The sequence below is a fragment of the Patiria miniata genome, unplaced genomic scaffold (assembly GCF_015706575.1).
Source record: "Patiria miniata isolate m_02_andy unplaced genomic scaffold, ASM1570657v1 HiC_scaffold_6, whole genome shotgun sequence".
NCBI lineage: Eukaryota > Metazoa > Echinodermata > Asteroidea > Valvatida > Asterinidae > Patiria > Patiria miniata.
The window spans coordinates 6623379-6763539 of record NW_024037073.1 but is presented as its reverse complement, the minus strand read 5'-3'; the positions used below and the strand labels follow the sequence as shown (position 1 = coordinate 6763539).

Sequence of the window (140161 nt, the reverse complement as noted above, 5' to 3'; positions counted from 1 at the left end):
TTGATGGCAAGTATAAGGTTCCAGTGGTTGAGGTGCATCCACCACACATCAGTATAGAAGAGATAGAAGAAGCCGAGACAGAGATTCTCAAGATTCTTCAACAACAGCACTTCAAGAATGAAATCCAAGCTCTCCAACAACTAGGGAAAGAAGGGGAATTCACAAGCCGAGAGTCGGCAAGAACTCGGAACCAGGCCATCAAGAAGTCAAGCTCCCTGTATAGGCTGGATCCTTTCCTAGACGAGCAAGGTGTGCTCCGTGTTGGAGGACGTATAGACCGAGCCAGAGTGTCAAGCAAGATCAAACATCCAGCCATCTTGCCTCGAAAAGACCACATCACAGAGTTAGTGGTCAGGCACTACCATGAGAAGATGCACCACATGGGACGAGGTGTAACACACAACGAGATTCGCCAGGGAGGCTATTGGGTGATAGGAGGATCATCTGCTGTGTCCAACTACATCTCAAGATGTGTGACCTGCCGCAAACTGTGTGGATCGCTGCAGCGACAGAAGATGTCTGACCTACCCGTAGATCGACTAGAGCCAGCGCCCCCATTTTCCTATTGCGCTGTGGACTACTTCAGTCCGTTTTCGGTGAAAGAGCGTTGGAGTCAAGTGAAACGTTATGGTGTTCTGTTCACATGTATGGCGTCTAGAGGTGTTCATCTAGAGACAGCAAATTCCCTAACGGCAAGTTCTTTCATCAATGCCCTTACAATATTCCAGAACAGGAGAGGACCTGTACGTCAACTGCGTTCAGACCAAGGTACAACATTCATCGGTGCTCGGAGTGAGCTGAGAGAAGCGCTAGCTGAGAGAAGCGCTAGCTGAGATGGAGCAGGACAGAGTCCACCAGTACCTGTTAGAGAGCAACTGTGACTGGATTCCCTTCAAGCTGAACACACCGCATGCCAGTCACATGGGAGGCGTGTGGGAGAGACAGATAAGTACAGTACGCCGTACACTAGAGGGTCTTCTTCTTAAAACCACGACACAACTGGATGATGAATGTTTCAGGACCTTCATGACTGAGGTAGAAGGCATCATCAATTCACGACCTCTCACGACAGACTATCTCTGCTCATCAGACGCACCAGAGCCATTGACACCCAATCATCTGTTCACCATGAAACCCAAGGTGGTTCTGCCTCCGCCTGGAAAGTTCCAGAAGGAAGATGTCTATGCCCGCAAATGGTGGAGACGTGTCCAGTTCTTGACCAATGAGTTTTGGGTGAGATGGAGAAAGGAGTTTCTGCACCATCTTCAAGAGCGCAAAAAGTGGGTCAATCCAGAAAGAGATCTACAAGTAGGTGATGTCGTGATCTCCAAGGAAGGTGAGCAGACCAGGAACCAGTGGCCACTGGGACGCGTAGTGGAGACCTACCCGAGCAACGACGGAAGAGTCAGGTCAGTGAAGCTCTTGATGGCCGATGGCACACGAGACAACCTTGGCAGACGGCAACACTCTCCATCACTCCTTGACAGACCAGTACACAAGCTTGTCCTGTTGGTATCCGCAGAGAAGCCTGAAGCTCAAGAGACCAGAGAAGTCCCCACCGAAGAGCCAAACTGAAGATCCTGCCAGAAGAGACCCACTGCTGACGACAATCTATTAAGTAATATGAACTTTACATTTTAACTGTTCTTGTTACTCATTAGTAGGTAGATACCAATTTAACGAGCCAACACTAGTCTGCATCTGAGGAGCAGTGCGTGCGAGACAAGACGTCCACCAAGATGAAGGAACATTTTCATGGACATTAATCTTTGAAGTTCAGGTTTGATTTTAGTTTGTTAACTGCGAGATGCAGTTAGAGGAGCCATGTCACTGCAGCAGCTGTGCAGTGAGTATGTCTTAAGTTTATTAATTTTCTTAACAAGTTTTTCATAGTTTAAATTTAGAATTCCATTTTTTAGAGTATTATTTCATATTTAGTGAAAGAGCCTACAGTTAATTTTCACCTTAATAGTGAAAGAGCCTACTTATGTGTTGCATTAAGTAGCCTCCTTCCCACCACCAGAGTGACCTTGTGCACTTCCTGTATGCATACAGAGACCCTGTGTGGTCACAAGTACCGCATAATCTTGCCACATAAACAATAGGCAGCCATAATTACTGACCATGGGATTTCAGAGACAAGTGTTTTCATACTCATTGCGTTCTTCAAGTTTCATCACTTTATTCACTCTTTGTGGACCTTGAAAGACCCCATTTTGGTAAGAAGCATTTTCCTTCATTTTATGAGTTACTTTTAATAAGTTAAAAAAAGAATTCAGTGGATTTTCTGAGATTTTACAGTTGATTATTCATTCAGCAAAAAAACAGATTGAACTGCAAATAGTGTTTAGATTTGACAAATCAGACTTCACATTTTTGGACTCAACTTGCCATGTTTAATAGATTATACTTTTCCATGTACATTTATTATAGTTTTCTTTTTAGTGTTTTTTCTGCTTTATTAAATTGCAGATTGTTATCTCAATCTACTATCAGCAATCACCACCATGTTTGTCAAGTGGCTTCATTGTGTTTTGTGTGTGGTTCCTGGATTGATTGCGAATACCAGTCACTTGGGAGTTCTTTTCTCATAAGTTTGAGAACTAGTCCGAAACTCCTCTGGGCACAAGTGAGCCCCGAGGCAGCCACACTAACCATCAATCTAATTCCTCAACAACGAGGGAACAGAATTTGTTTTATTTGCCATTCATCACGAGGGCTGATACTATAAGACATACATGCGAGTACTATCTCATCAACAAAGTGATAGGGTGAGCATGAGAGAATTCCTGCTGATGCTGCAGTTGATGACTTTGATGCCGATAACTTCGAAGTATGCAAGATGGAGGCAATTTGATGACAAACCGATGAATCAGATGACGAGTTTGAAGAGTTCAAATTTGGCAGCCTTAATGATCAGAATAAAAAAGGCATATCAACAATGAGCATTTAACTTGACGAGCAGAAATATTCAAGTCTTAGCGTCCAAGAATATTGGTCATTTGCAGAAGACAATTCGATAGCCATGATACACTTCAACAGACTTGATGGCTATTCATTTGAGGCACTAGAAAAATGTAGCTTAGTTGGCACACCTTTTGACGAATGGAATTCTGAATAGAAGCAGGTCCAGTGCCTTATTAAAAATGGGTCACTCATCCTTAGCTGACAGTTGACAAGTTCGTGGAGTAAGTCTAAAAAGCCCAGCTAAACAAATCTGAACGAATGAAGCAAATACGACGTCATGCTAATGAACCATTTCAGCATAATCCACTCAAAAGAAAAGCTTCACGCTTGTGTACAGCAACCGGGTATGACAGCAATCTGGTCTTATGAAAAAGAGGAAAGCGAAAGTGTTTGTTCTTGAGTCATACAGAGATGGAGACATTTTCAAGGAGAAATTTGCCAGAGAAAAAAAATGAGCATATTTCCCCAATTTGTTTTGTACTGCAATGACTTTAAACTAGCAAACCCCATTGGTTTAAGAATGGACGTCATACGCTGTGTACACTTTATATTCAGTTCCTCTGTATTACAAGGAAACTCAAAAGTAGCCTGGACAAAACCTTGCTTGTGGCCTTGAAAAAAAATCGAAAGTAGTGAGCAAGTATGGTGTCATATCATGACATGTTTTTTTTAACTTGTGGTTCTGTGAGAAAGCGAGGCCTGCTGGGTTAGAGAGTACATCAACCTGTCTAGTACCGCAGAATAAAACATTCAAGTCTTCGAATTCTGCCACAGTGAACTGGAGCAAACAGAGTCACACAGACAAGGGTAAACAGTCAGGATTACCCAAGTCCGCATTACACACCACCTCGAACACACATTATCTGAAGACCTGCAACAAGTTCAGAAGTCTGCCGTTGAAGGAGAAGTATGAAGTCATGAAGAACAGCATCTGCTACCGTTGTGGACACAACAATTGTAAGGCGGGTAGACCTCCGTATGACTCCAACTCGTGCCAGTTTGTGTCTCCATGCCGTGTCCAGACTTGCGGTAGTGATTTACACTTTTCAGCCATCTGTCCTGTTTTTTACGGTGAGAAGGGAAATAATACTCCGAGCAAGTTGAGTAGACGTGCAGAACCCTTTCGCCCTACGAGCAGCTCTGTGAATGTGGCAACAGTCACCGCCAATGATCCAGCTAAATTACGTGGCATCTTACCGACTGTCATGGGATACCTCCGTCAAGGAAACACTCGTCACCTGGTGCGTATCCTACTGGATGGAAGCAGCCAAGCTACCCTGCTGAGAAAGGGATCTTCCCAAAATCCGAGCGAGATCTCTACCAGGATCATGACCTGAGTCTTGTCGGCGGGAACAAAATAACAAGAAAGTTGAGACTTTTGGATTGCCACATTGAAGACGTTGAAGGAAGATGGTCGTCTCCTTTAACAGTCACAGAGATTAACGAGCCTTGTGGTGATGCTCCAGTCATTCTATCAGATCAGCTACGACAGTATGAGCATTTGAGTCAGGTCCACATTCATGTTGATCCATCGCAGACTATCGATTTACTCCTGGGTGTTGATAACACACATCTGATGATCTGGGAGGACTACATCTGTGGTGAGAAATTCGATGAACCTGCAGCAGTCAGATGCCCTTTGGGTTGGTTCATCCAGGGAGGACGATCTACAAGTTCAGCTACATTGGTCAACTATGTTGACGTGTCAGCCATCGGCCCATTAGAGGAGTTCCTCGGCCTAGAGGCGGTGGGATTGGAACCTAAGAGATGTAGATGTTCTGCCGATCTCATTGACAAGACCGCAGAGTGTCACTCAACTGCCCGACGGGTCCTATGAAATTCGACTGCCGTGGAAGAGATCACCAGATGACCTGCCTGACAACTACGACTATGCTGTCAAGAGGTTGAGGAGTCTAGAAAATCAATTCAGCAACAGACCTGAGGAATGGGAAACGTACTGCCAACAAATGAGAGACCAGTTGAACAGAGGTGTCTCTCTGCATGTCACAGAAGAGGAGCCGCAACGAGACAGAGATACTGGCAAGAAGATGTGGTTCCTGCCCCATTTTGCTGTCACCAAAGACTCAAAGACTACTCCGGTCAGAGTAGTATACGATGCGAAAGCAAGGTATCAGGGCCACTCGCTGAACGATTATCTCATGAAGGGTGAGAATAATTATAAACTCTGATTTGTTTGAGGTTGCTTTGCGGTTCCAAAAGCGAGGTTGGTCTCATCGCTGACATAAGCAAGATGTTCCAAGCCATCAAGATCGAACCTGATGATGCCCGCTGTCACAGATTTGTATTTGTCGAGAGCCCTGGTCAACCCGTCCAGGTGTATGAGCTGACGACGGTTACCTTTGGGGACAAGCCGTCTCCAACTGCTGCCATTGTGACCTTGAGACATGTGGTAGCTGAGCACGCTGCGGGTGATGAGCAGCTGAACAGAGTGGTTGCTGACCAGTTCTACATGGACGATTTGAACGAATCTGTTGTCAATACCGAAGAAGCTCTGCAGCTCAAGTTAAAGCTCACTGAGACTTTTTGGGCCTTCAGAATCAAACTTTGACTTCGAACTCAGCAGTAGTTTTCATGCCAGTTTTTCTGTGTTCGTTTGTTAGCTTTGGCTTAGCTAGTTAGCTTGTGACATTCCGTCACGTTTAGGGGAATGGGATGTCATATCATGACATGTTTGTTGTTTTTTTTACCTCAAGTGAGGGCGCTATATTTAGTTGTGGTACTCGTACTCGAGTACTACTCGAGTACTTTTTTTGGAGTACTCGTACTCGTACTCGTACTTGAATGTCAAAGTATTCGTACTCGAAAGGACGGTACTCGTACTCGGGCAGCAAAGTACTCATACTCAACATGTCCAAATTGTACTCGATCATTAAAATACTCGTACTCGAATAGCAGTACTCGGGGGGAAAGAATGTTATAGCTTCACTTACCATGGCCTTATTTTATTGATACTTTCAGTTTGAAATGGTTGATTGGGTTGTGGAGAAACCGAGATTTCCTGATTTTCCTCTGTTCAAGTCCGGACAAACACATTTAACAGCTAGCCGTGAGTGGGTCTGTATATCGGTCTGACTGGGCCTGGGCCAATAACGCACAATGAACCATTTGCCGTATGGCCGTATTCGGAAATGGGAGTACTCGTACTCGTACTCAGAAGTACAAGTACTCGTACTCGTACTCGGAAGTACAAATACTCGTACTCGGAGACCCGTTCTTGTACTCGGAGGTACAAGCACTCGTACTCGTACTCGGCAACCTAAGTACTCGGCAGTACTCGGTACTCGGCATTCAGCTGTTCAGCAGAATAAAGCAAGTCAAATAACACCAACTCCCAGTAGCGGTCAAACTGCTTCGCAATGTTGTTTCTGTTTCCTTTTGATTGAAGACAAGGAAGACCAAGATGAGAAGTCGGAGATGTGGGAATCGCTGTGGATCCTATTGAACATTTATAAATGGAAGCAACATCCATGCTGAAAGCCAAAATCAGAGACCATCACAGTCTATTCAAAGAGGTTTTTCCAAACATTTTACTCACTCAAAAGAAACACTATTAATTGGCGCACTGTCCTAGTGTGATCCAAATGTTAGGTCCACTCTCACCCTATTCGTCAATGATTTGAGGGAAAGCACAAACTCTCAAAACCGTCGCAAAAAGCCAACATTGAAAAGATAGTGGCTAAGAAAATCAGATCGGCCAAAGCCACAATTTCCCAGGGGGACTGGGGTATTCATCCAAGAGTTAGTTCCAGAATCCAGCCTGAAAGATACAGAAGACATACGCTGCCATCAGTACACGTTCCAAAGGTGTGGCAACTATAGTAGGTGCGGCGATTAAATGTCAACAAACCCCCTGCCACAGATTGTAATGGTGGAGGACATGCTGAGAGACCATGGCTAACAACAAGCCGCAGATGCGCTCTTTGAACCACCATCTGTTTGTTACGCTTCGTTAGATAAGATTGACAAGCTCGTGAAGCTTTACAGAAGACACTCCGGGGAAAAAGTCAGAGGGATCTTCATTAAAGTTGAGATAGATCAATCTCCCAGCACATATGAGATTCCGTTTGCAGATAAAGTCTACTTGGTAGCCTGTGTTGTTTTTTGCTCCTTTGGCTAGAGCATAAGGTTCTGGTAGCAGAAGACATCATGATTGAGATGATTGAATGTGACAAAAAGTAACTTGGTACATATCAATCACCCATTTCAGACTGTGATGTACACAAAGCCTCGTTTAAGAATCTTACATTTCTTGGCTTATTATAATCTGATAAAAGAATATCTCCAACACATTTTTCTACATTGTTTTCGAATTCATAAAAAAACACGGTCATTAATTTGTTTTCTATTTAAAATACAAATTGGAAAATTGGAACAAAATAAATGTTAAAGAAGGGTTTTCTGGTGTGAAGGCTTTCTTTTTTCCCCAGAGTGTTTCTTCATAGCAAAGAGCTGCAGTGTTTCATTTGACGAATGTTGATCACTAGACCTGCTTCATTATTTTCTTCTTTGTTTTTAATTGATTACAGCCTTCAGTCACATGCAGGTAGAGCATGTGTCGAAACTTCAGTAGACAGCAGTGAGGATAAAATGGAGTTACGTACCTGCTGGACGCACTGATCTCTTTATAAAGACTTGATAGCGTACGCCAACACACCGTACATTTACATACATGTATTTCGCTTTTTGAACATGTCGCCCCAGTCTTCCAAAACTGGCCGCTGTCATACAATCATTCTACGTATACATGCAGTGCACACTGTATGAAGACCTGACACGCATTCGGTTCATGTACATGATGTTGTAAATATTATATTTCCAAACGTTGCAAAAAGTGAACTGTGGCATTCAAATCACAACTGCCTAAGACGGCAACTTGTCCTTTATAGAACGCCAACCAGTCTCCCCTATTTCGCTTCAAATAGCTTTCGTCTTCGGTTTTCTGTACGCTATTCAGTCTTTATATAGAGATCAGTGGCTGGACTCAATGCCTGTTTGCCTCATAAAACAGACGTTGGCATAAGGATGATTGGAAATCTTACACAAGGTTTGATTTGCCGCCATTTTCACTATTTTGGTTCATGCCAGAAGCAACTAAGTTAACATCCTATCTTTAGTTGATGGTGACATATTTAACAATTGTTGACTGCTGTGATGTGGGATATGACATTTTTAACACCTGAGGCAAAGCACCCGAGGCAAAGCACCCAAGGCAAAGCAGACAGTGCTATGCGGCCGGGGGGGGGGGGGGGGGTAAAAACACCATACAGCAGTCAAAACGATAAAGTTTTGTAACTTACACTGCAAGAAATATATTAAAACATTGCAGTGTAACCTTTGATAACTGTACGCTTTCCTGCCAGACATGAGACTGAGCGGTTGCAGTTCTCAGTCACGAGGCATGCGGGCCAGCCCCACACATGCTCATAATGCAGAGGTAAATGCAGCACAGTGTACATGTATATGAGGTAATTCATTTGTAACGCAGTGTATATGAAGTGTTTTTTATTGACTTGACACGTGGCCATTCTAGACCAATGAAATTACAGTATCAAAGACACAATATAACAATGACCTTAACCCTAACCCCCAGGGTTTTGTATTTGCTAGAAACCCTGCTAAACGCAGCAACACACATCACTTGTCAAACTGACAAGCCTGCTCAGTGTAGCAAGGTCCAAAGTGGTCCATCAGGTCAAAAGTGACTTGATAAAACTATGGCCTTGATCAATGGATCTACATAGCTCCCATTGTCTCAGAGTTGGCAGTTGACGCACTGGTTATTGATGGCTCGATGCAGCAAGGTCCCACAGACTTACATCTGATGCACTGTGTTGAGTCTGCCAGGGTTTGGATTAATCAAAAGTTCCGAAGAGCGCAGACTCCTCATAATCATCATGACTGACTCTGTTGACTCTTTTCTGTTCTTGTTTGGTCAGTTGCCTCTGGTGACTGACTCTCTTGTAGTACTCCATCTTGGTCTAGTCCCACTAGCCTAGCGCTTTCCAGCCATAGTCTCTCTGCAACTGCATCATCACGACCTCTAGCGTGACAGTCTACTTCAGCACAGTCACTATGAAATAAAATAAAAATGTCATTTTAATTATTGATGCTTTTGTTATGCCCAAATTAAATTGGGCCCAGGTTATACTTGTGACTGCTAGGTACAGTTCCAACTATAGTTGGGGCCAATGCTATAGTGGGGGCATAACATTTCGTTCCACAAGACTAGAAGACTTTTCTAATCATTTCATTTCTAATCGTTTCATTCTATCAAGTAAACCAGAGTTGGACACCAAGTAAGGGATACTGACTGAAAAAAATTACTGAACTGGGATTCAAAAAAGTACAAACTTTGGAATTCTGTGCCCATAGTCTACAACTCTTGGCCCAAGATGTCAGTGATCGATAGTGATGGTTGCACTGTTGTAGAGCGCCCTCGCACAATTGCTTTTTTACTTTCTCGCACTGTCTTGGGAATTTTGCAGCAATGGGGCATGGCCGTTTAATGTAAATTAGACCGTTGGTGTCAATATTAATATCTTTGAACAAAACGGCAGCTTCCCATTTGAAACGATGTAGTTGCGCACGCGGGGGAATCACTGCATTGCATATCTAATTAGCAATGTTTTATCACCACATACAGCGCGTATGTTTACAACCATCACGTAAAGACTATAAAAATCCCCTCTCCCCCAAAGAAAAAAAGGCTGACAAATCCTGACAAATCTCCCCCTGCTTGGGAATATTCCTAGTTTGCTCTTAAATATATTTAGTGAGTGATGTCCCCAGAAAATTTGTCGCAAAACTTATTTTTGGAGCAAGGCAAGCTTCACATGCACGTACCTGAAATATTTGCCCGTCACCCCCTCCACCTCGCTGGCCACTGCGCAGTAGATGTTTGTCTGAGCGCCTTGCTTCGGTGTCTTGACAAACATCCAGAAGATGGGACTCAGAATGAATGAAGAGAAGCCAGATCGATGCATGCCGGTGTGCCGACCAATCTGGGTCTTGACAACGCCGGGATGGAGAGAGTTTGCGGTTACGCCAGTACCTTCAGAAAAGAAAAATGAAGTAATGGACTCGTGATCAGTTACCCCTCAAGACAAGTTCTTTTAGAACTGAAAGCAGGACTGTTCTTATCGGAACACAAACTAATAGCGAAAGTTGATAATAAGCAGGACAAGTTCTTATCAGTATACAAATATTGAGTGGCTCAGCGTGGAATGGGAGGAATATTATCGCAAGGTAAAATCTGGACTTTTCCATTTCAGGATGCGAAGTTGAGTGAACTGGAAAAGTCCAGATTTTACCGAGCGATAATGTTCCTCCCATTTCACAATTTAAAGCCACTCAATATTTTGTTTTATATAAAACTGACATATAGATCCTTGTTATTTGATATATTTAAACTTTTATTTCACTACAAAATTGATGCGAAATGTATTTCTCTCTTTCAAACCATCCCTTCACGCAAATGTTTGAACCCCACTGTAGCGCTGGCTCTTTGGAACAATACGCGCTACGGGCAACGATGAACACGCATACCAGCATGCCTTTGCACACAAATACCCCGTCTTGGAACAAGAATGATCCAAACTGTTGAATAGTATTTCCCATTGCCCATGGGCAGATAGTACTTTTTGAGACCCGGCGTGAATGGGAGTAATAACGAATGTCACGTGATGTGAGTTCCACCAATCAAATGACAAGGATCTGTATGTCGGTTATTTAAAACTAAATATCTACTGAGCAACAGTAGCTATTACCACATGGTATTACCGCAAACCAAAACGATACTGATACTCCACCATGCAAAGCCTAAAATCTTAAACCCCCTATAAAAACGGTTACAAATGAAGATAAGGGGGAGACTTCTTGGAGGGACATTTGAACTCAGTGCTGTACACACCTGATGCTCATGCAAAGACGCTATGGGTTTGTGCCCATTCAGAATAAAATTAATCTTGCGTACTTCGCACCATACGTGTTTAATAATAATAATAGTTTGGGAGGCTAATCATCCTTACTCGCAGCTGGTATGCTGAATTGCGAAGGACGTGGCTACAACGTGGTCGGGCCGCTGGGACATAAAGGCACCTATGGCTGCCGGCCACATCGACCCATATATGACCACGGAGCACAGCCTGAGATCGAAAGTGTTTGATTTTTCCGGAGGGAGGAAAACCGGAGGGCCCGGAGAAAAACCCTCGTGGCACAGGAGAGAACCAATGCACAACTCTACTTAAATGTGATCCGCGGCCAGGATTCGAACCGTGGTCACCTTGGTGAGAGCTTTACGCACAAGCCACCCATGCCACCCAGAGACTGAACCAGTAAACGCACGAGTGTGTCCCTTCCACTCAGCCTCCCGAAAGTGGTCAATAGCCCCATCTACTGTTTGAACATGGAGTCAATAAGAACCGTTAAATAGGACTCCAAATATATTCTTCATTTTCAGAAAAAAATGGTAACCTTTTCCATTTTCGTGGGAAACAAGGACATATCCAAAGGGAATTTATTTTTACTCACCTTGTAGTACAGGTGCTAACGGGTTATACAGGGCGAGTCAAAAAAAGCGAAACCCAAATGGTGGGACTATTGTTTTAGTGAAGTTCAGCATGTAGCCCTTTCAAAATTTAGGATATGAAAGCCCAATTCATAGGCTTTCTTTTAGTAAAAAAATCATTCAAATCACTCTTGTACTTTTCAAGTTACGGAAGTTTTAACACAAACCACCATTTTGAAGTTCTGTCCACGGATCACAAGAAGGTAAGTGTTCTTCCAGCAAAACGAAAACAAATCATATAGGGATGTGCTTGAATTGGTTTTTGTTTTGCTGGAAGAACGCACATCTTTTTTGTGATCCATGGACAGAACTTTTATAATGGTGGTTGTGTTTAAACTTCCGTATTTTTTAAAGTACAAAAGTGATTTGAATGAGTCTTGTACTAAAAGAAAGCTTATGAATTGGGTTTTGATATCCTAGATTTTGAAAGTGCTACATGCAGAACTTCACTAAAACAATAGTTCCGACATTTGGGTTTCACATTTTTTTTTACTCACCCTGTAATTTAAATTGTGGTGATACTTTAGTGCTATTTCCATTCTGGTACCAAAAACAAAGATGGGAACCAACCTTTTAACCTCTTACTGAGCTCATGTGTGAAGAGAACATTGGCAAGCTTGCTGTCCGAGTAGGCATCAGCAGTCTTGTACCCCGACTCGCTGTTGAGATTGTCAAAGTCCATATCTCCCGTGGTGTGGGCCAGGGAGGCGACGGTTATGATGCGACTGGGTGAGGAGGATCTCATCTTGTCTAGAAGAAGATTGGTCAGGTAGAAATGACCTGGTGGGGGGCAGGGCAGGAAATAAAAGTTGAAACTATTGGTGTGGGTTTTGAAATTACCCTTACCAGGGGTACAAACCATCCTGCAAAACTGTAGAATCAAACAACAGAATATGGTGAATGCTGATCTCACAGAATTCAATGGGTGGTGCAACTGCTTATATTGCGGATCAACAAAATGCAAAGTAAATTTTGTTTGATTTAGTGAGATTTGGGTTAAAGGTCCAGGGATAAGACCAAGATCTTCAATACCAGGAATTTTTTTTTACAGATCACATTATAAATGTACTTCAAGGAGATAAAGCCATTAGTAACTGTACCGCCCCAACCTCCCTGCCTGTTACTCTCTATTGCATCCAAACTCGCTCGTGTGCTCTAGGTTTTGTGGATTCATTAGTGAATAAACACAGTGTAATACAATGTACTATGGGTGGTTTTAAAGGTACAGTCCATCATTTGTAATTTGTGCATTATGTTTGTTTGAAGCAACAAAAGTGCTGAATATCTAAAGAAGGTTGCTGAACAACTAGCCTGATGAAGTTTTAGCTCAGTGAATGCTGTATATTCCGAGAAAACAATATTCTAGGATCTTGGTTTCAAATTAAGGCGCAATTCAAAAACATGATATTGAATTGCGCCTTAATTCAGCGTCCAGGGCACGTTCTCATCCAGCTGATTATGTCACGTACTGAACCGATGAATTATAGCAACCGCGCGCGTGTGTGCGTCGTGTCAATGGTTGTGCGTGCTTCGCTGAATTAAAAACGAAATTACTAACGGAAATTTCCAACAATGCGTCTTTAGACACATCGTTGGAAAGGCCTTCTTTCATTGTTTTCTTCAAAATGACAGCTTTCCAGAAAGAAAAATTTCACAGGGAGTTTAGTTCCATTGTTATCTTTAAACCAAGCATGCGTTTCAACAATAATTATGTCAGTTACTTTTTGGATAGCTGCAAATGATGGACTGTAGCTTTAAACCATTGTTTTATGAAATAAAAGGAATTTACAGATCCAAATCAATTTTGTTCAAGTTCTTTTCTATTCCAGCTGAAAGAGCGCTATGGTATACAAAAATAAGTGGAATCGGAAAAAGTGAAATCAGAGTACACAAACACTCATTGAAAGTAATTTAATTCAAAGTTCTCTTGAGTTCTCTTTGATTTACAATGTCAATAGTGGTAGTTCAAAACATTAAATGTTTTGGGTCTGAAGACTTTGATCTGAATTTCATGTAATTAAGCCAAGCTAATGACTGATAGTTCTTATGTTGGAGTCATGCATGATTGAAAACAAGAGCATCCTCACCAAGATGGTTGACCCCAAACTGCATCTCAAAGCCATCCTCTGTCTTCCAGAACGGACATCGCATGATGCCAGCATTGTTGATCAGAACATCCACATGAGGTTCCTCTGAAAAGAAAAACCAACAATCATTTGCAGGATGTCACTGAGATGAAGTTATGGGGTCACTAGAAGCAAAATATACACAATTATGCAGTTTTTCGTGTTAAATCACTGATAAATAATACTGGGTGGTATTAAATCACTGATAAAACCCTTCTGCGTCCCATTGTGCAGTACTAACTGGGCGCATGTGCCAATGTCCATATAAAGGGACATTTAGCACTACGCATACCATAGACATGATGAGATGTGTTTCACAAAACATTAGGTAAATTTGTTGTAAAATCGTTGGATATTGGGAATTATTGACTTGTTTTAAACTTTTTGACCGAAAAGATATTTATGAATGGGAATAAATATGCGCTTGGCCAGTATTAAACAAGTACATTTATTGATAAAATTTAATATTTTGGCCGGCATTTGACTGCGTCCAAGCCCCAAGCAGGTTTTAAACGTACTTGTTTAAAACCGGCCAAGCACATTTATTCCCGTGATCAAGCCATATCAAACCAAAAGTAAGAGTGGTTGGGGTTTTCCATCCTTAATCCTAGAAAATCCTACAAAACCTCAGTGTTTTGAGGGATCCGTCAAGGTTTGGATTAAAGTGAATGTTACCTTTATTGATCTGTTTAGCGAATTGCCTGATTGACTGGAGCGATGCCAGGTCTAGTTTCCTGACTACTACATCTTTGTTGCCCGTCTCTTCAATAATCTCCTTCTTTGCTTTCTCTGCTTTGTCCTCGTTGCGACAGGCTAGTATGATGTGGCCCCCTGAAAACATGACATCAACAAAACCTTTTACGGTAATCATTCAAATATCATTTAACATATTACATGTCAATTCAATATTGGGTTTTGCCCGACATACGGGGTGAGTAAAAAAAAACGAAACCCAAATGTCGGGACCATTGTTTTAGAAGTTCTGCATGTAGCACTTTCCAAATCTAGGATATGAAAGCCCAATTCATAAGCTTTCTTTTAGTACAAGAATCATTCAAATCACTCATGTACTTTTCAAGTTCCGGAATTTTAAACACAACCACCGTTTTAAAGTTCTGTCCAAGGCTCACAAAGAAGGTGTGCGTTTTTTCAGCAAAACAAAAACAATTCACACACATCCCAATGTGTTTAGGTTTTGTTTTGCTGGAAGAACACTTACCTTCTTGTGATCCGTGGACGGAACTTTAAAACGGTGGTTGTGTTTAAAATTCCGTAACTTGAAAGGCACTTGAGTGATTTGAATGATTCTTGTTTTTAAAGAAAGCTTATGAATTGGGCTTTCATATCCTAGATTTTAAAAGTGCTGCATGCAGAACTTCACTAAAACAATAGTCATGGAATTTAGGTTTCGCTTTTTTTTACTCGCCCTGTACTTTCATAACACTCTACAGGTACATGTATAGTGTGTACTCTGTTTTGTGTGGGGGCTTGTGAGAAGAAATTCACAAGCTCAGGTGGGACTCAAGCTCATAACATCCTGCTTCCTAGTGCAGACATCTAAGGCCTAAAAAAAAAAAGTGTTATGTTGGCGTAACCCGACCGACCCTAAAAATGCGGCCGACCCTGGATATTTTTTTTTTTTTTGAAGGGAAGAAATATAATTAAAATCTATAGAAATGAATTTTAAATACGTTTTGAAACCATTTCTGACCGTTTCTCCTCAATTGTATGACGATAGCGCGCGTGGAACTTTGGAGTGCACAATGTTTAGCACCTTCCTCTCCATGACACAACGAACATGCAGAAGATCGCGCAGGCCTACAGGCAGTGCGCGTGCGGAGATCGATGCACCATGCATGCATGATAGATGCACATGTACATATGTACAGTACATGTATAGCCTCGTCCTAGACTGTTGCACGGCACGAACTGCTACATATTTATTCCATGTTAACAAAAATAGTTCATTATAATATAAATTATTTTAATTAATTTTCCACTATTTTACACGATAACAATTGATTATATTTATTCTAAAAATGGTAAACTATTCTGTAACCCCGGCGGCCGACGCGACCCGGCCGGCCCCGGCCCGTGGTTACGCGCGTACGCCGTCGCATCATGGCGCCCGGTACCGAAGCGTACAGTGTTTCCATCAAGGGCAAATGGGGATCTTCGGTCATTTTCGACCGTTTAATGCGGATAAATTTGAATCTAGAGCTGGGGGTAATCGCTCAGAGCTGTGCCGATGGTGTAAAAGCGGGTTACACCGTGCTAAAAATACAAACTTCAAAGGAAGAATCGGGTCCATATAAAGATGTCGATGCAGATGAAACGGCTAACATTTTGTCTGATTTTGGATTCCGCTTTTTGATATTTAGGCCATTTAAACGCTAAAAGGTAAATATTGCTTAAATGTCCTATCCTATCCTATGCCTATAATTTGAATATAACATACTGAAAACTGAAATACAACAGCCAGAACTTTTCTTAATTCATGGTTTTTATTTTTAATATATCATTTTACAGATACACCAAAAACAGCAAGTTGGCTTCATGCCTCATCTGTCCTGAAGCACACTGCAGGCCTTGGTCTACCATGCCTTCCTTAAATTTTCCTCGATCTGACAGTTTTGTTTTTATTTGCACAAAAACAAGAAACTATAAAAGAAAGACATAAAAAGTGAAATAAATGTCACTCGGAGTTTAAAAGTATACAAATATTGTGTGTAGCCTTGTTTTCTTTTGTTATCGTGTACTACTACCGGCTTAATGTCATTTTCGTTGCTGGGATAAAAAAAAAATTAAAAAAAATTAAAAACCGACCTACCTACCCTATTTTTTCTGGCCCGTTACGCCAACATAACTTCTTCTTTTTTAGGCCTATTAAGTAATGTTGTGCAAACCCGAACCGTAACTGTAACCAACCCGAATCCAGGGTCGGGTCAGTTTTTGTATCATTTCAGTCAGGTAGAGTCGGTTTCAGTGTTCCATTTGCGATTTTTGGGTCAGGTCGGGTCAGTTAAGCCATCTTGTGAAGAATCCCAAATAAATCAAAACAAACCCCAAAACCTGAAAAAGTTTGGAAACTCACTAGTTGTTAACGTTATGAGTTAACCGTAACGTACGGTATGAGTAAAAATGTAAGTTAAAGCACAAAACAGTTACAGTTGCCTGGGCCAGATATTCAGTCTTGGGTCGGTTTGGGTTGTTTTTGCTTGAATTTTTGTTAGGGTGAGATTTGGGGAGTTTAGATCGGTTTCGGTTCGGGTCGGTCTATAATGTTTCGGGTCGGAAACTATAACGTTTCGGGTCAGTCTGGCCCGGTCAACCCAACGCCATGCACAACATTACATCCAAGTAAGCTTGTGATTTCTTTCTCAAAAACCCTCAGACAACACTGAGTGAGTATCAGAAGGTATGTCGATGAAGGGCAAAACCCCAAATTGAAATTACATCTCCATCTGTAATCATTTCCTACATTTTAGTTCCTTTAAATTGGTCTCTGCTACTAGAAGCATCTCCCAGAGAGCTATGTGATCCAAGAATCAGATTTAAATCTAAGATAACGATCTGCAAGGGGCTTCCAAGGAGCTGCTTAATAAGCAGAACATTTGGCAAATCACAGAAAGTATGTTTTCTCAGCAAAAGCATGAACCTTCTGCCAAATGTAATATAATTTCCACTACACGTTTGTGAGTGGTTCTGAACTGAGTTTTGCTTGGGACATAAATTTGCTTAAAGATGCATGTATATAGGATCATTTGCTTTTCGTGCATTTTTTTTTTTCGTTTGAATCAACAAAATTGCTAAAAATCTTAAGTAAGGTGCCTATAACAACTACATTTATCATCTGTCGAAGTTTTAGCTCTCAGTGAAAACTATACATTTTGAGAAAACAGAGAAAACATATGCATAATTTTGTGGGTCTTGTAAATGCTACGCGAATAAAACAACACCTTCAGTGCAAGTTTTCTTGCAAATGAGACCATTTCAAGCACAATTATTTCACAGGGTATTTGATGCCAGTCCTGTGTTCACTTTGAGCAAGGTTTCTGTTGTGAATTCAGTAGGTACTCTTCTAGGTATATTGCAAGTGATCCTACGTGGCTTTAACAATATTTTCGGTTAAACTCAGCGCACAGAAATTGGCATCTGCTCAGAACCTCCTCCAATCTTTTGTCAGGACAGGACGGAAGACATTTTATACAAACCTCTCCTGGCTAGATCTTTGGCAGTTTCTTTCCCAATGCCTGAGTTGGCACCTGTTATAATCACAGTCTTCCCATCGATACAATTCTCGCTTTTGCAGACAGCACCTCCAAAGTAGTCTCTATTTTATGAAAAAGAGAAAAGAAAAAGGCTTCTCAAGTAACTTACACTTTAGGTGCACTTAAAGGGAATGTACATCATTGGTTTTTGCTGTAATTTTCAGAAATGAACTATTTGAGGGGTTACTATGATAGATCAAATATTGTTACACTGACATGTTTAAAGTTTTGTGATCGAAAATGCTGGAAAAACCAAGAAAAACACAAATGGTGGAGTAGTCTGGTTCCCTGACTCCACTAAAGATAAAATGGATCAATTGATAGATGCCGGAAATTTGTAAGGTAAGGGAACCAGTCTAGCTGGCCTGCACCCGTTCATGAACATGTAACCAATAGCAAAAAAAATTTGGACTGAAAAAAATGGTGAATATAAAAGCAGTAGTTGAAAAATAGTTAGGTTTTTCCAATGGTGGTCGGCCGACCACTGTTGGAAATTTATACAAAAATACAATTTTCTCAAAAATGACTTCACACCAGGTGCCATAATTTTACAGGATGCTTTAGACTGTCATTTACCAACATCCTAGTAAGGTGTTTCATTTAACTTGGTAGTTTTATTTTTCGATTGTTTGCAAATGTTGTATATTCCCTTTAAATGTTAACTTTGGCATACTAACACTTACCCCCAAAAGTTTAACAAATGCGTAGCAAATTCTGATTGAATGGACAACTACATGTATAAGATGCTTACAAATGTAGTTTTTCTGTGGTTAATTGCAAGTTGTTGATACAAAAAAAGAGAAATTCTGTCGCAAATCAAAAACCTGTACTCAGGTTGACCTGATGTCAAGTTTACATGGGTACAAGAGGACCCAGGTCTAGTCCGAAAATTTGGGACTCTCAATACTGTGTATGTATGTAGTAAATTCATGTATGCAATACAAGAAAATAGACAGGCACCTGAAACAACCAGTCCAACACCCCTTTAGCACTGCATCAATCAACTGTGTCAACTGCTCCAAATAATTTTTAGAATGACACATTAAAGCATTTGAGTCAAGCTTACACATATTAGCCCCACTAGCGTTCAGCCCCGATATTGCTGCACTGTATCTGTATCATTAGGCTATATTGGAAAAAGTTCGAATACAGGAATTCATCCATAGGCCTAAATTAGGATGTCATCCATAACTTCGGGCAGTGTAACCATGGTAACCATGGTATCTGAGTGTAAAAAGGTCATCGGTTGGACTAGACAGTGGGACTGATTCAGTCCCCTACCATCATGACCACGGAGTCGATCATGTCGATGTGCGCTATTGGTCAATCCCGCTGCCACCAGTCAAAGACCTTTTCTTTCTATTTCACAACTCTGGAGGATTTTTTTCTTATAAGGAAAGTCTGAGATATCCTACAGAATTGACCCATCGCACAACGCGATCAACAGCGATCAACAGAGCTATTACCAGTCCTGCTGTCTGCTAATAAACATGCCTATAAATCCGGAAAGAATATTGCATAGTGATCTGATGCCACTTTTCTCATCCTTATTCATGAAGGCATCATTACCAGGTGTTCAGATGTGTCAAGAAATATCAGAATGTCACTTTGTGTCATCACTATCGAAAAAAGAAAAAAAAGTCATGCTGAATCGATCAACGACTGTTTCGTGTAGTGGTATGTGCCCAGTGCAGTATGGGCTTTTTGCGCGGGGCACATATCATTACAAGAAACAGTCAGTGATTAAGCGTGACTTGTTTTTCTTCGATAGTGACATCACACACGCCCTCAAGGGAAGAGCAATGATGTGGACTGCACAACTCGGCAGACATTTAATTGTGAGTGGTAAGTTTATCAAAATATTTTGTTCTTTTTTCAATTTACCGGTTGTTACGTTTGGATCATTTTTTTTGCAAAATTTAAACGCAGTGGCTATTGTTACGGCAGCCGTAACGCATTTCCCATTTTCTATCGTTACGGTAGACTGCAACTTTTATAAAAACATGAGAAGAAAATATAAAATTAGAAGGCCTTTATTTCCCTTTAAAAAAAAATCCTCCAAAGCCTCAGGTTAGAAAAGGAAAAAAATTCGAGTGCAAAACTGCGATACGAACCCGCAACCTCGCGGTGCAAAATCCTACCCTCTATCGACTGAGCTGTCACACTGCTCGCTAAAACGTGGGGAAACAAATAATTATATACCTGCGTGCGTATCAAAAAAGTATCGTAGAGGGCGCTAAACAATGGCTGCCGTAACGATAGCCACTTCGAAATTTAAAACATCGCAAATTTTGGAAGGCCCCTTAAAGAGTGAGTAAAGTTGGCCTTATTTTAGACCCGTGAACATGGCTTTGTCATTTGTTAATATTCACAGGTCTAGCTGTCTGCTACGTCTAGCCTGATTTAGTTTTTGACGTTTTAGAACACTCAGGTCCGAGTCTGGACTAGGCCTCCATTTGGAAAGATTTCCTTATTTTCCCTTCAGTAACCTATCAGCTAACATAAAGTGATAATATGTCCTAAAAAAGTACAATTTAGCAGGGAAAATATTGAAGTATTTATTGAGAAAACACTTTAATTTTCAGACCAGTCTCATGATAGATTTGTGCACAGCGGTGCCGGGTGTCAAGTGATGGCCAGATATGGGAAGCTTTCCCTAGGCCTACATTCTTTTCCCCTGGTCCTGCCTGTTACTGTTAGTCTTACCTGAGCAAAACAGTACCACCAACCAGAGTTCCAAATATTGACAGGCGTATTGTTAATCTTGGGCTGAATATCCTAGTAATCGAGCTTACAACTTTTGATGCCATCCTATTCCTAATTCAAATGCTGCTTCTTGACTTGTACAAGTATACAATATACCTAGCCCCACGGCCAGACGCAGTCGGGCTAACAATATACCATACCGGCGCGGCATGTACCGGTGACGTGAAGCGTGAAGAAAACAGCTGAATGACTTGATCTGGGCTATTGAGGGCGCTCTTTTTATAGCAAGTATCTCATCCATCATCCAACTGAGAGCCCCACGAACAACGACTTGAACAAAACAAACGATATTGAATTTGAATTAAATATACATGTAGTTGGAACTAGCTCTCCTGCGGCCGTCCCATTTCGGCTTCACTTCTGTTTTCTCCCGTCATGGAGGTACGGTGGTACTCGGCAACCACAGAGTATCTGAACACTGTCACACACCTAGGGTCAGCCTCCCTTGAACCTGCACCTTTGGCCCCAGGTCCCGCACCACACTGTGCTCAGTACAAAAGCGAGTGGTTAGATCAGTCCCAGAATGATTTTTGTGAGTTGCGGCATTATTAGTTCTGCATCATCGTCAAGCGCCATGGTTAGATATGTACTACACTACTTCCGTTTTCACGGACGAGCCGAAGCTACTCGGCTCGCTTTTAAGCTGGCAGGAGTCGACTACCAAGAGAAATATATAGAGTGGCCGTCAGCGGAATGGGAAGAGTGTAAACAAAGTGAGTTGCCGGCGAAACGACTCGGTTATGAAGCCAACTGATTATTGAGCATAATCATTTAAATTTTAAATGATTATTGAGCATAATTTAAGTTACCGAGTCAGTAGCTTTTGATGTGTGAGCATGATCGAAGGCTACTTCTAGAAATAGAAGGCGGTCAACAATCTCACATAGGGCCTACATCTTCTCTTCTTCATTCATTCATTTTCATGATGACTTGATGAGTTGGGCCAAACTGTCACATACATGCAGGCTCAAATAGAAGTCGGTTTGTCAAAACAGTGAACCGATGAAAGGCTTTGCAAATGACACCATTACAAAATCAAAGTCCTTACGCTGGGTATAGTGTTCTTTTGAGTCCTTGGCTTAATTCTGGCTCTAGTTAACGAATAACCTATCGCCATACACCGTGCCTAGCAGCGGCGTAGCCAGGGGTGCAAATCGAGTGGCCGCAATGCCGCGGGCTCAGCAGAGATTTCATAGGCAAAATCGGGACGCTATAACTGAAGCATAATCGGGACGACAACATGGATTCAACGGGACGGAAATTGTTTTGCTACGGGCAAACGACGCGCCTAAACTGTACATGAAACCCGTCGCCTAGGGCCAGGGTGGGTCATCCGGGGTCACTAACGAGGTTGGTCCGTTATAGCTGATTTAGCTATCTATTTGTAATGTTGAAGGCATAAAGGATCATTGTTCTTCATTTATTGTATTGTTTTCATAGTTTCCAATAATAACACCACTCAAAATCCAAAGAAGAATGTTCAAAACTATTTAGGGCCTAACCTGTTAAAGTTTCAGCCCAGCTCGGATATCACTTTTCAAAGGAACAGTGAAAAACCAAGCACAAGTCCACCTTAATTGGATCACGAAATACCAATTTCTCTGCATTTCAAAAAATCAGTCAATTGGCTGATCGTTAGAAATCACCTACGTTTCTTGATTTCTTCTGAGTAACAGCCGGAATAATTTCAAAGAAAAGAAAAGACTCAGTCTTCAAACAAGACTCGCCATGGCCCAATCATCCCCACGGTTTTCTAGCCTGGGTTATATAAGATCATCCGACTAGAACGAATTCCTCAAATGTAAAAAGTATACAACCTCTCCGAGTTTAGTTACAAACATGACTGTAATAGTTATTTTTATACTTGTCTTGGCAAAAATAGGATACCCAACGCAGCAAGTACCGGTGTTGGAAGTTGACGGGAAGATCATTGGACAGAGCAAAGCCATCCTGCGATATGTAGGCAGAGAATTCGGTCAGTCCTGTCTCATTCTGCATGGGCTAAACCACCAGTCATGATATCCCACGAAGTGACCTCACCTTCTCGTTTGTCTTCGGTCGCGCCAACTCTCGATACTCAGTCCTGGCTCAAATATTTCGTTTCCTTTTTTGCGCCCGCCTATCTAACGAAATAAAAATGCGTGTCCAATGCTTTATTCCAGTTTCACCTCGATTTCTTTTGTAATTGTTACGTTCCTAGCAATATCAAATTTAAAGTTATTCACCGACGTTAAGTTATTTAATTTTTCTCCACAAAATTCGAGCTATTAAATTCGACAAATTAAATACTTCTTTAACCGATATATAGAAGAAACCTGTGTTTAGGTTTCTTGGATGTCATCTTTTGTAGGGCTTTATGGTAAGACGTCTTTAGATGCAGCCTACATCGACCAAGCTATTGACACGGCAGAGGATATCTGGGCAGCAGTCAATGACACGTACGTGGGAACCAAAGAACAACAGGTGAGTTGAAACACCCAGTTTCATTTCATTTGTTCGATTATCTCAAATTTGATAGAAAAAAATCTAAAGAGTGACGGACGTATATGCAATAGACCAATATGAGGCTCTGATAGTGACATCTAATGGATTTTTTTTGTCTCCCTCTACCGTTGATGTCGTGTTACTGTGATTGCTAGTGCGCGTAGTTCAAAATCCATGCTTCGGTCAAGACTACATTGTAGTCTGGGGGCCGCGTTTTGGTGGCCCTTGACCTGGAACATGTTTCTGACGTCACAGTCGTGACGTGGACATGTTTCCAGTGCACCGCGAAAACGCCTGACCAAAAACTTGTTCGTGACGTCACTTTGTGTGGTGAGCAGATCATCATGACCACAATAGGAAGACGATCACGAATGATTTAGTCAATTTAACACGATTTTACAAGCAAAAGTCGGGCAGTTACTTTTCCAGTATTTTCCCCAGGCAGAGTATCAACTGTGACCGTACCGACTGTACAAACCCACTGTTTAAATCTCTTTTGTGGTAACAAAGTAACGTCGTTTATAAAACGTGTTTACCTTTCCACCATCTTGAAACGTAAGTGAACCAGTCGCAATTAGTTCTCGGTTCAACTTTGGTCGGAACAATTTCGTCATTTCTTCAGCGTAACTGGAGCGCCAAAACGGTCCCGAACCAGAAAAAGTCATGTTTACGGTCACAGCGCTAAAACCAGGTTTGTGTGGAACATCACCCTGCGCATTGCGTGACCTCGGCGGCGTGTGACGTACCAACTAGCAACTTATTGAAACAATACGAATGTTTAGTTCAGTTGGTTGAGCACAGGAACGGCAATCCGGACGCCACTGGTTCAAACCCCGCCCAAGACGATTTTTTTTGTTCAACCTTAAAATACAGCGTGTGTCAATAAAAACGCAGGATTAGAAACACAAATATTAAGAATATAAACCACCCCTATTCATCATAATGTTAACTCTCTTTTCAAAGTACCTTTCCTTCTCTTCACTATGCTTTTTATCCCATCTCATTTGGACAATCCTGTCCAGAGATAGAGTACATTGAAGAAGGGTTATAAATTCCAAGCTGGTCTGATTTGTGAAATCACACATACCTAATGAAAGGTTTGAATTCAGTACAGGTGAAAGTATTTGTGGATCACAAAGAAGGACATGTGTGGCAGGGTTAGGCTTACATAATCCTTTAGTCCACAATCAATGTTATTAGTCAATAATTCATGATGCTTTGAAACAATGATAGTCCAGTTATTAAATTTAAGTGATACTTATCATCAGTTGTTTCAAAGAAAGTTTTGTTCTGGTTTAATTGTCTTCAATGCATACCTGCATTGTACATAACTGGTCGTTGTGTTAAGGTCATTGAATCAGACCAACCCGCTTCAGAAGGGCTTCACAAAACTTGTCATAACTTTTGAACCAAAAGTCCAAATTCCACTAAACAAAAATCTTGTCAAATACGAAATTATGGACAATCAAATCCTTATCAAATTAGGCACACCAGTAGCATAATTTTCTCAGAAAAAAAATCGCTTTGAATCCTGCGTTTTTATTGACACACGCTGTAATGTTTGCATTGAGGCCTATTATAAAAGAATGCTTCAAAAACGGAAACATTTCTATAGAGCCTGAATGTTCACCCCTGGTGCCTTCAATATTGAGCGCAAGGGTTTTGAAGCGATGGTATCAACCAAAGGTTAGGTCAGATTTTTTTGATAATGCTTGACATCTAAATTTGTTCGTTTTTTAGGCGGCAAAAACAAAGACATTTCTGACGGAGGTTGTTCCGCCAGTCTACGCATCGTTAGATCGCCAATTCGCTGTGGAACCGGCTGGAGAATATATTGTCGGAAATTCGGTAACTGAGAATTCAGTGACTTAACTTGATCCCGTGTCGGAAACAGAGGGACGATGCATTTTAGGATCAAATATTATTGTGTTACGAAAATATATTTCTCTAGTAAATATGTTTTTTAATAGTGGGTTTAGGTTGGATAATGCCAGAGGTTGAGAGAGTTGCGAGACAGGGGTACCGTTTCGGACGCCATTATAGGTCCAAGAATGGGGAAAGCGTTCTCGTGAGATTCTTGGATTATTTTAATGGGATTGTTAACATGCATACTGAAGGAGAATTAGAGAAACTGATTACTGGATAGCCTATAGGCCTAGGGGAGCAGACCTGTAAATGGGTCCAGAAATGCCTACGCGGGCCAAATCACAATTTGTGCACCCTCAAAATCTTTGCTATTAGAGCATTTTGTGGGCCATCGGAACTTGGAGGTTTGTAAAAAAAAAAAAAAAAAAAAATTAAAAAAAGATGGGTGGAAGCCGTGCACACGAGTGTGAGCTCGTATTTATGTAAAAATTCTCATGAATTTGCGCCCTAAAATTGCTTTATTTTGCAATGGAGCGCAGGCATCATTTTTCAAAATGGCGATGGGCCACAAGACTACTTTTCAGGGTGATCATCTTTGGATGGAATTTTCTCCAAAAGTTATCAGATAACGGAACAAAAATTGAACAGAAAATTAAAGATTATGAAATAAGCTTTCATTTGATGGGTGTGTCAAACACATTGGAGAGTTGTGGGCATTTTAAAATAATTTTTGGAACTACTTTGGGAGTCAATTTGCAGGTCTGCACCCATATACCGTTGCGGACATAACGCGAGCCGAGATGGACCTATAATAGCCGCAAGTCTATGTCCTCTACCTATAATACCACTTTAGACAGCCTGTCATATAAAACAAAAAAATACTGGCGGCAAATGATATCAAATTGTGTTTTGTTTTGCTTCTTTCTGTTCATAGATAACGATCGCTGACCTCTTCTTCTTCACTGCGGTGGATTTCGTCAATTTCGTCTCCAGGGGCGCCAACTCCTTGGAAAAGTTCCCCAAGCTTACGACCCTCAAGAGTCGTATCGCCAGTGATCCCAAGATAGCGGCGTGGCTTGCAGAGCGACCGCCTGAACCGCCCTACCAACCCGAATAAAAAGACGGTGGCTTTGCAACGTGATGTTTTCAAGCCATTTTAAATAGACCATGGCTTTCGCCATGGTCTATTACATAGACTAGTGGGAGGGGGGGGGGGGTATTTGCAGAATTGGCATCATATTTTGTACAGTCCTGAAAAAAAGTTTTGACAGACCTCCACAATAATTATTATATGCGATTGTATTTAAAGGGAATGTACATCATTGGCTTTTGCTGTAATTGTCAGAAATGAACTATTTGAGGGGTTAGTATAATAGATCAAATATTGTTACACTGACATGTTTGAAGTTTTGTGTTCGAAAATGCTGGAAAACCAAGAAAAACCAAAAATGTTCAAGTAGTCTGGTTCCCTCTGGTTACCTGCCGGAAAATTGTAAGGTAAGGGAACCAGTCTAGCTGGCCTGCAGCCGTTCATGAACTTGTAACCAATAGCAAACAAAATCTAGACTGAAACAAAATGGTAAATTTGGAGCAGTAGTTGAAAAATAGTTAGGTTTTTCCAACGGTGGTCGGCCGACCACCGTTGGAAATTTATACAAAAATAACACTTTTCTTGAAAATGACTTCACACTAGGTGCCATAATTTTACAGGATGCTTTAGACTGTCATTAATTTTACCAACATCCTAGTAAGGTATTTGGTAAAAATTTGGTTGTTTTGTTTTTCGATGTTTGCAAATGTTGTATATTCCCTTTAAAGCAACATGCACTGAAAATGAAGAGGTATAAACCAACTAGCTTTTGGGCTATTATCTAAGAGCAGATTTGATAAAATTAGGGTCCAAAAATGGGTCCTATTTGCACGAGAAAGTGTAGGGATGCCACTGGTAACTTTGGCAGTATGCAGGCTCAGCATTACCGGCAGGCTTCAAGCATTACGGACACACTCTCGCAAAATGTGGTCCGGCAGCTTTCTATACAAAAGCCTCGTTGGCTCGGGGTTTTGTACGTAAACCTTATCAGTCAGCCGATCACGCTCAATTGACTTCGGCCAAACCGCAGTCCCATCATAAGAAATAAGTTAACAATGTTATCCGGACCATTTTTTCCGAGACTGTGTCTCTAATGTTGATGTGTGCCTTTTCCCGAACAAAATGATGCTCTTATACGCTGTAATTTCACCCTGACTAGAACACTGATTACATTTAGGCTATATACGGAACACGGTGACCGTTTTAGCCGCTTTTCGGCTAACTTTGACAGATTTTTTTGTTAAAAAATGAGTTTGATAGAAAATTTGACAGAGTGGATTATTTTGGCAGATTTCTGGCAGAATTCTGCACAACAAATATAAAAAAAAGGTATATTTCATTAAAAAAAGCTTCAATCTTTTCGAACAAACCCTTGCATCATGGGACAGGTTGGCTGGTCTAGGTGCTGAGGTTCACTGGGAACCAGACTTTGTCGTGACGCAAGCACGTTTTGCCTGAAATTTACGCAATTTCATAACATCTTTATGTTACTGTAGATTGTTTATAAAGTAATTTCAACCTTAATTAAGGCAATATTACAACATCTTCATATGACTTTAAATGTCTATAGAGTATTTCGAGTAATTCTGGGGAATTTGGCAGATTTTTGATGAATCTGACAGATTTTTGAATTGCATTTAGCAGAATTTGGCCATGACCTTACGGTCACCCTGATACGGAACGACGTTATAACGCGCACATGAAAACGGATGGAGGCACATAATTAGATTATTAAGCATCAGTAATAATTTGCATGTAAATCGCACTTGTGAATATTTAAACAGCTTTCGCCGAATTCATCCATCTACTATCATCTGTTGCCATGACAAGATGAGCAACTTCCGTCAATATTAAATTATTAAAGCACAAACAGTACACAAAGGACATCAACTGATAAAACATATCTTTTATTTAATTGTCAACAATAACAGATTTGAACGGATGTACATATTTAGTGTAAACGCGCTTTTTATCAAGTTTTTCGAAAAGATAATGTGAAATTAGACGAGCATGATGTTTACAAACAAATGTTTCTATCAAGTTTAAAATGTGAAAAAATCAAGCCGTATCAAAAGTCTGCTTTCTATGTATTACGTCTGAGATTCCTGGTCCCCTTGCATTTCCCTGTAAAATATTATTGCATTAACTGGCGAATGCAGTACTTAATGGAGTGCATGAACAGAACAGACGAGATCTCCATATCCAAACTGGGGCCATCATTTGCGCTCAATTGGGGCAGTTCTGCGGTTGATTTCAATTAAAGCTATAGTCCATCATTTGCAGCCATCCGAAAAGTAACTGGCGTAATTATTGTTGAAAAACAAACTTGGTTGAAAGATATTAAGGGGACTAAACTCCCTGTGAAATTATTCTTTCTGGGAAGCTGTCATTTTGAAGTAATCAACGAAAGAAGGCATTTCCAACGGTGATTCTTAAGAAGCACCGTAGGAAAATTTAAATTAGTAGTTCGTTTTGTTATTCAGCGCAGCGCGCACAAGTATTGGAACGACGCACACGCGCGCGCGGTTGTTATAATTCGTCGGATAAGTGCGCGACGTCGCGTATAGCTGCAATTCAAAACAATTCAAAACATGATTCAGTAACTTTTGATTTGAAATTGAGATCTTAGAATGCTGTTTTTCTCGGAATATACAGCTGAAGCTGAGCTGAAACTTCATCAAGTAAGTTGTTCAGTATCCTTCATTAGATTTTGAACACGTTTGTTGCTTCAAACGAACAAAATGCACAAATTACAAATGATGGACTATAGCTTTAAGAAACGAACAAAACAGGTACTCAGTCATGTACCACAAAGAGGGAACTTATATGCGTTCCGCAATTAATCCATAGGTGATCAATGATCCCACAACTTGTCAAGCCAAGCTAAGGCAAACGGCACGCCTGAAGAGTGAATGCTGAGTTGCCATGGGAACATGCTACTTTGTTCTTGACGTTTTGCGTTTGATACCTGAGGTAAATGACCGGGCATGAAAATGCAAATTTAGCCAAGGGCAGGAAATTGATAATCACGGTGAAGACAGTCACGGTAAAGTTGGCAGAGATGGTCAACCAGAAGGAGCAAGTGAAAGTAATAAAAGGCAGTGAAATCCGACTTGCAGCCGTGAAAACGATGTGCGTAGATGAAAAGCAAGTCAACCGACCTATTATCAGCCAGTAGACCTATGCGATGAGATACACTGACAACACTGACAAAGTGCAATCTCTGGGAAATCTTTTGTTGTACGACCGCGGAACCATCCAACATGAATCCACAATCTGTTAATTTAACCGAATTGCTGGATGAGGAGCCAAAACCTCAACTGGACCCGTACGAGGTTACCTTCGGCGTGTTGACAGCTCTGACATTCGTTTTGATTCTCACTCTCAACCCGATATGCCTTGTGGTGCTTCATCGCGCCAGTGGCATCCAAGAAACGACCAAGGTGTTCATGGCTTCACTCAGCGTGTCTGATATCTGCATAGGGCTGTTCTTGGTGCTCGATTTCAACGGGGAATGGGTGTTGTCTTTTCTGTGCACCGCCTGGGGTGTTTCAGCACCATCTTTTGGTGCACTGAGTATCTTTTCACTTGTTCTCCTGACAGTGGATCGCTTTGTTGCTATCGTCTACTCGCTGCGCTATCCGACACTGATGACTTTGAAGAAAGCAGAGATAATCGTCGCTATCACGTGGATCTTGACTTTGACTTTCTTCACAATTGTATCTGGCATCGTTTTACCAAATGCCATATACCCGGAGGCACCTCACACATGTGGTGGCTCATCTTATTTGTTTGTCCATATTGGTATCTATAATAGCAATCTCCCTTGTGACCATTTTCATCCTCTACATGTACATTCTTAAAGTTGCCCGTCAGCAGGCACGTCGCATCGCCGCCCAGGTCAATGTTGATTGGGGTGATGAGAGAGCTCTGCAGAGAGTCAGCCCAAAGTCGGCTACCACGGTGTTCATCAAACCATGACGGTCTGTATATGCTGGACCCCGTCTATCCTCTATGGTGCGACTTACTCAATCGTTGAAGAACTGCGGTCGTTTCAGAAAACCTCGTATCAATTTGTCTTACTTGACCGCAGGATGCAAGCCAAAGCACGAAAACTCATCACTACTATTTATCTAAACGGAATAACTGAACACAGTAATGGGTTGACCATTGGACGACCGCGACATCATTGTTGATGACATTATTACCTGGGACCAACGATAGGCCAATGTGATGCAAAGTATATTTCTTTCAACTAGAGATTTAGTAAAAGTAAGAACGCTTTTATAAATGTATATTCGATGGAGAACATTCAGCATCGACGTAGTCGAGTCACTCGAGTCGAGTCTTAGTTTTGAGCTACTTTCAAGTTCGAGTCCGAATCACGAGTCATTTGCCGATGCGCATCGGCATGCGTTGGGCAATGCATTGTACGAAATCGACGTTTATAAACACACACATACATATACTAGCGAGTGATGCGCTGTCGCGGGAAACAGGGAGGGCGCGTGTAATAAGTATTATAACATGTATTTGAACATGTAACACCACCCGGAAGTGGTGGCGAATCACGTTTTCAATAGATATATTTGGGTAACAAAATACGTGACTCGCGCGTCATGAGTCATTAGCGTCAAGTGATGGTGGAGTCCGAGTCTAAGAGCGAGTCTTTTGCTGATGTGACTCGAGTCGAGTCCGAGTCACTGAAATTGTGACTTGAGTCCGAGTACTGGACTCGAGTTCTACAACAATAACAATGATTGTAACTATATGAAAATAATTTTAGATCAGTTAAAATTTATTTCATTTAATTGTAAACAATATAAGATTTGAACGAATGTAGGTATTTAGTGTCAAGTTTTTTATCAGGTTTTTCGAAGAGATTATGTGACATTGGAACTGCACAAAATGAAAACCTAGAAAAGGAGGCACAGAATTAAGACACTAAAGTATCAGTAATAATTTGCATGTAACTCACACTGTTAAATATTTAAACAGCTTTCGCAATATTCATTCATCGACTATCATCTGTTGCTATGGCATGATGAACAACTTCCCGTCAATATTAAATTATTAAACGCACAAAGGGGTTTGAAAAGGTTGGCAGGATTTAGCCCCTTTGATTAAAAATTACTGGCTACGCCTGTAAGACTAAGGCAGTGAAAACAAACGATAATTGCAGCCGTGAATACGATTTGCAGTGAAAAGCAAATCACAAAACCTGTGCAAGCCAGTGGACCTATGCGATGAGATACACTGACAACACTGACAAAGTGTACTCTCTGGGAAATCTATTGTTGTACGACCGCGGAACCATCCAACATGAATCCACAATCTGTTAATTTAACCGAATCGCTGAATGAGGAGCCAACACCTCAACTGGCCCCGTTGGAGGTTACCTTCGGCGTGTTGACAGCTCTGACATTCGTTTTGATTCTGACTCTCAACCCGATATGCCTTGTGGTGCTTCATCGCGCCAGCGGCATCCAAGAAACGACCAAGGTGTTCATGGCTTCACTCACCGTGTCTGATATCTGCGTCGGGCTGTTGTGGCTGCTCCCGCAGCTAACACAAGATTTCAACGGGGAATGGGTGTTGGGTTCTTTCCTGTGCACCGCCTGGGGTGTTTCATTTCCACTTCCTGCTGGACTGGGTGTCCTTTCGCTTGTTCTCCTGACAATGGATCGCTTTGTTGCTATCGTCTACTCGCTGCGCTATCCGACACTGATGACTTTGAAGAAAGCAAAGATAACTGTCGCCATCACGTGGAGCCTGGCATTGGCATTCTGCATAATTGTATTTGGCATCCTTTTACCGAGTGCCATATCTCCGGTGGAACCCCGTAACTGCGGTCTCAAGTCATCAGACTACACAGGGTTTTTTGATGGGATCATTGTGGTCATATTTGCAATCTCCCTTATAACAATTTTCATCCTCTACATGTACATTCTTAAAGTTGCCCGTCAGCAGGCACGTCGCATCGCCGCCCAGAATCAGATCAATGTTGATAGGGGTGATCGGAGGGCTCCGCAGAGAGTCAGTACAAAATCGGCTACCACGGTGTTCATCATAACCATGACGGTCTGCATATGCTGGACCCCGGCCATCCTCTTAAGTGCGACTAAAACAATCGTTGGAGAACTGCGGTTCTTTAAGTTTCACTTAATTACAAACTTGATCTTTATCACCAACAGTTGGCTGAATGTTGTCATTTACTATCTGAGGAACAGGGAGCTTCGGAAAGCCCTGCACGAGTTGCTAGCTTCATGCTTTCGCCAGCAATTCTAAAAGAAAAAAAAACCTCGTATCACTTTTACAACTTAACCGCAGGATGCACCAAAGCACCAAAACTTATCTAAACGGTATAACTGAACAGAGTCATGGGTTGACCATTGGACGACACATCCTTGTTGATAACATTATTGTCTGAACAGCTGGAACTTAGGCTAATGGGACCAACGATGGGCTAATGTGATGATGCAAACTTCTTTCTTTTTTTTCAACAAGAGATTCAGTAAAAGTAAGAACGCTTTGTAAATGTAAATTCGATGGAGAACATTCAGCATCGACGTTTGACTGTTAACAGTATTGTAGTCGAGTCATTTGAGTCGAGTCCTAGTTTCAAGCTACTTTCAAGTTCGAGTCGGAGTCACGAGTCATTTGCCGATGTGCATCGACATGCGTTGGGCGACGTTCATTAAAGCTTTAGTCCATCATTTGCAGCCATCCGAATAGTAACTGGCGTAATTATTGTTGAAAAACATACTTGGTTGAAAGATAGTAAGGGGACTAATCCCTGTGAAATTATTATTTCTGGCAAGCTGTCATTTTGAAGTAATCAACGAAAGAAGGCATTTCCAACGGTGCGTCTTAAGACGCACCGTAGAAAAACTTAAATTAGTAGTTCGTTTTGTTATTCGGCGAAGCGCGCGCAAGCATTGGCACGACGCACACGCACCCTCGGTTGCTATCATTCGTCGGATCAGTGCGTGACATCGCGTATAGCTGCAATTCAAAACAATTCAAAACATGATTCAGCAACTTTTGATTTGAAATTGAGATCCTAGAATGCTGTTTTTCTCTCGGAATATACAGCTGAAGCTGAGCTGAAACTTCATCAGGTTAGTTTTTCAGTATCCTTCATTAGATTTTGAACACTTTTATTGCTTCAAACGAACAAAATGCACAAATTACAAATGATGGACTAGGCCTATATCTTTAACACACACACGGTCGTTTTTTGCTATGCTTCCGAGGATTGGCTTTGTGTTTTCCTTTGTTCCCTGATCTAAACTTTTCCCATAGACTAAGCACACAAACCTGCGTTCGAGGACAATAGGCACCGTCGTTCGAGGATGAATGGCCCCTTTGTGCTCCTTTTGTTGTCGGTCCTCGAGCGTAATGCAATGCAGGAAAACACACACCCACACACCCACGCACCCACCCACACATACATAATATAGCGATATGTAAGTGATGCGCTGTCGCATGAAACAGAGAGGGCGCGTGTAATAAGAAACATTATTATTTGTACATGTAACACCATCCGAAAGTGGTGGGAATTACGTTTTTAAAAGATATTTTTGGGGTAACAAAATACGTGACTCGCGAGTCACGAGTCAGCGTCAAGTCTGAGTCATGATGGTGCAGTCCCAAGGGCGGATCCAGAACACAATTTTTTTGGGGGGGCAAAAACAAAATTTTGGTCCCCCGAAAAAGTGGGTCAAAAAAAATTACGGCGTTTTTTTTTATTCTAGATGCTCTTTGGTGCGATCTGAGGCAATTTCTGACCACTTTAGGCCAAAAAAAAAAAGTCTCCGGTTTCTGGTATGGAGCTTGCCCCAAAAGTGGTGCGGCGACGCGGCTTTTTTTTTTTTTTTTACCTGTTTTTTTTTTTTTTTTTGCTTCAAATGTCGGCTGATGACTGCAAATGGTGCCCGACTAAACTTAGTGCAAATATATGGGAGTCCAGAGAGGCCACATAAAGCTTATTCTCGATCATAACCCCATCTAAAAACACGTTAAAATTGTGCAGCAGCAGGATTCCAGTCAAACCAGTGAGTTTGGCGGTTTTAAGACATCATCTTGTATTGAAAAAAAAACTTTTTCATTTTGCCGACGCGCATGGCTGCGGCGACGCGCGCGCATACCAGAAACCGGAGACATTTTTTTTGCCTTAACCAATGTTTTTTTTTTGAGGAAAAGATGGTGGTGTACTCATTGCCTGCCTTTATTGCGATGTCACATAAAAATAAAAAAAAATTGGTTTCGTTTTTGGGGGACCATGTCCCCCTTTGGCCCCCCCCCCCCCGCCCCCCGGATCCGCCCTTGTGCAGTCCGAGTCTATAAGAGCGAGTCTCTTGCTGATGTGACTCGGAGTCGAGCCCGAGTCACTGAAATTGTAACTTGAGTCCGAGTCATGGACTTGAGTCCTACAACAATAACAATGATTGTAACTATATGACAATAATTGTAGATCAGCTAAAATTGTATGTATTTGTCAACAATATAAGATTTGAACAAATGTAGATATTTTAGTGTAAAGCTTTTTATCAAGTTTTTCGAAAAGATTTTGTGAAATTGAATTTGCTTTCTGTAGGCCTAATCATGGCATAGCTATAAAAAAAAGTGTTAAACTGTGGAGTTGAAATGTTATTGATTTTCGTTTGAGATTTTCTTCGATTAAATTACAATGTATCGCTAAATGTTCAAGCATTTGTTTTACTCGTATACCTGATATTGATAAACGTTTAACCTTTAAACTTTTGACGAAACATTGCAGAAGGGATAGTAAACATCAGAAAGCATCCTTACAACAATATACAAAATTATGTCGTACATGTAATCCCTTTTCCAACATATAATTGTTTTAAGTATGGAGATAGAAAAACATGTTCTCAACTTTGAATTACACATCCGAAACGAAGAGTAAGAGTAAATCAATGAAATGAATTCCCCTTATAATGTTTAAAAACTTTGCCAAAAAAGTCAGGGAAAGTGGCCAGAAGTCAATTGAGATTGTACCACAGAGAATCTAGAATCAAAAATCCTGCACCCACGCCCTCGCATAAGTCCTAGACGAACAAAATAATGTTCATACGCTGTAATTTCACCCTGACTAGAACACTGATTACATTTATATACGGAACACGGTGACCGTTTTTAGCCGATTTTCGGCTAACTTTGACAGATTTTTTTTTGTTAAAAAATGAGTTTGACAGACAATTTGACGGAGTAGATTTTTTTTGGCAGATTTCTGGCAGAATTCTGCACAACAAATTTGAAAAAAAATATATATTTCGTTAAAAAAGCTTCAATCTTTTCAAACAAACCCTTGATCATGGGCAGGTTGGCTTGTCTAGGTGCTGATGAGGTTCACTGGGAACCGGACCGCTGTCCGATGACGCAACCACGTTTTGCCTGAAATTTACGCAATTTCATAACAATCTTTATGTTACTGTAGATTGTTTATAAGTAATTTCAACCTTAATTAAGGCAATACTACAACATCTACATATGATTTTAAGTGTCTATAGTGTATTTCGAGTAATTCTGGGGAATTTGGCAGATTATTGATGAATTTGACAGATTTTTGGATTGCATTTAGCAGAATTTGGCCATGACCTTACGGTCACCCTGATACGGAACGACGTTATAACGCGCACATGAAAACGGATGGAGGCACATAATTAGATTATTAAGCATCAGTAATAATTTGCATGCTACTCGCACTTGTGAATATTCAAACAGCTTTCGCCGAATTCATCCATCTACTATCATCTGTTGCCATGACAAGATGAACAACTTAATTCCGTCAATATTAAATTAATAAACGCACAAACCGTACACAAAGGGCTTTGAAAATATAAGCAGGAATTGGCCACCTTTGTTCAAAATTCCTGGCTACGCTAGACTTGGAGCCAAGTCGGTAATTCGGGTAACAGGTTTAATACTGGCTCCGCGCACGCAATATCGTTGCAATGCGCGTAGTCTGGTTCCCAGACCAAATGATGCTGACTATTTCTGATAAAATTACCGACTTGGCGAAAACGTTTTGAATTTTTTACACAACATAAATATGCGAGTATTTTGAATCGCTAGCGAATTCTATGCGAGCACTCTGATTGGTTCAGATTCCAGAGTGTATTGTAGGCCGCCACGGATAGTACTTCGAGGGTTTGTACTTTGTGTTGTGTAACATTACAAATCGTCACCGACACCACGAAGTAACACTCTACCGTACGAAAGCCCTTTAGCGCCACTGCAAGTATATATGTTACAGATTATGTAATTCGTTATTACGGATTATGTAATTCGTTATTACGGATTATTAATTCGTTATTACGGATTATTAATTCGTTATTACGGATTATTTCATTCGTTATTACGGATTATTAATTCGTTATTACGGATTATTAATTCGTTATTACGGATTATTAATTCGTTATTACGGATTATTTAATTCGTTATTACGGATAATTTAATTCGTTAGTACGGATTATTAATTCGTTATTACGGATTACTAATTCGTTATTACGGATTATTAATTCGTCATAACGGATTATTAATTCGTTATTACGGATTATTAATTCGTTATTACGAATTATCAATTCGTTATTACGGATTATTAATTCGTTATTACGGATTATTTAATTCGTTATTACGGATTATTAATTCGTTATTACGGATTACTAATTCGTTATTACGTATCGTTATTGTTGTATGTTTCCCATTTACTTACTTAATACTTTCTGCAAACATATTACGCCTCATCTGCAACGGCACGCGGTATTAAATGCTATACATCTTGAGACTTAACTGGTATTTATCACGAGAAAGAAGACGTCAAGACCTAACACAGAAGTCTCAAACTTCAGAGAACATCATTGCATTGCACGGTAAGAACTTTACAAAACACTATTTGATTTCAAATCAGATAATTGTGTGTTTAGTGATAGATTTAACTTAGTGATGCCGCAACGGCTGGACTATATTCATGCGACGAAACGCCACTGCACTCCTCATAGGCCCCGCTTTAAGTTCACGAACATGCCATTGTTTTGGGGTATTACAAATTGTTATTGGCAAGTCAAGCTAAGTTTTACCAATCGAAGAGGGTAGTTGTTGTCGTTGTGTAACAATGTATCATGTTTAATTCATGTTTGAATATGGAACATCAACATGAAAATAAAACTACACATATATTTGTGGCCTCGCATCCAATGAGACTTAGTATGAAGTGTGATCATGATGTCAAAATGAAGGAACTCACATTTTTATCTCTAACACCTCACTGTAAAAATACATATCGAGTTATAATTAAATCAAATATCATCAGGGACAATCTATGGGCTGTGGACTAAGTCAGTGCCGAGTGTGAAATTGATCTGATTTAAGAAATTGACCGAGTGAATTGGTGAAAGAAATGTGTAAAAACGCCATGGGAAAAAGTTTGGAAATAAATGCCGGAACAGCTAATAACAATAATTCAAAGGAAACAAAATTGTAGTGTTCACACAAATTGCCAACAAGAAAAATCTTAACAAAAACAATACACTCTAAGAACGACTTAGTCTAGACCTATTCAAATATGAACTGGTTTTCATAGTTAATGAAAGTTGACTAGGAATTGTAATTAAACATGCAAAGTTTCATATGACTAGAAAAAGTATCTGTGTTCGACTACAGTTTAAGTTATTTGCATAACTATTATTCCAAAGTCAATAGTATTGACTGGAAAAATCTGATCTGACTGATTTTCGGTTGCATCAAGCTGACCCCGAATAGATATTAAACTTTAACTTGTTTCTCATCAAATCTTATTTATGCGTTTTTAAAGTGTAGCTTTTTCTAAATAAAAAGAAAATCACTTGAAATAGCCTAACGCATTATTTCCCCTTCAGCATTTGGCTCCGCCCTTGAGTCTCGCCCTATTTATTATAAATTATTCCCAAGATATGTGAAAAACCTAAATTTACGCTGTGTTCAGCCATCACAAAATTATGACAATGACGAAATGGAAATTCACGTTAAAATGTTCTCTTCGCCAAGCATCTATGACCAATCCTTCCAAATCCCAAGTGTTGCATTAGGAATATTGCTTTAAACAAGTTTCTTTTCCCCCTATTACTCCGTTACACAGAAAATAAATGTTGAGTCATAAGACTCATTTAGGTGAGTCATGATTTTGTCCGTGTAGTGAGACACTTTTGGACTTCAGTGAGTCATTTGACTCACATGAAATGAGTCAAGTTACTCGGGCTGGAATAATATTTGGGTCTTTTGACTCATTTTGTGGCGTTTAAATGAGTCACCATTGTGTCCGTGTAGTGACACACTGCCATGTGATAAACGAGTCCAATTACTCAGAATGGGATACATGTGAGTCATGTGACTTGAATGTTTTTTTTAGCTGCGTCCTGTGCTGAAACACTGCAATGTGCATAAACCATCAAATTCGAAGACAGTTTACGCACAAGAGCATCAGTAACACAAGTAAAAAAAGATTTAGAGGGCATATATACCTTGTTGATCACAAAATGCCTTTGCTCACTGCGCCTAACACTAGGCCTAACACAATGTAGGCCTAGTACTAACGTTAAACCTAGGCATACGACGGCAAAGCCACTTTCGTAATTTAGGCTTGGCTACACAGAGCAAACAGTGCTTGATAACAAGGAATTAAAAAACTACCGTGAATCGGGAAGATTGCATTCAATTATTAACAACACGATAGCAGCGTTTAGAACATGAAAATACCTTAAATAAGAAAGAAAATGACAAAAGCTCTGGCTCCCACTACTACGCGACAAAAACAATGGCGGATTGATGCAAACAACGGGTTTCCTGTGCTTGCCCGCACGGGCTCGGGGATGACTCGGTGCCAGCTTGGTACTGAGTCATATGTCAAACCAGACTCATTTTCAAGGGACAAGTGAGTCAACAATAAACATTCTAAGTGAGTCAATGCCCTTTTGACTCGCTACGTAAATGTCAATGAGTCTGATGCGATGCATTGGTGTTAAATACGAGTCAAATTTACTATGACTCACTAAAATCGTCCAGAAGTGAGTCAAGAGACACAACAATTTGTTTGTGTGTAGAGGAGGTGTTGTTCCGACGGTTACACCTCTATGTTCCGACACCCCTATGTTCCGACTGCACACATTCCTATTCCTAACCCTAACCCTAACCCTAACCCTAACCGGGAGTACCACAATCTAGGTTGTCGGAACATAGGGGTGTCGGAACATATAGAGCAGTCACCGTTCCGACAACTGGCCAGCCACCTTGGCGCGGCCGAGTGGACAAAGCTGTCAAAATTTTGGGGGTTGACGCACGCGGACGTGTCAAAGCTAAGGGCCGACTACTTAACCACGGAAGAGTCCGCGTTTCAAATGTTGATCGGCTGGAAGCAGAGGGCAGGGTGCCAAACAGATTGGATGAAGCTAGAAGAGGCCCTTACAGCTTGTCACCGGCGAGATCTAGCTGAAGAAATTCATAAAGGTAAACGAAAAAAACAGCACTGCCATAATAATATATTAGCGGAACATATCTTGCAAATAATGATTTTATTCGAATTCTTTGGCGAGTCTCATCTGAAATCCTGCAGTTATGACTGTGGTTAGAACGGGTTAGCTGGAAAACTTGTCTGAAAACTATCGGTAAGATACATAAGCCAATATGGCTGAACAAAACATTTGGACGGCGGGAAAATAACAAACTTCATTTTAGTCAGAAGGAATATATGACTAATTTTGACAAGTATTCGATCTTTCTTCAGAGACATTGACTGCGCGTCATTTGTAAAAACCACCACTGATGGCTAATTTGGGTAGTAGTCAATGACTTTCTTATACACAACTTATTTTAATCATCACTGACGGCAAATTAGTCTTTCATAACAGACAATTAGTCATTCAGCAGTTACTAAACAAAGTTATTCATTTTGACAAACAAAGAGGCCTCAATGACGAATTAATTTTTAGAGTGCAGGTTACTTACAATGTTAAGTACACGATGCAACATCCAGATTTTTTGTTTCCATGATGGCATGACATGATGTGGTGCAAGTTGACGACAGTTTATTGTGTGCAGTTCTTTATCAGAAGACGTTTCTGTAGTACAGGTCAATGTTTTTTGGATTGGTGATCCTTTGCAAATGCAATAAAATAAATTGCAATTTGAATGTCTCTTAACCCCTCTTTCGAATTCGATCTGGACATTTCTGAAAGTCAAGTCAAGCACGAGTTTTAATGGATGTTCAAGTGAAATGTGACAATAGTTGGGTCACAAACTGAGAGCGCAAAATACATAGGGTTGCAGACCAGTAAATAAACTTCCATAGACCTCCATGGCAAATGCTCCTACTTCAGAAATTCGGGGAAAATACTCACAACTCTCCAAGGCCTGTTCGAGACACACATCCAATTAAAGCTTATTTCATCATCTTTCATTTTCTTTTCAATTTTCGGGGGGGTCAACTGATGACTTTTAGGAGAAATTTCCATCCGAAGATGATCACCCCTGAAAATAGTCCTGAAGCCCATCGCCATTTTGAAAAACGATACACTCCATTGCAAACTAGAGCGCTTTAAGGGCCCCATTTCATCCAAATTGAACGGAACTACAAGCTCACAGTCCTGTGCACGGCTTCCACTCATATTTTTACAAACCCTCAAGTTCATGGCCAACAGCATGCTCAAATACTGAAGATTTTGAGGGCATGCAAATCGTGATTTGGCCGGCGTAGGCAATTTCGGACAGATTTACTGGTCTGCAACCATTGACTCTTCATCACCATTACTTTTCTCTTCATCCGTCCAATTTGACAGCAACATTCAGACTAGGTGCGTCTCCATCTCCACCTGGAGCAGCTGGTCCACACGGTCATCTCTTCAAGCTCTGATCCCCTACTGTGGAAACGTCAATGCAGTCATCAAGCGGATCCCGATGGGCCAATAACCAATCATGACATCATGGAACATTTAAAAACTAAAACTATTCTGATGACATTTAGGACAATCATCAGAACTATTGAAAAAAATCCTTTCCTCAATTTCATACCTAAATCCTGTGTTGAAACACAACACCGTAATATATTCAAATTAGACGCTCTGTGATTATAGATGATGGAATCCAGAAACTTGAACCAAGCAATTTGAACAAAAGATCATCATTGAAACATAACTTTCGAGTTTCGAGTGTAGAATCCAAAATAGGTTTACAATCATAATATGGGACGGGAAAAGTGAGTGGGACACGTCCCCTGTTAAAAAAAAAAAACAATTTGCTTGGAAAAAAAATTCTGCCAAGCAACTCCATGTAAGGAACCGAATAATTTTAAGCACAGTTCATAGGCCTGTGTAAACAAAACAAACGTAGTCTTTGCAATGAAACATAAGGGGCTTATCTATGCTATTTTATTAGTTATTATGTTATTACAGCATTGACCTGTTTAAAGATGTATTTCCCGGTAGTTCTAGTTTTAGAAATACACGTATCTTAATTGTGATTACTATTTTTCTAGTATCAACATTATTCAAACCAAATCATGCAACTCACATTTATGGCCCGTCTCAATTCAAATAGAGTGCCAGAGATGTTGCAGGTAGAATCGTTCACTTTCCCCAGAAGGAGCTTTGCACTTGGACCATACATGTTCTTTGAAAATATCAACTGCATGCCTCACCAATTCTGATCGATTCACTGCGCAAAGATTAAGGTGAAGTTGTTCTTATAATGCAAAATTAATTTTATAATCCGAACACCATTATTTGCAACTTGCTCGGAACTCGTTCCAAATTTGAATTAAGACAAACCCTTGGGCCCCCTATAATTTGAATTATTCCTTGATATTTTGTGTGCAAAATGAAAATCCGCTTTTCCGTGGGTTTGTGAAGCTCCAAACCAGACGCAACAATGTTTATTTATTTTTGGTTGAAAGCAAATCTTACTTGAAAAAAAAAATTCTTAGGAGAAAAGACATACAGTACAACGTCCATTGTTTATTTCGTTTGGCTATGCATTTTTAGCTGTGGTGTACAATTTGGGATGCATAATTTAGAACATATTCGGGGTGGATCCATGCATTTTGAGGGGGGGGGGGGTTTATCGGCAAATCAGTTCTGAAATGTATGGACAGATTTTTTTATCCGGCCACTAGGCCTCCGAAGAACATTGGATGGTTGGGGGGGGGGGGGTAATTATCATCAGTACAATTCTCATAATTTTCCGCGTCAGAGTATAGGGGCATGCTATTATTGATTTATTTCTCGGGGGGACCATACCGTGATACTCAATTTGCGTGATACTCAATTTGTTTCTTTGTCCAGAAACTTCATCTTGGTTTGTGTGAGTCCCCTTTTGTTCATTTTATTATGGCCTATGATTCCCTCATTTACCACATTATGTTATGCCTTGTAATTGCGGCACTTAAGTTTCTCGTTATAAATTGAATATTGTACAATGGCAACATGTCACTCTGTATACTGTCAATTTTAATCGGTTAGAAATAAGTCAGCTAATATATAACAAACAAATTGGTGTAAATCCTGTTTCCTACAGTTGTCGTTTTGTCTTCAAGTTCAGCAGGTATTGTCAGGTTTTTATTTGTTGCAACCCCATTTTTAAAACCCAAGCTCCGTCCCAAATCGGGAACATTCCATGTGGATCGTATTCTTCTGATTTTCCCATTTGTAAATAGCGCGTTGCTATCAGGGTGTAAATCTCAGCACTTAATTTAATTAAATTTGATGAAAAGCTCAGTGTACTTATTATACATTAAACAAAGAACATGCTTTTGTGGAAAATGATGACGGCACTCTTGCTGATACCCAACCGAAGGAGCTCGGAATTATTTTTTTCCCAAGCTACAGCAATTTAAATCTTGGTCAATTTGAAAATGAAACCTGTAAAACTCGCTGCTCGCGCACACCATAGCTACGTGCTGAGCAAAAAGTCATTCGAGACCGGTTGTTTATGGAGGAAGGTGTGTTCCTTCCTACATTGCGCAGCTCGTAAACGGTGACTTCGCCTCGCGAGGTGACTCGAAGAGGGGGATTTTTGCCTGACTCATGCAAATATACATGTAGTCCCATATGTTCGGCCTAACGAATCAGAAAACTCAACAATAATCATATCTCTATTGCCCCCCAAAAATATACCATGTGCGACCATGGAGGAATTAGGAATTTGCTCAGCACGTACCTCAATATTGTTGTGCGACGGGCTTAAAAGATTCGCCTTTTAACAATTCTTTCTCCTAAAAACGCTCCATCTCCATCTCCATTGGTTAAGTCAGCAAAATATCCTGCCGGATACATGGAAATAGTTTGGAAATAGACTAGGCCTACTGGTAGATATAGATTACTGATGTGTCCAGTGAATTCAGCTAGAGTTGCGCTGTTCACAGCAGCCGAGAGGTGAGATGGACCAATAAATAAAAGCAACCCTTAATCATACAGTACAACTTAGGCGTTGCTTTTCAACTTGCATATTTAAAGCTATAGTCCATCATTTGCAGCCATCCGAAAAGTAACTGGCGTAATTATTGTTGAAAAACAAACTTAGTTGAAAGATAGTAAGGGAACTAAAACTCCCTGTGAAATTATTCTTTCTGGGAAGCTGTCATTTTGAAGTAATCAACGAAAGAAGGCATTTCCAACGGTGATTCTTAAAGAAGCACCGTAGGAAAATTTAAATTAGTAGTTCGTTTTGTTATTCAGCGCAGCGCGCGCAAGTGTTGGAACGACGCACACGCGCGCGCGGTTGTTATAATTCGTCGGATCAGTGCGCGACGTCGCGTATAGCTGCAATTCAAAACATGATTCAGTAACTTTTGCCAAAATTTGAAATTGAGATCTTAGAATGCTGTTTTTCTCGGAATGTACAGCTGAAGCTGAGCTGAAACTTTATCAGGTTAGTTGTTCAGTATCCTTTATTAGATTTTGAACTCTTTTGTTGCTTCAAACGAACAAAATGCAGAAATTACAAATGATGGACTATAGCTTTAAGTTATGACATGTTTAGGCTTCGGAATATATCATTAATATCATACGTCCACGCAGCAGGTGATGGGGGAGCTTCCACCCAATCTCCCCCTCGCCGTCTCAAGCCAATCCGAGCAAGAATTCGCTGAAGTTGACGTATACTGAATAAAAATACATGATTTGTAAACAATTCGTCACTAACACCACGAAGTAACACCCATCTACATACCAGTAAAAACTAGCAATCGGAGAAAACGGCAACTAAAGTTGAACGCCTTCTAAAACAACACTTTGCGTCAAAATGACAGAGTATTTTCTGTTGGGTTTCTCGTTGTGGACACTTGATGAATTGAATTTATTAAATCTGCTGTTTTTCACCCGTTTGTGTATTAAATAAACAAGAAATAAGAGAAAAAAGATGAGTGTTAGTTCGTGAAACCGAAAAGGCTGCGAAATGGTAAATTTTCGTTTTCACGAAGTAACACTCTTCATTCAACACGGGGAAAGTGCAACTTCGGGTCAGCGCGCGCGCGCTCATGCAACTTGTCACAAGAAGAGTGTTACTTCGTGAAAACGTTTTTGCTCACTTATGAGCAGAGTGCGCGCCATGCATTGCAATGGTAAATGGAACTTGAGTGTTACTTCGTGAAAACGAAAATTGTCACTTTTGCGCAAAAGTTGCCATGGATACTTAGCGTAATTATTAAAGTAAAGCTCTTGAAGCTTTGAAACTTCGTGCAATGGTAGGCCTTGATGAATAATGTTTAAAAATAAAAAAAAAACTGAAAATCGAAAAAAAATATGGTTTTAACACGGTAGAGTGTTACTTCGTGATGTTGGTGACGATTTATAAAGTGTATGTTTCAAAATTCTCAACATTAAAATGACTGAGAATGGGTTACATACTACATTCGAAAGAGCGTTGAAGTATATGGGCCCGGGATAGCATAATTATAATTCTTATTCCACACAAAAAAATAAGAAGATATAGGTACGTACGTCATAGAAATGTTGTAAATTCCATCCAACATGTCAACAATCTCACGTCGTTTCAGTCCTTGCTCAAATAGAGCCGCAATGATGTTGTCGCCTATTTGAACCATGAACGCAATAAGGAAAGTAGTATTCAACTAAACATGTCTTGATAACATCTTCACATACCTTCTATATTTTTGCAGGGGGTGGGGGGTCAGGCCCGTCAGATTTTAATGTCGACAGGTTTGTTTTCTCCGGACGCTTGGCCTCCCGGTAAAATCAAGGGGCGGGCTGGTACCATTCTTTCAATGCGGGCGCTGTTCAATTCCGACGATCATCCACACTATGTCGCACATTAGTGTACAAATTTACTGGTAAAAAAAAAATCCTGTTTACCTTTCAGCACGTATGACCATGGGCGAGTGCCCTTGTTCATCTCTAACCCCCCGGCATTGCTACACCCGACTGCATATTTGTATTGTACTTAGGCCTACACCTGGAAACAAGTCAAAATATTCTTTGTAAAAGAGTTCTGAAAATTGAACTTGGAAATGAACCTCTGGCCCGAACTAATTGGGGTTTCCAATTTTAAAGCATTTTGGATTATTGGGCTCGAAAGTGGCGCTATTTTGCTATATTGTGGAGGGATCTTTTTCACGATGGCTACTTTTCCACTTTGGGAAAAATAGGGGTCGTCCTCTTTGGGTGAGGATTTCTCAAAAAGTCTGTGATGAACCCACATTCAAAAGAAAATGAAAGATGACATGTTGATCATCACTTTTCTGTGCAGCCTAAAAAGCTGTCAGAGTTATTTTTCGAAAGAATTTTGAAGTATGGGTATTTAGCGCTGGTGTCTATGGGAATTTTAATACAGATTACAGGGGTGCAACCCTATATAACAGCCATATGGTTGCGAAGGGCGATTTCTAAAGATGACGTGACACTTTATTTTGAATGAAACTACATGTACACAGACATGGTCGAGCTGGCGGGTGAAATCTTTGAAAATTAATTTCTCCAGTTTGGAAGACCGTATCTTCATGCAACTTTCAGGATTTATTTCTCATATAATGATCCAACTATTGGCTACAAGTCGTAGTGATAGTTCGTTACTTTTCGTTGAAATTGGAAAATTAGGCCTCGCTACGTGCAATTTTGAATATTGTAACACTGGTGTGCGCAATATCCATCAATCTTTCAAGCCTCACGAACATTAAGGAGGTTCCTATCCATTACGGTATGCAGTAAACAATGGGATAAAAGCCTCCTGCACGAGTTGTTAATTAATAAATATAACACTTTTTGCCGGCTTCCATTGGTCGATACCGAGACCCACGCCATGTCACGCCGAGTGACGCTAATGAATATGCTAATAAAATGCTCGTCATTATCGTGTGCTGGGCCGAAATCAGTCAGCCATATAGCGCCTACGGCGCTTTGCTGAACAACGCACATGGGTTGTAATGGGTCGCAAATTGAATTTTTTTGATCGTCTTCGAAATTTTCCATGGAGATGGTTCACGTTGCCAAACTAGCGTCCGCAAAAACAGATTAAGCTGATATTCGGAATATACTTAGATGATATAAGTGTTCAACTACTCGTGAAATAACAACTGGGATAAATTGGGACATATACATACATTTGGGGATGTTTTAGAACGATTTCTTCGACATGAAGGTCAGCTTTGACAGTAACCAGTGTGGAGGTTTCGGCATCGATGGCGGCGATTTTTCATTGACATGAAGTTTAGAATTTCATCTTCAGTTAAAATGTAACATTTCAATCATACCGAGCATATTTTCTGAGAAACTCCGTTATAGCGTCTAAGTACGTAATCGGATTAGCTTTGTCTAACAACGGCGACGCTTTGCGGTTAGCAACCATATGGCTGATAAGGCGTACCATTACAACAAGTACGCACGGCCCTGGCGAGGTGACAAACTTTAATGAGCTCTGATATCATCATTTCATTTACATACAGCCAATTACAGCGTGCACTGGCTGATTTGGGAAGTAATGAATACACATTAAGCGCATACGCGGTGTCCTGATTTAGCCGCGTGCAAATGCAGTAAACAAATGACCATTAGCCAATCAGCATGTAGTACCGCACGTAAAGAACAAGCTGCACGCGCGCGCGCACCCGGCGCACACACAAGCCAAAATTGGGTTATCGGCCGATTATACAGTCGATCAACTACGTACATAAAATTTTGGTGAATTTCGTTCAAATTTGGTTTGAATATTCACTAGAGTTGACAGCAACTAGCTGTGCAGTTACTTTCTGAATAAACTTCGTGAGTGACAGGCAAATAGACTGCCCCGTATGCCACCTGGCCGAGCGAATCGGCCACCATGAAACGCATGTATTGTTATTGGATGTCTGACATAGTCAGTGTGCCCGAAGTGCAATTGCTGTCGTTTTGAATTCGAAAAGTACGTACTTAACATTTTTCCACAAGCAGAAATATTTGGTTTCTACAGCAAGCAGACAAACTAAATTTACATTGGGTACAGTTACTGTGTTCAGTACCCGTTTCTTTTAGGAGTTATGGTTTCAGTAAGTCGAGGGTGTATGCATTAGCCTATACCCATCTGTGTGTGAATACAGCGCGTATTTCAACGCTGATCGTTTGTATGGAGGATGGCCATTTACATGTACTTGTTGTAATGCACTAACACGTGTGCGAAAACTCAGTCGACCGTGCGATGGGCCATGCGCCACTGCGTTCATAATGTTCTCTCCCTCAACGGTTCACTTTACATGTAGGCTCAGTGGTCGTCGCAACTCATCCCTGACTGTTTGTTTCTAACACATTCTGATCAGGCAACGCCATTTTTACACCGTCATGGATACTTCTAGTTCAACGGACAGCCAACCGTCCGAATTCAGTGACTACAACCAGAGAGTCGTGGTAGCCATAATGATTGGAACTGCGTCACTCGTAGGAATTATCGGCAACTCCCTGGTGATCGGGGCTGTGCTTCTGTCGAAAGTGCTGCAGACAACCACCACCGCCTTCATTTTCAGTATGAGCGTTGCCCATTTGTTGTGCAGTTTGGTGCTTCCATGGGATGTGGTAGTTCTGCTGAGTACGGGCGACCTACCCCGTGGTGATCGTGAGTGGATCTGCAGTGTGACCACCGTTACTATCTCCATCACCATCGGCGTTGGCCTTTACACGCTGGCTGCCATCGGCTTGAACCACATGCTGCTGATCACGCGACCGACGGCCAAGTTCTTCACGCCCAAGAAGATTGCCGCGGCCATGGTGGTCACTTGGCTCATCCCGTGCCTAGTCGTCGTTGTGCCACCACTGATCAAAGTGGGCCAAGTCGGCTTCAACGAGAAGTTCCACCTTTGTGGTAGCAAATTCACTCCCGGCTGCAAAACCTACAACTCCATCCGAGTTCTTGGCTTGTACCCTATCCCCCTCGTGTGCATCATCGTCTGCTGCGTGCTCATCTGGAGTCACCTTCGCCGCCACGCCCATGTACCAGCCACGTCCTCGGACATCGTCGGCCCGACTCAAATGATCACCAAGACCATGCCGTTTCTTTTGGGTGCCACGATTATTTTCATGACACCATATGCCCTTTGCAGAGCCAATAGAAGCTTCGAGCCAGCCCTAGCGTACGCAAGTGCCATCTTGTTCTCCAGCTGCTCCATCAACCCCATCATCTATGGGATACGGCACCGTGACTTCAAGACCGTCTTTGGCTGTATCTTGCGTCGCGGTTGGAACGACATCCCCCAACCCTCAGCCCTGCTGCAGTCCATGGGAGGAGTCAAGAGTCAGGATAAGGAGGAGGTCGGTCTCCATGGCGATTAAGATGTGATGTTATTTCCATTGATAGACTTTAAGTGAGTCACATACGAGGTTTGACCGCTCATGTCCTACCGATGCATAACTCTAGCTGAATCCTACATTCGAACGAAGCTCACAATATGACTGATAAACACTTGGCTCATACCACCCCTCATCACCATCTTAAGTTCTACAGTTGAAAGATTGCCTAACCAGTTTTAGGATATTCCTCACTTAAACATAACGCCAGGGTAATCCTAGCTAAAACATGCACTGACCGTACAGATTCACCGTTCAGGTCTCTTTACCTACTCATGTGCAGATGCTGTCACTCTTCGTGATGTGGCCGTCCAAGAGCAGGCTATAAAAGTGACCGCTTTTCAGCACTATCGAACATCACTTCGTCACAAGGCGCTACTGTTCGGTTCACACTGAATCAATGTACATGTATTGATTTTATGCTGCCAAACAATGGCTTTGTACCTTGTACGTTACATGATTTCATTTAATATGTAGTTAAAACATCATTCAAAGTTTCCAGTTCTTTAATTATGTCTCGTTGCAGGACTAATGAGAGCACATATTATGAATGTTTAGCTTGAACTATTCAATGTAAGCATTGTAATACACCTGTGAAACCCATTTGATTGCTATATTTTCATTTTGTATGTTTAGTGTGGTTTTTCATATTCGGTATCTTCCATTCGTTATATTATTGCATGTAATTTGCAACTCGAGTTACGTATTAGGCCTACAAGTCTTCAGTAAATCGAGAAAAAAAATTGAGTTCCATCATGTTGCTATATTTATATTTGTGAATTTGGTGCAGTTTCCCTATTTGTTGATTGGTGGTATAAATTTACTAACTAATTCGTGTTACTTTTGTTCTGCATGTCGTCAGTAATATTCGTCGCAGAGCTGACAAACCGGCGAATCGACCATTTTGGCGATTTCGATCTTTTGTTATTTTTAGGCTTTATGAAGGTTGCTCTTTCAAGTATTTATGCCAAAATTCTTAATATTTGTCTGGATTTTGAGATTCAGAGCCCCCCTTGTGGCGAATCACTCACAAAAACAAATCCATAATTTGACATAGTGACGAACACGAAATTTCGCTGGTAACCAGCTTATGTAAGGTGTGCGTTCCAAGTACCAACGAATGTTATTCGTCAGTTTGTCGGATTGCGCGTGCGTGCACGCGCGATCCGACAAACTGACGAATAGCATACAAACATTTCGCTGGTAACCAGCTTATGTAAGGTGTGCGTTCAAAGTACCAACGAATGTTATTCGTCAGTTTGTTGGATTGCGCGTGCGTGCACGCGCGATCCGACAAACTGACGAATAGCGTACAAACAGTGTGAAGAACAACCGGATATTGCAGATTAATGTAATTTGACAAACTGACGAATGCGTTTACGATCAAATAAAATCATATCGCACAACTTCTCTGATTAAATAAGTGACCTGGTGGATACTTAGTTTCATATTTTATTCAGAATATATACTAACAGTTTTTTTATCGAAACATTAAGGGTAAAATACGGCGCCCGGAGAATTGTCCAACTTCAAACGCGAATTACTCCAAACAAGGTTTTCGCTTATTCGTCGGTTTGTCAGCTCTGCGACGGTATAAGTCGAGATGGTGGTGATAATGTACGGTTAAATAGATTGACGTGATGGGTTTTTTTCGCGAGAAAAGAATTAATTTGCTCGATTTGTTGGCTTAAGTCTGTTTACTTCTAATTCATATTTCTTTAGATTTCGATTTGTGTCAGGGAATAATAGTCCTGATAGTTTGTTAACCCACACTCGTGTTCATTTCATAAAATGAAATGCATTGTGTGTATAAAGGGATTATCCTTTACGATTTTTCAAGAAGAATGTTGGTTATACAGATTGTTTATGGCATATAATCCGCAACTGAATAACATTTTGTCTGAAAAAAAAACTTTAAATATATACATTTTTTTCACTTACAGGCAGTGGCGTAGCCAGGAATTTTTCAGTGGGGGGGGGGGGGGGGGGGGGGGCTGGAACATTTCATGGGGGACGCCATGTAGATCAATGATAATTTTTTTAGAAACTCAAAATCTCAGTGGGGGGGGACAAGGTTTCATGGGGGGGGACTGTCGCCCCCCCCCCCCCCCTCTCCCCCCCCCCCCCCCCCCCCCCCCGTGGCTACGCCACTGCAGGTCATACAGTTAAAGTTTATGTAAACTTGTATGAAAAGTCAAAGAAAAGTAACTCCCATGATCTATTTGACACCAAGTTTGTGTTAACTTGCCCTAAAAAATTATCCAGACAAATATGTTTATTTTGTAACATTTTATGTTCGTCTGTCGGTCTTCTAAGTTCTATGCTGTTATGTTTACTTTTAGGTACCTTCAATGGTACTATGTTTAATTAACCTGTTCATTTGTTTAATTAAACTAATAGCGCACATATAGTTTCCAAATATGGCACTAACAAGTTTGAGGTCGGCAATTTCGTCTTTAAAAATCTGGGTACGTCGGGTCCGGGGTTACCATACACACAATTGTCCTGGAAACAACAGTACCAAAGTACAGAAAGTCGTACGCAAGATCTCCCCAGCAAGTATCGCTGACGCCATTATGATTCCAAAATGTTTCACTGTGTCACACAGCGAAATAACTAAACAGCGTCCTTGTATTGTGAACACATAAAAGCATTCAAGTCGCGTTCTTTCACACTTTCTGCAAGTCGACATAGATATCCTTGAACCACTGCCCCTGCTTTGCATAAAAAGTGCACATGAATGAACGATTCAACTTTTATTCAAAGAAATTTCTATGTACAGTCACCAGATTCTATTCAGTAAAGTCCCCGTCAAAACGAAAGTACAATCCACGTGCATAACGCACGGCTACACCATCGTACAGTGTGGCAGGGACACCAACATGTAACAAAACAACTAATTTTTTTTTTAAATTGATAAATATTCTGATTGAATTTCGTTAAAAGACACTTGTTGGTGAGGTATCACATATTCTAGCAAATTGATAAAAATGTACAATATTACAATATGCAATTTGAGGGAAATGGGCAAAATACTGCATAAATAATTTCACTTGATCATATTCATAATACACAAATCGACAATTTTCATTTTCAGACCCACAACGAGAAATATTGTTAACACTGGGCTTATTGTGAGGAGTATATGGGGGGCGTCATGTAGATCAATGATAATTTTTTTAGAAACTCAAAATCTCAGTTGGGGGGGGGGCGACTGAGGGGGCCGACAAGGTTTCATGGGGGGGGGGGGCTGTTCATTTTCAGACCCACAACGAGAAATATTGTTAACACTGGGCTTATTGTGAGGAGTATATGGGGGGCGTCATGTATATAGATCAATGATAATTTTTTTAGAAACTCAAAATCTCAGTTGGGAGGGGGGGGGGGGGCGACTGAGGGGGTCGACAAGGGGATCGCCCTGAGGGGGTCGCTGAGGGGGGCGACTGAGGGGGTCGCCCCCCCCCCCCCCCCCCCCCCCCCCCCCCCCCCGTGGCTACGCCACTGCTTATAGGCTTTGTAATCCTAGATATTTGAACATTTTAAATGTGAAAATTCGTTCTGTAATACCGTATCATTTAGCCACTAAGTGGCATTACTTGCATTTATTTAGTTGCATAAAACAATAATATTGTCATGGACGTATATATTCTTTTTTGAAGATCACTTTTCTGATTTTACAATTTTTTTCAAATCCAGATTGAAGAATGTTTCACTAATTTCGTTTGTCATTAATTTAAGCCAACAAATTCGGAGATTTAATTATGAATGTCATTCGTATATGAATTACAATATATCGTAGGCCCTACACTTATTAATATGTTTAATCTAAGTCTAAGCCTGCTGGATATATTTTTGAATTCTTGTTCAGATTATTGAGATTGTGTATTTGCACGAATAATGTATACACAAGCAAGGCCGAATGTATCTCATCCGTGTTTTCGTATAATTGTATTTTGATCATTTAAATAAATGGTGAAAGGGAGTATTGAAGATTAAAAGGTGTTCGGATCTGCATTATTGACGAAATATGGGCCACAACCAGCCGTCTTTATAGTCTTGCCTTCACAGTTTCAATACAGCTACACCCACACAGTGGACTTCCGAACAAAAGTCATATTTTCCACCCAATTTGTGGGCGTGGCCTAAATTTGTAAAGGGGTGTTGTATACGAGTGGTTCGATCCAATTGTGACATACGTGCGCTATATAAGACGCCGATATATATATATAATGATGTTCTTGTGCAAAAAGTAACCAGAATATTTTCCTTCCGACCTCGTTTTGGTTGCGTCGATCTGAATGGGAAAAAATCAACATGGTCGCAACATAATAATGGTATATTAAGTGCAAGGGTTTGAAGCGATGGTAAACAACCAGAGGTTGGGTCAGATTTTGTTTTTATGATGCATAACATACACGTTTGTTCTTTTTTAGACGGCAAAAACAAAGACTTTTCTGTCGGAGGTTGTCCCGCCACTAGTCTTCGCATTGTTGGAACGCCAATTCGCTGTGGAACCGGCTGGAGAATATTATTTTGTCGGAAATTCGGTACATTAGAATTATTATGGCTTAAATCTTGTGTCGGAAGCTGAGGAACGATGAATTTTAGGACCAAAGATGATTGTGTTGCGAAAATAGTTTTCTGCAGCCAATATCTTATTTTAATAGCGGGTTTGGGTTGGGTAATGCAGGTCGGTAATATACCAAAGATAGAGAGTTGCGGGACAGGGTACCAGGACGCCATTATAGGTCCAAGAATGCGAAAAATGTTCTGTCGTGAGATTCGTGGGTTATTTTAATGGTATACAAGTATTGTCAGCATATAGTGAAGGAGAATTAGAGAAACTCATGACACAAAAGTCCAACAGCGTAACCATCAACGGACACAATGCGAGCCAAATTGGATCTATAATAGCGTCCAATTTGAGTTAGCCGCAAGTACCTAATACCTCTTTAGACAGCCTTTCATTTAAAAATATTACTGGCGGCAATTGATATCAAAGTGTGTTTTGTCTTGCTTCCTTCTGTTCATAGATAACGATCGCTGACCTCTTCTTCACTGCGGTGGATTTCTTCAATTTCGTCTCCAGGGGCGCCAACTCCTTGGAAAAGTTCCCCAAGCCCACGACTCTCAACAAGAGTCATATCGCCAGTGTTCCTTATTAGGTCGCACAAAATCGGCGACTGAGTTGTTTCCGACGGTCGTAGCTCAGACGCAGCTTGATCCTGAAAAGTCAGTCGCCGACTGATCTGTGTCGTCGCAAGGTCGACCTGAGGCCGACTTAATGATAGCGGCTTGCGACCGCCTGAACCGCCCTCTCATCCGAATAAACAGATGTGGCTTTTGCGGCCCGATGCCTGTAAATGACTTAAAGCCATTACATGTATTGTTCACGGTTTGGAAGTAAAATAGTTATAAATCCAGTAGAACGGGCCTAATATAGATATAATATTGCTATAACCGTATATCTGCAAGTGCTAAAGAGTCTTCGTGCAGCATTAATCGCAATTTGAATGTTGCCTTGCTTTGTTTAATGGCGGCCCGTGAAGAAGACCGGTTTTTAACTCGATGCTGCTCATCTCCGTATACCCTCTACGGATTTCTGAAATACTGATAAAAAGAGAGATAAGGAAAGGAGGAAAGAGAGCGAGTCCCCTGGCTTCAAATGAGAACCAGCCCCTCCCCGCCCTTGCAAACAGTTGCAACAACCCATCGTCTATAGCGCCCTGAATCACAGCATCGACGCTATATCGAGATGCTAGATGACAAACATCATTTGGTTTTTTGTTGAACTTGAGGTACATTTAGTAACAATTAATTTAGCAAACTTTGACTGTTTTGCTCAAGACAGACTTTCGACAATCGTATCCTGATATAAAAAAAATCACTATTGAAGTGGGTAGGGAAGGGCCTCGTGACTTCCAATACGCCAAGACATACCTATGCCGCCTTTGGGGAAATCTTCAAACCTTTCAGGCGCATCTTTGATCGGACCACGAACGAACGGGTGAACTACTATACTGTTCGAGGTCACGGAGTGAAAACCACTAGGTGATAATTTATTTGGACGAGTTTTGAACTAATAACGAAATCACTGATGAAACACACCGAAAGGCAAGAACAATGCTGTTTGGGATGACGATGGAGTAAAACCATACGTTAAATTTTTGGTATTTTATTCATTGCTTATATAAAACTGTTTTATATAATTATCTGAGACTTAGTTATCCAAACCAATGGACCAAAAGTGTTGGGATGATTTCCCATAAAGCACAGGAGCCGAGGCCGTGGCGCAAAATCAGTTTCTCAAACGAGTGTACACTGTCATATATTTCACTGGGAAATTATTGCTAGCCGTTAATTAATTAACTTGGATATAATTCACGAAATTCAGCTCGGTGCATGCAAATCAACACGAAAACAGCAGGAGCAAGCCAATTTTCAGAATTCTCGTAATTTATGAAAATTCTCAAATTCAATTATATAATTGATGAGCCCAAACATTTTTTCTTTCTTGCGTGAAGTGTTCGCTGGATTCGGTTCGGTTTCAAAACTAAGGCCATGTAGTCCGTTTAGCCAGTCCGTTTAGCTCCATCCAAGTTTGACAACACATATTGAGATTGTACACAATGCATTTCTCTGTTTTTTTTTCTTCAGGCCCGCCCCTGCCTGAATGTCCTGAATCACTTTGAACTGTTATAACAGGTGTTGGAGACACTCCTTTGTTACAATTAAAGAAGATATTATATGTACATATAGCAAATAGCCACAGTCAACAATGAGAACTGTTAACAGTATTCCTCCGGTTTAGTTTAGTAATTTAATCAAAACGCCAGTCTGAGCTAAATGTTCAACTTGGAATGGTGCAAAATAGTACTGCGTTTACCTTTACTTGGAAAACCAGTGAACCGATCCCCATGGACATTTTACAGAAAATAGTACAATAAATATGCTTCGCAATTATGCAAGACAAGTAGAAATAACATTTCATTTTTTTTCGATATCTGCTACAACCCTGAGAGGGACATTGATGTTTGTGACACCCTATAAGTCAAAAACAGAAAGAGTTCCATACCTGGACATCACTTGACACTCATGAAAAAAAAATTCCAAGCGTTTTCTCAGTACATGCTTCAATATTTTCCCTGGTAAATTAAACTTTTTAGGACATGTTATCACTTTGTGATAGCTGATAGATCACAATAGGGAAAAATTAGAGATGGCCATGTATGGAACTCTTCCCACAGAAACGACTTTCGCCTGTATGATACACGTTTAAAGTGTACACAAGACTAGGCAAGTCTAGCAATGCTGGTCACAGAGCACACATAATTTTATTCAATTGATTCAGAATGACTATTCGCTGGAAGTCATTACATGTTTGTGGTCTACACAATGTGTCGTACTTAAACCATTCTCTGGCATTAGGCCCCCCCCCCCCAAAAAAAGTCGGTCTCTGGTCAGCGCGCTCGTCGATTTTTAATCATGCGCGTCGATCTTTTTTTTTCCAAAATGTTCCGCGGTAGCTCCAACAGCGCCCTCTATTTCCGCACCTCAATTTTTTTTACCAAAGAGCACCAGGAATGGGAAATTGTACCAAGGCAAATGATCGAAAGCACCAAGGCAAATTATGGAGGACACCAATGTACATGAGGACACCAAAAAAGCAAAATAGTACCCACCATTGTCTGTACAATCCAAGCTATAAGAAAAAAAAAAAAAAAAAAGCCGCGTGGCCGCGTCAATTCCCGAACTTTGGTCTGACCAGAGACAGAATATTTTTTTTTTTTGGCCTTACAGTCAGTCAGTCAATGAGATAGGTATACAGACGACGCTCCGCTGGCCCTCCAGAGTAAGAAAACATGTGCTTGATCCCAATTAAGAACAAATTTAAAATTAAAAAGGAAAATACAATTCCTGGTAGTTGCTTTACAAAATTTATACAAATTTCCAATAGAAAATATAAATCAGTTTCCTCCCAAAAAACTTTGCCTTTAAAATCTTACAGGTTATATACATTTTCATTGGACAAAAATTCATCTTTGAGTAAATATTGCAAAAAAAATATCTCACATGTCATTCAAAAACACAAAATAATTAACATTTACAATTCACCCTATATAATTGGCGAAATATAATCTGTTTCAATATTTGAAAAGTGAAAATATTCAATTTCAATATTTGATAGTGATTTTTGTAGAATACTTCAATTATAGCAAGTACGCTGGCATTAAAAGGAACTATACTCATTGTGTAAGATATAGAATGTAACAAAAAAAACAAAGTATTACTGTAGAGTTTTGTTTTATAGTGAGTATGCACTTATTACAGATTTCAAATAGTTACTTTTCTAGTATACTATACAGAATTTTACACGCATCAATACATTTTGCATGAATCATTTTCCAAGGCAGTACTGTTAATCAAGTTGAGTCGTGTTATATTAGGTGTTCACCCGCGACAAGACACCGAACAACTTTCTTTGGTGAAGTAATATATTTTTGTTTTAAGGTAAGAGCATCCCTTTTTATTTCTTTGTTTTTAACAAAACAAAAAAATGGGGGGAAAAATGAATTAAAATTCAGGCAATCAGGCTCTGTGTTATTTGAAAAGCTATAGAAAATAACACCAGATTTTTACATGAAATACGGTGTAAAGTATGTCCCCCCAAAAAGTGTCGGTCTGACTGTTTTTAAAATAACTACAAAACCACGAGTTCAATTTTGAAAATTGTTGGTTGTGCAGATTGTGTCATTTAATTTCAGTCAAGCATCACTGCACAATTGTCAATTTATCGCAACAACATTTTTGGACACTGTGACCAAGTTCCATGCCTTAAGCCATATCAGTGCTGTGTTATGTAAGCTGTGAAACATCCTGCATGTTGTGCAAAAAGGCCGATGTGGTTTGGGATTGGAATCATTTGCCCTTGAGCATTAAACTGAGGTCTTGCCATGATGACTGATAGCCAGGCAAATGATTCCAATCCCAACTTCAATCCTTTTCACAACATTAAGGATTTTAAAATTGAATAAGGCAAGGAACTTGGTCACAGTGTCAAAAACTGTTGTTGTGATCAATTGGTGATTGTGTAGTGATGTGTGACTGAAATTAAATGAAAATCATAGGGGTTGAGGCCGAGGCTTAGGAGTATCTGCACAACCAAACATTTTGAAAATTGACATCATGGTTTTATCATTATTTCAAAAATAGTCAGACGGACACCTTTTTTTTGGACATACTGTATAGGAACCAGTGAAATTCCAGAAGATGCAAGCATGTTACCTCTCATCATATTAGGTGTGTGAACCTTTACTTATATGTCACGGCAGCCGCTACAGCCATTGTGCAGATAATGAAAAACAACTACATCTTGCCAAATATGATTTTATTTTTTTATTCAGTTTTATCCACTCGTGATAAACTCATTGCAATAAACAAAACTAGAGACAATATGCACTTGACCTCCATTAATTTAGCGATCTATAGGGGTGCAACTGCAAAATAAATTTCCCTTCAGATGTTTAACTTTTTTCGATCAACCGACCTAACTACAGAGATAAAAAAATATTAGAAGCATACAATTAAAAAGGGTCACCCTAATGCATATTTCATAATTTCTTCAAAATACAACATCATCGCTATACTCGCCCTTTAAGTGAAATTTCATTTCGAAAAATCCTGGTGCAGTTGTCAGAGCGAGAAGGAATCTTCCACTTTGTCTATGATCATCTTGGCGATGGACAGGGACGACGTAGCTGCAGGTGAGGGGGCGTTACGCACATGAAGAACACGGCTTCCAATAGCGCCCTCACCACCATCAAAGACAAAGTCGTCAACAAGGGTGCCTTCAAGATCCAAGGCCTGAGCTCTTACTCCAGAGGGACCCCTGAAAAAATGCACAAGTTCAGTTGTTAGCTAGCAGTTCTTCTCAACAATACCCTCTTACAATTCACAAGAGATTGGTTCCGTCCAAATGCTTGACTACGGCTGACTGTAACACACACCTGTATGGGAAGTGGATTTTACTGCTTCCATAGGCAAATGTGTTATTGCTAAGCCACAGCCAAGCAATTCCGACACAGCCATATTTCATCCTCTGTAGCCAGGGTATTACTCACATATGCCATAAGACGACCCTGGAAAAAGAGTCTGAATCTTTTGACATTCGTCATCAGCCAGTCAGATTTCAGAGGTCTGGCAACACAATTAATATTCATGAATTCTGAGACTAGATGGTCAACTTTCTGAGATCTTCCTTAATCAAGAGATGTATGCAAACTTTTCAAAATTGTTTGCAGAAAGCTTTGGTAGTTGTGACAATCATAGCATGTCTGCTACAATTTTACCGAAAGCCTTTCAAGTGAGATAAACCCATTGTTACAATTAAAGATACAGTCCATCATTTGCAGCTATCCAAAAAGTAACTGACGTAATTATTGTTGAAAAGCATTCTTGGTTTAAAGATAGTAATGGGACTAAACTCCCTGTGAAATTAGTCTTTCTGGCAAGCTGTTGTTTCGAAGAAATCAATGAAAGAAGGCCTTTTTGATGCGTCTAAAGACGCATCGTTGGAAATTTCTGTTAGAGTTCATTTTTTTATTTGGCGAAGCACGCGCAACCGTTGACACGACGCACAGTGCGCGACATCGCATAGCTGCAATCAGCTCAGTGGTAGCGTGTCTCTGACGCTGAATTCAGGCCCAATTCAAAACCCGACTCAGCAACTTTTGATTTGAAATCGAGATCCTAGAATAGTGTTTTTCTCGGAATATACAGCATTCACTCAGCTCAAACTTCATCAGGTTAGTTGTTCAGCACACTTCTTTAGATTTTGAGCACTTTTGTCGTTTCAAACGAACAAAATGCACACATTACAAATGATGGACACTACCTTCAACTACGTGTATGAATTTTTTTAAAGCAAAACACACAATCACAATCGAATTAAATTGAGTTGAAATGAATCTCCTAACCGTGTGACGTCTTGCAGTCTCAGCTCCGGCACAAATCTCTGGAGTTGCTTGACCTGTGCAGCAATGACCACCCCTTTGTACATTTCTCCCATGCCGAACACCATGTGCTTGAACATCAACTTCCGCAGGCCACTGAAATGAAATTCACAGATGAGGCTATAAGGTGATGGCAAATTACTTGACGGAAAAGGGTACAGTGGAATGCCAATATAACGAACATCACAGCATCCACAGAAATTGTTCGTAACAGCGATCTTTCGGTATAGCTATTTTAAGCTGCTGGTGTTCCGGTACTCTCTTTTCAATAAATAGCACCCTTCAAAACTTCACCCTGCACGCCCTGGTAGTTACTGAAAGATGACTTTGAACATGTGCCGACTTATGTAATTAGGCAAAATTTGAGTTTACTACCTATAGCAATGGTTTTGTTTTCCCCCTCTATTCCTTGGGGAAATAATAGCAACTTGTCGCTTTTCTGTTGACATTTTTCAACAACAATGTGTGATACGTTTTGTACACAAAAATAGGGAGCCAAGCATGACGTTCAGTGTAGCCGAATGTTCAGTTTAGCTGTGTTCGGTATAACGGTGTTCCACTGTATGAACAACTGAGGAAGTCTAGTCCAAATCAAAGTCACAGACAGTTTAATACAGCAATGTGCCTTATTCTGGAGTGAGTACATGTCACTTGGGGGTATAAACAGACATGAATCCAAGGTTATAGACATAAGTTTACATATTGATACAGCTAAAAATTAAATTTTTACAATCTTTATTTTCATGATTTAAAGGTAAAATACAACATTCGCTTTTGCTGGAAATGGATTGATTTTATAGCAAATATTGTTACACTGACCTGTTTAAGGTTTTGTGTTCTTAGATGTTGGAAAAAACCAAGAAAAAAAATGCTGTTCTTGTAGACTGGTTCCCTGACCCTACGTCAGATGAAACAGAGCAATTTATAGACGTCGGGGGAATTGTCAGGCCAGGGAACCAGACTGGCTGGATTGCACCTTTCATGGCTGTGTAACCGATTGCAAACCAAAATGTGGACTAAATTTGGCAAATTGGGGGCAGTATTTGAAAAAAAAGTCAGTTTCCAACGATGGTCGGCTGACCATCGTTAGAAATTGATACATGTATAAAATTTCCTCTTTTTTGAAAATGACAGCACACCAGGTGCCACGATTTCACAGGATGCATGAGACTTTTCACTTACAGTCCAGTAAGGTATTTCATAATAATTTGGTAGTTTTGTTTTTTGATGTTTGTACCCATAAAATGTAGTCATTACAGCACCCTAATAAAACCTTGGGAAAAAGCTCAAGTCCAGACTCAATTTGAGCTTTGGCAGCCAAGACTGTTCTGTACCATACACTACACCACACTCTTTTATGGTCTTAATGGTCATAGCATCACATTTGAAATTAGAGAGTTACGACTTTCCCAGTCTGAGCCAAAGTCCCCTAGAATCCAAAGTGAAGTCTACATTTATGCCAAGGTTCAAATAAAGTCTGTACTTTTTGGGGTTCTTTCAGCTGCGAGTCATGACTTGACTCACTACAAAACTCACCGGAAGCTCAGTGCATCTATCGTATCTCTGAGGTTGAAGTCTGTTAGATTGTATCCCTCCCTCTTGAAAGCCAAGACAGCATTGGGCCCCAGCCACACGCTGCCGTCGATGCGAGGAGTGAAGTGAACGCCCAGAAATGGAAACTTAGGATCCGGTACCTGCAAAGACATAGAAATTGTAACGCGGTGAACACAAAAAATTAGCAGTGTTATCATTTCATTATAAGAAGTACATTGTAGTTCAATGGGAGACTTTTGAGACACTTAATTGGTGGCAGTAAACACACCAGTCCTTTTCTATTATTTGCATCATTCTGAACGTGTGCAGATGAGCTTAAAGATGACGTTTGCTGCCACCAATCGTCTCAAAAGTTTCCCATTTAAACCTTGCTACCCACCGAGTTCAGTAATTTCTTCAAGCTACAGACTTCTTAAACTCTTGAGCAAATTGCAGCTGTACACTTAATAGCACTCAGGTGATGACACTGGGCTTTGTGCACATTCTAGAATGCTGCTATATTTATATCACTGTTTTACTGAACATTTGGCTACAGGCTCCGTGCACAGGTACCCCTCCCCGGCAAGAAAGGGAGAGTTGGAGGAGACCATCGGGAGAGATATTCAAACGCATCGCCGACGACACCTGACAGTCACGCGAAGACGTTATGGCTTTGTGCACATTTAGCATGAAATAAGTCATGCGTACTTTGCGCTATATGTGCGCGAACCAGTACGCACACCACTGATCTCTATATAAAGACTGGATAGCAGATATCCATACACCAGTCACACGGTAGACATTGCATTTTGACCAATTCGCCCCCGGTCTCACGAAGATGGCCGCGTATATTACAAACTTTCTACGCGTATAGACAGCATCGACATCAACAATTAACGCACATTTTGGTCACGTACACATATTATGATGTTCTAAAAAGGACACATTTCCGTAGAGATAATTATATCCAAACGCCGAAAAAGTGGACTGCGGCATTAAAAAAGTAAACCACGACGTTAGAAAAATTGTAAACCTTGGTCAGTGGTGGTGGTCAAAATATAAGTTAAGTGAACCGCGATGTTACAAAAGAAATCATGCTGTCTATAAAGACGACAACTTGTCCTTTGTAGATCACCAGCCGGTCTCACCAATATGGCGTCAAATTCATTCATTGTGCGGCTCTTTATCCGCTATGCAGTCTTTATATAGAGATCAGTGACGCACACGCTGCGGGGCTCTCCAAAGCGGTAAAAAGGCCTCTCTTGTTGGCGCACGGAGCCCATAATGAGCATACCTTTTGCCATCATAGTGTGTTGGTCATATCAAAGTTCTCCTGAACATTAGTATATCTAGGAACTCCATGACAAATCTAAAAAGAAGTGTAAGTTTTATTCAATCATGTTTCCTTAAGGATGCTTACAGGGTAGATGTTGCCTCTGATAAGATGGTTTTTCTCTGGTTTGAGTAGCAGGTAGTCCCCTCTGAAAGGGACGATCCTTGGGACAGGATTACAGCCAGAGAGTTGGGCCAACCGATCTGCAAACAGGCCCCCGCACGTCAAGACGTAACGACACCGAAGAGATTTCTAATAATAAATTTAACAAGAATGAAAATAATAAGCGCTACCAATGTCTGTGCAATTCTTGTGTCAGAAACCAATATTTTGCAAGGTTTTCCTTTAATCTTATTATTTAATAAAAACAAAGGGTAAACGATAAAATGGCAAAATTTCCCAGGATTTGGGGCAGAGTGTGCCTTTACCTACTCAAAAATCAATGCCAGCACAAATTTGTAATCCTTTCTTACAGACTGCAATACCCACTGCCGTATCAAATTAGAATCAGTCAGCCGACCATGGCAAGCTCAATGGGCGAATGGTAAAGACAACTACACTAGTAAGCAGGAGGTCGTGGGTTCGAGTCCCACCCAAGTAGTTTGTGAAATTTTCTTCCAAGCTCTCAGAAAGCCAACACTGAAGTCCTTAAAGTTATGTTATTGAAGGACAAAACCTAATACTAAATTGCCATAGATGAGATTCACACCTGTGGAGGTGATTGTTTCTTTCATAATTGTAAGGGACAAAATGTTATTAATCATGCAGCAGCTTGCAGCCAAATTCACATTCCTCTCAAGAAACCCTTAACCCTTAGGCCGAAAAAAAGTCTCCGGTTTCTGGTATGCCCGCCTGTCGCCGTAGCCATGCGCGTCAGCAAAATTAACAAGTTTTTTTTTCAATGTAAGGTGATGTCTCAAAACCGCCAAACTCACTGGTTTGACTGGAATCCTGCTGCTGCACAATTTTAACGTGTTTTTAGATGGGCTTACGATCGAGTATAAGCTTTATGTGGCCTCTCTGGGCTCCAATACATTTTGCACTAAATTTGGTCGGGTACCATTTGCAGTCATCAGTCGACATTTGAAGGAAAAAAGTTTTTAAAAAAAGCCGCGTCACCTCACCACTTTTGGGGCAAGCTCCATACCAGAAACCGAAGGCCTTAAAGCATACATCCTGTTGACCAAACCACATTGTGCTGAATCCTTACAATACGCCAGTTCAGCATCTCAATGAAGTAGTTCAGGTCAAAGTTCATTCAGGATAAAATCGCTGACGCGATGTTACATGAACGTCTTGCGACCATCTCCTTGCGTGTTAAGTAAGATTTGAGGCTTTGCATGGTAGAGATACTAAATAATGAAAGGTTTGCGGAAACACCATGTGCGCACAATTTCTCAACTAAGAGAATGGTTCTGAAAAGAACCAGAGGTATAAACTCAACGTTCCGCTCTCCTGAAGACAGTCAGAGCATAACGACCGGAACATTGAGTTTATACCTCTGGTTCTTTTCAGAACCATTCACCTTGCATGTTAATGCACCTTCGATGAGCGTTCGATTGTCCCGAATGACCTGAGATCCATATCACTGTGTGCATGGACAGTAAAAATACTGAACTGGCTTATTGCGATGAATGTGTGGTTAAAATTGCAATCTTATTCCCCTATCCACTCTGAATAAAACCCACATCCAGAAGCTCCACATTGCTTTAGGTTGTACGGCAATTTACCCCTTGACTGCTCCTGATTGTCACTGGGTATTCAGCACCTGTTCAAAGAAGAGGGGAAAATAAAGAAAAACCGGATGAGGTAGGATGTTAAATGTTTAAAGGTAGCTAGAGTCCATCATTTGTAATTTGTGCATTATGTTCATTTGAAGCAACAAAAGTGTTCAAAATCTAAAGAAGGGTGTTGAACAACTAACCTGATAAAATTTTAGCTCAGTGAATGCTTATATTCTGAGAAAACAATATTCTAGGATCTCAATTTCAAATTAAAAGTTGCGGAGTCATGTTTTGAATTGCGCCCAAATTTAGCGTCTGGGACATGTTCTCACTCAGCCGATTGCAGCCACACGATGTCGTGCACTGAACCGACGAATTATAGCAACCACGCGCGCATGCTTTGTGACAACACTGTGCACGCTTCACCAAATTAAAAACGAACTACTAACGGAAATTTCCAAGAATGCATCTTTAGACGCATCGTTGGAAATGGCCTTTTTCCGTTGATTTCTTCAAAAGGACAGCTTGCCAGAAAGAATAATTAAACAGGGAGATAAGTCCCATTGCTATTTGTAACCCAAATATGCTTTTCAACAATAATTACGTCATGAAAAAAAGTAAGACTGCTGCAAACTGCTTACTGACTGGATGGACCTGAAATATATAAATCTAAAAATTAATGTGGCCTGACGTTGCGAACTTAGCAAGTTCTTCTTCAGAGGCTAAAACAGAAATGACAGAGGTACATACATTAACATGGGGGTGCACACAAACATGCAGGGCTGAAAGAAGAAACACAAAAGGAGGATTAGGTGGGAAAGGTGTGGAAAGATGCAGGGGAGGGTGGATGAGAGAACAAAGAAACAAAGGGAGATGGCAAACCACAAGGGGTCTGGTGTAAACTAATATAATAATTACGTCAGTTACTTTATGGATAGTTGCAAATGATGGACTGTAGCTTTAATATATCGCTGGAATATAGATTACATATTGGAAGGGGTTGAGAGACATGGATACAACAGCTTTCCATGAGGAAGACATTGGTTGAGGGCAAGTTAGGATTGAGGACAAGAAAGGAGGAAGACATTTTTTGATTGCAGCATGGTATTGTTAGTTATCCCATGAGCACGAGTGGAACATGGAATAATGTAGTTCCTCTGTGTCCCATATGCCACGAGGCCGCAGCATTGGCCAAGTGGCATGTGGGACACAGACACACAACATTTCCTTTGTTTCAAGAGTGTGTGTGGGGGAACAAATTTATCTTCATGCAAACTTTACGCACAGTAAAGAAGGGAATGTGCACGTTATAGGCCCTTTGTAGGCCCTTTTTAGCAGTTATTCTATTACATGCGCATGCAGCAGGAATAGCAAGCGCATCTTAACATAGTGCACTGACTAAGCACCATCGATATCAGAATTGTCAGTAATCGATATATCGGAAATCCAATATCCAAAAAATATTCGATATATCGATTATCCCATGTAAAAGATGAAGATCATAAAGATGTTAGTTTGATTTAAAAAATAAAAATAAAATATTGAGTCACAATTTTTCATATTCCAGCACTGACAGGTTGTCCAGAATGGGCGGTTTCTTTTGAGGTTTTACATTGGGGAGTCGGCGAATTCCAGTGAACGCAGGGCACAAAACGACGCCGTTTGGCATTTTGTGATGGTTTTATTTTGAGTCACAAGCACAAGTTGCCGCCGAGTTTTATATTATAATACAGCAAACGTTAAACACAAAGTAGTTCAAGCACAAACGGGCGATTCATTTTGTGGTAATCTGATGCATTTTCGATATTATTCCTCAATATTGAAAATTTCGATATGATTAAAAAATTGCTATTGGCAATATCAATATCAAAATAATATCAAATAATCACGTAATATCAATATATCGACGGTGCTTAGCATTGACCAATCAGGACCCAGGATTCAAGTTTCCCTGAAGATATACTTAAAATTAAAAAGTAGCTTCACAACATGACTTAATGGTTATCTGCAGAGCTCTAAATACTGAGTTCAGTTTGGTTGAGTTCAAAGATGCCATGCTCGGCAAATCGTAGCACTACCATGTAGACACCTAAAGTATACACATTGAACATTACAACAATACGCACGGGCAAGAGGACAAACTTTAATGAGCTCTGATATCATCATTTCATTTACATACAGCCAATTACAGCGCACACTGATTTGGGAAGTAATGAATACACATTAAGCGAATACGCGGTGACCTGATTAAGCCGCGTGCAAACGCAGTAAACAAATGACCATTAGCCAATCAGCATGTAGTACCACGCGTGAAGAACAAGCTGCACGCGCGTGGCAAGTTGCACGCGCGCGCGCGCACCCGGCGCACACACAGGCCAAAATTGGGTTATCGGCCAATTATACAGTCAATCAACTTCAGATTGATTAATGGTTTTATGAATATTGAAAAGTACGTACATACAATTTTTGTGAATTTCGTTCAAATTTGGTTTGAATATTCACTAGAGTTGACAGCAACTAGCTGTGCAGTTACTTTCTGAATAAACTTCGTGAGTGACAGGAAAATAGGCTGCCCTGTATGCCATCTGGCCGAGCGAATCGGCCACCTAAAACGCATGTATTGTTATTGGATGTCTGACATAGTCAGTGTGCCCGAAGTGCAATTGCTGTCATTTTGAATTCGAAAAGTACGTACATAAAATTTTTCCACAAGTAGAATTATTTGGTTTCTACAGCAAGCAGACAAACTAAATTTACATTGGGTACAGTTACTATGTTCAGTACCCGTTTCTTTTAGGAGTTGTGGTTTCAGTAAGTCGAGGGTGTATGCATTAGCCTATATCCATCTGTGTGTGAATACAGCGCGTATTTCAACGCTGATCGTTTGTATGTATGGAGGATGGCCGTTTACTTGTTGTAATGAGTCCAACTAATAAAATTTGAATTGCGAGAGGAGACTTATAGTTATACTTTACCTTCTTGCGTCATGTGAAATCCTTTGACTTCAAACTCAGTGAAGACGTGTCCTCCTCTCTTAGCAAACGTATCCCCGAACGACCTAGCGACCTCTCCCCAATCAAGGATGCCCGTGTGAGGGGAGCTGATGGCCTTTAACCCCTGTGAGAGATAACATTTAAACAAGACATGACAAGCCTAGTAATTTGCATCATTGATATTGCATCAATGCATGAGGAATCATAGAAAGGCAAACTAAAAAGGCACTGCCTTGCACAACTGAAGCTGCCATTCCAAATTCTGAGTAATAGCATTATTCATTTATGTTTAAGAGGTTGTGGAATGCCCCCAAAACATTTCCGTCATTTTTTGGGTATATGTAGCCTAAGGTGTGATGAAATAAAAACGACTATTGTTTCTGTCATAAAATGAGTACAAAAGGTACTTTTGAGAGCTGTTTTTCAAGTCCTGTCATGCCTGTTTCGACCCGAACGTGCAATTTGTGTAAAAGTCGTCGTTGCGGGCAGCAAACAAAAAACAGTAAATCGTGACGTAATAAACAGGACTCCCGATGCAGAGTAGCCTAAACGAGTCCTGTTTAGTCCTGCCCGCAACGACGACTTTTACACAAATTGCACGTTCAGGTCGAAACAGGACCTGAAAAATAGCTCTCAAAAGTACCCTTTGTACTCATTTCATGACAGAAACAATAGTCGTTTTTATTTCATCACACCTTAGGCTACATATACCCAAAAAATGACGGAAATGTCTTCGAGCATTCCACAACCTCTTTAAATTGTAATTCTAATGAGAGCTCCTAATTAAGCTGTTAAACTATGGATTGAAACAAATGCAAAAATACATGTAAATGCCCTTCATCAGTAATCATAACCACCTACTTCCTACAGCTGTTTGTTACGCTGCTTTGGGTGGGCTTCTGATATGTAAATCCCACCCATCATAGTTCACCATAGGGCTTGATGTTACAATTTCATTGAAGTACAAAGACGGTACAGTGCCACACTGAATAGCAACAGTGGCAGATACAGGGAGGGGGAGGCAAACGGGGGCCATGTCCCTCCCTCCTTCTCCCCCTCCCCCCTCCAAACAGATGTCTTTTTGTTTTCAAATAATTAAACCAGATGCAGAGTAAGGCATCTTTTTTTTAAATCCATGCCACGCATTCTGTCTCTCTTTATGGATTTGTAAAATATCAATTGAAAGAAAGAAAAGGGGGAAAAGAGCGCTCCTTAGCATCAAATGAGGTCCAACCCCCCCCCCCCTCCCCCGGAACCAAAACATAAAAAAAAATTAAAAGAAACGGTTTTGGAGCGACCAATGAATAGCATTTAATGTTGATTGTTTGTTAAATTGTTATGTTTATTGTTTTTTATGTATGCCGGGACCCTTGGGAGACCAGTGGATAATGCTAATTGGCCACCTAGTTGAAATACAAAATAAATAAAAAATATATAAATAAATAATTGGGGTAGATTCCAGAAGATCCAAGTAAAAAATATTTTCTGGGAAGTTGAGATTAATTGTTGACTAAACATTGACTTAAATACAGAAATCAAAAAGGATATAGGCCTACTCGTACATTAAATGTACTGCCCAACCTATGAAGCAATGGAATTTATATAACTCAAGTCAAGAACACGTTGTAATTAGTCTAACAAGATCTTTTCTTGAACTTACTCGACAGTGTGGCTCCATCTCTTTGATTTCCTCAGGACCAATCATCCGCATATCTTTCACATTGTTCTTCTGACCGCGTTCATACAATGCCTCAAGTCTGGGGATCTCCACGGGCTGGACAGCAACTATTAACTGCGACACAAACAATGCAGTGACATTTTTCAAATAGCAAGGCATGAATCTGGCAATCATAACTGAGCAAAACATCAAGTAACACTTCTTGTTCTTAGAAGACAATCAATTCTTCAAGAATTAGTCATTTTTTCAGAGTTGTACTCTCCACCATTCAAAGCCCAAATCACCATATTTGTCTACATCAACCTCTTATATTTTCTTTGACAATAGAGATGTTTCGCATCCCATACGTGTGTGCAAATCTTTAGCTATCTGTCACAATCCGCTCCGTTCACAAGTACCCCTTCACTGGCAAAGAAAGCACAGTTGGGGGTGACCGACAGACGCCATCTTGCCTGACTGCAAATTTTGCCGCGACGCGCGGCCACTGCGTGTACATAGTACAAATCCCCTGGTGTACGTGCATCACACACAAGGCGTCAACCAGCTAAATGTCCCGCCCATGGGACGTCGTTGCTGGGTAAAAGGGGCGCCCTCTTTCATTGGCGCACAGAGCCCATACCAACCATTCTGTTGTTTCGCATCGTGTACGTGTACACATGCGCTAAGTTATGAGAACCGTTACCAATAAAAGCAGTAAATCCAAAATGGCTGCCTTCGATAAGTGCCTCATTATCTGTGGCTAAAACTGTTTTGAAATACAGACAAATGCAAGGTGACCGTTTTAGCCGATTTTCGGCTAACTTTGACAGATTTTTTGTTAAAAAACGAGTTTGACAGAAAATTTGACAGAATGGATTTTTTTTGGCAGCTTTCTGGCAGAATTCTGCAAAAATGGTTATTTGACAGAAAAACATAGTAAATTTGAAAAAAATGGTACACTTGTTTAAAAAAGCTTCAATCTTTTCAAACAAACCCCTGCATAAATGGGACAGGTTGGCTGGTCTAGGTGCTGAGGTTCACTGGGAACTGGACTTCAGCGTGACGCAACCGCAGTTTGCCTGAAATTGACGCAATTTCATGACATCTTTATGTGACTATAGATTGTTTATACATGTATTTGTAATTTGAGCCTTAATTAAGGCAATACTACATCCTCTGCATGTGATTTTTAGTGTTTATAGTGTATTTCGAGTAATTCTGGGGAATTTGGCAGATTTTGGATAAATCGGACAGATTTTTGAAGTGCATTTAGCAGAATTTAGCCATGACCTTACAGTCACCCTGCACATATGTGTTCAGTGATTCATCATCTTTCATTCAAGTCATACATGATTCAATAACTTATTAACCTATAACTGACTGACTTATCAGGAAAGAAGGTGAAAATTAACAATTAGCACACGATAGCCATCTACATGCGTACGACTTCACAAGACCACACACACTGATGACCTATACGGCAGCCTAACCGTATCAGTTCGCTTGCAAAATATCCCTATTATGTGAATATCCAATTTCTTGTCAGGTCAAAGTATGACTTTGGGCGGGATCCCTAGCCTCAGTGAAAATGTTACGCCCCAAATATAACACTGCCCAAAGTATGGTTGAGATTGACCCAACTAGAGTCAGGAGTGTCCCAACTATAGTTGGCGGACATTGCTATAGTTGGGGCATAACAAACACAATGGGTCTATGGCTTTTGACTGGAGCCTAATGGACAAAGACATTGACATTTTTAGACTGCCAATATCAGGTTTGATATTTCAGTTTGAAAACCGAATTTCTTTGTTCAAACTAGAAATGAAATGATTCCTTTCAAGTTGTGCATAATTTAAGTACTGGTCTAGATAAATGAGGCCATGGACTTCATGAACGAACAGTAAACGGTGCCTTTGACCACTTACGAGGGCCCCAGTGGGCGGAACACACTGCGTGCACGTACTGATTTGCGCGCGTTTACCGAAAATACACACAACTCAAACTCGTAGCATCATCACGTGAGCATTAGGTGTCGTTGGCAATGCGTTCAAATGTCCCTTCCAGTGGTCTCCCCCAACTCTCCCTTTGTAACCGTTGAGAGGATACTTGTGCACAGAGTCCAAAAGTTGTTAGATTTAACCACTTCCTTTCGGATGATGTGTAAAGGTCTCTCTCAAATGACGTCATTTCCTACAGACAATCCACGTGCATCCGCAGTCTGAGCATCAACTTGCATAACGCGCATGGGCTGCTTCGTATTTCGAACACATTTCGAGCAACAAGCGCGCGTGTTTGGAACATTCTCAACACTGCACAATGCGTGCTTGATTGCGTAAAATACGCAGTTGTAGTCCCCCTACAGAGATGGCTGTCTTTGAGAGAGACCTATTGACGTGTATTTGCGGTATTCGGAACGGATGAAGGATAAACACGTAACGAGCGAGGCCGGAAATATCTGTCTGCAACCAGCTCGCAGCAAGCGAGGCCGGAAATATCAGGGTGTGCTACCCGCAGATGACGGCCTGAACCCGTCTGGCATCGAGGTTCTTGAAAAACAATCCCGCGCCTGTGTCCGGTCAAGTCAAAATAATCCCAGCGCGAACTGGTTAATCAATACACCATTGTTACCTTGCCACACTTTTTGTATGGTATGTTATTGTCATCGCAGTACTTGTAGGTTAGCGCCGCACCTTCAACACATAGCTTAGCTTTGAGAGAACCCGGTAGATAGTAAATGCCAGCATGGATGACTCCGCTGTTGTTGCCGCTCTGGTGCATGGCTGAAAGGGAACAGAAAGAAAAGCATGTCAGAAACTGAAATGGCTCATGTCTGTCATTGTCTGATTTAGGGTCGGGATAAGTGCGCACTCTGTAGACCCCACCTGAGGCATCATGCTAACAGGCAACTCCCGAGCAATTCAAACATTTAAAGGGAATATACATTATTTGCAAACATCGAAAAATAAAACTATCAGGTTTTTACGAAATACCTTACTTGGATGTTGGTAAATGACAGTCAAAAGCATCCTGTAAAATTATGGCTCCTGCTGTGAAGTCATTTTCAAGAAATTGACATTTTTGTATACATTTCCAACAGTGGTCGGCCGATCACCGTTGGAAAAACCTAACTATTTTTCAACTTCTGCTTCAAATTTACCATTTTTTCAGTTCAAATTGTGTTTGCTATTTGGTAACATGTTCATGAACGGGTGCAGGCCAGCTACACTGATTCCCTTACCTTACAATTTTCCGGCATCTATAAATTGATCCATTTTATCCTTAGTGGAGTCAGGGAACCAGACTACTTGAACATTTTCGTTTTTCTTGGTTTTTCCAGCATTTTCGAACACAAAATTTCAAACATGTCAGTGTAACAATATTTGACCTATTATACTAACCCCTCAAGTAGTTCATTTCTGAAAATTACAGCAAAAGCCAATGATGTACATTCCCTTTAAGCATCTTTTGCATGTTATTTAGTCTATGTAATAGACCATGGCGAAAGCCATGGTCTTTTATGCGCGAACAGATTCGCTAATTAATTAGGCAAGACCCCGCCTCTTGACCTCCTAGATTTTGACTGATCAGCGGGCGCTTTCTATATCCGGTCTTTAGTCATTCACCCGTTGCGCGTCATAGACAATGGATAAAAAAAAATGTGTCACGCGCTCTGTATCATGTTACGCGATATCGCGCCTGGCTGTTGTTGTATTACAAAACACTGCATTCGAATTGACCAAGCAAACCATTTAGTCCTGATTTAGGAATGAAATGACGTCACGATTTAGTTAAGTCGACTCCTAGTGGCTGGCGCGCGGCTTGCATATATCTGCATGTCTAGACATATCAGACGTTATACCATGTATACAGAACTTGGCTCCATGGATGATGGGTGATACTCAGACTACATGCTATTTGGCTGACATTAAACAGCATTTGGCGACACTTTTAAAACCATATTTCAAGAGATAGACAGTGTGCAGTAGTCACCATCGTGTGATCACAACATTTGCAAACAAATGTCACATGGTGAATAAGACAGACAGAATTGCAAATCTCAGGTCCACTTTTTCCTCAGAATTGACATTTGAGTTTCACTAAAATCTGTATTTCCATGCGTAATCAACTGTTTATTAGACATGAAAAGATCAACTTCATGGTAAAAATGACCCTCCCCATCCACCAGGCTAGTCTGAGTATCACCCGTTATCCACGGAGCCATCTCCTGTCTAACGTCTGATATGCCAAAGCATGCAGATTTATGCAAGCCGCGCGCCAGCCAATCGGAGTCGACTTTACTAAATCGTGACGTCATTTCATCCCAAAATCAGGACTAACGCTGTGATTGGTCAAGTCGAATGCAGCGTTTTGTAATACAACAACAGCCAGGAGCGCATTCGCGTAACATGATACCGAGCGCCGCGCGCCGTGACATTTTTTTAAAATCCATGTCTATGATGCGCATAATAGGGATTCGCTGTGGTCTATTACATAGACTACCACCAGGCTGGCTACGGCCCGGCAACTTTTCAGGAAATTAAGCATGCGTGGCTTTGTGGCTCACAGTACAGAAAAAGTCAAGTAAGCTTAAGTTGAGAGGGGCAAGAGTGGATATAGAGGGATTAAGTGTAAGCTACTGTATAGGCTGCCTTGATCCTTGAGAGAGCTCGGGAGGGGTGGAAAGGGGGCTCATGCCAATGCCTGATGGCAGTCCACTTACACAGTCGCTTTTCCTTTTCGACCACAGCACATTTCAGGTGAGGGTGTCTTTCGATCAGCTCCTTAGCTGCTGCAAGTCCCACAATACCTCCACCAACGATGCACACGTCATAGTCTTCATTTCTAGGGGAGCAAGATGTGGTAAATCTAATTGTCTGACTTTTGTAAATAAAAAGAAAAAAAAGAGGGCCTTAAATTTCAACCCTGGCAGGATATTACTGCCTTTGAGAATTGGATCTTCTGCATTTGCAGCAGATAAATTAATTCTTCATGTTTTATTTTCAGACAATTTTGAAATAGTTTCCAATGTCCAGATCTATAGTAATATTGATTTATTTATTTATGGAACGAATTCCATACCTGGACATCACTTGACACCCTGTGCACAAACCCCATTTTCTCAGTAAATGCTTCAATATTTTCCCTGCAAAATTTAACTTTTTAGGACATTGTAATCACTTTCTGATGGCTGGTATGTCACTGCAGGGAAAAATCAGTGATGTCCATGTATGGAATTTTTTCCTTATTTATTAGCATACAGTAACATGAAAAAACTCATGAGGTTTGTGTCTGATGATGTTACTCTCGGGACAGAAACTTGAAAAGGGGTAGTTCCACTAACTGGGGCGCTAGAACTCCTTTTTTGACATTTGGGATGTTGGTCTGTCCACAGACCAACATCCCAAATGTCAAAAAAAAGGAGTTAACTTCTAGGGCCCCAGTTAGTGGGACTAGAAAAGGGGTGTATTTTGTGGGCAGGGGCACAACTGCCACATCACAAGGGTCAAATTTTCAAACAAATTGCCAAAAACACAAAAATATGCTTCATATGTTGTTACGTGTTTCATTCAATAATTGTTTTAAAAAAATTGTAGCATTTTTTCCAATATCTCTCTCTTTAAACCTAGGTCATCACACGTACATGTACATTATCACTATACAGTACATCATGTATGTATGCAGGGTATTAGCCCCATAAATGTGGCCTATTTACTGGACTGCCTCCGTAAACATAGGCCACACATCCACATGTACAAAAATCGTGTCGACTTTGCCAAATTTTGATTTTCACATTTAGGCTTAGTTTGTAGGATTTTTTTGCTTTAGAAGCATACTCACCCTCTTTATAGGCTAGTCAGAAAGTGCTGCCTTTTTCAGATGTCTAATTTTTGTGAAATTTCATGTTGAAATTTTGATACGCAAACGTGTAAAAATGAATCTGGAAATTTCACGAAAAATATACATCTGAAAAAGGCAGCACTTTCTGATTAGCCTATATAGAGGGTGAGAATGCTTCTAAAGCAAAAAAAACCTACAAAGTAAGCCTAAATGTGAAAATCAAAATTTGGCAAAGTCGACACGATTTTTGTACATGTGGATGTGTGGCCTATGTTTACGGCGGCAGTCCAGTAAATAGGCCACATTTATGGGGCTAGCAGGGTATGTACTCTACAGGCCGACTGATAATCAGTATTAATTTACCGTTTGGTGGATGCTGTGCATAATGATCGCAAACTTAGGGTACCATTCCTGGCAATCAGACACAGCCGTGCACACTGCAGTGACAATGAGCTAAGTTTCTGGATCTGTGTTGCTGTCATCGTACTTCGTCAAAGAAAGCAACAAAATTAAGAAGGTGGTGGACTGGAAGTGATGGGGCGTTCTTCGAGCACAAATTGTTAAGTGTCTTCGCAGCTCTGCTAAGCCAGCCACAGAACTACACTGAGTTAAGCCGACGGGTCGATTTGTGTGCTGTCAGTCACAAACGTGCGGTACACTAGTATTGCACCTGCACACACTTTCAGCAGAATGCACTTGTTTCAGATAATTGCACAGTTACCAGTCTTTTCAGCCTCGTCTATATTTGTAGAGGGGTGTTTTTGCATACAAACACAATCACATTCATATCTTGAATAATCACAAGTATTAAAAGTAGATATTTTAATCAATTTGATTAAAATAGTAATCATGATAATTGATGAAATTGTATTTGGTTTTAATTTCACTTTTTATCTTAAATGTCGATCTAAATATTTACAAAGTTCACCTCTTTTGCGTTGATCAATCCAGAGAAGTTGTACGCATGCTCAAATCAATAACGAAAAAAAGTCATCCCGTCTAGCTTCTGGCCTTGTTATCATTCCTCGTCTTGAAATGCTAATGCACTACCATTGCGACTCAAGCAATTAGTTCACCCGACTAAACACCGCTAAAAATCGATACGCTGCGGTTGTCGTTGACAGTAAGGCAGCTAGTCGGTTGTGAGCAACGCTATGCAACGGAAGGTTGTCGTGGTCGCCCTGCGCGTGCATTGTTTGTACGTATAGGCATAGGTAGGTCTACAATCGTCTGAATGCAAAATCTTTTGGAATCTCTAAATACCATATTGAGCTGCTCCAATAAAAAGTTGGCTTTAACCATGATGGAACAGGAACTTTCTTGCCCGGTTTGCCGGGGTCTTTACAATGCTCCGATCATGTTGCCATGTGCTCACAATATCTGCCTGAATTGTGCTCACACGTTGCAAGCAAACGGCCCGGCGCAAGGCAGTCACCACCACGTACACGCTCACCCGGAGTACCTGGAGTACGGCGAAGTGGACCGGCTGAGTGAAGCAGACAGCGGGGTGGGTTTCTCGGGCTACGCGGCAAGTGCCGCTAGCTCGTCCTCAAATAGCTCAAGTGCCAGCGGCACCGGTGGCTACCCTTCCCTACATGTAGATTCCCTCCGAATAATCTGTCCCCAGTGCCACCGATCCATTTACCTGGATGAAACTGGAGTAACGAGCCTGCCCAGGAACAGAGTTTTGGAAGCAATTGTTGCTCGGTACGCGGGCCAAGCCAAAAACGCCGTGGTCAAGTGTGAACTTTGCGAAGGCAATGCTTCGGATGCGAGTGTTTATTGCGAGCAGTGTGAGGTGTTCTACTGTTCAGCATGCCGTGAAAATTGCCATCCTGCCCGCGGACCGCTGGCTAAGCATAGCCTCATCCCACCTGTCAAGGGGAAGATCAAGGCAAGGGCTAAGGCTCAGGGCCAGCAGGCCGGTAAGCCTTCAACCTGCTCGGAGCATAGTGAGGAGAATCTCAGTATGTACTGTATTCTGTGTAAGCTGCCTGTTTGTTACCTGTGTCTGAATGAAGGAAAGCACGTCAATCATGAAGTCAAGGCGCTTGGAGCAATGGCAAAAACACAAAAGGTTGGTATAACAAATTAAAAAACCGTATTTCAATATTCATTTGGTACTCAAGCCTAATTTTTAACCACAAAAATCATATAAATTCATCACCCACTCAACCAATCAAACTGCAGTATTTTTTTCCTAGTAATGTTAATAAAAACCACATTAATTAAAGATTTATCAGACCACCGATAGAAACTTCTTTCAAATTTGTTTCCATGAAACACGACCAGTAAAAATGGAAGTTGTGAACACTGTGATACAATATACAAGAGAGTCTCAATGTTTTGTCAATCTTTCAAAACATCGGAATATTTTACATAATTTGTTCGTCAAGTAATTTTGCTGGTCTTTTGTGATTTGATGCGCACAAATCCCAATGGGCTTTAAATGTCAAAACTAATACTTGTTCTTATAGAACAAAAAAGGAAGAGTAAACGAAGTACCCCAGTTTGTTGCTATAGAGAGCAGAATATTTATTGCACCCAAACAGTGTTAGGATCTAGTACAATGTAGGTCCAGAGGGGGAGCCAACAAATTTGATGGTAAAAGTTTGTAATTCTACTTAACAAAACTAGGATTAGAAAAGTAAAGTTTTTCTCCAAACACAACCTAAAACTTTATATGACACCTTCAGTGGCTGATCCAGGGTGGTGCGGATGGGGTGCCTCCCCCCCCCCACACCACACCACAGCATGCAGTGACCGAAGTGTTTTCAAACAAGGCCATTTTTCACTTGGGAGAGACCCTCTGTCCCCCCCACCCAGAACCCTCCCCCCCCCCCCACCACCACCAGTAACCTCTCTGGATCTGCTTTGACCTTCACAGTTTGGTTGTAACTAGTTGAAGCGGTAGTCCAAGTAACTAGGACTACACAAACCGCCTTTTTTTAACATTTGGTCGTGATCTGGCAACAGTAGACCACACCAATACTATCGCCAGACCTAGCCCAACAAGCAGGGCTGTAATTGGCTCTCTTATTTCTTTTGTCTCATCTCTGTCGCCATTACAGCCAATTACAGCCCTGTTTGTAGGGCTATCTCCAGACCATGACCAAATGTTTAAAAAGGCGATTTTTAGAGTCTAATTAGTTACCCGGACTTGTGAAGCGGCAGTGTTGTGGGCATTTCAAGCACACTGGTTCTGGATTATCAGCCGAAGAATTTACACACTGTACACTCTAAATAAATAATACATCCTAGTTTTCCTGAATTACCCAAAGCCAATAGATGCCAGGCTCTATCATTTCATTTTCAGAGCAACTTTAACTTTTTTGCATTTCACTGGAATGCGTGGTTCTTTGCCATGGATCCGTTTTAGAGCTGCACACTGTATTAGCTTGAATACAGTGTGCGTGAGGTAGCACTGTCGACGTTCCCAAGGCTGGATTTGATTCATCTTGTTGATGAGCAACCTCTACAGCTGCAGAGACTCTCGATACTGGACTTGTCAGGGACAAGCTTTATTAGGGGAATAAATCCAAATCCAGGCTTGGGCCCAGACTATGATTCAGAGGCACTGGATGCTTTTTACACCTCATTAACAGGACGAGTTTCACAAGCCTGCATGAACAGAATCCCACAGAGACCCTCCATATTCCAGACAGCATCTGATCTTCCTGGGATTTATGCCAGTCCCTTATCAGTGGTACAGTACTGCCTCCGGCTCTGATGATGCGCTTCATCATCGCCTGAGGTTCTCTGATGTCATTAACCCTTGCTCATGGAGTCACATTACCTTCTGCCATATTGCTGGCACATGATGTATGGGTCTCCAAGAATTTTTACTTTCATTGTTGAAGCTGGAAGCGGAAGAAACTACCTATTTTTTTTCGTCGGCAGTGTTTGTGACTGCCAATTCTTCACTGTGGTGATTCATTCTCATTAATAGCCACGGGTGATGTTTCCACATTAAATGTTAATGAATGTGTAGCTGATTCAATCTTACTAATAGCACAAACATCTGGTTAAGGAGAATAGAAAGCAAAACACTTGCGAGCTCGTACATTTGTACAAGTAATTATCAGACAAATGTGCTTGCTTCTGTTCCAACTAGTCAGAAACTTCCAGGTTTTTTTCACAGAGCAGGGAGGACAGGAAGTAGTATTCAGGTGTGACATGCACCTTGCTCTATGCTCTGTCTGTCTCCAGGGCCCAATTTCCTGGCTCTGCTTTATACCGTTAGCAAAAAAAAATCACTGCTTATCTTTATGGTAAGCGTATATCTCAGGTTTTAATAGGGAGGAATGTTGGCTTCTGTGCATGTGTTCATCCCCTTAGGATTCTGTGCTTACAGGAATAGCACAATTTTTTTCTGCCAGCATTGTTAGCACAAAATGGTGGTCGTAAGCTTGGAATTCTGTGGTTAGCCTATCCATGAAATTGGGCCCAGGTTGCTTGACTGCGTACATCCACATTAAAAATAAGGGAATAAATATGCCCTTGGCCGGCTTTAGTTTAAACAAGTATGTTTAAAACCTTGTAAGCGGATATTAGCCTGAGCAGGAGCTGAACCATTATCGGCGACCAGGCCCCTAGCTGGTTTTAAACGTACTTGTTTAATACCGGTCAAGCACGTTTATTCCAATTTATAAATACCTTTCGGTCAAAAAGTTAAAACAAGTTCAAAAAACGTTTAAATTTCCAACGATTTTGTTCAACAATTTTACCTCATGTTTTGGGAAACACCCCTCTAGCTACATATGTATGTACCTCGCACGATTAGATCATATGAAGATTGGTGTGCGCATACTGCGTGAGTGGTGCAGAACACAGCGGTGCCGGAAAAAAAAGTGTTTAAAACCAGTCAGTGTTTTATCAACCCTTTAAAACGTGACAGGCTCTCCACCAATAGGAATGGGTAAACTATCTTATTATAAGGTATTTATGAAAGTTGAATTAATGGAGTTGGAGTTGAGTTTTATATAATATTTCTTCTATTAATTGATTGTCTGATATCTTGAGGCAAGACATTCCATTCAGTAAAATTCCTTGGAGAGACGAGCAGTCTTTTCTTACTGCTTGCTTGGCGAATGAAATCGGGGAAGAATTTTGAGCTTTCCTTTGTGCCGCCTCTTCAAATATCCCTCAGCATTTACATGATGACTATTCTGTGGAATGCAGCCCGTCATCCTCATTTTTCGTTGATGATGACACATGCAGTCAAAAGGTCTAGAAGGCCTTGAGGATTGCTGAGTCTCTTTAGCTAATTAGAAATTGTAACACGATGCCACAAACTGAATACTGAATTTCTTTACTTACAATGTAAATGATGAAATTGGAGTGACTGCTGCTGAAATATGGGATTCAAATTGGCCAGGTGACTTGGTCAGGCTTCATCTGCACTATAAGCATTAGATTGAGGGTCTATCCTCGGCAAGAAACCTGCACGTCAATTTGTTTTACAAGCTGTCTGATAACACTCAACATATATAGAGAATATGATAATGTTGAATAGTAAAATCCTATCAATAAAAAAATATACACACAGAACTTAAGAGTAAACCTCACAAAATCAATTTATCATCTCGTAATTTTGCATGTCTAAACTCCGGATATTTTAAGTGACCATCAGTGATGGCTAGAAAAGACTTCTGATATCACAGAAAGAGGTCTTTCCGAGATACATCACAAAAAACGATTGTTTCTCTTGCTTTTTCCAGTATCTACGAAGTACTAACACAAAACTTCAAACAAGTCAGTGTAAAGTCTATATTTGTGTAAAATTCTAACCCTCAAATCCATCCATTTCTGAAAATTACAGCAAAAGCATTACTGGTACCTTGGTATCGCCAAAAACTTCCACTTTATGACCTCAACATGCTAAACTTCAAGTCATGTACCATAGTTGAAATTTCAGAACCAAAGAAGATATTATACAATGTATACATACACGCATGACACTCTTACAGGTATTGAGCATTGCTTTAACACTGCTTCATCTGATGGGTTTCTTTCAACAACAAAACAAACATGTACCCAATTGGTCATTCTTTTGTTGCCTTGTTTGCTCCATTCATCACCGGTCTTTTGTCCCTGCAATCTTCATGGACCCCTGCCTCACAATAGTCGCGTGCCAGCTGTATTTAGCGCTTGGTAAGTTTTTGTCAAAAGAAGTGGCAGGTGTGCACTCCTGATGTGTGCAGTCCGTTGATCAAAATGATTAAATTCTGGGCAAACACGTAATTACCTCTGTACATAAACGGATTATGTACGTTTGGAGTTCATGTGAAATGAAATCTTTACTCTGGGTGCTTGTATCAATTGGTACCATTTGATGCGACAAATATAAATTTTTGTTTTCAAGCATGTGGTATTGAGATCAGATTTAAATGGTGTTACATTTGGAGTGGATCAAATTTGGAGAGCTAAATTTGAGATTTTTGGTGAATCAAATGTGGTTTACGTGCATATATTGCATGCACCAGTAAAATACTTTTTTTGAACTACAAATGTTTAATTTACACGTAAACTGACAAAATTGTCTTTCATTACTGTTCCCCCAAGTGCAAATAGAAATGAAACTGTATGTATGGAAATGGAAATAACATGATATTTTTAAAATCTGGGCCAAAAAAGTACTATAATAATTTTTTTTAACCCCTCTGGTTTATCAGTTCCTCCTAGGACTGTAGTCAGCAGTCGGCTCCGTGGTTGTAACCAAACTTTGCAAAATTTTGAATCAATCAAATTCATCCCTTCTTCTTTGTGTAAAATGTAACAATGTGAGCATTGCTTTGATTGTTCAATATACATGCAACTGATGGGTGATGGACATAATATAAGGCCTTTACACACCATCGTCTCACCTACCCGTGTTGAAATTCAACACCGGTCCACCGGTTGAACTGGGTCCCTTTGAACACGGATACATTGTAGGCAAGGCAAAACGTTACCAATTAAGGCCGGTGTATCGTGAATTTAGGTTTCTATGAAATACGGACTCATTGGTAGTTTTGCGCACGCCTAAGCGAAGATAATCAGAAGGTGAACAGTCACGTGAGAGGGTTTAACCAATAAAAGCGAAAAAGGAGTCTGATTTTCATGGAGTCTGAATTTCATATGACACCGGTTCATAATCAGTGCAATAATAAAAGCGAATGCAAATTTGTGAAATCGCGGCAAGTTTTTGCGCTGCGATTTGGGAAAAGTTGAGCACATTTCAACTCCGGCGAAGTTTGCAGCGAATGTCTCATGACGTCAGATTCGGTTTCACATTCGCATTTGCGTGAAGTGTGAACCGGCACTTACGCTGGTGTTTCCATGGGTTGACTGTAAATTGAAGATTTTCGACCCAGGTAGAAGTCAGACCAGGGTTGGATTTTACCTGTGTAGAGGGCCATACATTACAAATGTACCTGTTTAGAAACTATGTTGGACCCTTGCTAGTGTGAAAGGGGTTGCCAGAATCTCCCAGTTCTACCCGGGTCCAACACAGAGATTTGGAAAGTGTGAAAGATCCTGTACATGTACATGTGTATACGTTGATGTGTGTGCACACATGTGCACCAAGAGAGAGATCTAGAGAAAAAAAATTCTGGAATCTACCGTAAGAATTGCAATTACAGTCTGGGATGCATTCGGTGGATAGCGCGCTGGCTCTACTCCCCCCTGGGCAATCTGCAAAATATGGAAAATTAATGCTGGGAGTGACTCACTCCCCGGCCGTTTGTGTCATTTAGGATGTGGCCGTCATGGACTTTCAAGTTGCCGTGGTAATCAGCCACAGGGAGTCTTGTCCAATTAGTTGGGATAGGACACCTGTATTGCTGTGAGCTTGTTAGCGCTTGATGAAAGCCCCCCAAGTGAGATGTGGGTAACCTTTTATTAATGGGAATACATTTTAAAGGTCAACGTCGATATCTTGTCCTGTGAATCCAGATACTTTTAAATTGAAACAAACTAAATAAATGTAGTCACATTATTACCCACTTTAACTCTTACCCAATGTCCATTGTACTTAGTCTGAAAGCTGGGCTTGCATGAAATTGATTTTGATATGGTCTTCCTATTTGAAACAGAAATTCACATCAAATGGTTTTCAAGGACCTCCTTTCCAAGGTTGAATTCTTTTTTGACATTCAGTACACACTGTATGTTTGTGTCCACTATGTTTGTATGTTAAATTGCAATCAGGAAAAATACCCACAACTCTCTAGGGTGTTCGAGTTACACATCAAACTAAATCTTATTTTATCATCTTTCACTTTCTGTTCAAATTTTTGGCATTAACCAATGACCTTTGGAGGAAATTTAAGTCCAAAGATGATCACCAAGCCCCGAGGTCTATCGCCAATTTGAAAAAACGATCTTTCCACTTCATTTGGAAAGTACGGTAGAGCAATATTAGGGCCTACAGTATGTACTTTCATCACAATTTCGCAGAATCCAAGCTCAAAGTCCTGTACAGAGAGCCTCCACTCTTCAGTTTTATAAATCCTCAACTGCATATAGGTCACAAAAACAGACAATTTGAGGGTGTGCAAATCGTGATTTGGCGCGTGCAGGAAATTTGGGGCCAATATCCTGCAACCTGATGTGATGTGATGTTGAGCCACTTTTTGTGTCATATTCACTGCATTGCAGTGGCTGTGTGACCGGATCGCTGTGGCAAAAACGTGTAGCTTCTTGACTTGCGATGAGGAATTCTCAAGTGAGAAAGCGAACAAGGCAGTCAATATTTCATTTTTGAACCTGATTCATCCTCGTGGAGTCTACATATCTGTATCTGGAGTGCGTGGAGCACCGTATAGTGCCACTGATAAACTAACTTGGGATTCAGTGTGTAAGCAATCGCAAGTGCAAAGTCAACAGTCGCAGCAATTTTTGTAGGGCTGCTTGTGGAAAGTACCGCTCGTGTTAAGGCAAGGGGGGGGTTGATGAAATGCATTTTGATTGTCATTGGTTGCGATGCTGTGACACCATTTTGATGGAAGGTTTGTGTGTAGATCACTTATTATCACATTGGAATGTTTATGTTGATGCGTAGAAGGAATTCCTCCGTGATCGTATCGATGTTCCCGAATGTACAAATGGATACATATGTTTATTTTCAGTGTATTGGTAATGCGAGTACATTTATGTATGAAGTACAGTGTAATGTACTGTTAATTGCAGAATGAACATATGTAAAGGGCATACCAAACTACGTTAAGACCATAAACTTGTGTGTAAATGCAGTTACCGTACTTGACGGTGCGCCATGTACATGTACATGTAGTCGCTCTGCGAATGATTTCTTAAATTTATACAAAAAAATATGATGTTACATTTCTGTCTGATTTTAACTGTTAGGTTTTTGGTTTTTATTTTCCATCTGTTTCTTTTATATAATCTAGACTTTCAATTATCATTTGTTTTTGGTAGAGAAAGCTGCTAAGGATTTTTTTATTGAACTAAAAATAAAGAACAACATACACGTACACATGGTCATGTTTTACTATACGCCTGAGGACAACCTATTGTGTTTCCCTTTGTCCCTGTACTTTAACACTTTCCCATAGACTAAGCACGTAAACGTACGATCGAGGACAGTTTCGAACAAAAGCACCGTCGTTCGAGGACTGAAAGGATCTTTTGTTATCCTTTTGTGGGTCTGTCCTCCAGCGTAATACAAGACAGAAACATGTACACACACCTACACACAGATGTTTGTTTTATGTGGACATTCCTTTGTTTTCGTGTAGTTAAGAAAACTGGCTACAAAAAAATAACTTTACTTAAACTGTGAAAACTCTTTCAACCCCAAATTTGTTTTTTTAATTTCCTTAATGTTTCTCTTCATTCTGCGACAGATAACCCTAACCCGAAAATGCCTCTAAACCTGTTTTCCCAGAGAGGGCGAAACGTTATGTGGACACGGCTTAGTCCACATAACGTCAACACAACCTGCATTATGTGGACATCTTTTGTTCACATGTCCACATAGTGACTGTAATACAAACTCGTACAGATAAATGAAAGTGCCAAGCCTCACTAAATTATATTTGCAAACTGTTGTTTTGAGAGCATCATTTTCAACATTCTTCATGTACGTTGTCCAAGCATACATGTGGGCACAGAATGAACCAGTTTGAAGAACCACAGATGCCGGTTATAAATTTATTTTGTTTACAGCCCGGCACTGCTGGCTGTCCAGTAGCGGTTTGGTTGGTAGATGCTGCAGCCCGGGCTAGAATTATTTGATTAGACATTTATGAGTGCCGTTAAAAAGGTCAGACTCTGAATGTCCTTAGATTTATCATTGGTGGGGTTTGAATAACAGACTGAACACTGACAGCTGTTAAGCCATCCAAATAAAGGTTAATTTATCAGCCGGTCTGTAATGATGAAATAAGGAGGCAATGGCCTTTGAGACCATATGAAGAGCACTTGAAAATTTGTAATGAATGTTTACATTATTTGTACAGGTGTATGTACAGTGTATGTTGTTCTAAGTTAAAATTTAAGCTATTTTAAGTTGGTATGTTTAAGGAAAAGTTGTACGTGTATGTTACAAACATTCACTGTATTAGGGCAATCACATTTTTAAAGATTATTTGTGATTTTGGAATTTTGTCAGGATGCTTTCAGTTTCAGAATCCTCCAAGATCAAATCTATTCATAATTAATGCAGAGGAACCAAGAACATGAACACACTTTTTTACCAAAAAATAAATTAGTTTAAACCCGGTTTAAAGTGGGCTGGACTGAATGGTCTAGATTTCTTTTCTTTTTTTGTTAAATAGGTGTAACCAGTAGATTTCTTTTTTACATTGAGATGATTTTGATTTAAGTTGAGAGAAAAAGAACATCTCAAACCAATTAAACCATGTTTATAACTTTTTACATAATTTACATGTTCATACACATACATGTATTTTGTCCTTAACATTTTAAACTCAACCCCTTACAAAATGTACCTTGTTTTTCAATTGAAATTTTTGAATCTTAAACAAATGTGTTTTGTGCAGCACAAAGACCTGATTTGATGTACATTTGTACCAACAAAGTTCATGAAATTTGGCAGTGGTTTGGCTTACTGGCCGGAAACCCACAGATGAACTTTCCAGAGAAAAAAAGCTACTTGAGAAAAAGGTCAGTTGAGGTGTTAATGCTATCAATCCTGGTTTGCTGGTACATGTACTTGTATCCAGTAGCAGTGTGCCCATCTGGTGTTGATGGGAGCTAACACCTACCTCACCAGCCTTGACCTGACCCATGACAAGTTGTCTAGATTCATTAAGCAATTAGCACTGTGGGAGGGGGTGGATTTGGGAGGGGGTATTTATGCCTGGGATAGGGTCACTATTGACAAAAGTTAGTCAGGAATTAACTTTCCTCTGATCAACTGATTTTCCTTTTTTAAACATTGTATCCTAAAGTCTTGTAAAGCTTGGAATGTCCTCTGTTTTTTTTTACTTCCCAGTTGCATGCCATATTAATTGTTCTGTGCACTGCTGTTTACAAGCACCGTCGATATCAGAATATTTAATAATCGATATATCGGAAATCCCATATGAAGTATATTTGATGTATCGATTATACCATGTCAAAGTTAAAAACCATAAAGATGTCACTGTGAGTGTGATTTAAAAAAAAAAAAAAAAAAAAAATCTTAAGTCCCAGTTTTCAAGAGCTTTCTCTGGAGCATATTGCTCAAAGTCAAACTTTTTAAAACAAATCTCAGCACTGACAGTTTGTCCAGAACGGGCGGTTTCTTTTGAGGTTTTACATTGGGGAGACAGCGTATTCCAGCGAACGCAGAGCACAAAGCGACGCCGCTTGGCATTTTTCAATGTTTATATTTTGAGGCACAAGTTGCCACCGAGTTTTATTTTGTTATGTATATATAGCAAACGCATAGTATAGCAAAAGCATAGTAAAAGTACAAACAGGAGATTTACTTTTATGATAATCTGACGCATTTTCAATATTTTCGATATCATTCCTTAATACAGGTACAGTGTATATCAAAAATTTCGATATTTCGATATGTCTTTGCTATCGGCAATGTATCAAAATCAACATAAAAATCTAATTTAATCGAGTAATATATCGACGGTGCCTGCACTGCTGCTGTAAATTCTATCCTACTAATTACCGGTAATGTTAAATTAAAATTAAAGGGAAAATACAACATTTGCAAACATCGAAAAATAAAATGACCAAGTTTTTACGAAATGCCTTACAGGATGTTGGTAAATGACAGTCTAAAGCATCCTGTAAAATTATGGCACCTGGTGTGAAGTCATTTTCAAGAAAATTGTATTTTTGTTTACATTTCCAACGGTGGTCGGCCGACCACCGTAGGAAAAACCTAACTATTTTTTACTACTGCTCCAAATTTACCATTTTTTCAGTCCAATTTTGTTTGCTACCGGGTAATTGGTTTTATGTTCATGAATGGGTGCAGGTCAGCAAGACTGGTTCCCTTAGCGTACAATTTTCCGGCATCTGTAAATTGATCCATTTCATCTTCAGTGGAGTCAGGGAACCAGACTACTTGAAAATTTTTGTTTTTCTTGGTTTTTCAGCATTTTCGAAAACAAAACTTCAAACATGTCAGTGTAACAATAATTTGATATATTATACTAACCCCTCAAATAGTTCATTTCTGAAAATTGAAGTATAAGCCAATGATGTACATTCCCTTTAAATCAGGTTTTCTAAATACATACATGTACATAGTATGTAAATTGATTCATTTGTGATTGGCACTTAATAGGCCTACTCTGGATTATAGGCAACATGTCAAATGGCGTGTATCCAATCGTGGAACTACTGTACATGTACGGTACATTTAGTAGTCCACAATCCATTGAATCCAGTTGTGGTCCAATGACATTAATATATATCTTGGAGGTGACCATTGAAAGTACATATGATTGATGACTTATTTTGGATATTTTGGTGTGTATAATGTGTAACTGTCAAGAAGGTGTGTTTGTTTAGAATTATTACATGTTGAAAAAAATTGTGTTGTTGCAATCCGATTTCCCAGATGGTCTAGCCTTTCAGGCATGGATCCTGGATCTGGACAACAAATTTGACACATCCATCCACCATGGAGAAATAACCATTAACCATTAGTGTACAGTACATGAGGGTCCCTGTGGTTTGCAAGCTTCAGATGTTAAGTAGTGCAAGTCAAATCCACTGAGAATCCAAGTGAAATCACATGTTTAGATTGAAGAGTTTCTATCAAGAAGGGATCAGGCTAAATGCAGCACAATCGCTCTTTCTGGACAGTATTAGGATAACTTTGCCTAAAGGTAGTAAACAGGGTGAGTCAAAAAAACTGCAACCCAAATGGCAGGACCAATTTCTGAATGAAGTTTTGCCGGTAGCACTTTCAAAGTTAAAGATATAAAAGCCCAATCAATGAGCTTTCTTTTAGTACAAGAATCATTCAAATCAATTGTACTTTAGTTACGAAATTTTGAACACAAACACCATTTTAAAGTTCTATCCACGGATCACAAAAAAGGTAAGTGTTCTTTCAGCAAAACAGAAACAATTCACATGCATCCCTATTTTTATATGTCATCTCTTAAATTATAAGGATCATATGAACTGCCTTTTTGATAATGTGCTGCCTATTAGGATTATGTAGGACTTGCATGGACATGTACAATGTACTTGAGATATTTAATGTACATGTACATGTATGCACATGTACACGTATGCTGGAGTAATCAATGCATTAACTTTATATAGATTCTTTTTTAATTTTTTTCCTCAGAAACTCAGAACATATCATTTCTAAGCAATTTGTAATTTGTTACAGCTAGATGTTTGTTCACAGATACAAATGTATCATATTTCATCAAACCAACATCATCTGGAAATAATGCACTGAAAAAAACCAAATCAATATGGATGGCATACTGCAGTGAAACAAATTGACCTTAGTTTCCTCCAGGGAAATTAGTGAAGATGCTGTATTCCCTTTTGAGAACTACCAGAATGTGTTGCATGCCTTGGACCAGCCCAGTCTCAACATACTTGTCATTTTGTGCATTGCCCTTGAATCAATCTTGGTATGAGTTTCACTTTGGGTTGAGCAGTATAGTCATGTCACAATGCAGTTGTTTCAGTGCACACAAATGTATACTGGTATGTGCTGCACATATCGTTAAATATGAAGTCATGAACTATACTAAGTGTACAATGTAGGTCTGCAGCCGATTTCCTCAAAAAAGTGCGTAGCTTGCACCATGTGTAAGACTTACGCAACAAATTTGATGCGCAGCTGCGCAACAAACTTACGATCGATTCACGAAACTTGGCGTAGCTGCGCATCATTTTAAATAGTTGAAACATCTTGGACGAGGGTAAAAACAGCATTTACGACGGCTGTTTGTGTGTGAATTTTTTCTTTAGTGAAACAGTCGTTGGATCACCTCATCAGCCCGCCATTTTGAAAATTATTTTGTCCGATTTTCTTTGGAATCGTTCGGCAACTCTAAAAATTATGTTTCGAGTAAAATAGAAATTCATTTACTTCAAACATAAAGTTGTGAGTGTCTTGTATCAACCTTGTTAGGTTGTGCGTTAACGGGCTCTACAACAGTGCCGGTTTGCTGGAAAAATATGTCAACGGTCGCTATGCCACAACTTACGCCACTAAAAATGATTGCGGAGGTTACTTGATTGCCGAGATCTTAGTGGGGCAGACTCCGCCCCCCCTCTAAGATCTCGGCCATCGAGTGACAAAATATTTTGAAACTGGGTACATGCATAGAGCAACTCATCATGAACAAACCCAAGAAATTTCATGACTATAGGTCAAAGGGTTTTGGAATTATGGCTATAAATTTATTATTCATTTGTACGAATGGCAATTCTGCTCTGTGTACACGACGTATATGGGAAAATTCAGTATATTTTTGACATCAAAAGATGCGCAAGGCTCAAGGCTAAAAAGTCCAACAGCTCGGGTCACGAAAAAAAAATTCAAGGCTATCGCGGAAAAAGTTGAGGGGGGGGCGGTTTCTGCCCCTCCCCCGACTCTTTTAGGGTTAAAGTGGCAAGTGAAAATTGAAAATTAGGTACTAACATGGGGACACAAAGGTGCAGTTATAAGGACTGTATTTTAAACATTACATATAATATATGGGCCCTTTAGCAACTTCACACTCTATTTTTAACATGATAGAGTGCAAAGGCTTACTGGGACCCTTGGGAAGAGGGCCGCATTTCATTTTTCCAAAAAAAACCTGTGTGTTCATGCTGCTTTCACGAGGGAGTTTATTACATTTGGATACAGTCTTGCAATTTCCAGTTTTAAAACATATTACGCGTCCTTTCCTGACAAGAATAAAAGTGATGTGTTGAAAGACTTGCTTCCAAACTAAAAATCCAGTGTAAAGTTTGGCAAGTTATGTGTACATGTAGCTATTTATTTTCCTTCCCCCCAGAAATGAATTTGATGGCACTGCTCCAGCTATAAATCTGAACTTGTGGGTATCCCTTGATTTGACCTGTTAAAGAATTTAATTTGTTGTGTGCTTCTTGCCAAAGGCTTTATAATTTCCATTACGTGTACTTACATTTTCTGAAGGGAGGTCAAGGAAAATGAAGCCTGATTGAATCGTTTGCAAGCCTATGGCACTAGTTAATCATGGTCATATCCTAGGAAGGTTTCTGAGAAGCCATCATACGTACCCCTTGGGATGAAGATGAAGCTGTACCTTATCATCTGATTTAACGGCAGTGTATGCAAGGCCAGGGGTTTGAAAACACCCTCATTGAGTTTCAGTTTTATTTCTGAAACTCGACCAGGAGCGACAATTTCTTGTTGAGATTGTGGAGAACCAGCATGCAGCTTGAGAAAGTTGAGGGGGGGGGGGGAGACGGAGACTGGAGCCATCTAACTCTAGGGGGCACTGTTCAAACGAACATAGTATGCCCATGTCAATCTGTAATGGGTAGTGGATTAGTAAGGTTTTGAGAAAATAATGATAACTTTAATGGTTAAAATGCAATGAAAATGGAATAAATTATTTGGGGGATTTGGACACTACCGTTGGCATCCCCCAGGAGCTGTGTGTGTGTATTTTCGAGGTGAAACTCAAAAATAGCACCAGGAGTGCATATTTAACCCTAACCCCCCCCCCCCCCCCAGGGTGATTTACTGGGAACCTTCCTCATCCTTGCAAATCCCAACACCAAATGGTAAGCTGTGCAGCAGTTGGACTCTGTTTATTACTGGTATACATGCCTAATCCCACCTAATTAAAGCACAGTCAGTTTACTAGTGCAGTACTCATCCTAACAGATTCCAACAAACCCTGGTGTTGGAGTTTGGCTGGTTGGGGATCGTTAGGGTTAATTATGTTAAGGCTGAAGCCTGAATACACTCTACTTCACGCTGTACCATGGACTCACTTTCAGGATATTTGTAAGTACCGGTACGGTATACAAAATGTACATAATAACTGCTAAAGTTGGATTAAAATTTGTCAAATAATTTAATTTTGGCAATTCTAAGTGATAAGAGCTATGTTGACAATTATGGCCATCAAAAACAACATATGGTGTCGAAGCAGTTGAACCACACATAATTTACGTCAGATTCAGGCTCCTGCATAACTCAGACACATTACAGATATTGCATTAAACAAGCATGAATGAACACATAATCGATAATTTACCCACCATCAGGTCCACTTTGCCTCAGTCACTTTTTTTTTCTCCTTAATGTCAATATTCTAGTAGGTCGAGCGGAACATTTGAAAGTCACATTTGGAAAACATTTTGCTGGGCATGGCTACTTTGCTCATGGACAGGTTTGCTGAATAACACCCCTGGTTGCTGCTCAGACGCCTAATTTGAGAGTTGCCCCCTTAGGGTGTCGGGGAGGCACTGCATGCATACTGCACTTAGTACTCTCCTAAGTGCTGCCACACCAAGAGAATTCATGAATTGAATTACTTGCACTTTGCGTTAACACTTGTAAACTGTGCAATGACAGCACAGTGCCCCGCATTTTCGTTCACAGTTTACTCTTGATACTCTCTACCAAATGTGCATGTGCTTTACTTGGTGTTGATTTTTATGGAATTTATTTATTTCTTTAATTATTTGTTATTTTTTTAATCTATGGGGGAATAGACCATTACATGTATAATGTTGCGGCCGTTTGGATTTTTCCTATTCAAATCAACGTAAACCAAAGCGAGGCTGGAAGGAAAAATAATCTGGAAGGCAAAATAGTCTGGTTTCATTTTGCACAAAAAAATTATCATTCGGTACTGTTATTGCATACAGGGAACATGACTGAAATGGTGGCAGCATGTATAATGTTGCAGCCGTTTGGATTGTTCCCATTCAAATGAACAGCTTGAAAGAAAAAATAGTCTGGTTTCATTTTGCACAAACAAATTATCATTCAGTACTGTTATTGGATACAGGGAACATGACTGAAATGGTGGCAGCATGATAAAGGTCTATTACTGAACTGCACTGTGTTTTTTCTGCAAGACAATTAGCCCTGGTAGGATGTTGTTGCAGTCACTGTCTAAACAAGCTTTGTTTTTTATTGATTGGCTTCCTGCTGTGGTGAAGATGCGTGCCTATAGATCGTTGCGAGTCGCTACGCCTAAACTCTGCTCACCAGTGTTACGCTACCAGAAGTGATTCATGGGAGACAGTTGCAATTGGAACCTTGATCAATTTGACGGCAGTCATGCCGTTGCCACCACCAACCTCTGCCTCGCTGGCGCCATCGCCGCATTCCTGCTGCTCTCGTCAATTTCATGACAAATGAGGAGTTCCGTTATGTCGCATTTATGACAACGCTAGACCAGGCTGGGCTCAGGCGGCAGAGATCAAAGGAATGACTGTACTCCAGAAAGTGAGAAAGAGAATGATTCACCCTCGATGTTGACCTTGGCTACAGAAGCACAATGGCTCTCGCTCAAAAAAAAAGGAGGAAAATTAACCAGAACAATGGAGCGAGGAGACAATAACTGACTTGTCATGCTGCGTTAGTGCGTAGGTGTGTTGACGCATCTACCGTTCACGTACAGATGAATATGTCATTTCTGTGTAATTTATCTTGAAATGGACGAGTTAGACACAGATGGAGTATGATGTACAAAATTATGAAGGGCACATATTAGGAGAGTACATGAAGTCATTTTAATCTTAGCGATCCCCAACCAGCCAAAGTTCAACACCAGGGTTTGTTGGAATCTGTTAGGATAAGTACTGCACTAGTAAACTGAATGTGCTGTACATGGGATTAGGCATACCACAAATAAACAGGGTCCAACTGTCAGTTTGTTGGGATTTGCAAGGATGAGGAAGGTTCCTAGTAAATCACCCAGGGAGGGGGGGGGGTTAAAGATGTACTCCTGGTGCTATTTTCAATTTTCACCTTGAAATAGATGTGTGTTTTTTTTCAATTGCTATTTTCCTAGCAATATAAAAGTTCTTCACTTTTGAGTGAGATATCGAATGGAAAAACCCACCAATGTCTACTGGGTACATGTAGCTGTTATTTCCTCACAAAATTTGAATTTCTTTGATGCCAGACAATAAATCAGCTCTCACAGGGCGGGTACATTTGTACCCAAAATGAAAGCCCTTTTTCAGAGCATTGCAGATGCAAAATTGGAATAAAGAAGTTTTTTCCTTAATTAATAACCCTAACCATCCCAAATCCTCCAAAATCCTTTTTGCAAATTGGTGGAATTTGCAGGATTGGGGTTAGTTACATGGCAAAAGTGCGTTGCTGATTTCGGAGGACGCACTGTGTCAAGGTCTTGGGCCGGACCTTGCATTGTTTATGCTCAGCCAGGTATAAATTTAGTCCTTCATTATGATTGAAATCCTCCGTACTGCTCCAGGATGTCACTGGCCAAGCCTCAATATATTGAAAGTCATAGCCGGAGGATTTTTGCAGGATTCAGGCAGTGGTCATCCCTCCAAGAACCACATTCAAGAAATAATTGAGGATTTCGCAGGATTTAGGCTATATGCTATTTTTCTATGAGGCCAATTGGAGGATTTTGCAGGATTCAGGTTACATCCTATCAAAAATGCCTAGGGAGTTAGGTTAAAACAAAACATAAAAATTGAAACCTCGTATAAAGGAGGGAAAAAATCCTTTTTTTTTTAAAAGAACACGGGATATGCAACTTTAATGGCAGATTGAAATAAAACAAGAAATTTAACCTTTTTACTAAACAAAAATTTGTTACTGATAATTATTGCACATTTCTTAATTAATGTATGTCACCAAATTATTTCAAGTGACATGGCAATATATTTGTGAACGTCTGATTGTGTTAATGTCAGTATGATAAGAATTAACATGGAATTAAGTGCACTACAATGGCAGTTTACCCTACTGTATGCATGCAGGTTTTCAAACCTGATGTTATATTTTCTTCATTCAAGGTTTTCTGTATTCATGCTCATTTAGGGTTCGCATGGAGGATTTTGTCTCGATAAAAATCTATGCAATGCCTGTGCATATCTTGTGGATTCGACAAACCTCCGCCACGCAGCCCGGGGTGAATCTTACGGTCCGCCGGCCAAGTGCACAAAAGCCCGTGTTGTCTTACACACCGTGTTTGACAAATTTTCTACGATTCACGGAATACGCGAGCCAGTGTTGCAGACGCGCACGCCGTGTTGCCACGGGCTTTCCCCCGCCGTAAATCTCCCATCCATTCATGTGCAAATCTTGACATGTAATTGAATCACTCGGACAGACAATCTTAAGGCAGATGTACATGCATACGTCTGACTAACGTCAGAGTAATACCAGTCTGGCTCACGTGTGCATTTCCTGGCAATTTTGGTTACCATGGTTATTATACATGCATGAGGAGGATTAGTCATCTGCATTGTCATTTTCTTTGTTCTGTCACTGGACACAGGTGGAATGGGTATCACACACGGATACTGCATTGATACCTGCAGTGTGTACACATGTATCTGTAGGATAATGCATGACGCATAATTTTTTCCGAAATGAAAATTATATATAATTTTTTTTGCAAATTACGATCATAAATATACCTATAAAGTAAGCTCTCACACATTAGGCCAAACAGGTTCATGTGGGAAAAAGAAGTTTATTTGTTTTTTAGTTATATTTGTAGGTCGGTCTTTTATAGTTATGTTGTTTGAGGTCGGCAATTTTGCCGCAGAAAAATTCAGATACATGTAAGGTCGGGTTACTTCAGCAAACATACAATTTTTGTTTTTTGTCCTAAGGAAATTTTTATGAAAGCTTGGGTTTTTGTTCAAAATCATCATATTCACCATAACTACACTTAGGCCATCAGCCTGGGGGTTTGGTCAGTATAAAATCGGAGCTTACAATGTAAATGATAATAGTGTGCATGCGTAAGGTGTACTGCCCCTAGAGTGGTAACAAGCATTTTGATGGACATTTTGAAAAAAAGGGTGATAACGCCCAAAAAGCTGCCACCGCTGCAATGCTATCACATATTTTCCAACTCTGGAGGTGTATACCTTGCCAAAAATCACTTTAAATTGACAGATTATTCCCCTCATTTGATACCGGTGGCCAAAATTTTAACCGAGACTGATGGCCTAACTATAGTTTAAGTAAGGCTCATGGTATTTGTGTGATCAGAAAACATATAGTTATCTGCCTGTTCAACTCAATATCTGCCCAAACAATTCCTGTTTTATCAACACCGGGCTGTCAGACTCTAAATCTAAATAAAAAACCCTACCTCTCCTGGTGTTTAAAATCAAATTAAGGATCCTGTGCAGATTGTTCAATATTTATATTTGCAATTAGCCTGTGTACAGCAACCACTGTCGCAGTACAAACACCGTACGGTGCAATGGACGGAGAGTAACTCGCGCCATCTGAAATTGTAGCAGTGAGCGTCATGATAGGGATCGGAGACACCTTAATTTGTGAGTCATTTGCTGAAATGTGATCGCACAAGGGCGTCCTTTTTTTTTCTTCAGTGTGTTGGGAGCACGTTCAACAATTTATTATGCATGGAGCTCATGAAGCTCAGCCACACATGGAGGTGCCCTGAGGCAAAAAGGGGGAAAAAATCATCAGAGTTGTAATAGATTTTTCTGTCTTTTTTTAAATCAATATTTGATTTGGTTTTTATATCAGCCATGTCTTTAGCCAGAGGTGAATTTGATTTCCAATTTCCTACTGTAACACATAGAGAGGAATATCCAGCTTATAAAAGAAACTAGTTTTATTTAATTTAAAATTCCATTTTCTTTTTTATTCGCTGTCATTATATACAAGAATACTTGTAACTTCAATCTGGCTTCAGAGTTTATCTTTTAAGATGGCCCCTGGAGGGCACATTGTTTTTATTGTGCTCAATTTGAAAAGTAAAATATAAATAACAAACATATATAGAATTCAGATGGCTGATTTGCCAACGTGTCTTTGTAAAAATAAATCTAGCATTCACATTTGGTTAGGCCTACATGTATTAGTCCCTTGTTCAGATAATTTGTGGCTTTCCATAAATTCTGAGCTGTGTACATGTAATTACATGTACATTTAAAACATCAATAAAATACTTCTTATGAACCCTTTTATTTTGTGAAAGAAACCCTTTTGAAGCATTTGTTTAACATTGGGTATTTAGCAATTTCTTTCCTTACATTGATATTCATTGAAAATTTACCCTACTGGTACATGAATACCCAACAGTCAGAATTCTTACACTTATACAGTTCCTCGCAACTTAAATATTTTCTGGGTGAATATATAAAAAACAATAAACCCTTGATTAGCATAATTGCATAATGCGATTCAGCCTTATTACTCGATGACTGTATTACAGTTATTGAGATTTAACGACTTCGCACCGAATCCAATTTGACACTCTCCCTGTGCCTCGTTCAATAATCCCAGACTGCTAAAGGTATAATTCTCTCCGCTTACCCAAACCACACAAAAGGCGAAATCCAATTTCGCCATTGTCTGATGCATTTTCATTGGCTAAGCTGAGATAATGGAGAATAATAAGCATGAATATTCCGGGGTGTCTTGGGTTTATTCAATTTAATGGGTTGGGCACCTGTCTAGTAGAAGTCGGGCAAAAATCCATAGTATTGGGCCCAGGGCCGAGAGGTTGGTGTACTGCCCGCATACACAGATGTACATGTAGATGAAGTGGTTCGCTGTTGCTCGCAGCCTGAACTTAAAGCGGGCGGACTATTTTGGAATAATTCATAGGCGGTTCTTGGACCCTTTTGGTTCACTCCTTTCTTACACTGTACAACTCCTCTTTTGTCCACCTGGACAGTGTTGGCTTCTGTGTATCCATTTACATTAAGTGATTTGATATCACCTTGCAGGGTTGTGGTGTGAAAAAGACTGCATGTTACATGATCAGAATGTGATGTGTATGATGTATCCATGCTGTTATTGTTTACATACGCATTCTACATACCCCCCCCCCCCCCCCCCCCCCCCCGACCGACACCCAAAGGGATAACAACAGATCCTTTCAGTCCTGGGGAGTTGGGTCTTTTGTTGAAAACGGTCCTCTGTAGTAAGTTTGTGTGCTTAGTCTATGGGAGAGTGATTATTACAGGGACAAATGTCTGTACATGTTACATACATGTGCGTATTTGACAAAATAGGCATGAAGACTTCAGCTGATGAAAAGGATAATTTCTTCCTAGTGAAAACCTTTGCCTGATTTTAAAACAGCAGATGAATAAGACTTGGTGAAATGAGTAGAGATTTTGTTACATTTGTGTACTACAAATTATCATTTAGCCTTTATTTCCTTGGCTTGTTTTCCAACAAAACGGTTCTTGTCAGGACCACAGTTCTTTACAGAAAAGATAATCCATGGTGTACCCACGAAACCTATGTACCTTTCCACCATGAAAAACTACAAATCACATTTAAAGGGCCCATGCAATTTAATTTGATGTGATCTTTGAAAATGCACCTTTGTGTCCCATTTAACCTTATTATAATTTTCGTTTTGCCATTTTCAAGGGTATTTTGGTGGGTGTTTCAGTACACAGCAGTATAAAGAAAAGCAATGAGCAAACTTTTCTCATAAATGTTTCCAATGAGCAAAGTTTTGGGTTCACAATTTGAACAGAAAACCCCTAAACTGAACAGTGTCTTCCTGAAATGACATCACAGCAACAGCGCCCTTTGTTGTCGGGAAAATCATGGAAAATTTTTAAAGTTTAAGAAGTCCACTTCGCAATAAAATTAACCAAAAAGGTATGTCAAATAGTTTTCATACATATTCAAGAGGAGTAGAATGTTGCACACAATTTGTTCCTATTAAAGAAAAAGTCACCTCATGTACCCTTTAAGAACATGTAAAATAAGCTTATAAATGTTGTATCCATGTCGTTCATGTACACCAGTAGTTTCCACTATGTTAGAACTACGTGTACATTTGTAAATGTAGCGCAAGCAACTGCATCTGTGTGTTATGTAAATATCAAGCAATTGATGGAGAAACATCCTATATCATTAATCATGATGAAGAGTAAACGTCCGAGGACTCGGTTGTGGTATTGAGGTATCTTGTGTTCACCGTTGGCTAGCATCCTATACCCAGTGACATGGTGAGTGAATAGAACGATGCATCAGCCTGCCAGCCGGTTGACTGACACCGGCTCCACTCATTAAGGACCCCTCATGAGTGCGTATTAACGCTGCTGTCTTTCATATCAGTAGATCGTTGATCTTATTAAGGAAGCAGTAAATTGAAGATGATTTTCCAGGCTCCTTGCCACTCGAAGCGCAGACGTGCTGTCTAATCTTTGATTCTTTGTTGTGAGCATGTGTGGTGGCTGTTTCTTGTGTTTTCATTTGACTTTTATTTAATTACAAAACTTTCCCACGTTAATGATTGATATTCACATTTCCAGATTAGATACAACAAAGGAAGCTTATAAAATCACTGTCGTCAATTATGCGCAAATACCGTACTGTTGGTGCATTTGGAATCACAGCTTAGTGTCGTGTGGTGATCAAGTGTTTGAACTTGGTGCAAGAAAGTGTTCGGTTTATTTTCAATTTTAAGGTGGTTCCAATATTTCACAATTTTTAGAATGTAAAGTGCAACCATCTACCTTGATATTTGTCGTTTCAGAATATGTTCTGAAGAGAAAAAAACATAAGGGAATTGAGCGGAGCATCGGGTTGAGGATCACTCGATGTTGTTCAGTGTAAATGTACATTCCTTTGCTCTATGGTACATGTACAATGTACATGTACATTGTACTTGTAGCCTGGTGGATCGACGATCAACTTCTCTAATGTATCGCTGGGAGGGAAGATTAATTGAAAGCCTCCAAGTAGCACTTTTTGGTTGCCGAATGGCTTTTGAGAATTAACGAGACAGCAGCACTTTGAGCCCGGGCTTCCATCTCGAGTGTTCCCTGAGTGATGCGTTTTAATGTTTGGATATCTCAGGGTATTGTGATTGAACCGAAAATGGACAAATGCGTCTCCAAGGATCAAACTCAAAGCTGACGGCAAACTTCTCTCATTTCTTCTATTCTCCATGTAGACTAGTTTCTGGATGCTAAAGTACAATGTACCGTACGTGTGTTAGGGGAAATCCTGATGTATTTACCATCGAAGTTGTTTTGCTCCTCGTAGTTGTCTTGGTGAGGTACGGTACGTCTAAGTGACACAAGCTCTGTTGCTTCTGTGTAGCGATTCAGTCTCCCCCATGTCTTCCATTAGCTCAGTTCTCAGCCTAGGGGAAAAATTGTGCTTCAGGAATAAAAGTATAAATTGTTTAAAATCTTTGTCTCTCCCCTTTCAACACATACATATTGTTCTTTTGTCAGTATAGAACTTACTCGCTTCCAAATGATGTGATTTGATACCTGGGTCTTTATGCGTGTTAAATAAAATTTGCTTTCCCAATGCTCTTCAGAAATTCGATCATTTTCTGTAAATGTCTCTGCCAATTGTTTTGTTTGTTGTCTCATTGCTGGAAAAATAGCGATTCAGAAAAAGAATCTTTATTTTCGAGATGAAACTCGAAACCAGCAGCACGGGGAATGCAACTTGAATGTGGCAGTTAGGCCTACATGTAAGAAATGCTCGATGGCACTCAGGATACAAAATGTATATTCAAAAATTGTGTTCATACTCGTTTTTTTTCTAATTTAGCCTACAAATCTCTGTAAGTACAGTGAACACGGAACCATGTTGATATTAGTTTTTGTTTGTTGTGAGATGTTTAAAATTCGCAGCAGTTAGGCTCCACTTTGGCCCATACCATCATGTAAACTCTGTGGCCATAGACTACTGTAAATAATTGGCGATAAGCTAAACAAGTTGTGGGCTATAAATAAACAACTTGAAGATGGAATTCCCTCCCTATCTGAATATAATGACACCGGTGATCATCCAGCTCCATGGTTTAAAGGTATAACAACATTTGCTTTTGCTGTAATTTTCATAAATGGAAGGATTTGGGGGTTAGTACTTTATAGCAAATATTGTTACACTGACCGGTTTAAAGTTTTGCATTCATAGATGCTGGAAAAACCAAGACAAACAATCATGTTATTGTAGTCTGGATCCATGAGCAATTTATAGACGTTGGAGACGTTCACGGATGTGTAACCAAAATGTGGACTTATGTAACTAAATTTGGTAAATTGGGGACAGTATTTGAAAAAGTCAGTTTTTTCCAACGGTGGTCCGCCGACCATCAGTGGAAATTTTCTTGAAAATGACAGCACACCAGGTGCCATGATTTGATAGGATGCTTGATACTGTTATTCACTTACAGTCAAGTGAGGTATTTCATAACAATCTGGTAGTTTTGTTTTTTGATGTTTGCAAATGTTGTACATTAACTTTAGGCAAGACCAATTTGATGGGGGGGGGGGAGGGGGTTGACAACAAATTTACCAACACCTTATGACCATATTGGAGGCACTAATCAAAAGCCGATAATCTTGGATACTATCAGACAATAGATGGCTCTCTTCGTTGCATCGTATTTCCATCAGAATCTATGCAAGATTTAATTGACAGAACGATGATTTGGACGACTAAAAAAACAATCAATGGTGGTATCCCTCTCCTTTTGCCTCGCCCGTGGTTTAAAGGGAATATACATCATTTGCTTTTGCTGTAATTTTCAGAAATGGATGGAATTGGGGGGTTGGAAAGATAAAGCAAATATAGTTACACTGACTTTTTTGAGGTTTTGGGTTCGAAAATGCTATAAAAACCAAGAAAAACGATCATTTTCCTGTAGTCTGGTTCCCTGACTCCATATAAGAAAAAACAGAGCAGTTTACATACATTGGGGAATTGTAAGGTCAGGGAACCAGTCTAGCTGGCTCGTACCCGTTCATAAGTTTGTAATCGATTGCAAACAAGTGCGATGGTCAATTGGGGCCAGTATTTGAAAAAAAAAGCCAGTTGTTTCCAACGCTGATCGGCCGATCAGCGTTGGAAATTGATACAAAAATACCACTTTTCTTGAAAATGACAGTATACCAGGTGCCATGATTTTACAGGATGCTTAACACTGTCATTCACTAACAGTCCAGCAAGGTATTTCAAAATGATTTGGTAGATTTATTTTTTGATGTTTGCAAATGTTGTATTTTCCCTTTAAGCACTTTGGTTGAAACAAGTTCTTTAACCTGGGACCTTGGTTGAAACCATGATTAGAAGGATGGATAAGGTCAGAACAATTGTAATATAAACCATTGCAAAATGCAGTAGTGGCAATTGAAATGACCGGCTAGCTTCTTTGAGAACAAATGCCTATGTGCTGAGAGAATGGGACTGGCAGGAAATTAAAAAGTGAGGACAAATTTGTGACCGCCACTGTAACAAATATTAACTCGGTATCTTGTTTCACGAAAATGATGCGCGGATCTGTTTATGTACACTTCATGCACTTGTATACGCGTACTGTTCTCATACGTGTAAATCACCACATAACCACAACAAAATTGACAATAAGTCATTGTGAATACTTTTGAGGTTTTTTTCTTTCATTTAATCCAATCAAATGCTGTACAGTCAAAGAGCTTACATGTACATGGACTGTATATTATTGAACATGTGTGAACAAAATGTAAAATCTGAGTAATGATTCTTGTGACGCAGAAACATTCTGTTCTTAGTAAGGCCGAATAAAAAAAAAACATGTTTCTCGTCCGGGTTTTCGGGAAAAAAAGGAGGAAGCAGGGCTTTTTATTTTTTATTTGTTTCAAGATGGCCGCCATTTAAAAATTTCCTGCAATTGTTGGTGTTTCCACTGTTCAAAGACACTTTTAAAATGAAAGATAAGTTGGACAAGAGAACTGAACATATTTACAGTGTCATTTAGACTTGTATTGGTCTACAATTTATTTTCCGATGAATTTGTGGACTTTTTCGGTGTTTTTTTACTGCATTTTTCAAAAATAAAAAATAATTAAAAAAATCCAGGCGGCCTCCAAAAAGGAAGCGGGCGGGGACGAGAAACATGGTTTTTTTTTTCTTCGCCTAATAATCTACTTCTGAAATCAGAAGGCTTCTGAAGCCTTCTGATTTCAGAAGTAGGCCTTATTAGTAACCTTTTTTGGAGCTGGTTTTTGTTTAACTTTACACTTGTACAGCAACCACCAAAGATAAATGCTGGAAGGTTATGTTGATAGTTGCAGTGACAAGTTTCTTTATCTTTAACACATGTTCTGTCCTGGTAAGGTAACTTTCCTCATAGAGCAAGGAACTGCACTCACATTGTTCTTGTTGACAATTCCTTCACAGTATGGGGTCCAATTAGTGACACCCACTTGTTGCTGGACACATCCTGGGGCTTTTGTCTTTGCAAATGATTTACTGCAGGTGGTAGACACCAATTCTCTTTTCATCCAAGATTCTGCTTATACATTTGTTGTTGAAAAATTGCCTGATTAGAAATAGTGTGTGCGTACCAGTACATGTACTGTACACGTACATGTATAGTGTCAGTCAAAAAGAATGTGACCAAGTTACAATGTAGAAACAAAAATCAAAAAAGATATGTGGCTCACTGCATTTGATTAAAATAACACAGGAATAAAGTACATTTTATTGACTATTAATAATTACATTTTCACTTTATTTGCATACTCCATTCACATTTTCTGTTCCACCACTGATCAGTTACTAATATGCATTGATGAATACTCTTTAAATGCATTGAACAAAAACTTGGAAAGGAAAACAGAAAAAAACTCACCGTTCACATTTCAGAAAAGGACTTGATTCATTCTTAATGCAAAACACAAAGTCTGACGGTATACAATGTAGGAATAATGTTTCAGTCTTGACTCAAATTTGGAATTTAAAGTAATTAGTAATTAAAAAAATTCCTCCAAATATTTTCTAGTATTGTAATTAACCGGTATTTCTGTTTTCCTTTTTTTTTCTCCAGGCGGAGCTTTCACAGACTCTGACATCGTTGACAGAGAAAGCGAGACAAGCCAAGGATTTTCTAGTCCATCTTAAAGATAAGGTCAACCAAGTCCAGGTAAAGAGCGTTTCCCTTGAATCAGTGTAATTGACCATGATACATGTCACCTTACATTTTTCAAATTCAGCAATGTGCATGTCTCCACTATTTTGCACTATTCATTGAACATACTGTGGTATTTTCCTTGGGGAATCCCTCTCATAAAAAGCAACTGCAAATTTGCACGACTCGATTTGCAGAGCAAAGCCATTGCAAGCTGTACAATTTGGAAAAGTTACCCTTAAGAGCTTTTCACACTATCGCTTGCCTGTTGAAATCAACACAGGTCTGCCTTAAGGTAGTCTTGGTGCAAGTCGCTCTTAGCGGGGTAGTTTATGATAGACGGTACAGCCTTTGTACCGCGCAGCAGCATGTTCCCATTCACAAACTTGACTCGGCCGACGCACCGCACGTAAAGAACGTCTTGGGAATTTCGCATTGCAACAGGGTGTAACTTAATATGCAAAATAGCAGCACATGCCCCATGGTGGAAACAAATGAGCTGTTCTTAAAGCCATTAGTCAAGCAACGTACCGTACGGCACTCGGCGCTAACCGGTTGACCGATTCAGTCGAATCGTGGCCACGTCCAAATTGATGAGTACTGATTTTTAGCCTTCCAAGGCCCAGGTTCTTTGCTGCCAAATTACAGAAACCAGACATGCTTACGTCACGCACGCATGCAAATGCACACACAAATCTGCTTGGAATTTCCCGAGCAGAAATACAAAATTCCCAAGACGTCCTTTCGGACTGTTGCCGTGTGTGTTAAGGGCGCCCGCTTCAAGAATCGCTGCACAGTTCAATAAACTATGCGCGCTAAATATCGCACCACTACTTGGACGTTTTGGAACCAATACTAGCCTATAGGCAGAACTAGGCAGTGTTGTAACTAAGTCATTTTATCACAAGTCAAAATTATTCCAGTGCAATTGCCCAACCTGAAACCTACGTTTATAGGTGAACATGCAAAGATTTGTCATGTGGTTTGCAGCAAAACTTTACAAACTAAGTTGGTTTTTTTTGTAATGTCGGTTACGGTTAACCGTAACCGCAAAAGATACGGTTACACGGATAATTTTAAAACCGCAAACTTGCAGGCTTATGAACACCTCAGTCATGTGACTGCTGTAAATGGAAGGTCCAGTATGTAGTACTCAGTACAATGTAGACCATTGAGGCTGACTCCCAGCCTCTCTGCAAATTGAATTGAACCTGTGAAGGCACATCCAGCTGTCAATTCGGCCGTCTGAGTGTGTCATCTGGTAAATGGATGAAGTTATCAAGTGCACCTGTATAGGAATAACTACTAAGCTCAGAGCATAGTTGCATTAGGCAAAGAAAGTTTTGAAGTTTCCTGGAACATGGGCCACAATCTCTGGGAACGGGGAGGAGGGGAGACATTTCCCGTCACGTTCCTACGTCCTTGCAGGACTCGGGATGTGTGACTGTAAATCGGTCCATTTGGGGTAAGCAAGTCGTTCGCAGGGGCCTAGCTAATGTTGTGATAACATGGGCATTAACGTTAACGTGAATGGAAACATTCCCCTGTTCATTAAGAATTTTATTCCCTGTCAGTAAATATCATTGATCATACATGTAGAGCTATTTTAAATGACTAAGGCGCTGACTCGATGTACAAAGTGATGCCTGCTGGGAGCATCCATGTTTGTGCACAAACTTTGAACGGCTATAATCTGCATTTGTATTCTATACAGGTGCGTTATCGAAGCTGATACGCCCAAAACCGAAACGCACGATCAGCAAATGAGCGTTTCATTTTGCTCTGGGCAAACAACACAGGCGTGCTTGTAGCTGCTGCAGACGATTTTTGCCTAAATGTTTTTTCAACCGTCATGACGTGCTTAAGTTGTTTGCGTACTGGCATGTTGTTCTTGCGCGTTGCATTCAGAATACACTTTCAAAACTCACTCCATCTTATTTCATTATGTTCTACAAACACGCACATGAATTCAACATGTCTGCACACAGGACGTCTTTAAAGTATCTCCGCGCGTAGGAATGAGGAGTTAGCAGTCTAGTAATTGAATACATGGCTCTTTGGTTATGTATACACTGTACATCTATAGGAATCTACTGGACCATGACATTGACACCTAAATGGCGACAGGCTTCCTATCACTCACAGTCATGGTGTAAACCTTGCTCATATGGCAACAGCATGAAGATGCTGTTCAAGACTTACAGTCTTAGATGTTAAAACTAACTTAAAGCCTAAATTGACATAATGCCTGAAATACACCCTGGTTCCTTGCTCTAGCTGTAACATTAGTAGTACCCTGTGTGGTACCTTACCCTTTAATATGATCCTGGCTCGAATTCTTGTCATGAGTTAGCTGCTTAAGATTGGGAATACGGGTTTTGTCCCTGAGGTACTGAACATGTAGGCTAGGGCTGAGCCAAATATTTGAATAGCCAATATTTTTTCTATTCAAATATCCCCCAAAAAATGTGAATAGTCTCAAGGAGATGGCAAACATCCACAAGTTTATTTGAATAAGTTGTGCAGTTTTATTGTCTGTCGAATACCATACTTTTGTCAAAAGCCACCTTACATGCGAGATTTAAGAGCCTCCTCAAGGAATAATTGCTCAAATTTCTTACTTTAAATTCCTACTCTCTCATTCATGATGTACTTTATATCAATAAGCTCTTTGTCAGTTTTCAACAATTGGAGACACACGCAAATCCTGGTGGACAGCCAGTTTAGGCTCGCACGTGTAAAACTTGATCAGCACATTTCGCATACAATGTATATTTGATTAAGTTAGGATTAATCAAATACTAAATTATATGAAAATGCACAGCACTATTGTAGGTAAACTTATAATTATCATAGTAGGGTATGGTCCTATTTTTGTCCGTCATCCTACATGTACATTGGCATCATGACATGACATCAGTGCCTACATGTACAATGTACATAGTGAGATTGTAATTGTCCATATAGTCACATGGCCAGAGTGTCAATCCATCTAAATCATTCACCAGAATTCTACCCCACGCGTTCACTTGACGGCCATAAATTGTTAAACCATCGAACCGTCCCATTCGCTCCCCAAATTGTGTGCACAAGAAATTTACGGAATTAATTTGACGGAGTGGACGCAGAAAGTGCAAGCTGGGGCCTCGCGCAAACGGCGTTCAAAGTGCATTTACCCATAATACTGAGATGGATTGGTGGGGCTTTCGTGCCGTAGATACCAGTACGTTGGGTACACAGTGAAAGGATTTTTTTTTGTCTGCTCTGGTTCCATTGGTAGCTTTATACACGAGGGACGTGGTTGACTCATTATAGTCATCAGTGTGTGACAGTCAAGAAACGGAATTATTACGAGGTTGACATTAAGCTGCTAGGATGCAGACATTTTTATATTGACGGTGGTTTTAATTAATTTCTTCCATCCTTTCAATTCTATATAATTGCTTGAATGAGTTTTTAGTAATTTCACATGATTAGAAAATAATGTGATTTACCTAGATGGGGACAGCTTGATGGTGCAGTGACATTTAGTACAAACAGAGAGAAAAGGCCACAGAAATTGGACTTACCAAGGTCCTGCCATTGTTTTTTGGCAGTTATAATTTTTTTATTCCATTTTTTTTTTCAGGGGAACTCTTTCTTAATTTTAAAAAAAAATGGGTTTTTTTTCTTTAAAGTTTTTGATTGTTTGTTTGTTTGCTTAGTTTTATGTGCTATTTCGTATCATTAATTGGGCCAAAACAAAAAATTGTTCTGCTTCCGGTTTCCCTACCTACCCTAATTTTTTTAGGGGCAAAATGAGGGGGAAAACCAGAAAACAGTCAATCCTTTTACCATTGGCAACACGTAGACGCCTCCATATGATTGTGCACAAAAAAAGTGCACAAAAAAAATCCCTTCCCACCTACCCTATTTTCAAATGCCATGTAATCGGAGGCAGTTTTTTTTTTTTTTTTTTTTTGCCTTATATTCATAATTTGGTGATTCTCTCCTTTGGCAGGAGTGCACGGTGGAGTTCGAAGCCAGTCTGGTGGCCAAGTTTGACGAGCTGATCGAAGCACTGAAGAAACGAAAGGAGATGCTGATTCGTCAGGTGAGGGGCGGAGACAACTGAACAAAGGGAAGGGGGCACGTGTAATTGGGCTGTAAATGTTTAATATACATGTATGTTTTGTTTTCATTGCCCAATTTGGTCCGTATCATACTTCATGGGGTCTGTTCATGTTGTCGGTGTGGTTTGAGATGTCACGTCAATTTTTGTGTTTGTCAGCTGTCATTATAGTGTGTTGTCTGATTCAGTGTCGTGCTGTTGCCAGCACCCGTGTGTGTCTTGAACTATTGTTTGTTTTTTGAGGTGTTTTTTCAATTCAATTCAAATTTATACGTACTGCTTATTTTATTCGGGAAAAAATCAGAAATTTAGGTTTTTAAGGGTGACTTAACATTCAACAAGTAGAAAGTATTAATTTAATCTACAGAGACACTGAATTCACATTTTTAATATTACCACCATCATTGCAGTACACATGTCATTGCAGTGTCTGCAATTATTTGGCAATGTATTCCACAGATTGGCAAGCAGCCTTGCTTCACCCTGACCTTCTGTAACCTTTAACCCTAGAGACATAAAGAACTGCTCTCCACCACTCCTTAAACAGAAATCCATAGCCTAAGCACTTTATTCTGTCCAAGGATTTTGGCTGAGTATAGCTGATTCCAAGTAGCTGTCCCAAGTAGAATTTTATTCTAACTTCTAAGAATACTCTTTAAATACATGTATTCTCTGGACATTTGTAAACCCCCCCCCCCACTACATTTGAACAGTGTGCTTTGAGATTCCCCAGTTTGCATTTATATTATTTTTCATGGTAAAACGTACAGAAATACTGTAGGAATAAATGTTTATGCACACTTGTTTACATGTATTTGTAAACAGAAAGGCTCCCCTCACAAATTGTGGCATAAACTAATGGTGATGGGACTTCATGGGAGTGCTGGTTGAAGTCTTGGTTCAAGACTTGGTTTTATTCCCATAATACAGCAAGTCCCTGACAAGCATTGTAAAGCTGCTGTGGTAAAGCCAAGCCATGCTATCAACCAGATAAATCAAATCATGCAGTTTTTGGAACTTTGGCAGCGCTACCCAAGAAGTTCCCAGAATACCTCAATACAGCACGCATAAGGTATATGCTCAGAATTTTCTGGGTAGCACTGCCGAAATTCCCAAGGCTGGATGTGATTCATCTTGTCGATAGTGCTGCTATTGCAGCCTTTATTCGAAAATTTTTCAGTGGGTATATTTTTTAAGAGTTTGATTTAATTTTTAAGTGTTCACCCCTCCCCCCAAAAAAATCATGTCTGATGCCACCCCCCTATCCCATCCCCTGCAAGTTGGACCCCTAAAATATGCTAGCATGTCAGCACTGAATCTGAATTTTTCCCCTTTGAACATGAACAAGAGAAAGATCCACTTTCCTTTCTATCTTCAGAAAGGTGCCCTATGTTCATGCACATTGCATTATCCAGTATTTTACAGTAAACATCGATAATAACCCACTGTTGGCCCTCGGCTAATTGTCATATGTCGTGCTGACATATTTAGGCCTGTGATCCAGAAAACCGTAAGATTGATGCGATTTTATCATGCAGCACACTGAGCACAGCTACTCAAAATGTCAACAGTCAGTGGACACGTTGTAAATATGCCATTTTAGTGCCTGGAAAAAATCTTGGGTGAAGGGCTGCATGTACACTACTTGTAAAAGCGTAAATAAGCTGATATACGTGTACATGTAGGGCTCTGCATTGGAATTGGGTACCCGAGTACCCGACCCTTGATGTCAGGAAACCAGTTCCAGATTATGGGATTGGGTACCCGTAACCAACTTTACAAATTGCTTAGTAACTTCTCATACAATGAAAAAGAAAGGTCTTAATTGAATGCTATTTGAGGGAAATTTTCAAAATGAAAACCAGGCTACATGGGACAACAAAACATGTTTCACAATAAACGTATGACACTCACGAAAGATGCGAATTACACCATAAAGCTACACAGATGAAGCTCACTGTACACACTTGTATCTTGCTGTGTTGAAGCACCAATGTATTAGTTTTATCGTGCGGACCTTTATGAACAATCTGAACGGAAATTTCCAAGATGTTAATTTTGTGGTTGGGTTTCTTTAACGGGTACCGGTTTTTTCAGTTGGGTACCAGTTCCCGTACTACCCATAAATGCATGCCCCTAATAGTAATATCCACATACACGTAGGTTTTGGGCCGATTACAATTCTGATGCCACACCAGCATACCGGTAAATGCACTTTTTTACTTCAACAGATCTGTGACAAATTCTGATTAAAAATAGAGAAATAATAACAGTCACTGTTATTGTCTTTGGACTTATCATAAAATTAATATTGAAAGTGCTAGTCTTTCAACTCTGTGAGGAAATCCTCGTCATGAGAAGCTAATTTTAGGCTTGCTTTCTTTGGGTTTTTTATTAAAGTGAAAAAAAAATTTTCTTTCAGCAGGATTATGACTTATGACTGGATCACTTTAAGTAAACTTGAATACTTGATAGTGATTGGTCACTTCCTAGCGACAGCAGCATTACATCTTGTGTAGCATGATGGCCTTTCATCATGTGGCATTTTGCTACCCCTACCCTCGTAAACTAAAAGAAAAAAAAGCACGTAGATGCATCGCTTATGTTCAAACAGGATCGTCATGTATACTTTGTCTGTCAAGATTGTTTGAAGATAAATTCGTCATCCCACTTGAGATTGGGGAACACAGAAGATGCAGCGTGTCTGTTTCAAGTCGTGCTGCTTGGGCTTCAGCTTTTTTTTGAAAATTGAGACAGATGCACGACATATTTCCCATGTCCCTTCACTCCCACTCACAGGACAACATTGTCAGTGCAAAAATGCATTACTCATGTAAATGTAGTAACTTGTGCACAAATTTGTAACTGACCGATGAAATTTACAGTTGCTCGTAAACCTTGCCCATCCCCCGAGTAATCCATTATCGTCCCTCATGATTCCAAACATTTTTTTGCCAGAGCAACTTCACTCACTAACATCTTCATCTTCATCATCTTACTCCTACCCTCCTTCCCTGGTAAATGATTGCAGGCGTCGGAAATCAGAAAGAACACCGCCCAAGCAGAGGCCTTTAGAAACGTGGTACGTCTTGCTGTTTTGGGAGGTTTTTGTTATCCAGTTACTGACTCGGTACCTAAAGTCACAGACTCGGTGAGATGCGTAATTGATTAGTTCATCCTTAGTGGCATCTGGCCTACCTTAAATACATTTAAAATTTAGCAATCAGACCAAGCAGTGGCAAGGAAGCTCTAAGGCAATGGTTTTTCCCAGACTATTTTGGGTGCTGGTGCCCGAGCAACAAGAAGAAATTTGCACCCCGCTCTCGTGGGCTTGTGCATGTGTTTCTGATAATCAATACAAACAGCAAATATACAGCATTTATGCAGCCAATTGTTATATTTTGTCAGGTAAGGAAAACCATACCCCAAGGTATCCTTAGAATTTTAAGCAATTCCATCATTTCCTCTGCAAATAAAGATGAGAGCAGAAACGAAAGAAAGCAGAAAAGAAAACAAATTGTTTTATTTCAAGTTTGCATGTTCCTGGCGGAGGGAGCATTAATTACAGCAGGCCCATCTTGAGCTGAAAGAAAACCATACAAAATGTTATGTCTGTTACTGTAGATTGTTCTTTGCTTTTGCCCCCCGAAAAATAATAAATTGTTGTGCAAAGTCTTTACTCATAACGTCACAAAATCAGGAGGATACATCCTTTAGAGGGCCAATTAGAGATCTTGTATTCAAAGATACTGAAGGCATCTGACAATCATTGCTGCATTCATCCATCCTTTGTGCAAAATTTAATTGCTTCTCTCTCATCTCACTGGCAATCCCCAAGCGCTTGCCATCTAGCACAAAGAATGCACTTGTGACTTTAGACCAGTGTTAGTTGTAGACTAGCCAAGTTCTAAAAGCAAGGTTCACTGACACTTGAATTGGCTGATTCTTGACGGGGAGCCTTTAGACTTTTTTCAAACAAGTACATTTTTAAAATAGGAAGAAACTAGACGACCATTTGCTGCAAACATTACAATTTACAGGCTTATTAATATCCAATGTCCCATTTTGTCACTGCAAACTTACACCTACATGCATGGGTCCTTGCTCTATGGTTTGACTTGCCAGACAGACCTTCCAATCCTCATCTTAAAGCCCGGTTCATACTTCACGCGAAAGTAAGTGCGAAGCGAAATTCATATCGTCAGCAATGGTGGGCGCGCTCGAACGTATTGTTGACGTCACAAATTTCGCTTGGCATTCGCTTTCGCGTGAAGTAGGAACAGGGCTTAAGTGTCGGCCATTCACTAACAAGCTTGACTTTAAAATTCAAGATTGGCTCGGTGACTGACAGCCGCTGCTTGGTTATGTAGCCATATCACACATCCTCGATGACCCAAGAATAAGAATGATTTATGAAGATGGTGACAGCAAGTTTCACCAGACATCTCACCAGTCTGATGACTTAGTCTGCCCGAGTTAACTGGAAAACCTTTCTTTGACGTTTTGTCCGAACTGTTGAACTCGGCACGGTTACTTTATTTTTCAGTTCATTAACTAGCGAATGTTTATTTGTACATTCCTGGTGGATATTTATTTTATTGGCAGATTTCTTTTGGCCTGTCCTTAGTATCGAGTCAAGGTTCTTGAAATTATTTTCTGGTGTCTTGTTGAATACTGCATGATGTTGTGTACATTTTTTTTTCTGGTTCATAGTGGGGTAACTGTACACTTTTGGAGAATGTGTTTATGTACCGGTACACACATGTACATGTACTTGAATATTTTCTCACTGAGAATTAAAATAGTCGTTTGCATGCATGCTACATGTACCGTATGTGTTCCTTTTTATTTGGAGTTCATTTAAAAACATGTTAAATTTGGTTGTGTATTTTTTGTTACATGTATTCAAGTGGTTTGGTTCCTATGTTGAAATGTGCCCGTATGTGTGTTTTGGCATGTTTTTCGCAGAAACTTGAACAAAACATCATTAATGCATGTACTAACATACGTGTACAGTATCAAGTGGCTTTTTCTTTATATTATTTAAATTAATGGAAAATTTTAGGAAAACTTGGGTTAAAATTTGTTGAGGTTTTTTTTCCTGACCTGCGATAATGTGCGTACTGTAATCCAAAGTACACATTGGTTTCATTTTAGCCTAACTCAGGAAAAAGGACCAGGAGAGATGAAAAGTGTTTGGATTTTCCTCGTGTGGAGATGTTATGTAAAGTATTTTACCCAAATACGGGTTCTTTGGCAAGAAAGTGTACTTTCAAAAGCAGCCCTGACTGTTCAGGACGGAGGCTTAACCCAGTAGACTACCATTGCATGGCAATATCCCAGCTTAGTATTATGGCAGCTTTAAGCAGGTCAGCAGGGTCAGAGGGTAAGGTTTGGATCGCTTGGTCTGTTGGGGAGCTCAACTCGTCATGATGTCAAGAAGCCTGTCCAAACACGAGATGCTGAAGGGATGATAAGGAGTGAAGGGATGCAGGTGCAGTCAGGCCAAGACAGCTTGGAGTGAGGAGTTAAGAGGTGAAGGGGTCTAGAGGAGTTGTCAGCAAGTCTACCATGGGCAAGGGTAGATCCAGGGGAAGTGGAGGCTCCCCCCCCCCCACCCCGCTTCCGACTAACCAATGTTAATTAGTAGATAAGTGGGGGGGGGATCATTAAGTTCCCTGGATAACACCATCACTCAGTATTCGCTGAGAAAGTGTGACATCACCTCCTCCCTGGGTCATCAGGCTCACTTCCTTATAATAGCTCACGCACAGCAATACTGAAATTTGTATCCTTGTGGAGACATTTCTTTGTTCTCATGTAGTAAAATGTTTGAAAGTGAAGTTTGAAAATGCTCTTATTTTAACCAGAATTAATTTCCTTGGCTGAAATTCGGACTTTATATCCCTTTCCTATAACTCTTCCATTTGCGACAAATCAACCCACCTTGGAAATTCCTAGTTTTTGAGTAAAATCCATATATCTATTTCGTGAAAACCTTGTGGAGACGGTATTCATCTATAGAAATTGCCCTGTGGAGACGTACATGTATACAATCTTTTTCTTCCCTATTGTGTGCACGTCTCCAGAGGGCACGGTGTATCAGATCATTCCGTTAACGATGTATTACATGTATGTTTGACTCGGGCAATATAATCTTCAGGAACACAAGCTTTTGACTGTCTTATCTGTGAAAGTCTGAATGGGTATCAGTGGCAGACAGCAATTATAGGCAGGCCTTTCACAAGTTGAAACCTGACCCCCCAAAAATGGGCTGTGTACATGTCTACTAAAATGAGGTTGATTCTGATAGATTTGGGGGTTTCTGTTTTCTAGACATGGGACAGAATACTCGGGAGAGAGCTGAAGAAGAAACCACATAATATTAACCTCATTCTAGTATCCATTGCAAAGCATTTGACTTCAACGTGTACTGACATCCATGTATTATTATTGTACAATGATTCTTTGAGACATGGGCGATGAAAAGTAAATCAGTTGTCCAGAAAGATCTGCTCTGTTACTGGAATTTGTTGGTCCGTACCATTTGTTTGCAATGCAAATGAAACGTACGGCAGTGGTGTGAAATTGGTAGTAATGGTGTGAAATTGGGTAGTAATGGTGCAAGATCAGTGTTCGCTGGCAGGTTTAATATCCCAGTGTTGAACAGGTTGCATTGCCTGGCAGGTCGACCCTTCTCACAGAGTCATGTGACTGGCTCCCCAGCCTTCGATTGCCTGACAGTCACCTGTCCACTAGTCTGATGTCAGTTCCTTTAGACCCTAATCTCTGGGAAAATCTCCAGCCCCGCTGACAGGCTGCCTGTCAAAACATGGTCCAAACACCTCAGCAGGTAATACAAGCTGAGATGTGGACGGAACCGGAGACGGCAAGACAACAAAGCCAAGTGCAGGTTGGCAAAACTGATGTGTGCTGCACTCATTGGAAGTTTGGTTCTCTCACACAAATTACCACTGCTTTTGGGTGACCTGGTGTAGAAAACATAATAATCCCAGCTTAGTTAAAGGTAGAGTATATCATTTGCAGCTATCCAAAAAGTAACTGACAAAATTATTGTTGAAAAGCATACTTGGTTGAAAGATAGTAATGGCACTAAACTCCCTGTGAAATTATTCTTTCTGGCATGCTGTCATTTTGAAGAAAACAATAAAAGAAGGTCATTTCCAAAGATGAGCAGTGAATGGGTGCGTGCAAGCGTGACATGATGCACACATGCACGTGCAGTTGCTATAATTTGTCAGTTCAGTGTGTGACGTCGCATAGCTGCAATTGACTAATGAGAACGTGTCCCAAACACTGATTTCGGGGGCAATTCAAAACATGACTCAGCAACTTTTTTAATTGAAACTGAGATACTACAATATTGTTTTCTCGGAATATACCGCATTCACTGAGCTAAAACTTCATCAAGTTAATTGTTGAGCACCCTTCTTAGAGGCTTCTTTAGATTTTGAGCACTTTTGTTGCTTCAAATGAAAAAAAATGCACAAATGACAAATGATATACTCTACCTTTAAATCATCCCTCGCTTCTGTGAATTTCTTAGCTGCGATTCTTTAATACGATCCCTCCTGCTTTTTCCAGAATTGTAACTGAACAAAATTGGGACAAATTTAAAAACATAAAGCCACTGGACTGTACATGTACATGTACAACACCCCGAATGCATCAAAATACTACAAAACAAGGCGTTATATTTTGGGATGGTGTAGTTAGTTTTTTAAATACATGAACATTAAAACGAAAACAACTTGCAACCAAAGGCAGATGTTTTAGATGTACATGTACCCGAAGTACAGGGGACGTAGATTCAGTTGGGGATACAGTGGAAGGTCACTATACCGAACACTGCTGTACCAAACATTCGGCTATACCAAACATCATCCTTGGCTCCCAATTTTTGTGTATAACGTACCGAACTTTGTTGTTGAAAAATGTCAACAGAAGAGCGACAACTGGCTAATACTTCCCCAAGGAACAGAAAGGAAAAGCCACCTGTGTAAGCTCAAAAATTATGGAATTACAAAAAAAAGAGTCAAAGTCGTCTTTCAGTAACTACCAAGGTGTACAGGGTGAAGTTCTGCTTACGGAATTGAAAAGATGAATGGATGAGTTTGGCCCATCAGCGCATGGTTTTTAAATGCCACTACACTATAACAATGGTAAAAAGAGGGCGCCACTAATGTGTGAAAAACCACAAGCTGGTAAGTATCGGCTCAAAATCGCTATACTGAATGATCGCTATTATGAACAATTTCTGTGGATCTCGCGATGTTCGTTATTGCGACGTTCCACTGTATGTATTCCCGGCCCAAATGATCACTGCATGAACACAAATCTCCACTCATGGTAAAAATCATTCACAAGTCAGGGTCTTGTACGGTATTTCTCTACGCCATTGGGGATTTTGAATTGTGCGATCTGCTGCATATATTCAAGCACACACAGACAATCTGCACAACAAAAGTTCAGTCTGCCCACTGATCTGGCGATAATTAAAATCGGATAAAAATGATGAAAGCATCGAGGCTCGTGCATAATTGAATGCATTGATCACAGAGTCATGCATTAGCTCCAACATATCTGTCCTTGTTCATGCACCTGTACTACAGCTAGCAGCATCCACGCCGCCTTCCTCCTTTTATTTTGTATCTGCTTCCCAGGACATCACTCTCTACCCCCCAGCTAGCAAGGCAGATAAGAATCCCTTTTCCAGATAACATCAGCAATAATGCATGTACATGTGGGTATCTGTGAAAAGTCACAGCAATAATGGTCTAATATTATTCATAACATCAGAGGATGCAGCAAGCCCTATCCCTTCGAGCAGACTCACTTCCCCCCCCCCCCCCCCCCGAGAGACAATTAGTCATGTAGGCTAAAAGGTACATGTAACAGCAGTGTACTTTAATACGGTGTGGTATTTGCATGTGGCAACAAGCACCTAGTGTTGTTGTTCTGAGCTGGAGGAGCATTCAAACCTTTATGTTGTTTTTTGTGTTTTTGTGTTTTTCTTCACAAAACTGCAAATTGCAAACATCGATGTGAAAAACTTTTTTTTTTAAATCTCCACAAAGAAAATTTGCCTCATTGGCAAAAAAAAGTCAAATTGCCAAAAAAGAAAAAGAGGAAATTAGTTTCTTTTGTAACATGTATTAATTAAATGTTATTTTCTAGACAAAAGTATAAGTTAGTTGCGATCAGAGGCGTTGCCGAATGTATTCATGAAATGCAAACATGGGAACGTGTTTTTTTAGATTTTCTGGCGTGTGCGGCTGCAAAAAGGTGTATTTTCTCTGGAAATCCTTGGTAAACTCATTGAGCAAATGTACAGTGTATGCCAAACAATAAACCCTTGCGGCTATGGTATTGGGAGAGCTATAGCAGTATTTATCTTATGGAGACTCCTGTCTGGGTAGTCGAGACAAATTTAAGACTCTCGGTGAGAGAATAATTCAGAGGCCGACCACACGATTTGACTTGAGGCTGTTGTCTTAAACGAGACTTCTTGGCTAAGGAAAAATAATAATTTTTGATTTGTGGCGATCAGGTTTAAACTGGAATGCCGTCAAAATTCCAAGTAATTGGACTTGGCAATGGGACTCCTGGTGCCTCGTGGTTTTTAGCTGGTCAGATGGCCAGTGGTCATGATTTTCTGAAATTAAAATAGCTGAGATTTACAGGTATGAAAACCAAAATCAATTTTGGCCATTATTATACATGTATGTTTTGGTTGAGTAATTTTATATTGACTTCATTTTGTAGATGACATTTATTATGAAATATGAAGAAAAGGAAAGTGGATGTGAAACAGAAAGTGAACTAAGAATAAAACTTGATCTAGAGTTTTCTGTCACAAAAAAAGAACATTTTAAATGATATCAACGGCAATTCTTGTATTCAGTTGCTCTCTCTCTCTCTCTCTCTCTCTATGGTGCTGGGAATGAATTAGAAGTTTTCAACAACAAAAAATAATTGCATTCAGATATGAAATTCATTTTCCAATTTAAAGGCTGCAACCCTGCAGTCCAAAAGAACTTAGGCCAGGCTTTCTCTTCCAAACAATTTATCTTTCTACAGGTAAGTGGTTTCCAAAAATGAGAGCATTGACCTTTATTTGTGCACTCGCATTGGCACCAATATCTTCATTTCAAAGTGCAACAGCTTCAAGCCGTACCGGTACTTCAGAAAATGTGGTCGCTTCAAGCCTTAATATCCCTCGCGTCCCTGCCTGTGATACTATCCCACGGTGTTCGTCAATCGAAATTCAATGTTGCTCAACATTCAGCGTCACAAGCCATCCGAACAAATATATTTGCTCAATATTAAGTGACGAGCGTGCTTGATAAGTTTCATCGCGACTGCGTCCCAACGCACAGTAATTAAGTCCCCCGCGCTGTTGCCTCAACACGTCGATGATGGGGGCGGGGGAGGACGAAATACCTTGACAATGTTCCTGCTGGGTATCCCATGGGAATATCTGGAAGCCATATTAGTACAGCGATGGTGAAAACAAAGGATGCCCTGCACTTTAATATCTGAAGTGGGGGCTCTTGTTTGGATAAGAATTAAGAGTGCCATCATTGGCAATCAATGACTGAAGGCTTTGCACTATTGCATTGTTAATTGAAACTCTAGACACTGTGATTGTGACCAGCCTACTGCCCTAGATTTATTGTTGTATTGTCAGTATGTAGGCCTACTGTGGGCCTTGCTTCATATTTACTGGGCCAGTGCCTCAAATTACTAACAATCGGTTGGAAAAACATTCCAGTGTCTGATTGGAGTGTTTGTCTGATCAATCTAAGGAATGATTCATGGGATATTGATTGGATTGGAGTCACTGTCAACTGTGCTAGGGGAACACGGATGCAATAAGGGAGAAGGGGGGAAATGGTATGTTGCTCTTCATGATCGAGAATTTACATGCACCGGTACAAAGGTTTCATCTAAGGGCCTTTCAAACTAAACCTCCGTGTTGGACCTGTGTCGAACCCCAAGTTTTTGGCATCCCCTTTCACACTAGCAAGAATCCAACACTGCTTCTACTGGGGTCAAGTGTGCCTCATGGGTAAAATCCAACCCTGGTTGGGACCAGGGTTAAGATGCTCTACCCAGGTAGAAAACCAAAAAATCGACAACTGAACCGTGTACAATGTGTGAAGGCGATGTACCTGTAAAAGTGAACCTAGTATGCCTTGTTGATGACCCGGGGTGGACTGGCACTGATTTCTACCTGGGTCGGTGAGATGATGGTGTGCAAATGCCAAAAAGAATGAAACTTTGGGGTTAATTCATTTTCTTTCATATTGGTGCAATTGCCTATTTCTTCCAAAATTACTTCTTTTTTTAACTTTTTGGATTCCCGTAATATTTGATATACAATGTACCGCTATTTAAATGACTGTTGTGAGTGCTTATCAAGTCCACTAGTTGTCAATAAAAAATTAGGAAATTCAATTTTTTGATTTGATTTGATTAGATTATTATTTCATGAAACATCATGCACTTTTTTTTCTTTCAAGATCAAAGGGAAATTAATTAATTATGTTGATAAAAACATACATTTTTATGAATATGGAAAAAGGAGGAATTACTAATAAGCCCAAAAAAAAAAAATATTCGGTCTCTGGTCAGACCAAAGTTCCGGAATTGACGCGGCCACGCGGCTTTTTTTTTTTTTTTTTTTGCTTTTTTTTTTTCTTCAAGCTTGGATTGTACAGACAAGGTGGGGTACTATTTTGCTTTTTTGGTGTCCTCGTGTACATTGGTGTCCTCCATAATTTGCCTTGGTGCTTTCGATCATTTGCCTTTGTGCAATTTCCCATTTTTTGGTGCTCTTTGGTAAAAACAAATTGAGCAGATGCGGAAATAGAGGGCGCTGTTGGAGCTACCGCGGAACATTTTGGAAAAAAAAAAAGATCGACGCGCATGATTAAAATCGACGCGCGCGCTGACCAGAGACCGACTTATTTTTTTTTTTGGCCTAATGGTGGAAATAAACAGAACTAGGTTTTACATACATGTATCTCATTTGTGATTGTCTACTGATTTCGGTTTGGTGAATATTGCATGTGAATGCTGTACCGACATTTGTACGCATGTGTGTGTTTATAATTTTCTCTCTTTCTGTTTTGATAATGATTGTTTGCGCATTGACTGTTCCCAAATTAGGTAAACACCCCTTTCCATAATTTTAAACTTTTATGTTTAGGTTTCAGGAACAAATGTGTGTATTTTTTCAGTTCAATCAGAAAAACCTGTTCGAAAATTTAAAGGAAATGTCTCAATTTATTTGAGCCTTTCTTTTCTTTAACTTGCTGTAATGAATTTTTTTTGTTGAAAATGTGTATGTTTGTTGAAAATTTGGGTTTTATTTTATTTTTTATTTTTTGGTTGTTTTTGTTGTTTCCTTTTTAGTGGTATAATTTGAATGCATGAAAGATTGAAATCTTTGGATAATCCATTGAATTTGGTCACTTTTGTATTTTGTTCAGTACGTGTATTTTGCAGTATCTCCATTCTCTCGTGAGAGTTGCATTAACATGCACTTTAAGGGTTTTTTTTGGCATTTGTGAAAATATTTAGCAGCCTTTCCTTGGGTAAAATAATTATATGTAAGAGCTTGACATTCAAATTGTTAAAAAAAAGACCCCCCAAATGGGCCAAAAGCAAGAGCAATAACTGCTATTTGGTTTTGGAGTTGAGCATTTAAATGTGGGGGGGGGGCCCTCTGCAGTACTTGCATCTAGTATCTCACCATGGAGCTGTTTTATCGTTCCATCGCCTCACAGACAATGCACTTACGTACATTGAAAGGCAGCCAGGCTGCACCATTGTATCAGATACTGTTCGGCCATTGACCAGATTTATCTCGTCTCATTCAGGTCCAGAGGGAGCGCGAGTTTAAGACCAAGATGATCAAGAATCACATCGGGCAGTGCAGCTGCAAGCTGAAGCAGACGACCGGCCTGCTGGAGTATGCCATAGAAGTCATGAAGGAGCAGGATCCTGCTGCCTTCCTTATGGTAAATGGGTGGTCCAAATGCGAGGGCGCTGTTCACAACTAGCTATCCGTATCCGTTTTTTACTTACGTGTAGCGAGCGAGATATGCGTGTCGTCTGCACGTTTAGCGGATAGTGAGTGGCGTATGACGTCTTAATTGATGACGTATCCGTCACACTAAACGTATCCGTTTGCATGCGAAACCTCTCTAACAATAATAATAATTTACACTTATAGAGCACATTACATTAACATCTCCATGCGCTTTACGACTAAGATTATATTACTGTTGCATTACTGTTATTTATGTTATAATGAAAAGTTACACTAAATAGCATTACTATAATACATAACATATGAACAGTTACATTTCTATTACATTACATTTATATTACATTACATTACAATTTCATTACACAAGGCAACAAAACTTGAGTACTATTTGATGTTTAACCCTAAATACCTCGTACACACCAAACATATGTGACCTGTTCTCTCAAAATCAGACTTTTCTGGGCATGAGGTCAAAATTGAGATTTTTGCATATTGTTAAAATATGTTCTGTTTCCTTTTAATAGGTGGTTTATTTTTTGAAACCGGTCATTCCTGCGCCAAGTTATGCTATTTTGAAGTTCATTGTGTTGAAAAGTAGAAAACAGAGAAAATGGCCACAAACTTCACAAAACAGTTATTTCTTTAATTGATATACCTTAAGAAATCATCAAAAATACTATAATTAGAGATCAAATTAGGGTTTCAAACTTTTATAGTATATTTTAGACATGCTCAGGATTACAAATATGCAAAAATTAGAAAATGGAAAAAAAATCACCCCCACAGCGTTTTTTGGCCCTATCTCAATTTCAACCTCTGCCCAGAAGCGTCTGCTTTTGACAGAACAGGTCACATATTACTGTTGCATTACTGTTATTTATGTTATAATGAAAAGTTACACTAAATAGCATTACTACAATTTATAACATATGAACAGTTACATTTCTATTACATTACATTTATATTACGTTACATTACAATTTCTGAATGGCACCCATTATACAACGCCTGACTAAATCCGCGTCATCTGATTGGTGGTTCGTTGATCACAATGTGTTATTGAATTATTCGTCCCAACCCATGGCCCGGCTACACTGCTAGAAGTTCTGTTCCACGGTAAACAGAAGTTCCATTGCACGGTCTCACGTTTGGTGGCTCTGACCAGTCAGATGACGAGGATTTATTCAGGTGTTCTATATAAAGCAAATAATGAATGTTTCACATTTGTGCAATTGAAAGAATAATTTCATTAGTTGACAGATGGAATGTTCCATTCCACCAGGTGAAGCCAAGTGGAATGGAACATTCCATCTGAAATAATACTTACCATTGCACTTACAAGCATTCATTATTTTAATACTAAGCTCTATACTAAATGGACTGGCTTAATGCCAATGCATTGAAGCATCTGTCAGCCATCTTGGGTCACACCATAAAGCGTGTTCAATTACTCTCCCCGCGCTTACTTGTGCCTCTAAATCGGGCATAGTTGCACATGCGCAATACGTGAGAGTGTTTGTGCACAAAGTTATGGAAAAGTTGAAATTTACCATGACTTTAGCATGGCTATTTGCAAATCTGCATTTGTATTCTATGCCAGAGTGCTATCGAAGCCGATATGCCCAAAACCAAAATGCACAATCATTAAAAATGAGCGTTCATTTTGCTCTGTGCAAACAAAGCAAACGCCTGCATTGTACTTGCACGTTGCATTTAGAGTACATTATTCAAAATTCATTCCATCTAATGTCATTATGTTCTACAAACACACACATGAATTCAAAACACCTGTGCTCAGGACAGCTTCAAAGTGTCTCCGCGGGGGAGTGAGAAGTTAGCGCTCTAGTAATTTAATATAGCTCTATGGTTGCAACCAGTCTTGTTAGTGTAGAGGCCAGTCATATCACATCTCCCTAAAACATGCAAACCCACTTTTTTTTACAATGCAGTTGCACAACTCACACCCTTGTCAGACTAGTGATCCAGAGTTATGCCAATTCAAATTATTTGGAAAAAAAGTACCGAGTTAGACATTTGAAACCATTAAGAACAACCGTGTTGAAATATAGACCGCTGAGTGTATTCTTAACATGAGATGCATCGTTTGAACAGGCCTCATCTCAGAAACAACGTGCAGTCTCAAATTTGTCATGAGTTCATTAGTATTTTGAAGCTTAAAGCTATAGTCCATCATGTGCAGCCATCCGAAAAAGTAACTGGCTTATTATTGTTGAAAAACATACTTGGTTGAAAGATAGTATGTGGACTAAACTCCCTGTGAAATTAATCTTTCAGGCAAGCTATCATTTTGAAGTAATCAACGAAAGACTGCCTTTCCAACGGTGCATCTTAAAAAAAAATGCACCGTTTTGTTATTCGGCGCAGCGCGCGCAAGCATTGGCACGACGCACAGGCGCGGCGCGCGCGGTTGCTATAATTTGTCGGATCAGTGCGCGACATCGCGTATAACGGCAATTCAAAACAATTCAAAACATGATTCAGCAACTTTTGATTTGAAATTGAGATCCTAGAATGCTGTTTTTCTCAGAATATACAGCTGAAGCTGAGCTGAAACTTCATCAGGTTAGTTGTTCAGTATCCTTCATTAGATTTTGAACACTTTTGTTGCTTCAAACGAACAAAATGCACAAATTACAAATGATGGACTATATCTTTAACCTAAAATCTCAGTTCTACACCCAACAGCCTCCGGGTGATTTGCCACAGAATAACCCTAAAGCATGATAATCATGCCGACGGTAATTTCCCCTGATGTTATAGACTTTTGGGGGTTGTTGAGGGGTTATTAATAGAAAACTGGGCCAACGACATTGCAAGCAGACACTGTGCAATCGCTGCCAGCCCTAGGGAACTTACAACAGCAAGAATGCACTCCGTGATTGCGATTGATTTCGGCGTTCAAACCAACATCTTCAAATAGCTATGGGAGTTCCACAACGATCACACTTTTCTCAGGATATCGGAGACAAACGGGTGAATGACTGACGAGGCTGATTATGTTTCTCACTGGTGAACGGTTTCCAAAAAAATAATTCAGCGCGTGACTTTTTTCTATTGTGACTCGGGGAAAAAGGGAGATCGGAGTAGCAGAAGTGATTTCTTTTTTTTGGGGGGGGGAGGAGGGGGTGGAGGTGTTGTCATTAAACTTGATTGAAAAGAGCTAGCTTTTGTGTACATCTTCATCTGATATCTTACACAGTCTCTCTGGTACTCGAGAAGTGAAACCTGTCCTTTGATTTGTGACAATTTCCCAAAGCCCCCAACCCCAAACGCCTCCCAAAATATCAAACAATTTTCACAATGCAGTGCGGCACCAAGAGTTTGCCATGGAAAGTCCATTTTTCAAGTTGACGGTCGACAAAACATGACCCATTTGAATGAGTGTCAGTAGACAACTTGAGCTAATTTGTTATAGATTGGGGCATAGTGTTCTGCCGCCTTACAAAAAACACTGTATTGATAAAAAATAAAAGAAAAGGGCATACAGATACTCGAATCATACGCTTACGAAAGTACTGACCGGAACAACGAACGATTTCAAATGTCCCGCGCTGCGAATTTGTCGACCATCTCCCACAATGCACTGGGAAAAGTGAACTCTCCGTGGCAAACTCTTGGCACACTGCATTGCGAATCGCCCAAATTAAGTAGCTACATTTTAAATCTCAAAACTGCTTCCATATTATTACCTTGTAGTACATTGACTTTCAACTCACTTTCATAAACACAGATTCAGAAACATCTCAGATTTTACCTTTGAATGATTTAAATGTTCTCTGGTATTTTTTGTGTTTCTGTGGTACTGGAAGCCTGAAGAAACTTGTTGAAAATTAAATATAAAGAAATGATCCAAAATAGTGACGAAGGGCTCTAGAATGCTAGTATGCACTGAAACCATGTCAGTTTTGTCGCCTTAACTACATGTACCAGAGCCCCAATGCACCATTTCAATGTTTCATAAACACATTCAGCTCAGACCCATTGTACAAAATAAAAAGGGACGAAGAACATGTATCCCGCAAAGCCCCCTGGATGATCAAATGAGATTCTTCGTGGGATGAAATTATTAAATCCAAAATCCTGGTGGTTTTATGTTTCCCCTCAGGGCATGTTTGAAATGGAGGCTGATGACTCATATGAGCATTCAGGGATAAATCATTGTTGAATTCTCATTACCCCACTTGCTTCAATTTCAGTCCATATGAAAGGAAATATTGAGATATTGTAACATGGTAATAGGCAGAGTCATATGTTCTTGGAGGATTTATCATTGTGGTTACCGTGGTGATGGTGCTAGCGCCCGAGCATGCAACTACATTGTACATACATGTATACCTTACATGCTCACAAATGAAATTTAACATCAGGTACAAACATAGAAGAGTTTCTATATTACAATGTACATGTATATATGTGATGCGATCAAGCTAAATGAGTCGTTTGTCGGGGAATTTTCATTTGGAGATACAGGCCAAAATAGGGCCACTTCATCACATCACTTCATCACATCTCTTGGTGTTCCAACTTCCATAATTTTTGAACTAAAGATGGTATCAGCATGCGGTTTTCACAGCAGTAATGCTGAGATTATGCTCTTTTCAAAGCTGTAATAAAAAAAATCTTTTGACCAGGGTCAGACAAACGACTCATGTAGGTTATCGTATCACATATTTGAATCAAATAATTGAATAAAATGGTATGAGTGATAGACTGGAGGAGGTAGAAAAAACCTAATTAACAGCAACATTTATAGTTGCTGACACCCAACTTTCCCTACACCTAACTAAACACTTGCATTTCCTTGAGAAACAAACTTTGAAACAAAACAGTATTTTAATGAAAACAAAAGACTTAATATGCTCCACAAGAAATGTTTGTCTCCTTAACCCTCCCCGTCATGCCCCCCCCCCCCTCCTCAAAATAAAAATAGCACCTGCTTTGTGGTTGAGCAACTAATGAACAATTAGTGAACACACACACATTTTTGTTCCGTAACTGTTGGGACTACATACGTGTTGCCACGTGTTATGGGGGCTGAAGACACTTTGAGGACAGCAGAAAGTCCCTATAACTCGGTCTTAATTTCCCTAACAGTAAAAAAAACTTCTCCATAACATGGCGACAGCCCGCCCTCAAATACTTGTTCCGTAGGGACTACACACGAGTTGTCCCATGGTACTATGGGGACCGAAGACACTGGGGACAGCAGAAAGTCCCCATTACTCGGTACTTGGTTGGTTCTTCTCCTAAGGACTTCCACAAGGGAGTATAACTAGGAGGCCAGAAACACCGAGGCAAACCCCTTCTCTTAGCGATAAGTGTTACTGGGTTCTTTTACGTGCGTTAGGCCTTACACGGGACATCCGGCTTAACGTCCCATCCGAAGGACGAAGCAATAATGGTTAAGTGCCTTGCTTAAGGGCACAAGTGTCTGGGCCCGGGCTCGAACCCACGCCACTGTTGCCTCTGAAACACCAGAGCATGAGTCCGGTGCTCTTAACCGCTAGGCCATGACACTCCAAAAAAAAATTTCGTTGAAAGCGTAAACATTTCTCTAGCTACAAAAAACTTCTCCATAACGCAGTGACGGCCCACCCACACACACACACACCATTTCTTCTAAAGTAATAGTATCACGGTGATACTACATAATAACTCTGCCACTCAAGTACATGTACCTGCAACTGTTCAAACATAGTTTTGAAAAATGCTTTCATGTGGCTGTAATAAACTTGAAATCTTTCTTTTTAGACTCTTGCATAGGCAAACAGAACTCAGAACTTTACAGTCAAACACTCTCCATCATTACACTTCTATCCCCCATCCAAAATTAATTTCCCGTTCGTGATTTGGTTTTCCCACAATCTCCCGTCTAGGTCTCTGGTGCTTTGATCAACCGCGTCCGTCACACCGAGGTCTCCTGGAAGAAGGAGATGATCTTGGAGCATCGAGTGGATGCCGAGTTTGATTTGACTCTGGACAGCGGGCCGGTGCTCAGAGCCATCGAGCGCCTCAGTTTCAAAGAGATGAAAGGTAAATGTTTAACGGAGGGAAGGAAGTAGATGATGATGATGACGGAAAACATTTGATTAAACTCTAGACAGCCGACATGCATCATAAGTAGATTGCACCATTAGTAAACGTCCGCAAAATAAAAGCAGAATCAATTTCTTTCCGCAACATCATTTGTTCAATCTTCAATCAGGGATGTTCACGACTGCAGTCTTTAGTAAAACACAATACTGCAGAATTCCAGTGTAATGAAGGGAATTGTGGTTCCAGTGATTTTTATTTCTTATGAAAATTTTACTGACACTCGATGTAATTATTCACACAGCCCGGGGGTTAGGGTCAGTTGTCACTTTTGTTGCATTCACAAATAGACAGGTCACAGTTATATCCTTTAGTCATAAATACCTAAGACAGGTTACCCATTCCTATTGGTCGAGAGCCCATCACATAACCAGTTTTAAATGGTTGATAAAGACCGGCTTGCTGGCTTTGAACACTTTTCCTGTGTCACATGAAATTTGGACTCCTATGAAATCCGGTGCCAGTACCGTTTTATGGGTTGAACGTTCATAATCCTCACGTAAGAATGTGCAATACTACTAGTGAGTCAGTATTTCATAGTCCTAAATTTACACTACACTGGCACAGCTGCATTTGACGCCACATCAACGTGGGCACCAACCTCCATAGTTGTTTACGACTACTCGCAAGCAGGCCATAGCATAGCTAGAAAGGTGTTTCGAAAAACATGAAGTAAAATTTTCGAACAAAATCTTTGGAAATTTATAATTTTTGACTTGTTTTGACTTTTGGACCGTAAATGTTTGATTTCTTTTTAGCATTGGGCTCGGGTCATTATCAGCATCCAGACTCCAACCGGTCTTAAAACTTAGTGTTTAAAACTGGCCAAGGACACATTCATTCCCTTATTATTGAATAGCTATTAGCTTTCATTTATACATATACTACTGGTATTTAACCCTAGATTTTGTAACTTGAAATATGATATGCTTGAAATATTTACATAAAACAATTTGACAACTTACTTTCACAATAGACTGATTCCATTCAGCCATGCTTCATTGTGTTCTGACCAATGACTGGCATGATTAGTGTCCTACATGGGTGCACAAAAGTCTGACGTATGCGTACGTGCCTATTACGTGCAGGGTTGGAACATATATTGTGGCATTGGAGGGGCACACGTTTTGCTGCCTGTGTGCACAGAGGGCATGAGGCCCAGTGGATCAGTGTATTGCAGTCATTCAATGATGAGCATCGTTATTCTTTTACAAACGGTGTTGATATTTCTTCGCGTCAGTGCAACAAGGTCGTAACTCCATTCTGCAACAAAGACGTATCTCGCGCGAATACGCTCCGTGCAACAAGGTCGTATCTTGACGTCCATTGACTTTGTGTGTACATCCGGGTCATTTTAAGTGAGATACAACTTTGTTGCACGGACGCGACGATTTATAGTATTGTTTGATTCAGTGATTATTTGATTGGTGATTGTCTGTCCATAGTGCCTGATCCACCAATCATCATCACGGAAAACTGCAGCGCCGAGAACAACAGCGTGACGCTAGCCTGGCAGCCACACCCATCCAGCTGGGTGGAAGGCTATGTGCTGGAACTTGATGACGGAAACAATGGCGAGTTCAGGGTAGGTAGACGTTGCTGACGAATTCACTTGATATCCAAATTAATGGCACTGGTTGTACAGCAGAATGCTTATAACAATTTTTTTATTTTTTTTTTGGATGGGCAGGAGTGGGGGAGGGGATTTCGGGGGAATTAACCCCCCCCCCCCCCCAGACCCTCACCCAACCACAGACGTGTGTGAACACCGGCAATCGTGGACTCCCTATTGTCCCTAATCCACATTCCTTTGTTTGTACTCAAATTTTTAGTATAGCTCTCATTGGTTTTGTACACGATTTTCAATCGTGGTCTTTCAGTCAATCGTGGACCCTTTGTTTGTGCCATTACCCTTTACACATGCTCCCCAACCCCCACCCCTCCCCTCCCACCCCAGCCCTTTGAAATTTACTGTAATTTCTCACCTCTTAAAAACGTATAGTTCTAAGCTTTAAATACTAAAGACCCACTCAGAACTGTTGATGATCGATGTTGTTTTAAAATCGCTTTTTGCCCCAACCTTGACATCTATCTAAACCCTAAAAAGGCTCTCCTGGTATATTTTCCTGTTAAAAATTTATTAATCATAAATATGGATTCATATAACAATGTTATTTTAATCAATCATATACAGTTGGTAAAGTCTGCCATTTGCCCTTTTTGGGGGGGTGGGGGGGTGGGGTGCTTGACTGTTTGTGTTTCTTGCCCTCTCCACCGTCTACATGCAAACCTGTTTGTTAGCGTATTTGATGTGTTTATGAGTTGCATTATATGAACAAGGCAACAAAATTGCCAAATTAGACTGAACGGATGGCGTTCATATCCGAGGTACAAAGTTTAATGAAGAGAAATGTGATTTCCATTTCATGCCAACTAAACATCGGCTCTCACAGAACAGGTGAAAGGCCGGCATGATAAAGCGTTTCCAAAGGCTTAATGTGACGCAATCATCAAGGAGAACAAAACAACTTGACAGAGACTACTGGTTGATGGTACATTCTGGATTGATAACGGGCCCTTGAAAGTGGCAATTTATTGGGCTGTTTGTGTTCGCTGAAGAAGCACTCGAGAGTTTTTCCGGCGATGAGTGGTGCGATAATGTTTCGATGCATCTTCGAGTCCCAGTTGTTAGAAAGTTGCAGCTTGACTCGTGACTGCATGGAGAGAGATATTTACTGTAGGTGGACAATGAGGCCGTTTACAGATAAGGCTGATCCTTCAACGATAATTGCTGTAATCAAAGGACATACATGTACACTGTTCTACTGTTTTAACTTGTTCTTTTTATTTGGGAAGAATATGTGTGTTTTCATATGGGTGTGAGGACCTTAAGTCTTCAAAATATTGTTTTAACAAAACAAGGCAACCTAGTAAAGCTGGTCCCAGAGTGCACAAAATGCTACTCAATTCGGGCGATTCACAATGCAGTGCGCCACCAAGAGTTTGCCACGGAGAGTTCATTTTTCCCAATGCATTGTGGGAAATGGTCGACAATTGGCAGCGCGGGACATTTGAAATCGTTAGTTTTTCCGGTCAGTAGTTTCGTTAACGTATGATTCGAGTAAATGTTTGTCCTTTTCTTTTATTTTTATCAATACAGTGTTTTTTTGTAAGGCGGAAGAACACTATGCCCCAATCTATAACAAATTAGCTCAAGTTGTCTACTGACACTCATGCAAATGGGCCATGTTTTGACGACCATAAACTTGAAAAATGGACTCTCCATAGCAAACTCTTGGTGGCGCACTGCATTGTGAAACGCCCGAATTGATTCAGAATGGCTAAAATTTCATAGAATAAGCTGTAGTGATAACAGGATGGAAACGAAAAATCCACTATCACCGTTCGCATGGAGACTTGACTTATAGCCATGACATGAAACAGTCTAATATGCGTGCGACAGTCATTCAGTGAGAGACTTACGCAAGTTTAATTCACAAGTGACATATCGACTTTCAGTCAGCCAATGTGTCAGTGACATTCAGTCGCGGAGTATTAAGTCAGTTAGTCAGTCAGCCAGTGAGTCAGGTACAGAGAAGACTATAGGCACAAATTGATGAAGTATTAAACAAGGGTCTTGACCTTGAGAAAGTTTTGACCTTAAAAAAACTTGTTTGGATATAAATACACTTGAAATCACAAATACAACTGCATGTAAGAGTCTTCTTATCATAAGTGGATGGTGTACATCTGGTGTTGGCCAGTTTACTCTCTATACTCCCCAAATGCTAAGCTGTCTGTGCCTGTATCTCTGTGCGCTTTCAGGAGGTGTATTATGGAAGAGAAACAATGTGCACTGTCGATGGTCTCCACTTTGACACTACCTACAATGCCCGAATCAAGGCTTACAATCACGCTGGAGAAGGAGACTACAGCGAGGGGATTTGTCTACAGACAGCAGAAGGTAGAGTGGTTATTAAATCATTAATACATTAATACAATCTTAACCGGACCCAGCCAAAACGTTTGTTATATCAGAATTTGTATTAACAGAGTTTGTATTAACGAGAATCATACATTGTACGTCTTAAATGGACATTCATAAATACCTAGGACAGTTTACCCATTCCTGCTGATCGAGAGCCCATCACATCACATGGGTGGATTTAAACCGCTGATAAAAACGCCGGCTGGTTTTAAACACTATTCCTGCACTGCTGCGTTCTGTGCCACTTCATGCAGTACGCGCCGCGCACGCCAGTCTCCATAAAAGGAGATCTTTAGCACGTTTTTACCTTGCGTGAGGCACATACCATAGAAATGGCCAGGGGTAAAACTATAGAACAGAATCGTTGGAAAATTGTCAACGTTCAACTTGTTTAGACTTCTTGACCGAAAGGTAATTATAAATGGGAATAAGTTTGTGCTTGGCCAGTATTAAACAAGTACAGTTAGAACCGGCTAGGGGCCTGGTCACGGATAATTATCCAGTTTTAAACGTTCTTGTTTAAAACCAGCCAAGCATATATCTATTTCCTTATTAATGGAGCATTTTATAAAGATATATTGTCCATGTTTGTTAATAAATTCTTTATCCTAAGGTATTTTGACCTATTTATTCGTGTACTATGTTTAATAAAGAAAAAATGCAAGCCTCAGAAAAAGGGTTTTATTGTGTGTTGCTTTTGCACACAAACAGAAACCAACTTGTGATTTGACTGGTTACCATTCAACATTATCAATTCTAAAAGGGGCAATAAACCAGTTAAACACAAAAGTAGCGTGGAGGGAAGAATAGGGGAAGAATAATACCCATTTCAGAAAAGTTGCCCCAAACCAAATAATAGAAACGGACTTTGGTTGCAGATAGGCTAACTTGATGAATGAATTTTCCCATGGACTCTCGAGTCATTCCGAATGAGTACAACAGTCAATCTTTCAACTTAGTCGCTTCTATTTCAGTGAATCATTTGGTTTGGCCCAACTCTGCCAATCTAAATGGCTGTTAATTTAAAGCAATGAGCACGCGGCACAAAGCCCGACATTGTCCAACAAAAGAAACTGAAATACACAGAAATTTTCTGGAAAGAACATTTTTGAAAAAGAGAGGGGCTTGTCACCCTTCCCCCCCCCCCCCCCCCCAGCACACTTTACGAACCTCATTGGTGCAAGAGGCCGACTCTGGAAAACATTTCACAACTTGGAACACATGTGTGTACATAAATTTATGTGCTTTCTCTGAACTTAAGATTCACTTTTGTAGTTGTCTCATCGCAACCTTCTGATGATGCATCTGTTTATCACAAAACTCAGTGGCAAGATCCCATTTCCGTCTCTCTGACCTTTCTGTTGTCTGCATTTCAGTGGCTTGGTTTCAGCCTGACCCACGCACTGCCCACCCAGACATCATCTTCACCAACGACAACATGACGCTGACCTGCAACACCTACGACGAGCGCATCGCGCTGGGCAACGTGGGCTTCTCCAAAGGCGTCCACTACTGGGAGATCACCATCGACCGTTACGACAACCATCCCGACCCGGCCTTTGGCGTGGCGCGCTACAACACGGCCAGGGACATGATGCTGGGCAAGGACGACAAGTCCTGGTCCATGTACGTGGACAACAATCGCAGCTGGTTCATCCACAACAACGCACACGCTGACCGGACCGAGGGCGGCATTGACGTGGGGTCGGTGGTCGGCGTCCTGCTGGACCTGAACAAGCAGACGCTCAGATTCTACATCAACGACTGTAAGCAGGGACCCGTGGCATTCACTGGTCTGACAGGCGTCTTCTACCCAGCAGTCAGCCTGAATCGTAACACTCAGGTGACTTTTCACCCCGGGTTGGAAATCCCAGCTGACTGTGATTAGTAGCCGAGCCGCATAGGTGAGCTCGCCAAGCTTGGATGTAAACCCTTTGGTGCACAAATTATTTGGCCTAGATGCACAGATTGTAACATTTCTGTGGCAGTCACAAGCGACCTCCCTGTGCACCAAAGGGTTGGACATTTTGTCTGTTACTTGTTTGTTACATTGGTCAGCAGTTAATTGACTCAATTGGTCAGTTTTATATGTGCTTACGACTGAGCAACAGTTGAATTTGTTAGTATTTATTTTCCTGCCTACAAGCTTATTACTGTGTAGCACCTCACAGATATAAAAGTATAACATCTAACATTTTACACAATAATCAAATTTTTAAAGATCAGCTTCAGTATTTGACTAGTAGAATCCACTCGCTTATTGTGATGTTTAACCAGTTCACGTCAGGATTATTTTGACAAGAACGGAACGAGGCGCAGGATTTATTTTCATTCGACCTCAAGCCAGGCGGGTTGAAGCCATCACCCTCGGGCAGCACACTCATATTTCCAGCCTTGCTCGCTGCGAGCGGGTCGCTGACAGATATTTCTGGCCTCGCTCGCTGCGTGTTTATCGTCATTCGTTGCGAATAGCGCAAAACTTTGCGTGTATACGTGGCCTCCGGCATGAACTGGTTAACAAGTCATCCACTGTTCAACCAACAGACTCTACTTATTTTATTACTTGGCTACTGTTGCTCATGAACTGCTCTCTGAATATCGACCAATGAAAAAGAAGCAGTAAACAGAACAAAGCTAGTCTGATTGGTCAAGGGCCTCTTACTATTTGATGTTCTTTGTTGCATTATAATGACTGGGCAATTTATTTCTGTATGAAAAACACGGTCAAAATGGCACAGCAAAATGCACGGCTTGCCATGCCAGCAGCTGTACTTAAGCATGTGAATTGTACTTTGCTTAGTTACTTACTACACATGCAGTATATGTAGCTCAAGAAAGATGTTGAAATGTTATTTTGGATTTTGGCTTCTTTGCCCAGTTTCATGTACATTTAAGCAAGCATACTAATATCTGACACAGAAATATTTGGGAAACCATCCGATAACTTGATGTACTCATGACAAGTGGCCCGTCACAAGTATTATTATAGGTAAGGTTAACAATGCCACATTAGGCTCATCGTTAGTGGGGGGTTTTGCGTACCAATTAATTAGAATAAACTAATTTTTATGAAGTGGTTTATGTGCAAGTTCATTCATAATCAGTGATGAAAGGAGAAATGACTTGGTGCGAAGAGGATCTTAAGTTTCCTTTTCAAGATATCTAAAGCAAGCTTAAGCTGCCTTTGCATGCGTGCATTTTTGTGTCTCTGTTTTTGTATTTAGGCCTAAACTATATTGGCTCTGTGCGCAGACAAGAGAGGGCGCTCTTTTACCAGTTTTGAGAGCCCCGTGGATGAAACACATTCTGGTTGGCACGTGTATAATGCAAGGTATGCGCGACTTACTTTTGTTCTCCCCCAACTCTCCCCTCCTTACCGTTGAGGGGGTACTTGTGCACGGAGCCCATAGGCATATGCAATGGACTGAAACACACACTGCATGGAAAGGCAGCTTATTACCTGATGGTGTAAATGTTGCACGCTCCATATGTTTGTATTTACTACTTGCCTAGGAAAGGCGTAGTTTATCCAAAGTGGTCATCTTACGAATTCTTATATATTTTTAGCTCAATACATATTGTACAGATATTTATAAAAGCCGACAAGAGAATTTTTGGCTACTTATAGAATTTTGAGACGATTGCAGTATTTAATCTACTCGTGTGCTAAGTGTGCTCTGTGTTATTTAAAATGCTTATCGGTTCTGTTTTATTTGAATTAGCTAGAACACTTGCCTGACAAAGTTTATAGATAAGCATTATTTGTGGGGCTATTTTAAGAAACCTGTTATGTAGTTTAGAATTGCTTATCTAAATGTTTAGATTATAACTTCATTTCTTTCATCGGTTGATAGATACAGTCGACTCCTGTTAATACAAACGCAACTGGACCTAGCCAAAATGTTAGTTATATCAGAATTTTGTATTAAGAGGACCGATGGTCACATTCATTGTGCACATTAATTTAGTCGGGACCAAGACATTTTGTTTGTTATAACCAGAATTTTTATTAATAGTGTTTGTATTAACAAGAGTCGACTGCAATCTGTTTTTACTCATTTGTATGAATAATCATGGTATTCATATATAATGTACGTCTTTCTGTGGAGCAGTACTGCATTTCTTTCACTGAAAACTGTAAGTATTGTTCTGCTATAACATAGAATTAGTGTAAAAAAAAGGAATCAAATGTATGTTTAATTTAAAGCTATTCTTAGTACTGATTGATATATAACTCATGCTTTTATTCCTTAGGAATATCGTTGCTACATTTAGGTTGCTACGGTATTAAACACTCTGTGAGTGGATTGAATGAATTGAAGGCACAGTCACCAAAGTTATGAGTAGTTTGAAGTTAGGTCCGTATTGTATTCACTGTCTAAATTCAAAATTGATCACTTAGTCATTTCATGTGAACGTCTTGGTACCAGACACTCACTAGTCTAGTCACAGACTCCCGTGTTAGAATTTACCCACTTGTTATCTGCATGAATATTTCAGTGCAACCTCGAACCCACTACACATACCAAAAACGAAATGTTTTTCTCTGCACTGTAATGGGGACATGTACTTAAATGCTGCAGACTTTGTGTAAAAGATGACATTTAAGGGAAAAGTTGTGCACTAAAATGTTAAAGCAAATCTTGTTTCTCAATTTTTTTTTCCCAAAAAATATTCAATATTGTATACCAGTACGGTTTTTTGTACCTTACATATATATGCAATAATATCAATACCTTTATAAAAGTTCAGCATTTCATTTCATTTTTGAAATAGCTTGGTAATTGGTGGGGTATTTTTGTATGCCGTGTTGGTCATTAAAACCACAAAGTGTTCTCAGAAACACTTTTTGAGTTTTGGTATTGTAACTTCAAGTATGATTCAAGAATAACCGATATATCGTCTTCCCAAGATTGATGTTTGTGGAGCAATTATGGGAAGGTATAGCATTTTGTAACAATGAGTATGCAATTTTGAAATAGGTAGTTTGGCAAAAAAGCTTTTGAATGTAGCAACATTTGTGTACAACGCGTAATGTTTTTTGTTGTCATTCTAGCCACCGAGAATTCCTATGAAAATGCTGTTCCACAATTTAGTCTAGCCTGTATTTTGGTTGTTTTGGTGTGACAATTATCCGCTTCAAGTTTTGTTATTTTGGTCTATTGACGGAATAAGAGGCCATTTCAGAAATGCGCTGCGCAAAGTTTGCTTGAAACGGCAAATAATAGAGAATGCATCACGAACCTTTGAGTATCTGCCTTCTCAACGTGTATCCCAAATGAACCGATTTTTGCAAGTTTCTGAAGCATTTCTTACTCATGGCCCAACATTTTTGTAGCAATGCAAAAGTTTTGAAATGAGAAAATTGATCAAAAACTACGGCCATTCAATCAATCTCAATCAATCTTACTTTATTTACCACATAATACAAAACAAATATGCCAAGAAAATCATAAGATCACAATAACGTGGATGGGGGTCTCTAAATAGCAAAGCTTGTCGAGTAGTGACCCCATTTTCAGTTTTGGAATATTACCTAACACATTTCGATTTTTTTGCGGCCCCAATTCGGGCGTGTCGTTTTGTGCTGTATGGGCGCAAAAGCAACCCAGAATAAAAGTTGTATTTTCAGAACGTTAAAATATCCAAAATAGAAGGAAAAAACCGAAAAATAATAAAACTTTAAAAATACAGTTTGAATTTTCAATCGAAACTCTGTGAAGTTGACTTGTATATCCGGCATTTAACTTTGTGCGTTCAGTATTTTGAAGAAGAAAAAATTCCCTGCAACATTTTGCTCGACGTAATATCTATTGTAACTTGACTAAAAACAAGCGAAGTTTGGAAGCGTTTCACGCTTTGATTGTTGGGCTAAAAAGTGTACCCACAGATTTACCGTTATGCACACGTTTTGCTGATGGATTCTCTTATTCAGAAATGCAGTATTTGTGATTGTTAATCAACACTCCTCCGTATGAATAGGTAGACAATCGTCAATTCAACCATTGGTTTTTATACGAATCATACATAATGGCAATACATTGTATGTATTAAATGAAATGAATGTGACTGCACAGCCGGTGTGATGTCTCGTGTTTTGTTGTAATTTGGAATTGGAAATAATGAAAAAGCGTTAATACATGTAAATCAAGTTAGATATGTGGATTTATATTAACGGAATAGACTTCGATTAAAATTTAAAAAAACAAGCTCGAAATGATCTCGGAAGCTAAGGGTCTGTTTTTATAATGCGCAATATTACTCACTTGGTCATGACTGTCAAATGAAATAAAGAATTTTAATTTGTTGAACGTCAGTTGGTGGGACACCCAATTTGCATGCAGTAGTGTCATCCCCAATGCGAAATGAGTGACCTCAATAATGCAACTCTCAGTCTCCTCCCCCAGAAAGCCAGGGCTTTTTTTCCAGGACAGCATTAAATTTGTAGGCGGTCAGTGGAGATCCATTACAGTGCAACAAAAGAGGGCCAGGGCCTGATAGAGTTGATATACCCTTTGCCATGGCCTGAGGGACGAGTTGATATATACCCATGCAAGGCTGTCACTGGAACGTTTGTTACTAACTAACTAACGGAGAGACACGATATATATTGAAATACCTTTATTGTTAATCACATCAGTGATACAATAAGAATATTAAGACATTACATTTATTTATAAATAAAAACATCTACATTTTGTTCATTATCACACAGAAAACGTCAGACATGGACAAATTCAGCACACATACATGTACATACACCAATGTAGCAGTAGTAAAAAGGAAAAAGGGGGGGGGGCCCTAGGACTCAGGCGTAGGAACAGGGGGGAAACCCTGAAAGGGCCTGACAAGGTAAAAAGGGAAAATTCCACCATCTGGAGGGGGACAAAGTATTAAAAATGACAATGTGGGAGGAACATGTATTAAAAAGGGAGAAATTCAACATGCACAGAATACTTGCAATAAACACATACAACCCTACCGTCTGGAGATAGAAAAAAAAATTTTAAAAAGGAGAAAAAAAATTGCACATTCAAAGGCCTTATTTGATGCTCAAGTTCCAGTCAAACTAGGGAACTTGTACAAGGAAATGAATTTTGCACAGATCTTACACTCGCAAAGGATGGCTACTAGGCTATTATAATGGAGCGCCTAAAGGAGAGTGGAAATGGCCAATCGCGCTCAAAATCCCTATGTTCCAAAAAAAACCAATAATAACTGCATGTATAAGTAAAATTTAAAAAAAATACCGAAAAACTGTCACAAATCATATCCACAAATAAAAAATGGACATGGACTGGAATTAACACTTAAAAAAAACCTAACATCGGAGGAAAAGGGTTTCCTAAAAGCAGTTAGCCCGATGGGCAATAAAAAAAAAAAAAATTTAAACCCAAAAAATCAGCTTATTATGAAAAGGAGAAATTGCACATGCATTCAAGGGCCCAGAGATGCTCAAATACGAGCCAACCTAGGGAGCCTCTATCATAAGTATCAAAGAATATAATTTGCTGACAAAAATGGCACACACGAATGCTGTTTGAGCCCACCATTAAATTTAATGGAAAAAAGAACTCAATATGACAATTTGTTAAGCTGCTGTCTGCAGCTAAAAAGGCCGGTATTTATGCAACGCCTTACCACTAGAATTACCTCGGGGGGGGGGGGGGGGGGGGGGGCGCGTTGGGGCGCACGCCCCCTCCTTTTTTCTTCAGAAGAAAATGTAACACATGCTATAATTAATTTCACCTGCACATGCTAAATCTTGACGGAAAAAGCTTGTATTTCTGATGCATGTGTCATCAAAATGCACATTCACGACAGTGCAGTGACAGTGACATCGTCATTCACTGGTTCCCACCGCGTGCTAACAGAATTGGCGAAGTTCGGGCAAGGACCATTAGTCGATTAGTGGTTGATTTGTGACGTACCTTACGCCTGCGCACTGATAGCAACGTGCGAACGTCTCTAGTAGTCAAACGCTGCTGGTCAAAATGTCATCGCAAATCTTCTGGATCCTGGCTCCCTGCTAGCGTTATGAATGCGCGCGGCTATTGGTTACCAGCGAAGCAACCGACCCCAGTAGGCTCAACCTCGTCCCCAGGGTGTCGAGCAGTACGCGCCCACCACTACCTGCTCTCTCACCCTGGTATTGGATCATTTGCATGTGCAAGATTTTTGCACACGTATGCAAATGAGGAACAGTCTGGTGCCTGGATATGCGTTACACATTAGCGTTTGTTTTTGTATGCGGTGTCTGGGGTAAAAACAGAGTCAATTCGTAGCAGCGCGAGCACGGCGTGAGTTACGAAAACACGATTTTTGAAATCAAACTGTTACGATCTTATCGAGACAACATGCAGTATCATATTTCATATTAATATGAGCAAATTGGAAAGGAAATTAGTATTTTCGAGAAGGCGTGGACGAATGATCGCGAAAACACGTACTGCACGTTTTGAATATATAGCACCAAGTACACGATAAAAATCCATTACTAGCCAATTGCGGTATCCAATCAGGATACAGAAAGAAAGCTTCCTATCCAGGGTTTACTATTGGAAAAGCGGTTGGAAATAAAGTAAGCACTGGGGACGAGGTTGCAGTAGGCTGGTTCCAAATAGTCGACTAGCGTAGTCAACCACCGTTGACTAGACAGAGTTCGGGCAAACGTTAGTTAACCATTGGTCAACTATAGTCCTTGCGCGAACTTGGCCATAGTCCTTGCGCGAACTTGGCCTTATACACCGTTGACTAAACAGAGTTCGGGCAAACCATTGATTTCCATATACACAGACTCTTTGTATATAGAGATCAATGGGGCAAACGTTAGTTAACCATTGGCAATAGTCCTTGCGCGAACTTGGCCTTGATGTAGGACAGAACCAGTGACTACGGGCTACATTTACGTTGCGTTGAATTTGGATCATTATACCAAACGAGCATCGATGGAGAAAGAGAATTTCTTCGAATTAATTCCCAGAAGTGATCTCTCTTTTCTGTGTATGTATTTTTCATTAAAATAAATGTTTACAACGAGATTGTTCCGCTCGTACGTGAGACACCGTAGCGTGTTTCTGCAAGGTTTTTTTGGCAACAGCAACATGGGTTCATTTCAGGGTCCGTTAGTGCGCTACACAATACAGTGCTGTTAATGAATGCACACCGATAGAGTGCGCCGTGTGCGCCACGCAATATACAGCCAGTGCTTGCCAGCGGCTGACAGTTTTAAACCAAACATTGTCATAATGTCATTGTTTGAGCATGTAGGCGTGGACGACTT

General features: G+C 40.2%; 7 protein-coding genes and 1 long non-coding RNA gene across 9 annotated transcripts; 6 read left to right on the top strand and 2 right to left on the bottom strand.

Annotated features, from left to right (window-relative positions):
• Window positions 1-2161: 2161 nt before the first annotated feature.
• LOC119742902 lies at window positions 2162-2650 on the top strand. Its single transcript, XR_005272914.1, has 2 exons — window positions 2162-2219; window positions 2473-2650. It is a non-coding gene; the product is annotated as an uncharacterized LOC119742902 (long non-coding RNA).
• A 5827-nt stretch (window positions 2651-8477) lies between these two features.
• On the bottom strand, window positions 8478-20857 carry LOC119743380 (retinol dehydrogenase 13-like). Its single transcript, XM_038219768.1, has 7 exons — window positions 20658-20857; window positions 17895-18013; window positions 14356-14511; window positions 13642-13746; window positions 12125-12334; window positions 9832-10039; window positions 8478-9058 (listed from the first exon to the last, which is right to left on the bottom strand). Exons 1-7 carry the CDS (start codon window positions 20759-20761, stop codon window positions 8881-8883), a joined length of 1080 nt encoding a protein of 359 aa, XP_038075696.1. The 5' UTR covers window positions 20762-20857; the 3' UTR covers window positions 8478-8880.
• Window positions 20858-20974: 117 nt separating this feature from the next.
• Window positions 20975-26369, top strand: LOC119743220 (hematopoietic prostaglandin D synthase-like). Its single transcript, XM_038219605.1, has 5 exons — window positions 20975-21430; window positions 22600-22692; window positions 23068-23180; window positions 24942-25049; window positions 26002-26369. The coding sequence occupies exons 1-5, from the start codon at window positions 21241-21243 to the stop codon at window positions 26182-26184; spliced, it is 687 nt and encodes a 228-aa protein (XP_038075533.1). The 5' UTR covers window positions 20975-21240; the 3' UTR covers window positions 26185-26369.
• A 3051-nt stretch (window positions 26370-29420) lies between these two features.
• On the top strand, window positions 29421-30138 carry LOC119742778 (beta-2 adrenergic receptor-like). The gene is made up of 2 exons (XM_038218947.1): window positions 29421-29931; window positions 30023-30138. Exons 1-2 carry the CDS (start codon window positions 29421-29423, stop codon window positions 30136-30138), a joined length of 627 nt encoding a protein of 208 aa, XP_038074875.1.
• Window positions 30139-31479: 1341 nt separating this feature from the next.
• On the top strand, window positions 31480-32445 carry LOC119742776 (histamine H2 receptor-like). Its single transcript, XM_038218945.1, has one exon. It carries the CDS (start codon window positions 31480-31482, stop codon window positions 32443-32445), a length of 966 nt encoding a protein of 321 aa, XP_038074873.1.
• Window positions 32446-47972: 15527 nt separating this feature from the next.
• Window positions 47973-48956, top strand: LOC119742775 (rhodopsin, GQ-coupled-like). Its single transcript, XM_038218944.1, has one exon. It carries the CDS (start codon window positions 47973-47975, stop codon window positions 48954-48956), a length of 984 nt encoding a protein of 327 aa, XP_038074872.1.
• Window positions 48957-58150: 9194 nt separating this feature from the next.
• LOC119743488 (L-2-hydroxyglutarate dehydrogenase, mitochondrial-like) lies at window positions 58151-75751 on the bottom strand. Its single transcript, XM_038219906.1, has 10 exons — window positions 75425-75751; window positions 73944-74065; window positions 71852-72003; window positions 69227-69358; window positions 67549-67690; window positions 64580-64617; window positions 62937-63101; window positions 61520-61677; window positions 59948-60079; window positions 58151-58860 (listed from the first exon to the last, which is right to left on the bottom strand). The coding sequence occupies exons 1-10, from the start codon at window positions 75541-75543 to the stop codon at window positions 58665-58667; spliced, it is 1356 nt and encodes a 451-aa protein (XP_038075834.1). The 5' UTR covers window positions 75544-75751; the 3' UTR covers window positions 58151-58664.
• A 307-nt stretch (window positions 75752-76058) lies between these two features.
• Window positions 76059-136952, top strand: LOC119742601 (E3 ubiquitin-protein ligase TRIM9-like). Of its 2 annotated transcripts, XM_038218714.1 has the most exons (9): window positions 76059-77138; window positions 103504-103599; window positions 107585-107677; window positions 110727-110777; window positions 120604-120744; window positions 126674-126830; window positions 128336-128475; window positions 130716-130854; window positions 132255-136952. In XM_038218714.1, the coding sequence occupies exons 1-9, from the start codon at window positions 76296-76298 to the stop codon at window positions 132764-132766; spliced, it is 2172 nt and encodes a 723-aa protein (XP_038074642.1). In that variant the 5' UTR covers window positions 76059-76295; the 3' UTR covers window positions 132767-136952. The 2 variants fall into 2 exon arrangements, with proteins under 2 accessions (XP_038074642.1, XP_038074643.1); XM_038218715.1 differs by lacking the exon at window positions 110727-110777 and having other exon boundaries at window positions 76061-77138.
• The last annotated feature ends 3209 nt before the right edge of the window (window positions 136953-140161 follow it).

Bases quoted from the DNA above. Each gene is read 5' to 3' on its own strand.
- LOC119743380 (XM_038219768.1), bottom strand. From the start codon at position 20,761: ATGGCATCAAAAGTTGTAAGCTCGATTACTAGGATATTCAGCCCAAGA. The intron at 18,014-20,657 runs GTAAGACTAACA...TTCATAAAATAG, and splicing joins GGTGGTACTGTTTTGCTCAG to AGACTACTTTGGAGGTGCTG. The intron at 9,059-9,831 runs GTACGTGCATGT...TTTATTTCATAG, and splicing joins GTGACGGGCAAATATTTCAG to TGACTGTGCTGAAGTAGACT.
- LOC119743220 (XM_038219605.1), top strand. From the start codon at position 21,241: ATGATTTTTGTGAGTTGCGGCATTATTAGTTCTGCATCATCGTCAAGC. The intron at 22,693-23,067 runs GTCAGTCCTGTC...CATCTTTTGTAG, and splicing joins ATATGTAGGCAGAGAATTCG to GGCTTTATGGTAAGACGTCT. The intron at 25,050-26,001 runs GTAACTGAGAAT...TTCTGTTCATAG, and splicing joins AATATATTGTCGGAAATTCG to ATAACGATCGCTGACCTCTT.
- LOC119742778 (XM_038218947.1), top strand. From the start codon at position 29,421: ATGAATCCACAATCTGTTAATTTAACCGAATTGCTGGATGAGGAGCCA. The intron at 29,932-30,022 runs GTGGCTCATCTT...ACATTCTTAAAG, and splicing joins GGAGGCACCTCACACATGTG to TTGCCCGTCAGCAGGCACGT.
- LOC119742776 (XM_038218945.1), top strand. From the start codon at position 31,480: ATGAATCCACAATCTGTTAATTTAACCGAATCGCTGAATGAGGAGCCA.
- LOC119742775 (XM_038218944.1), top strand. From the start codon at position 47,973: ATGGATACTTCTAGTTCAACGGACAGCCAACCGTCCGAATTCAGTGAC.
- LOC119743488 (XM_038219906.1), bottom strand. From the start codon at position 75,543: ATGACAGCAACACAGATCCAGAAACTTAGCTCATTGTCACTGCAGTGT. The intron at 69,359-71,851 runs GTAACAATGGTG...TTTGTGTCGCAG, and splicing joins CATACAAAAAGTGTGGCAAG to TTAATAGTTGCTGTCCAGCC. The intron at 58,861-59,947 runs GTTAGGAGATTC...GCATTTTTTCAG, and splicing joins AGACTGCAAGACGTCACACG to GGGTCCCTCTGGAGTAAGAG.
- LOC119742601 (XM_038218714.1), top strand. From the start codon at position 76,296: ATGCAAAATCTTTTGGAATCTCTAAATACCATATTGAGCTGCTCCAAT. The intron at 103,600-107,584 runs GTAAAGAGCGTT...CTCCTTTGGCAG, and splicing joins ATAAGGTCAACCAAGTCCAG to GAGTGCACGGTGGAGTTCGA. The intron at 126,831-128,335 runs GTAAATGTTTAA...GTCTGTCCATAG, and splicing joins CAGTTTCAAAGAGATGAAAG to TGCCTGATCCACCAATCATC.